General features: G+C 38.8%; 1 protein-coding gene across 3 annotated transcripts; it reads left to right on the top strand.

The window, feature by feature from the left end:
* Positions 1-44,927: 44,927 nt before the first annotated feature.
* TWSG1 (twisted gastrulation BMP signaling modulator 1) lies at positions 44,928-109,724 on the top strand. 3 transcript variants are annotated; one of them, XM_008979484.5, is made up of 5 exons: positions 44,928-45,024; positions 47,545-47,704; positions 72,373-72,472; positions 102,447-102,713; positions 106,342-109,724. In XM_008979484.5, exons 2-5 carry the CDS (start codon positions 47,582-47,584, stop codon positions 106,521-106,523), a joined length of 672 nt encoding a protein of 223 aa, XP_008977732.1. In that variant the 5' UTR covers positions 44,928-45,024; positions 47,545-47,581; the 3' UTR covers positions 106,524-109,724. The 3 variants fall into 3 exon arrangements, with proteins under 3 accessions (XP_008977732.1, XP_008977731.1, XP_002757100.1); XM_008979483.5 differs by having other exon boundaries at positions 44,928-45,068; XM_002757054.7 differs by lacking the exon at positions 44,928-45,024 and adding an exon at positions 45,141-45,247.
* The last annotated feature ends 981 nt before the right edge of the window (positions 109,725-110,705 follow it).

The following is a 110,705-nucleotide window of genomic DNA, read 5'->3' as shown; positions in this document are numbered from 1 at the left end:
GTAATCCCAGCTACTCAGGAGGCTGAGGTAGGAGAATTGCTTGAACCCAGGAGGTGGAGGTTGCAATGAGCTGAGATCACACTGCACTCCAGCCTGGGCAACAGAGCAAGACTCTGTCTTCCCCCAAAATAATAATAATAAAATAAAATCCCAAATCAAACTTCTGAAGAAATGAAAAACACAGTGTCTAAAATGAAAAATGCACTGGATGAGATAATCAGATAGAAACTGCAAAAGTAAAGACCAGTGGATTTTAAAACATAGCAATAAAAAATTATCCAAAATGCAAAACAGATAAAGGACTGAAGAAAATGAACAGAGCATCAGTAAACTATAAGACAATATCAAGTGGCCTCATACATGTAATTAGAATTCCAGAAAGAGAGGAAAAGAAGAGGTAACAAAAATGATTTCAAGAAATAATGTCTAGGAAAAAAACTATCAATTTAGAATTTGTATCTACCAAAAACATCTTTCAAAACAAAAAGCAAAATAGGTAATTTTTACCAAAGTGGAAAGATAAAAATTTGCATCTACACAAAGGAATGAGAAATACCCAAAACAGCAACAACAACAACAAAAATACTGTAAGGATTATAATTTGTATAGAAATAGAATGTATGGGGGCCGGGCGCGGTGGCTCAAGCCTGTAATCCCAGCACTTTGGGAGGCTGAGGCGGGTGGATCATGAGATCAAGAGATCGAGACCATCCTGGTCAACATGATGAAACACCGTCTCTACTAAAAATACAAAAAAAATTAGCTGGGCATGGTGGTGCGTGCCTGTAATCCCAGCTACTCAGGAGGCTGAGGCAGGAGAATTGCCTGAACCCAGGAGGTGGAGGTTGCAGTGAGCTGAGATCGCGCCATTGCACTCCAGCCTGGGTAACAAGTGCGAAACTCCGTCTCAAAAAAAAAAAAGAAATAGAATGTATGACAACAATGGTACAAAGTCTGGGAGAGGGAAAAGGAAGTGTACTGTTATATGTCCTTTTAATATGCAGGAAGTAGTATGATATTAGTTGAAGGTACATTGTGGTAAGTTGTAAGATATATACTATAAATGTTAGAACTGTCACTCAAGAAATAAATGTATTGTTGTGATGAAAAAAGAGATGGCTTGCTTGCACCACAGCTGCAGAGCCAGCTGTCAGATGTAATAAATTTCATTCACCAGAAGAGCAGGGGAAAGCGGCTGGATAGCAACAGAGATCAGTCACTTGGAAAGGCTTAGTCTCTTCTCCCACTGACCCCTCCAGTTGACTTGGGCATGTTAAGGTGGATGAGCCCAAATATTACAAATTCTGAAAAAAGTGCCTTGGGGATCATGGTGGACGGGAAGCAGGATTAGATTGCAGCTCCAACTCAGACAGACAAAGCAGCATATGGAGGATTGCACCATAAATTTTAGCTCCAGAATGACTGCCACAGTAAATCAGGAATCCCAAGAGGACCCACAGATTCGGTAAAGGAAGTGGACTGCTCCTGCAGGATCTGGGAGACACCCCAAATACTGTGCTGTTATCCATGGCTGAGAGACACCATATGGTTGGGGTTTGCCTTTTAATCCACTCAATCTTAGCCTTTAAAGATAAGTTTACATTTCATGTGATCATCTATAAGGTTAAGTTTAAATTCACTATCTTGGTATTTCTTTTCCATGTGTTCTCTCTGTTCTTCATTCTTTTTTCCTTATTTCCTGCCTTATTTTTGATAATTCTATTAATCTTCATTATGTGTTATTAGCCACACTTTTTTTTATTTTTATTTTTCCATAGGTTTATTGGAGTATGTGTGGTATTTGGTTACATGAGTAAGTTCTTCACTGGTGATTAGTGAGATTTTGGTGCACCCAACACCCAAGTAGCATACACTGTACCCTATTTGTAGTCTTTTATCCCCTATTCCCCTCTCACCCTTACCCCCAAGTCCCCAAAGTCCATTGTATCATTCTTATGTCTTTGCGTTCTTTGTGTTAACATCACGGGACTCTATGCAGACAACACCCAGTACCAGCCTGGAGCCTGGTAGACTTGCTAGGTGGCAAGGTCCAAAGAGACATAACAATCACTACAGTTTGGCTCTCAGGAAGCCACATCCATAAAAAAGGGGGTGGAGTACTACATCAAGGGAACATACCATGGGACAAATAATCTGAGCAACAGCCTTCAGCCCTAGACCTTCCCTCTGACAGAGCCTACCAAAATGAGAAGGAACCAAAAAACTAACTCTGGTGATATGACAAAACAAGGCTCTTTCACACCTCCAAAAAATCGCACTAGTTCACTAGCAATGGGTCCAAACCAAGAAGAAATCCCTGATTTACCTGAAAAAGAATTCAGGTTAGTTATTAAGCTAATCAGGGAGGCTTCACCAGAGAAAGGTGAAGCCCAATGCAAGGGAATCAAAAAAAGGATATAAGAAGTAAAAGGAGAAACAGTCCAGGAAATAGCATAAAGAAAAAGCAATCAAAATTTCTGGAAACACTGGGCACACTTATAGAAATGCAAAATACTCTGGAAAATCTCAGCAATAGATTTGAACAAATAGAAAAAAGAAATTTAGAGCTCAAAGACAAGGTCTTCGAATCAATCCTATCCAACAAAGACAAGGAAAAAAGAATACAATAATATGAACAAAGCTTCCAAGAAGTCTGGGATTATGTTAAATGACCAAACCTAAGAATAACTGGAGTTCCTGAGGAAGAAAAGAAATCTAAAAGTTTGGAAAACACATTTGGGGGAATAATCAAAGAAAACTTCCCTGGCCTTGCTAGAGATCTAGACATCCAAATACAAGAAGAACAAAGAACACCTGGAAATTTTATTAAAAAAAAAACAAAAAGAATATCATCACCTAGGCACATTGTCATCAGGTTATCTAAAGACAAAGGAAATAATCTTAAGCGTTATGAGACAAAAGCATCAGGTAACCTATAAAGGAAAACATATCAGATTAATGGCAGATTTCTTGGCAGAAACCCTGCAAGCTAGAAGGGATAGGGGCCCTATCTTCAGCCTCTTCAAACAAAACAATTATCAGCCCAGAATTTTTTATCCAGTGAAACTAAGCATCATATATAAGAGAAAGATACAGTCTTTTTCAGACAAACAAATGCTGAGAGAATTTGCCACCACCAAGCCACCCCTACAAGAATAGCTAAAAGGAGCTCTAAATCTTGAAACAAATCCTGGAAATACATCAAAACAGAACCTCTTTAAAGCATAAATCTTTCAGGGCCTATAAAACAAAAATACAAGTTAAAAGGCAAAAACAAAAATACAAGGTATACAGGCAACAAATAGCGTGATGGATGGAGTGGTACCTCACATCGCAATACTAACATTGGATGTAAATGGCCTAAATGCCCCAGTTTAAAAATGCAGAACTGCAGAATGGATAAGAATTTACCAACCAACTATCTGCTGCCTTCAGGAGATTCACCTAATATATAAGGACTCACATAAACTTAAAATAATGGGGTGGAAAAAGGCATTTAATGTAAATGCACACCAAAAGTGAGCAGAGGTAGCTATTATTATATCAGACAAAACAAACTCTAAAGCAACAGCAGTTAAAGAAGACAAAGAGGGACATTATATAATGGTAAAAGGCCTTGTCCAAGAGGAAAATATTACAATCCTAAACATATACGCACCTAACACAGGAGCTTCAAAATTTATAAAATAATTACTAATAGACCTAAGAAATGAGATAGCAACACAATAATAGTGGGAGACTTCAATAATTCCACTAACTAGACAAGTTACCAAGACAGAGAGTCAACAAAGATATAGTGGACTTAAACTATACCTTGGAACAAATGGACTTAACAGATATATATAGAACATTCCATCCAACAACCACAGAATACACATTCTATTCAATAGTGCATGGAACTTTCTCCAAGACAGACCACATAATAGGCCACAAAATGAGCATCAATAAATTTAAGAAAATAGAAATTATATCAAGCAGTCTCTCAGACCACAGTGGAATAAAACTGAAAATCAACTCCAAAAGGAACCTTCAAGAACATGCAAAAACATGGAAATTAAATAACCTGCTCCTGAATGATCATTGGGTCAAAAACAAAATGAAGATGGAAATTTAAAAAATTCTTCAAACTGAAAGACAATAGTGATACAACCTATCAAAACCTCTCAAATATAGCGAAGGCAGTGCTAAGAGGAAAGTTCATAGCCCTAAATGCCTGCATCAAAAAGACTGAAAAAGCACAGACTGACATTCTAAAGTCACACCTCAAGGAACTAGAGAAACAAACCAGACCCAAACTAGAGAACAAACCAAACCCAAACCCAGCAGAAGATAGGAAATAACCAAGATCAGAACAGAACTAAGTGAAATAGAAACAAAACAAAATTCCAAAAGATAAATGAAGCAAAAAGCTAGTTCTTTGAAAAGATAAATAAAATTGATAGATCATTAGCAAGATTAACCAAGAAAAGAGAGAGAAAATCAAAATAACCTCAATGAGAAATGAAATGGGAGATATTACAACTGACACCACAGAAATACAAAAGATCATTCAAGGCTACTATGAACATCTTTAAGAACATAAACTAGAAGACCTAGAAGAGATGGAGACATTTCTGGAAAAATACTACCCTCCTAGCTTAAATGAGGAAGAATTAGATACCCTCAACAGACCAATAACAAACAGCAAGATTGAAATGGTAATTTAAAAGTTATCAACAAAAGAAAAGCCCAGGACCAGACAGACTCACAACAGAATTCTACCGACATTCAAAGACAAATTGGTACTGATCCTTTTGACACTATTCCACAAGATAGAGAAAGAGGGAACCCTCCTTAATTCATTCTATGAAGACAGCCTCACCCTAATACCAAAACCAGGAAAGGACATAACCAAAAAAGAAAACTACAAACCGATATCCCTGATGAACATTGGTGCTAAAATCTATAAGAAAATACTAGTTAAATGAATCCAACAACATATCAAAAAGATAATCCACCATGATGAAGTGGGTTTCATACCAGGGATGTAGGGATGGTTTAACACATGCAAGTCAATAAATGTGATACACCACATAAACAGAATTAAAAACAAAAATCACACGATCATCTCAATAGATGCAGAAAATCATTCAACAAAATCCAGCATCCCTTTATGATTAAAACTCTCAGCAAAATAGGCCTACAAGGGACATACCTCAATGTAATTTAAGCCATCTATGACAAACTCACAGCCAACATAGTACAGAATGAGGAAAAGTTGAAAGCATTCCCTCTAAGAACTGGAACAAGACAAGGATGTGCACTCTTACCATTCCTCTTCAACATAGTACTGGAAGTCCTAGCCAGAGCAATCAACAAGAGACCAAAATAAAAGGCATCCAAATCTGTAAAGAGGAAGTCAAACTGTCACTGTTTGCTGATGATATGATTGTTTACCTTGAAAACCCTAAAGACCCCTCCAGAAAGCTCCTAGAACTGATAAAATAATTCAGTAAAGTTTCTAGATACAAGATTAATATACACAAATCAGTAGCTCTTCTATACACCAACAGCAACCAAGTGGAGAATTAAATCAAGAACTCAACCCCTTTTACAATAGCTACAAAAATACCAGAATACTTAGGAATATACATACCAAGGAGGTGAAAGACCTCCACAAGGAAAACTACAAAACACTGCTGAAAGAAATCATAGATAACACAAACAAATGAAAACACATCCCATGCTCATGGATAGGTAAAATCAATATTGTGAAAACGACCATACTGCCAGCAATCTATAAATTCAATGCAATTCCCATCAAAATACCACCATCATACTTCACAGAATTAGAAAAAAAATTCTAAAATTCATATGGAACCAAAAAAGAGCCCACATAGCCAAAGCAAGACTAATCAAAAAGAATAAAACCAGAGGCATCATACTACCTGATTTCAAACTATACTATAAGGTCATAGTCACCAAAACTGCATGGTTCTGGTATAAAAATAGGCACAAAGACCAACGGAAAAAAAAAACAGAGAACTGATAAATAAATACAAATACTTACAGTCAATTGATGTTTGACAAAGCAAACAAAAGCATAAAGTGGGGAAACAACACCCTTTTCAACACATGATGCTGGGATAATTGGCTAACCACATGTAGGAGAATGAAACTGGATCCTCATCTCTCACTTTATACAAAACTCAACTCGAGATGGATCACGGACTTAAACCTAAGAACTGAAACTATTAAAATTCTAAAAGATAACACTGGAAAACCCTTTCTAGACATTGGCTTAGGCAAGGATTTCATGACAAAGAATTCAAAAGCAAATGCACTAAAAACAAAGATAAATAGCTGGGACTTAATTAAACTAAAGAGCTTTTGCATGGCAAAAGGAACGGACAGCAGAGTAAACAGACAACCCACAGAGTGGGAGAAAATTTTTACAATCTATACATCTGACAAAGAGCTAATATCCAGCATCTACAACAAATTCAAACAAATCAACAAGAGAAAAAAACCAATTCCATCAGAAAGTGGACTAAAGACATGAATAGACAATTCTGAACAGAAGATATACAAATGGCCAACAAACATATGAAAAAAATGCTCAACATTACTAACCATCTGGGAAATGCAAATCAAAACCAAAATGTGATACCATCTTACTCCTGCAAGAATAACCATAATTAAAAAATCAAAAAACAGTAGATGTTGGCATGGATGTGGTGATCAGGGAACGCTTCTACACTGCCGTTGAGACTGTAAACTAGTACAACCACCATGGAAAACAGTGTGGAGATTCCTCAAAGAATTAAAAGTAGAACTACCATTTGATCCAGCAATCTCACTACTGGGTATATACCCAGAGGAAAAGAAGTCATTATACAAAAAATATACTTACACATATGTTTATAGCAGCACAATTCACAATTGCAAAATCATGGAATCAACACAAATGCCCATCAATCAGCAAGTGGATAAAGAAACTGTGTTGTGTATATATATGATAGTGTATATATATATATACAATAGTGTATATATATATACACATATATATATACGATAGTGTGTATATATATATATACGATAGTGTATATATATATATGATAGAGTACTACTCAGCCATAAAAAGCAATGAATTAACCACATTCACAGTAACCTGGATGAGACTGAGACTGAAGACTTTCTTTTTTTCTTTTTTGAGACAGAGTCTCGCTCTGCTGCCCAGGCTGGAGCACAATGGTGCAAACTTGGCTCACTGCAACCTCTGCCTCCTGATTCAAGTGGTTCTCCTGCCTAATCTTCCCAAGGAGCTGAAACTACAGGCATACGCCACCATACCCAGCTAATTTTTGTACTTTCAATAGAGATGGGGTTTCACCATGTTGGCCAGTCTGGTCAGGAGTTCCACTCCTGACCTCAGGTGATCCACTCGTCTCAGCCTGCCTAAGTGCTGAAATTACGGGCATGAGCCATCACACCCAGCCAAATTGGAGACTATTATTCTAAGTGAAGTAACTCAGGAACAGAAAACCAAACATTGTATGTTCTTGCTGATATGTGGGAGCTATGCTGTGAGGACACAAAAATGTGAGAATGATACAATAAACTTTGGGGACATGGAAGAAAGGGTAGGAAGGGGGCAAGGGATAAAGGACTACAAATAGGGTGAAATATATACTATTTGGGTAATGGGTGCACCAAAATCTCACAAGTCAGCACTAAAGAACTTACTCATGTAACCAAACACAATACATACCCCAATAATCTATGGAAAAATAAAAAAAAAAAAGTATGGCTCGTAACACAATAATTAAAATTAATGGAATTATTAAAAATAAGGCAGTAAATGAGGAAAAGGAATGAAGAACAGAGAGAACACACAGAAAAGAAATACCAGGCCAGGCGTGGTGGCTCAAGACTGTAATCCCAGAACTTTGGGAGGCCAAGGCGGGCAGATCACAAAGTCAAGAGATTGATACCATCCTGGCCAACATGGTGCACCCCATCTCTACTAAAAATACAAAAGTTAGCTGGGCATGGTGGTGTACACCTGTAGTCCCAGCTACTCAGGAGGCTGAGGCTGGAGAATCGCTTGAGCCCAGGAGGTGGAGATTGCAGTGAGCCGAGACTGTGACACTGCACTCCAGCCTGGTGAAAGAGCAGACGAAGGAAGGAAGGAAGGAAGGAGGGAAGGAGGGAGGGAGGGAGGGAGGGAGGGAGGGAAGGAAGGAAGGAAGGAAGGAAGGAAGGAAGGAAGGAAGGAAGGAAGGAAGGAGAAAGAAAAAGAAAGGAAGGAAGGAGAGAGAGAGGGAGAGAAAGAAAGAAAGAAAGAAAGAAAGAAAGAAAGAAAGAAAGAAAGAAAGAGAAAGAAAGGAAGGAAGGAAGGAAGAAAGAGAGAGAGGGAGGGAGGGAAGGAAGGAAAAGAAAGAAGGAAAGAAAAAGATGAAGACTGAATTTAAACTTAACCCTATAGATGATCACATTAAATGTATCTTTTTATTTAAAGGCAAATATTGAGGGGATTAAAAAGCAAGACCCAACTATAGTTGGTATCTATAAGAAACCGACTTTAAATGAAAATGCAAAGAAAAGTTAAGAAGATAAAAACAAGGAGATACCTTGCATGCCTGTTAGAATGGCCAAAATCCAAAATGCTGACAGCATCAAATGCTGGTGATGATATGGAGCAACAGAAACTCATTCATTGCTGATGTGAATGCAATATGGCACAGCCACTTTGAAAGACACTTGGGCAGTTTCTTACAAAACTAAACATACTCTTATAATATGATCAAGCAACCATACTCCTTGGTATTTACCCAAATGAATTAAAACTTATGTCCACACAAAAAGCTGGACATAGATATTTATAATAGCTTTATTCATGATTAGCAAAACTTGGAGGCAACCAATATGCTTTTCAGTAAGTAAATGGATAAATAAACCGTGGTATATCTAGACAATGGAATGTTATTCAACACTAAAAAGAAATTTGTTATTGACCAGGTGTGGTGGCTCACACCTGTAATCCTAGCACTTTGGGAGGCAGAGTCAGGTGGATCACAAGGTCAGGAGTATGAGACCAGCCTTACCAATATGGTAAAATCTCTTTTCTACGAAAAATACAAAAAAATTAGCCGGTAGTGGTGGTACATGCCTGTAGTTCCAGCTAATCTGGAGGCTAAGGCAGCAGAATTGCTTGAACCTGAGAGGCAGAGGTAGCAAGGAACCAAGACTGCACCACTGCACTCCAGCCTGGGCGACAGAGCAAGACTCTGTCTCAAAAACAAACAAACAAACAAAAAGAAATAAATAAAATAAATTAGTTACCAAGTCATGAAAAAACATGGCAGAACCTTAAATGCCTATTAGAACACAAAAGAAGCCAAATTGAAAACACTTCATACTCTGATTTCATCTCTGCTATTCTGAAAAAGGCAAAACTACTACAGTAAAAGAATCAGTGGTTGCCAATGGTTAGAGGAAGGGAGGGATGTATAGGCATAGGCAGCGCACAAGGGATTTTTAGGGTAGTAAAATTCTTGTGTATGATACTATAATAATGGACACATGTTATTATTTATTTGTCAAAACCCATATAATGTACAATACAAAGACTAAACCCTCATGTAAACTATGAACTTTGTGTGATAGCAATGTGTGGATGTTGGTTCATTAAAAGTAATAAATGTACTGGTTCGGAATGCTGATATTTGGGAAGGCAGTGGGGGAGTGTTGGGAAGAGTGTATAGTAATTCTCTGTACTTTCTACTCAATTTTGCTGTAACATAGAACTGTTCCAAAAACGTCTATAGTTTAAAAAGTAAAAGGATGGAAAAACATATAACATGCTAATATTAATTAACTGAAAGATGCAGTGGCTTTATTAATATCACAAATCTAGATTTCTTTCAGAGCAAGAAATATTGCCAGTCACTAAAAGGGTAACTTCACAATGACAAAAGAGTCATTTCATTAAGAAGATATAACAATAGTAAATTTTTATGTATCTATACATAAAACTTTGTATTAATAACAAAGTTTTAAATTAAATGAAGCAAAATTGACAAAACTGAAAAAAGAAATAAATCATTCATAATTATAGTTCAAGATTTCAACAATTCTATCTCAAATTTTTTTTTTTTTTGAGACAGAGTCTTGCTCTGTTGCCCAGGCTGGAGTGCAGTGGCATGATCTCAGCTCACTGCAAACTCCACCTCCCAGGTTTAAGTGATTCTCATGCTTTAGCCTCCCAAATAGCTGGGATTACAGGCATGTGCCACTATGCCCAGCTAATATTGTATTTTTAGTAGAGATAGGGTTTCACAATATTGGCCAGAGTGGTCTTGATCTTCTCACCTCAAGTGATCTGCCGACCTCAGCCTCCCATAGTGCTGGGATTACAGGCATGAGCCACTGTGCCCAGCCTCAGAATTTTATAGAATAAATAGAAAATCAGTAAGGGTATGAAAGATGTGGACAAGGTCAACCAATTTTCCCTATGTAACATTTAAAGAACATGCCCAATAATAGCAAAATATACATGCTTTTCAAGTGCACATAGAATACCTCTCAAAACTGACTATATTTGAGGCCACAGTATGTGTTAATGAAAGGATTATGCAATGTATATTCCCTAACCATGATAGAATTACATTGGAAATTAATAACAGAAAGATACCCACAAAATTCATAATACTTAGAAATTAAAAATCACACTTCTAAATAATCACTGTATCAAAGAAGAAATTACACAGGGAAATTATAAGGTATTTTGAATGGACTAAAAATGAAAACATGACATATTAAAACTTATGAGGCAGTGAAGATAATTTCTTCAAGGAAAATATTAGAAAAGAGAGTACTCAGCCGGGCATGGTGGCTCACGCCTGTAATCCAAGCACTTTGGAGTCCAAGGCGGGCTGATCACCTGAGGTCGGGAGTTCAAGAGTAGCCTGACTAACATGGTGAAACCCCGTCTTAAAAAAAAAAAAAAAAGAGAGTACTCAAACCAATTATCTAAGTTCCCATGTTAAGAAACTAGAAAAATAAGAGCAAATTAGACACAAGTAAGTAGAACAAAGGTAATAAAGATAAGAGCTGAAATCAATAAGGTAGAAAACTGGAAAACAATAAAGAAAATCCATGAAAGCAAAACCTGGGTCTTTCAAAATGATAAATAAAATTAATATGCCTCCAGCCAGTGATCGGGGGAAAAAAAAGAAGATACAAATGATCAATATTATAAGCAGAAGAGTAGACATCACTACAGATCCTACAGTCATTGAAAGGCTCATAATATTATGAAGAATTTTACAAATTCTATACTAAATTCTGTAATTTGAGTGAAATGGAGAAATTCTTTGAAAGACACAATCTACCAAATATTACTCAAGAAGAAATGGATAACCTGAACAGTCTGGAATCTATTTTAAAAAGTGAATTTGCATTTAAAATCCTTTGTACAAAGAAATCTCCAATCTCAAGTAGTGAATTCTACCAAACATATTAGGAATAAACAATACCAAATCTATACTAATTAGAAAATAGAAGAAAAATACAGATTAAAAAAATGCTTTCCAGTTCATGTTAAGAGGCTAGAAACTCTATACTGAAAACCAGGAAAACAATAACAACAACAAAACACTAGAAAACATTTATTGACTGGACACAGTGGCTCATGCCTATAATCCCAACACTTTGGGAGGCTGAGGCGGGCAGATCACGAGGTCAGGAGATTGAGACCATCCTGGCCAACATGGAGAATCCTGTCTCTACTAAAAATACAAAAATTAGCTGGGCATGGTGGCATGCACCTATAGTCAAAGCTACTCTTAGGGAGACTGAGGCAGGAGAATCGCTTGAATCCAAGAGGCAGAGGTAACAGTGAACTGAGATCGCGCCACTGCACTCCAGGCTGGGCAACAGACTGAAGCTCCCTCTCAAAAAAAAAAAAAGAAAGAAAAAAAGAAAACATTTCTTATGAACATAGTCACAAAAATTCTTAACAAAAATTTGCAAACCAAATCCAGCAATATATTATAATTATAATATATCATGACAAAGAGTTTGTCCCAGGAATGCAATACTTGTTTAACTTTTGAAAATCAATGTAAATTCACAGTATTAAGAGACTCAAAAAGCAAAACAATATAAATGCCACAAGAAGTGAAGGAAAGTGCCCAACAGAATTTAAAAATCACTCAGGATAAAATTACTCAGCAAACTAGAAATACAAGGGAACTTCCTCAGTTTGCTAAAAGGCATCTAAAAATAACCTACAGCTAACATCAAACTTATTAATGAAACACTGTATGCTTTCTCTCTAATATCAGAAACAAGGCAAGCTTGTCTGCTCTCACAAGCTATATTCAGCATTGAACTGGAGGTCCTAATTTGCTCCATAAGGCAATAAGAAGAAAAAGCAGGCATCAAGCAGAAAAAAAGAAAAAAAATTATCTTTATTCAAAGATGACATGTCTCTTACACAGAAAATCCTAAGAAATTGGCTGGGCACAGTGGCTCACACCTGTAATCCCAGCACGTTGGGAAGCTGAGGCAAGTGATTCAGCTGAGGTCTATAGTTCGAGACCATGATGGCCAGTGTGGTGAACTCCATCTCTACTTTAAAAAATACAAAAATTAGTTGGGTGTGGTGGCACACACCTGTAGTCCTGGCTACTCAGGAGGCTGACACAGAAGAATTGCTTGAACTGGGAGGTGGAAGGTGCAGTGAGCCAAGATCACACCACTGTACTCAAGCCTGGGTGACAGAGTGAGACTCCATCTAAAAAAAAATTCTAAGAAATCCACCAAAAAAGCTATCGGAACTAATAACCGAGTTTAGCAGAGTCACAGAATACAAAAACCAATATACAAAAATGTCGATATACAAAAATCAATTGTATTTCTATATAATACTAAGGAACTGTTGGAAATTACAAATGAAAAAGGCATCAAGAAAATGAAATAGAAGTGTCTGTTAATTAATGTCCTTTGCCCACTTTTTAATGTTTTTTTTTTCTTGCAAGTTTGCTTAAGTTCTTTGTAGATGCTGGATATTAGACCTTTGTTAAATGGATAGACTGCAAAAATTTTCTCCCATTCTGTAGGTTGTCGGTTCACTCTGATCCTAGTTTCTTTACCTGTTCAGAAGCTCTTTAGTTTCATTACATCCCATTTGTCAATTTTTGCTTTTGTTACAACTGCTTTCGGCAATTTCATCATAAAAATCTTTGCCCATACCTATGTCCTGAATGGTGTTGTCTAAATTTGCTTCCAGGGTTTTTATAGTTTTGGGTTTTCTATTTAAGTTTTTAATCCATCTTGAGATAATTTTTGTATAAGGTATAAGGAAGGAGTCCAATTTCAGTTTTTTTCATATGGCTTGCCAGTTTTCCCAGAACCATTTATTACACAGGGAATCCTTTCCGCATTGATTGTTTTTGTCAGGTTTGTCAACCAGACAAAACAACCAGATAGGTGTAGATGTGCGGTTTTATTTCTGAGTTCTCTATTCTGTTCCATCAGCCAACAAACATGAAAAAAACCTCAACATCACTTATAATCAGAGAAATGCAAATCAAACTACAATGAGATACCATCTTACATCAGTCAGAATGGCAATTATTAAAAAGTCAAGACTTAACAACTGATGCTGGTGAGGTTGCAGAGAATAGGAATACACTGTTGATGGGAATGTAAATTAGTTCAATCACTATGGGATACAGTGTGGTGATTCCTCAAAGATTTATAACTGGAAATACCATTTGGCCCAGCAATACCATTACTGGGTATATACCCAAAGGAATATAAATCATTCTATTATAAAGATACATCTACATGTATGTTCATTGCAGCACTATTCATAATAGCAAAGACATGGAATCAACCCAAATGCCTATCAATGATAGACTGGATAAAGAAAAGGTGGTACATATACACCATGGAATACTTTGCAGCCATAAAATGGAATAAGATCATGTCTTTTGCAGGGACATGGATGAAGCTGGAAGCCATCATCATCAGTAAAATAACACAGGAATAGAAAACCAAACACCACATGTTCTCACTTATAAGTGGGAGCTGAACAATGAGAACATGGACACAGTGAGGGGAACAACACACACTGGGGCCTGTTGGGAGAGGGTAAAGGTGTGGAGAGCATCAGGAAAAATAGCTAATGCATATTGGGGAAAATACCTAGGTGATGGGTTGATCAGTGCAGCAAACCATCATGGCACATGTTTACCTATGTAATAAACCACATATTCTGCACATGTACCCTGGAACTTAAAATAATAAAAAGGAATATGAAACAAAGAAAAACTCAAGAAAATTGTGCAAGTTCTATATCCTGAAACCTGAAAAATAGGGCTGACAGAAATTTAAAAATAAATGGAAAGATATACTATACTCATGGATGGAAAGACTCAATATTGTTAATATGTCAATCATAAGTTGTCTGTACAATTCCAATCAATATAGAAAGTTGTCTGTAAACAAATCAAATCAATATCCCAGCAGGGGTTTTTCTTTTTGGTAGAAATTGACAAGGTGATTCTCAAATTTATATGAAAATGCAAATAATCTAGAATACCCTAAAATTTTTGAAAAAGCATAAAGTTGGAGTATTTACACTACCTAATTTTGAGACTTCCTATAAAAGCTACAGTAATCAAGAGCATGGTGGTGGCATAAATATAGACATATATATTAGGGGAACTGACTAGAAAATGCAGAAATGGACCCACATATGTAAAGGCAATTGATTTTCGACACAAGTGCCAAGGAAATTTAATGTGGGGAAGTATAGTGCTTTTGTAAGTGATCCTGGAACAAGTGAACAGCCATATACAAAAGTATAAAGCTTTACCCTTACTTTACACTACATACAAGACATAACTTAAATGGATCAAGACATAACATAAGAGTTGAAAGAATAACACTTCTAAAAGAAAACAGGAAACAGCCAGGTATGGTGACTCATGCCAGGACTTTGGGAGGCGAAGGTGAGTGGATTGCTTGAAATCCTAGAAAAGGTTATATTACAGTAATAGAAAGCAGATAATTAGTTGACAGGTAGTAGAGATTGGGAGGAAGAACACCCATCAAATTATTCCTAACCTGTTTACTTCCTGTATATTTCAGTAACATTTATAAAACATAACAATGCTTTTTCTTTTTGAAAACCACCTTCTTTCAATGTAATTGCTAATATTTCTCAATAGCTTTTAGTTAGTTTATTTATAATTAATATGAATCAAAAAGAGAATCTGTAGAAACAACATCTTATATGTCTTTATTAGTCATGGCCTCCCTCGTAGTTCTGTCATTATTATTGGAATGAGAAATAGTCCTTTGGGCTGGCTGGATGTGGGTGAGGGCACCAGGGAATAATGGTTAAACAACTGCCAATATAACCTTACCATCAGCACTAGGGAATAGTGTTGAATGCCACAGTTTTTCCCAAAGGGGACCAGCTCTAGAGTTCAAGATGATTTATGTTTAAATCATCTGATTTTTAAATTAAAGTAAGGAAGGCTAAGCATGGGGAAAGGAACAGTTTGTCCCAGAGAGAGCATCCAAAAGCCCTAATTACCTGAAATAAGTTAGCAAGCATAGCACCAGTAAAGTTTAATGAGTAAAAATTTGGTGAGCAAAAATACACTCTCCACACAGAGGCAGACAAAACTCAAGACCAAAGACAATCAAGCCTAATCCAGAGGAGGTTAACAAATCAAAACTGGCAAACAGGTTAGGAATAATAACCTAGGTGTCTTTGTGTGATTTTGTTGGTGGTGATGGTTGGGATTAGAGCCTCAGTGAAGCATAAGATCGCTGTCAGGGATCAGGAAGAACAAATTAGGAAGGGACTCCATTTTAGAAGCCATTGACAACACAGCAGAAAAGAGCTACAGTTCTTAAACAAGCTATCATGGCTTGGATCTGCTAGAAGGTAGGTTCCATAACAGAAATTTTGATTTAATGATAAATCTTCGGTCCCTAGAACAATGCCTGTACACACATGGAATGTACTTATTTTATTTTTCATGAATATTAATGAATGATACAGCAATGCAGCAATGTCAGATACCTGGAATACTTTATTTCGAATAGATTTTCCTTTTTCTTCTTTTTGTATTTTTTCTTTTTAAAGGAAAAGAAGAATATTACAGTACTTATGAAGAAATGGTTAAAAGTCAAGAGTCTTGGCCGGGCACGGTGGCTCACACCTGTAATCCCACCACACTGGGAGGCCAAGGCAGGTGGATTACGAGGTCAAGAGATCGAGACCATCCTGGTCAACATGGTGAAACCCCGTCTCTACTAAAAATACAAAAATTAGCTGGGCATGGTGGCGCGAGCCTGTAATCCCAGCTACTTGGGAGGCTGAGGCAGGAGAATTGCCTGAGCCAGGAGGTGGAGGCTGCGGTGAGCTGAGATCGTGTCATTGCACTCCAGCCTGGGTAAACAAAAGCGAAACTCCATCTCAAAAAAAAAAAAAAAAAAAAAGTCAAGAGTCTTTAAATTGGTATATCTTTATTACCTACTAAAAAATATTTAAGTTTAAGAGCAGTGAACAAATAAATTGATTACTGAATTTGTGGAACAGAGAAGAATCTTGAAGGGCATTATTCATCTTTCCCAGTTACTTATCAGATGGTGACCACTCAGGGGTCCTGTCCCTGGTTGGTTTGTCCTCGAGTTGCCACCACTGAGTAAAGTTGCTGGCACATCATAAGTGCTCAATAATGAGTTTTTTTGAGTTTTTTTTTTTAAGAGATGAGATCTTGCACTGTCACCCAGGCTGAAGTACAGTGGTGCAATCACAGCTCACTGCAGCCTTAAACTCCTTGTCTCAAGAGATATTCCCACCTCAGCCTCTGGGTAACTGGGACTCCAGGCTTGCACCACCATGTGCAGCTAATGATGACTTCTTGAGTGGTCATCCAGATGGAGTACAGTGTAGAGATTAGCCTCAGTGTTACCTCACCAGATGCAAAGCCTGTGTAATAATAATTGGTTTTAATTATAAATGCACATATCTCACACACAAACATTCCACCCTGACACATAAAGATACTTATTGTTAGATTACAGTTGAATCTGGAAAAATTTCCAAAAGTAATTTGGGGTCAGTGTTGCTGGAACTCTAGTTCTGCCAATGCTCCATGGATGATCTACGATAAAAGGTTAATTAGTAAATTAAAGGCTCTGAAAAGTTATATTTAAAAAAAACCTATTCAATCCCTCTTTTTCCTAACTTTTTTCAAGCAACATCTAATCAGGTCTCTTGAAACTATGTTATACAGAATAGTTTTTGAGACACACTTATTCATTATTGCCATCTTATCTGGCAGACCAAGAGAAGGCAACTGCAAAGGCAAGTTTTAAGTTATCTCTGAGATGAGTTAATGAAAATAAAAATAGAGAACTTCTGCCATGATGGCTGAATAGGAACAGCTCAAGAGCGCAGTTCCCAGCAAGAGCGACACAGAAGGTGAGTGATCTCTGCATTTGCAACTGAGGTACCAGGTTCATCTCAGTGGGACTGGTCAGACAGTGGATGTAGCCCAAGGAGGGCAAACTGAGGCACAGTGTGGTGTTACCTCACCCGGGTAGTGCAAGGAGCCAGAGAACTCCCCTTCTTACCCAAGGGAGGCCATTGGGGACTTCTCTGGAAACTCTGCACTCCAGCTCAGATATTGCACTTTTCCCAAGACCTTTATAGCCCATAGACCAGGAGATTCTTACCAGTGCCTACACCACCAGCACCCCGGGTTTCCAGCACAAAACTGGACAGCACTTTTGGCCAGTGCCTGGAATGCCTGCAAGACAGAACCACTCATTCATCTGAAATAAAGGGGGCTGAAGGCAGGAAGCCAAGTGATCTGGCTCAGCAGTTCCCACCCCCCATAAAGACCAGCAAGCTGAGACTCACTGGCTTGAGATTTTTGCAGTCAGCATAGCAGTTTGAGCTCAACCTGGGATGGTCGAGCTTGATGGGGAGAGGGGCATCTGCCATTACTGAGGCAGTTCTAACCTTGCCTGTGTAAACAAATTCACAGGGAAGTTTACACAAAGCCTGGATGGAGCCAGTGGCAGCTCAACAAAGCCTCCACAGGTAGACTGTGACTAGACTCCCTTCTTACTGGGCAGGGCATCTCTGAAAAAAGGCATCAGCCCATCAGGAACTTAATAAAGCCCCACCTTCCCAGGACAGAGCACCTGGGAAAAGGGGCAGTTGTGAGTTCCACTTCTTCAGACTTAAATGTCCCTGCCCTGCAGCTCTGAAGGGAGCAATGGAGCTCCCAGCACAGCACTTGAGCTCTGTTAAGGAACAGACTGCCTCTGCAAGTGGCTCCCTGACCCCCTTATATCCTAAGAAACACCTCATACAGGAGAGTTCTGACTGACATCTGGCTTCACCCTTCTGGGATGAAGCTACCAGAGGAAGGAACAGGCAGCAATCCTTGCTGTTCTGCAGCCCCATGGGTGATTCCTAGGCAAGTAGGGTCTGGAATGGACCTCCAGCAGTCCTGCAGCAGAGGGTCCTGACTGTTAGAAGGGAAACTAACAAACAGAAAGAAATAGCTTCACATCAACAGAAAGGACATCCACTCAGAGACCCCATCCAAAAGTCACCAACTTCAAAGACCAAATTAGATAAATCCATGAAGATGGGAAGGAACCAGAGCAAAAAGGCTGAAATCACTAAAAACTAGAATGCCTCTTCTCCTCCAAGGGATCACAACTCCTCGCCAGCAAGGGAACAAAACTGGATAGAGAATGAGTGTGACGAATTGACAGAAGCAGACTTCAGAGGATGGGTAATAAGAAACTTCTCTGAGGTAAAGGAGCATGTTCTAACCAAATGCAAGGAAGCTAAGAACCTTGAAAAAAAAGGCTAGAAGAAATGCCAATGAGAATAACCAGCTTGGAGAAGAACATAAATAACTTGAAGAATCTGAAAAACACAGCACAAGAACTCCGTGAAGCCTACACAAGTTTCAACAGCCAAATTGATTAAGCAGAAGAAAGGATATCAGAGATTGAAGATCAACTCAATGAAATAAAATGAGAAGGCAAAATTAGAGAAAAAAGAGTGAAAAGAAATGAATAAAAGCCTCCAAGAAATATGGGATTATGTGAAAAGACCAAATCTACATTTGATTCAATGCACCTGAATGTGACTGGGAGAATGAAACCAAGTTGGAGAACACTCTTCAGCATAATATCCAGGAGAACTTCCCCAACCTAGCAAGGCAGGCCAACGTTCAAATTCAGGAAATACAGAGAACACCATAAAGATATCCCTCAGGAAGAGCAACTCCAAGGAATATAATCATCGGATTCACCAGGGCTGAAATGAAGGAAAAAGTGCTAATGGAGGCAGAAAGAAAGGTCACATTACCCATCAGACTCACAGAAGATCTCTCAGTAAAAACCCTACAAGCCAGAAGAGAGTGGGGGCCAATATTCAACGTCCTAAAAGAAAAGAATATTCAACCCAGAATTTCATATCCAGCCAAACTAAGCTTCATAAGCAAAGGAGAAATAAAATCCTTTATAGACAAGCAATTGCTGAGAGATTTGTGTCACCACCAGTCCTGCCTTACAAGAGCTCCTGAAAGAAGTAGTAAACATGCAAAGGAACAACCAATATCAACCACTGCAAAAATATGCCAAATGGTAAAGACCATCAACACAATGAAGAAACTGCATAAACTAATGGGCAAACCAACCAGCTAGCATCAAAATGGCAGGATCAAATTCACACATAACAATATTAGCCTTAAATATAAATGGGCTAAATGCCCCAATCAAAAGACATAGACTGGCAAACTGCATAAAGAGTCAAGAGCCATCGGTGTGCTGTATTCAGGAGACCATCTCATGTGCAAAGACACACATAGGCTCAAAATAAAGGGATGGAGGAAGATTTACCAAGCAAATGAAGAGCAAAAGAAAGCAGGGGTTTCAATCCTAGTCTCTGATAAAACAGACTTTAAACCAACAAAGATCAAAAGAGACAAAGAAGGGCATTACATAATGGTAAAGGGATTAATGCAAGAAGAAGAGCTAACTATCCTAAATATATATGCACCCAATACAGGAGCACCCAGATACATAAAGCAAGTTCCTTATGACCTACAAAGAGACTTAGACTCCCACACAATAATAGTGGGAGACTTTAACACCCCACTGTCAATATTAGACAGATCAATGAGACAGAAAATCAACAAGAATATCCAGGACTTGAACTCAGATCTGGATCAAGCAGACCTAATAGATATCTACAGAACTCTCCACCCCAAATTCACAGAATATACATTTGTCTCAGCACCACATCGCACTTACTCTAAAATTGACCACATAATTGGAAGTACATCACTCCTCAGCAAATGCAAAAGAATGGAAATCATAATAAACAGTCTCTCAGATCACAGTGCAATCAAAATAGAACTCAGGATTTTAAAAGTCTCTCAAAACCGCACAACTACAAGGAAACTACACAACCTGCTCCTGAATTACTACTGGATAATGAAATGAAGGCAGAAATCAAGATGTTCTTTGAAACCAGTGAGAATGAAGACACAATGTACCAGAATCTCTGGGACATGTTTAAAGCAGTGTCTAGAGGGATATTTACAGCACTAAATGCCCACATGAGAAGCAAGGAAAGATTTAAAATCGACACCCTAATGTGACAATTAAAAGAACTAGAGGAGCAAGATCAAACAAATTCAAAAGCTAGCAGAAGACAAGAAATAACTAAGATCAGAGAAGAACTGAAGGAGATAGAGACACAAAAAAACCTTCAAAAAATCAAGAGTCCAGGAGCTGGTTTTTTGAAAAGATTAACAAAATAGATAGACTGCTAGCCAGACTAATAAAAAAGAAAAAAGAATCAAATAGATGCAATAAAAATTATAAAGGGGATATCACCACTGATTCCATGGAAATACAAACTACCATCAGACATTAGTACAAACACCTTTATGCACATAAACCAGTAAATCTAGAAGAAATGGATAAATTCCTGGACTCTTACACTCTCCCAAGACTAAACCAGGAAGAAGTTGAATCCCTGAATACACCAAAACAAGGTCTGAAGTTGACGCAGCAATTAATAGCCTACTAACCAAAAAGGTACAGGACCAGACGGGCTTATAGCTGAATTCTACCAGAGGTACAAAGAGGAGCTAGTACCATTCCTTCTGAAACTATTCCGAAAAATACAAAAACAGGGAATCCTCCCTAACTCATTTTATGAGACCAACATCATCCTGAAACCAAAACCTGGCAGAGACACAACTGAAAAGGAAAATTTCAGGCCAATATCCATGATGACCATTGATGTGAAAATCTTCAATAAAATACCAGCAAACTGAATCCAACAATTCAATAGCACATTGAAAAGCTTATCCATCACAGTCAAGTTGGCTTCATCCCAGGGATGCAAGGCTGGTTCAACATACATAAATCTACAAATGTAATCCATCACATAAACAGAACAAAAGACAAAAACCACATGACTATCTCAACAGATGCAGAGAAGGCCTTCAACAAAATTCAACAACACTTCATGCTAAGAACTCCCAATAAACTAGGTATAGATGGAATGTATCTCAAAATAATAAGAGCTATTTATGACAAATGCAGATCATACTGAATGGGCAAAGACTGGAAGCATTCCCTTCAAAAACTGGCACAAGTCAAGTGTGCCCTCTCTCACCACTCCTATTCAACATAATATTGGAAGTACTGGCCAGAGAAATGAGGCAAGAAAAATAAATAAAGAGTTAGGAAAAGAGGAAGTCAAATTGTCTTTATTTGTAGATGACATGATTGTATATATAGAAGACCCCATCATCTCAGCCCAAAAGCTTAAGATGATAAGCAACTTCAGAAAAGTGTCAGGATACAAAATCAATGTGCAAACACTGCAAGCATTCCTATACACCAATAACAGACAAACATGCATCCAAATCATGAGTGAACTCCCATTCACAATTGCTACAAAGAGAATAAAATACCTAGGAATACAACTAATGAGGGACATGAAGCACTTCTTCAAGGAGAACTACAAACCACTGCTCAAGGAAATAAGAGAACACAAACAGATGGAAAACATTCCATGCTCATAATTAGGAAGAATCAATATTGTGAAAATGGCCATATGGCCCAAAGTAATTTATACATTCAATGCTATTCCCCTCAAGCTACCACTGACTTTCTTCACAGAATTGGAAAAAAACACCTTACACTTCATATGGAACCAAAAAAAGCCCACATAGCCAAGACAATCCTAAGCAAAAAAAACAAAGCTGGAGGCATCACGCTACCTGACATTAAACTATACTACAACGCTACAATAATCAAAACAGCATGGTACAGTACAAAAACAGAGATATAGACCAATAGAACAGAACAGAGGCCTCAGAAGTAACAACACACATCTACAAACATCTGATCTTTGACAAACCTGACAAAAACAAGAAATGGGGAAAGGATTCCCTGTTTAATAAATGGTGTTGGGAAAACTCACTAGCCATATACAGAAAGCTGAAACTGGACTCCCTCCTTACACCTTATACAAAAATTAACTCCATCTGGATTAAAGATTTAAACATAAGACTCAACACCATAAAACCCTAGAAGAAAACATAGGCAATACCATTCAGGACAAAGATATAGTCAAGGACTTCATGACTCAAACACCAAAAGCAATGGGAACAAAAGCCAAAATAGACAAATGGGATTTCAACCGGGTTTTTTTTTTTAGTGCTGGTGAGGCTCAGCTTCCCGGAGAGGATGCTGTGGGTTTTTGGCCTTTACCCTTTTAAAGAATAAGCAATGGGACCAGTGCAGGTGCACTGTATGCTTGTAAAAGTAAATACTGGACTCAAGAAGTGTTGCAGAAAGGTGATTTTATTTAGGTAGAGAAAAGAGAAGGAAAGGAGAAGAAGAGAAAGGCTTCCATGAAGAGTGTAGAAGGGGATTTTAGAGGGAAATTTAGCCAGGTGCATGGACACAGACTTTTATCCTGGGAGGAACCACCACCTTCTCCAAGGCCCTGGGCCAATTAAAGGAGTTTCTTAGAACTTCCACTGGAGTGACTGACTTTTGGTTTCTTCCTGCGTCCATGAAATTTAAACATAAACCATTGAATTTCCCAGATGGAGAGAGATGGGAGTGGGGCATGGTGCTGGGAAATTCTTGCCCTTAAAACCACACCCCCGATGAACCCGGAAAGGGAACACATTCCCTCAGGATCTGATTAAACTTAAGAGCTTCTGCACAACAAAAGAAACTATCATTAGAGTGAAAAGGCAACCAACAGAATGGGAAAAATTTTTGCAATCTGCTCATATGACAAAGGGCTAATATCCAGAATCTACAAAGAACTTAAACAAACTTACAAGAAAAAAACAAACAACTCCATCAAAAAGTGAGTGAAGACTATGAACAGACCCTTTTCAAAAGGAGACATTATGCAGCCAACAAACATGAAAAAATGCTCATCGTCACTGGTCATAGAGAAATGCAAATCAAAACCACACTGAGATAACATCTCATGCTAGTTAGAATGACGATCATTAAAAAATTTGAAGTCAACAGATGTTGGAGAGGATGTGGAGAAATAGGAACGCTTTTACACTGGTGGTGGGATTGTAAATTAGTTCAACCATTGTGGAAGACAGTGTGGCAATTTCTCAAGAATTTAGAAATAGCAATTCTATTTGACCCAGCAATCTCATTATTGGGTATATACCCAAAGGATTATAAATCATTCTATTATAAAGACACATGCACATGTATGTTTATTGTGGCACTGTTTACAATAGCAAAGACTTGGAACGAACACAAATGCCCATCAATGATAGACTGGATAAAGAAAATGTGGCACATATACACCATGGAATACTACACAGCCATAAGAAAGGATGTTTATGTTCTTTGCAGGGACATGGATGAAGGTGGAAACCATCATTCTCAGCAAACTGACACAAGAACAGAAAATCAAACACTGCATGTTCTCACTCATAAGTGGGTGTTGAACAATGAGTACACATGGACACAGGGAGAGAAACATCACACACTGGGGCCTGTTGGGGTAGGGGAGCTGGAGGAGGGATAGCAGGGTGTGTGGGGGGTGGGTTGGGGAGGGATAACATTAGGAGAAATGCCTAATGTAGATGACAGGGGGATGGATATAGCAAACCACCATGGCATGTGTATACCTATGTAACAATCCTGCATGATCTCCGCATGTACCCCAGAACTTAAAGTATAATCTAAAAAGAAAGAAAGAAACAAATAAATGGAACCATTCCAAGAATCTTGGGTTTTGTGGGATGTGACAGATTGCATTTTCCAAAGTTGATCATGACAATAAATTCCATTCCACATACTCTCCTTACAATGATACCGCTTTCATCTGAATGAGCTTGGGACAACAAAAGTGGTAATGTGTGACTTCCAATGTTAGGTCATAAAAGGTAACATAGCTCATGCTGGACACAGTAGCTTACACCTGTACTCCCAGCAATTTGTGAGGCCAAGGCAGGCGTATTGCCTGTCAAGAGCAGCTGGGCAGTGTGGTGAAACCTCATCTCCTCTAAAACTACAAAAATAAGCCAGGCATGGTGGTGCATGCCTATAATCCCAGGTACTCAAGGGGGCTGAGGCAGGAGAATGGCTTGAACCCAGGGAGTGGAGGTTGCACTGAGTCAAGATCATACCACTGTACTCCAGCCTGGGCAGTCGAGTGAGACTCAATCTTAAAAAAAAAAAAAAACAACTCCTAACTGTTTCTTCTGGGAGATTCCTGAGTTCTGAGCTGCCATATAAACAGAACAACTGCCCTGAAGCCACGATATTGTGAGGAAGCCCAAGGAAATGACTCAAGTTACCACCTGAAAGGACCCAAGACTACATGAAGCAAGAAAAATGCCCAGCCCATCTCCAGCTGCTTCTACTGAACACCTACCCTCCCGGTTTCAGCTCCAGCCGCTGTCCACCAGCACCTGTATGAGAAATTCTGAGAAGAAAACAACCCAGCTAAGCCCTTCCTGAATTCCTGACCCATGAAACACATGAGAGAATAAAATGGTTGTTGTTGTTGTCGTAGGCCATTGAGTTTTTGGGTAATTTGCTATGTAGCAACAGTAACTGGAATATAGGACATATGCACAAGGAAATTTTCTGAGATGATTTTGAAAGGTAAAGAAAGAGGACTACATGCTACCTGGGCAGAGAGTATTTATATCTAACTCAAGTTAGAATGCTACAAATTTCTTTATCATTAGCTCTATTACCAATGTTTGTTTTTTTGTGAGCTTAAATTATTTTCCAAGCCTGAGCAATGTTAATATATCTATTTGTAGAGATATTAATTAAAATACTTGAGCACCTATTTTGTGCCAGGCACTGGACTCTATTATCCATGAATGGTCAGGTTCCCAGTATGGGGTATAACATCACCACAGTTTTATTCTGGTCTATACAATAACTCAGGCTTAGAGATATAAAGAAAGAAGGCCACTACAGGATGAGAACATTAATTATCATTCCATCTCAGCCTGAAGCACTGATTATAACACAATATCCTCAATTTTCAGTAAAAAAGGACAATTATCAGCCTGAGATTTAAAAACAACGTTAAAGTAAGCTTACCTTTTGGTTCCCATAGCACTGTGTTCACACCTTTGTTAAAAAACTTGGTCACATTCTTTCATTTGTTATTTGTTTATGTCTATTTGTTTACAGCTCTCTCTTCTTGATCTTGCTCCTCTTTGTATCTGTGCAATTAGTAATTCAAACCTAAAGCTGTTGGAACTCTAGATTATTCTGAGCCTTGAGAGGAATGTGGCCATGTGGCCTGAGAAATGTGGCATGCAGCTGCAACTTCTGCCCTTTTTTCCTGTAAATAATTATGAAGACCAAATGGCACCAGAGATAACAACCCCTCAGACCATTACCCCTTCTCATGGAATAATAAAGTAATCTTCCTTGGAGTGTAGCAATCTGTAAACAATCAAATAGCTGTAATGTATGTACTAGTATCATATGGAAAATGTGATAATCCAGCTAAAACTTCTTTGTCTCTGCCTACCTAAGTGAAACTTTAACTTCTCCACTTTGGAATGCTGATCCCATTCATTTGGAGCCTATTTCCCTGGGTGGCTGTTCTCAAGCTTTGTGCTCAGATAAACTCTATACTTAATAATGTTTTCTAAATCTCATTATATAAGTTTGACCTATCTTTAGTGCCTAGCCCTGTGCTGGACACGTGGCTGTTGCTCAAGGAATATGTCAACACGACTGTCTTAGAGTTTTGACTGGGCAATTGAGTGAGACTCCATCTTAAAAACTCCTTCTTGCCCACTGCTGTCTTAGAGTTTTGACTACAAAATTCCCCCATATCCCTGGGCAACCCTCAGCTTTCCTGGCTTTCTCTTCCTCAGCTGCCCCATGAGGAGGGACTGTATGACCATACAGGCTCTTTCAGTTCTCACATGGTTGGGAACTCTCTGTGAAAGGTCCTGCTGTTGTGTTGTTGATGATACTGGGAGGCCCAGCAAGGCTCCCCTGCTGCTTCTGACCTTACCTTGTCCAACCTGCAGGTCAGCCTGGTGTTTGTGCTGTTCTTGGAATCTCATCAAAGTTATTCCTTCTCCTTCCTGTGAAATGAATTTCAGTTAAAACTACTGTTTGTCAGGCCGGGCGCGGTGGCTCAAGCCTGTAATCCCAGCACTTTGGGAGGCCGAGGCAGGTGGATCACGAGGTCAAGAGATTGAGACCATCCTGGCCAACATGGTGAAACCCCGTCTCTACTAAAAATACAAAAAATTAGCTGGGCATGGTGGCGTGTGCCTGTAATCCCAGCTACTCAGGAGGCTAAGGCAGGAGAATTGCCTGAACCCAGGAGGCAGAGGTTGCAGTGAGCCAAGATCGTGCCATTGCACTCCAGCCTGGGTAACAAGAGCCAATCTCTGTCTCAAAAAAAAAACAAAACAAAACTACTGTTTGTCAGCAGAGGCTGGCATTTGTATTGGAGCCAGACAATCAGACCCACTTTTCTTGGTGATAAAATGTCCAACATCACATTGCTGTAATCAGGGTCATGACATGTGTGCCCTTCCCACCCAAAATACTCAGAAGGGTTCATCATGTAGTAACTGCAGATCCTAGAGCCTGCTCCATGCATGGAGAATAAGGGCCAGCACATAACACCTCTATGACAAAAGCAAGAGGTAAATCTAAGCAGCTGTCTCCATTGCTTTGCACCAGCTTTTATTCATCCCACTGCCTTTTTCATTTTTTCCCCCATGTAGACCTGGGCTTTAAAATAAATAATTAATATACAATGAGCTAAGAAACTGACCTTTAGAAAGGAGACAACTCAAGTGCAGAGAATTGAGTAAATTGAGCCACATTGTTTTGGTGTCTCATAGAAAAGCTAAAGGCCTCTGTATTATACCCCCTCTCTATTCAGGACTGCTTTCCTATTTTAGGCATGGTGCTAAGGATAGCATATCCTACACCATGTAGGGGACCAAGAGTTGATTTTCCTCCTACTTCTCTGACTACTTCCAAATCTTTACATTTGAGACTTTCTCAACGTTTAGTCGGCTTGTCTCCTCTCTTTATATAACTCCTTCACTTGGAGAGCACACCCATTTCCAGGGCTTTCAGTATCACTGAATGGTAGGTGTCTCTAAATTTAAGTTACCAGCCCAATTCTCTCCTCCGAGTATCAAACCCCCTATCTGGCTACCTAATCGACGCTTCCATGTGGATGCCTAATGGACATCTCAAACTTGACATGACCCAGTCGCTTGAATTCTTCTCCTAAACTTGCTCTTTTCTCCTTCTTCACCAATTCACTCAATGGCACCACCAACAATTCAACCCAGAAACATAGGAGTCATCCTCAATCCACCCTCTTTCTCTCCTTTACAACCTCCTGCTTCCAGTCTGTTACCTAGTCTAATTTCCACATCATATCTTTACATCTCCATAGCCATCACTCCAGCTGAAACCAGCCTTGTCTCAACAGCCTCACTGGTCTCCCTGCTCCACCCTCACCTACTTCAAATCTAGTTTCCACATCATGGCCATGGTCAATCTTTTAAGAACATAAATGTACACATGCCACTTCCTGCTTAAAAACCTTCAGCAGGCCAGGTGCAGTGGCTCACACTTGTAATCCCAGTACTTTGGGAGGCCTAGTCAGGCAGATCACCTGAGGTTGGGAATTCAAGACCGGCCCGACCAACATGGAGAAACCCCCGTCTTTACTAAAAATACAAAATTAGCCAGGCATGGTGGTGCATGCCTATAATTCCAGCTACTCAGGAGGCTGAGGCAGGAGAATCATTTGAACCTGGGAGGTGGAGGTTGCAGTGAGCCAAGCTCACGCCATTGCACTCCAGCCTGGGCAACAAGAGTGAAACTCAAAACTCTGTCTCAAAAATAAATAAATAAATAAAATCTTCAGCAGCTTCAAGTTGCACTTAGAATCCTTCCCAGGGCTTCCAGAGCCTGCATAATCTGGTGCCTCCTGCCGATCTTTTTAACCTCATTTCTTCTTTCTCATCTTAGAGACTTAATCCAGGCATTCCCTCTGCCTGGAACTCTCCCTAGCTCTGGCTTCCATGTCATCTCCCCATGGAAACCTTCCCTATCACTCTATCTTAGTGAGGCTCTCCCTGTTATTCTCTCTCTTGGCATGCTGTTAACTTCCTTCAAAGAGCTCATCCTATTTAGTAATTACAGGCTTACTTGTCTATCTATTATCTGTCTCCCTCCTCCCACAAAACACACTGAAATATAAGCTCCAAAGTTTGGGTAGCATCTTCTTCATCATCATGACCAACATTATCATTACTCTGACAGCAGCTGATATTTCTTGAGAGCCTACTGTGTGCCAAGCACTTAACATTATCTTATTTAACCCTCAAAACAACCATAACAAGTAGATGCTATTATTATCTCCATTTAACAAATGAGAACACCAAGGCATGGAGATGCTAGGTTACTTGTCCAGAATTACACACTAGCAATAAACATTTGCCTGATACACAGTGCTTGGCATATAATAGATCTTCAACCCACTGATTAAATATTTACTTCTGTTAAATCATTCAGTGCATTTTTTTCATGGGAACCTGTGAGATAAATTTCTCTCAAACATCAGTGTTACGAAAAGTAATACTTCCAATTTTATCCTACAAATACTGTGCATATTGTAATAGGTTGCGCTTTCTATCTTTGCGTTTACTGCTAGGATGCTTAGAACCAATGTGTTATACTCATTTGGATGAGTCATTTTTGTGCCACTCTGTGCCTGAATCTTACTATTCTCTTAACCTCATGCCCCTTCTTGCTTGGCCTTTTCTATAGTGTATGCATTTTTGTAAGCCTCCCCAGTCCTTCATGGAATAAGGCAGGATACAAACATCCACCCACAAGGATGGCTACAATACAAAAAAACAAGAACAACAAAAAAAAAAAAAACAGAAAAATAAGAAATTTTGGCAAAGATGTGGAGAAATTGGAGCCCTCATATGATGCCAGTGGAAATGGGAAAATGGTACAGCTGCTGTGGAAAGCAGTTGGGCAGTTCCTCAAAAAGCTGAACGTAGAATTATCATGTGACTCAGGAATCCTACTCCTAGGTATATATCCAAATCCTACTCCTACATATATCCGCAAAGGAACTAAAACACCCAAAGGTGTACAAGAAATGCAAATCAAAACCACAATGAGATATTGCCTTACTCCTGTTAGTGTGGCTATTACCAAAAAGACAAGAGATAACAACTGTTGGTGGCCTTGTACACTCTGGTGAGAACATAAATCAGTACAGCCATTATGGAAAAAGAGTATAGAGGTTCCTTAAAAAATTAAAAGTAGAACTACCATGTGATCCAGGAATCCGACTGCTGGATGAAATGAAAGGTGTAAGAACACCTAAGAAATGAAACCAGTAAGTCAAAGAGATATCTGCACTTCCACATTTATTGCAGCATTATTCACAATAGCCTTATTATGAATATTGGAAGCAAATTAAATGTCCATTCATGAATAAATGGAAAAAGAAAATGTGATATAAGCCTGGGCAATATAGCAAGACTGTCTCTGTCTCTACAAAAGTTTATATATATATATATATATATATATATATATATATATATATATATAACTATATATAGTTATATACATACACATATATATAAAAGTTTTATATATACACACATATAGTTATATATATACATATATATAAAACTATAACTATATATATATAGTTAATATATACATATATATAAAAGTTCCTTGGGCAATAAAAACTCTGAATAAACTAGGTATCAATGGAATGTATCTCAAAATAATAAGAGCTATTTATGACAAACCCACAGGGAATATTATACTGAATAGGCAAAAACTGGAAGCATTCTCTTTGAAAAAACAGCACAAGATCAGGATGCCCTCTCTCACCACTCCTATTCAACATAGTATTGGAAGTTTTGGCCAGGGTAATCAGGCAAGAAAAAGAAATAAAGGGTATTCAGTTAGGAAAAGAGGAAGTCAAATTGTCTCTATTTGCAGATGACATGATTGTATATTTAAAAGACCTGATTGTCTCAGCCCAAAATCTCCTTAAGATGATAAGTAACTTCAGCAAAGTCTCAGGATACAAAGTCAATGTGCAAAAATCACAAGCATTCCTATACAATACAATAAAAGACAAATAGAGAGCCAAATCATGAGTTAACTCCCATTCAAAATTGCTACAAAGAGAATAATATACCTAGGAATACAACTAACAAGGTATGTGAAGGACCTCTTCAAGGAAAACTACAAACCACTGCTCAAGGAAATAAGAGAACACAAACAGATGGAAAAACATTCCATGCTCATGGTTAGGAAGAATCAATATTGTGAAAATGGCCATATGGCCCAAAGTAATTTATACATTCAATGCTATCCCCATCAAACTACCACTGACTTTCTTCACAGAATTGAAAAAAAAAAAAAAACCTTAAATTTCATATAGATTATAGCCAAGATAATCCTAAGCAAAAATAAATAAATAAATAATAAATAAACAAAATAAACAAAGCTGGAGGCATCCCACTACCTGACTTCAAACTATATTACAAAGCTACAATAATCAAAACAGCATGGTTTTGATGGTACAAAAACAGAGCTATAGACCAATAGAACAGAACAGAGGCCTCAGAAGTAATGCCACACATCTACAACCATCTAATCTTTGACAAACCTGACAAAAACAAGAAATGGGAAAGGATTTCATATTTAATAAATGGTGTTGGGAAAACTGGCTAGCCATATGCAGAAAGCTGAAACTGAACTTCTTCCTTACACCTTATACAAAAATTAACTCCATCTGGATTAAAGATTTAAACATAAGACCTAACACCATAAAAACCCTAGAAGAAAACATAGGCAATACCATTCAGGACAAAGATATAGTCAAGGACTTCATGACTCAGACACCAAAAGCAATGGGAACAAAAGCCAGAATATACAAATAGGATCTAATTAAACTTAAGAGCTTCTGCACAGCAAAAGAAACTATCATTAGAGTGAACCGGCAACCAACAGAATGGGAAAAAAATGTTTGCAATCTACCCATCTGACAAAAGGCTAATATCCAGAATCTACAAAGAACTTAAATAAATTTACAAGAAAAAGACAACCCCATCAAAAAGTGGGCAAAGGATATGAACAGACACTTCTCAAAAGAAGTCATTATGCAGCCAACAAACATATAAAAAAATGCTCATCATTACTGTTTATTAGAGAAATGCAAATCAAAACCACATTGAGATACCATCTCATGTCAGTTAGAATGGTGATCATTAAAAAAAATCAGGAGACAACAGATGCTGGAGAGGATGTGGAGAAATAGGAATGCTTCTACACTGTTGGTGGAGTATAAATTAATTCAACCGTTGTGGAGGACAGTGTGGTGATTTCTCAAGGATCTAGAAATAGAAATACCATTTGACCCAGCAATCCCATTACTGGGTATATACCCAAAGGATTATAAATCATTCTACTATAAAGACACATGCACACATATGTTTATTGTGGTATTGTTCACAATAGCAAAGACTTGGAACCAACCCAAATGTCCATCAATGACAGACTGGATAAAGAAAATGTGGCACATATACACCATGGAATACTATACAGATATAAGAAAGGATAAGTTCATGTCCTTTTCAGGGACATGGATAAAGCTGGAAACCATCATTCTCAGCAAACTGACACAAGAACAAAAAACCAAACACTGCATGTTCTCACTCATAAGTGGGTGTTGAACAATGAGACACAGGGAGGGGAACATCACATACTGGGGCCAGTTGGGGGGTGAGCTAGAGGAGGGATAGCAAGGGGTGAGGTGATAGGGGAGGGATAGCATTAGGAGAAATACCTAATGTAGATAACGGGGTGATGGATGCAGCAAGCCACCATGGCACATGTATACCTATGCAACAAACCTGCACATTCTGCACATGTACATCGGAACTTAAAGTATAATAATAATATTTTTAAAAGAGAGATAAGATGTTTACCTAAAAAAAAAAAATGTGTTGGGCCTGGTGGCACATATCTGTAGTCCCAGCTACTCAGGAGGCTATGGTAGGAGGATCACTTGAGCACAGGAATTTGAGGTTACAGTGAGCCATGATCATGCCTATGAATAGCCACTACACTCCAGCCTGGGTTGGACCCTCTCTCTAAAAAAATAAAAATAAAAATGAGGCTTAGTGCAGTAGTTTATGCCTGCAATCCCACCACTTTTGGAGGCCTAGGTGGGAGGATCTCATGAGCCCAGGAGTTTGAGACCAGCCTGGGAAACGTTTCGAGACTCTGTCTCACAAAAAAATTTCCAAAAATTAGCTGTGCATTTGGCATGCACCTGAAGTCCCAGCTACTCAAGAGGGTGAGGCAGGTGAATCACTTGAACCTAGGAGTTCAAGGCCACCATGAGCTATGATTGTAGTACTGCATGCCAGCCGAATGACACAGTTAAGATCCTGTTTCAATTTTTAAAAAAAGAAAAAGAAAGAAAACGTGACATATATACACAATGGAATACTATTCAGACATAAACAAGAAGTAAATCCTGTCATTTGCAACAACTTGGAGGAACCTGGACAACATTATGTAAGTAAAATAAACTAGGTCTAGAAAGACAAATCACACGTGATCATATCATACGTGGAATCTAAATAGTTGATTTCATAAAACTAGAGACTAGAGCTACCAGGGGTGGTGGCTCATGCCTATAATCTCAGCACTTTGAGAGGCCAAGGTGGGTGGATTACCTGAGGTCAGGAGTTCCAGACCAGCTGGGCCAACGTGATGAAATCCTGTCTTTATCAAAAATAAAAAAATTAGCAGGTGTGGTGGCATGAACCTGTAGACCCAGCTACTCAGAAGGCTGAGGCAGGAGAACCACTTGAACCTGGGAGGCAGAGACTGTGGTGAGCCCAGATTATGCCACTATGCTCCAACCTGGGTGACAGAGCAAGATTCCATCTCAAAAAATAAAAATAAAAAATAGAGACTAGAATAGTAGTTACCAGATGATGAGATATTTAGGTGGATGGAAGGGATAGGGAGATATTGGTCAAAGGATATATAATTACAGTTAAGTAGGAGGAATAAGGGCAAGAAATCCAATGTGACTATAGTTAATGATAAAACATTGTATTATTGAAAAATGCAAAGATGGTGAATATTAAGTATTCTCACCACAAAAATGATAGCTATGTGTGGTAGTTAGTGCATTCACTAATTAGTTATATTTAACTATTCCACAATGTATATATGCTTCAAAACATCTTGTTGTACATGATACATACACTTTGATCTGTGGGAAAAAAAAGCAAATAGGTGTTCAAACAAAAACTTGTAAATGAGCATTCACAGCACACTACTATTCACAATTGCCAAAAGGTGGAAGGTTGCTAATTCAAATGTCCATGAACTGATGACTGGATAAATAAAATGTAATATATATAAACATTGGAATATTATTCAGCTATTAAAAGGCATGTAATTTTTGATAAATGCTACAACATGGAGGAATCTTGAAAATATTGTGCTAAGTGAAGAAACCAGATCAAAAAAGCCACATATTAAATGATTCCATTTACATGAAAGGTCCAGAAAAGGCAAGTCCCTAGAGACAGAGAGATTAGTGGTTGCTAAGGAATTGGGGAGGAGGAATGAATGGGGAATGACTGTTTAATGGGTACTGAGTTTCCTTTTGGGGTGATAAATCTGTCCTGGAATTTGATAGCGATGATGGTTGCTTAACACTGTGGCTATTTTAAAGTGAACCACTAAATTGCCACTGAATTGTATACTCTTAAATGTCATGATATGTAAACTTTATCATGTACACACAATGAGCATTAAGTCCACTGGGCAATTGGTAGATCCCTCTTGTGCACAGTGATGTGGCTCTGCCATCAGGGACTGCGGTTGCCCTGGTGGTCTGTTGCAATGAACTCAGGTCTCCTTGTAGCCAAGCATCCTTCCATCACTACCCCTCCTTCATCACCACTCCAGTATCTCCTTCCCCTCTGTCCCTTCAAGTTCGACCTTCCCTTCAGATAAAGAATAAATCTCGAGGAAGCCTTCCTAATTATTCGACATTCACTGATTTCTGTTTTTCCTGATCTCTTAACGTACCTATTAAGGGCTCTTGACTCTGTCTATGCAGTCTTCTTTTTTAACAAATTGTTTCATTTCCACTTCTTGACTACTGCTGTCATCTTGGCTAACACAGGGAAGACCACAACTCCTAGTCTCTGTGGATCTTCCAAGTACCTCAGCAATCCCTGCATACAGTGACATGACACGTGATTGACACAATTCCTGCTCTGAGAAAGCATCTCAAATTAGCTGAAAAAACAAAACATATATATGCTAGTAGTGAAAAGCCAGTGCAAATACATACTTAGGAGCTCAGAGGCTGTTGGTGACTTCAGCTGAGAGGACCCTTCATTTAATTGATTCATTCAGTAACTGTGGATTAAGCACTTGCTATGTTCCAGGCACTGTGTCAGCTCACAGAAGATGATATTTGATCTTTGAATAGGGTTTAAAGAGTGAATAGAATTTGTGTTGCCAGAAAAAAAGTAAGAATCCTGTCCCAAGCAAAAAGAAGAATGTGAAGAAATGTAAGAGTGGAAAAGCATGAAATGTGAAAACAGACCAGCTTGGCCAATGGAGTATAATTGTGTAACATCCAAAAGAATGATGCAGAACCCTAGACTGGTATAGAAAGATGTCTTACATATCTACAGGCATATCTTGTTTTACTGAGCTTTGCTTTACTGCACTTTGCAGATATTATGTTTGTTACAAATTGAAGGTTTGTGGCAACCCTGTGTCAAGAAGTCTATTAGTGACATTTTTCCAACAGCATGTGCCCCCTTTGTGTCTCTAGGTCACATTTTGACAATGCCTGCAATGTTTCAAACTTTTTTGGTATTATTTATCTGTTAGGGTGACCTATGATCAATGACCTTTGATGTCATAATTGTTTTTGGGTTCCATGAACACACCCATATAAGATGGTGAACTTGATTAATAAATATTGTGTTTGATTGCTTTACCAACTGGCCTTTCCCCATCCCTCTCCCACTCCTTGGGGCTTGCTATTTCCTGAGACATGATAATAATGAAATTAGGTCTGTTAATAACCCTACAATGGCCTGTAAGTGTTAAAGTAAAAGTAAGAATTGCATGTCTCTCACACTAATTCAAAAGCTAGAAATTATTAAGCTTAGTGAGTAATATTATAAGCTGAGATAGTCTGAAAACTTGGCCTCTTGCAAAAAATAGCCCAGTTATGAGTGCAAAGGAAAAGTTACTGAAGGACATTAAACATGCTACTCCAGTAAAGACACAAACAATAAGAAAGCAAAGTTGTCTTATTGCTAATATCGAAAAAATTTGAGTGGTCTGGCTAGAAGACTAAACCACCCACAGCATTTCCTTAAGTCAAAGCCTAATCCAGAGCAAAGCCCTAACTCTCTTTAATTCTGTGAAGGCTGAGAGAGGTGAAGAAGCTACAGAAGAAAAGTTTGATACTGGCAGAGGTTGGTTCATGAGGTTCAAAGAAAAAAGCTGTCTCCATAACATAAAAGTGCAAGATGAAACAGCAAGTGCTTATGCAGAAGCTGCAATAAGTTATTCAGAAGACCTAGCTAAGATCATTGATGAAGGTTGCTACTCTAAACAACAGATTTTCAAAGTAGACAAATGTCTTCTATTGGAAAAAGATGCCATCTAAGAGTAGCTAGGAATAGAAGTCAACGCCTGGCTTCAGAACTTCAAAGGGCAGGCTGACTCTCTTATTAGGGGATTGCAGCTGGTGACTTTAAGTTGAAGCCAATGCTAATTTACCATTCCAGAAATTCTAGGGTCCTTAAGAATTATGCAAAATTTAGGCCAGGCATAGTGGCTCACACCTATAATCCTAACACTTTGGGAGGTCAAGGTAGGAGGATCACTTAAGGCCAGGACTTCAAGACCAGTTTGAGTAATGTAGCAAGACCATATCTCTGCAAAAAATTAAAAAATTAACCAGGCATGGTAGCATGTTCCTGTAGTCCTAGCAACTCATGAGGTTGAGGAGGCAGAATTGCCTGAGACCAGGAATTGGAGGCTGCAGTGAACCAAGACTGTGCACCGCTGTACTCTAGCCTGGGTGACAGAGAGTGACCCTACCTCTAAAAATATTAAAATTGAAAAAAAGCAGCCAGGCACGGTGGCTCACACCTATAATCCCAGCACTTTGGGAGGCCGAGGTGGGTGGATCATGAGGTCAAGAGATCGAGACCATCCTGGTCAAAAAGGTGAAACCCCGTCTCTACCAAAAATACAAAAATTAGCTGGGCATGGTGGTGTACACCTGCAGTGCCAGCTACTCGGAAGGCTTAGGCAGGAGAACTGCTTGAACCCAGAAAGCAGAGGTTGCAGGTAGCCGAGATCGTGCCATTGCACTCCAGTCTGGGTAACAATGGCGAAACTCCATCTGAAAAAAAAAGAAAGGAAAAAAGAATTAGGCTAAATCTAGTCTGCTGTGCTCTAACAATGGAACAACAACAAAGCCTGGATGACAGCACACATTTGCTTACAGCATAGTTTACTGATTTTTTTTTTTTTTTTTTTTTTTGAGACGGAGTCTCACTCTGTCACAGGCTGGAGTGCAGTGGCGCAATCTCCACCTCCCGGGTTCAAGCAATTCTCCTTCCCCAGCCTCCCGAGTAGCTGTGACTACAAGCATATGCCACCACGCCCAGCTAATTTTTTGTATTTTTAGTAGAGACAAGGTTTCACCATGTTGGCCAGGATGGTCTCAATCTCTTGACCCTATGATCTGCCCACCTCAGCCTTCCAAAGTGCTGGGATTATAGGCATGAGCACTGCCCAGCCAGTTTACTGAATATTTTAAGCCCATTGATAAGACCTACTGCTCAGAAAAAAGGAGTGCTTTCAAAATATTACTGATTATTGACAATGCACCTGGTCATCCAAGAGTTCTGATGGAGATGTACAAGGAGATTAATGTTTTCATGCCTGCTAATATGCTATCTATTCTAAAGCCCATGGATCAAGGAGTCATTTCAACTTTCAACTAATTATTTCAGAAATACATTTAGTAAGGCTATCGCTATCATGCACAGTGATTACTCAGATGGGTGTGGACAAACTAATATGACAACCTGGAAAGGATTCACCATTCTAGATGCCATTAAAAACATTCGTGACTTATGGGAGGAGGTTAAAATATCAACATTAACAGGAGTTTGGAAGAAGTTGAGTACAATCCTCAAGGATGACTTTGAGAGGTTCAAGACTTCTGCGCAGATCAGGTGGAAATGGAAAAAGGACAAGAGTTATAAGTGGAACCTGAAGAAATGGAGTCTGCAATTTCATGATCAAACTTAAGCAGATAACAAGTTGCTTCTTATGGATGAGCAAAGAAAGTAGTTTCTTGAAATGGAATCTACCCCTGGTGAAGATGCTGAGATTATTGAAATGACTACAAAGGATTTAGAATACCGTATAAACTTAGTTGATAAAACAGCAGCAGGGTTTGAGAGGACTGACTCTAGTTTTGGAAGTAGTTCTTTGGTGAGTAAAATGCTATAGAATAGCATTGCTTGCTACAGAGAAATCTTTCATGAAAGGAAGAGTCATTCAATATAGTAAACTTCATTGTTTTATTTTATTTATTTATTTATTTGTTTGTTTTTTGAGATGGAGTCTCACACTGTCACCTGTGTTGGGGTACAATGGTGCAATCTCGGCTCATTGCAACCTCCACCTCCCAGGTTCATGCAATTCACCTGCCTCAGCCTCCCAAGTAGCTGGGATTACATGTGAACACCACCACACCTGGCTAATTTTTTGTATTTTTAGTAGAGATAGGCATTTACTGTGTTGGCCAGCCTGGTCTCGAACTCCTGACCTCGTGATTCACCCACCTCGGCCTCCTCAGATTATAGGCTTGAGTCACCATGGCTGGCTCATTGTTGTTTTATTTTAAGAAATTGCCATGGCCACCCCAACCTTCAGCAACCACCACCTGAATCAGTCAGCAGCCATCAAGATAGAAGCAAGGACCTCCACCAGCAAAAAAGATTAAAATCCTCTGAAGGCTCAGATAAGTATATTTTAATTAAGGCATGTACATTTGTTAACATAATGCTATTGTACACTTAATATACTCTTGTGTAAACATAACTTTTATAGGCACTGGGACACTAAAAAATTCACGTGACTCGCTTTATTGCAATATTTGCTTTATTGCAAGTGGTCTGGAACTAAACCCACAATATCCCCAAAATATGCACATATTAAGTGGAAAAAAACAAATTGGAGTGTAGTGTGCTTAAGATAATTTCTCTTTTTTTCTTTTTGCAAATACATCTTAAGGTATGTAACTAAAAAAAGAAAACAGGGATATACCTAAAACTCTTGCTGGGAGCAATATCTAGGGGATGTGGTGGGAACAGGTTCTCATTATGAAGTTCCATAAGTTTTGGATTTTTCCCAGCCAAGCATATATTGCTTCTGTAATGGGGGGGGTGCCAAAATGAAAATTAATAAATATGTTAAATACATAAGCTACAGAGTTTGGACCAAATTTGGTAGCCAACAATGAGCCAGGTATAAATTGAATTTTGTAAAGCCTTAGAGATTTTTAAGAACATTAGTAAATATCTCAATAGCTCTTGATAATCCTTTGCAAATATCTTTTGCTGAAAGAGCACTATGGAGGGGCCTGCATGCTTCCTTTCTCAGGGTCTACTTGAGAATCCTATAGCCCCCCGCCCCTGTACCTTACCTTTGCCTGATGGATTAACAACTCCTTAATTGCAGAGGGAAGTACAGAGATTTCAGAATTCAAAACAAAGCAAAACAAAACCTCCTCTACTTTCTTCCTGTTTTAAACAAGTAGAAATATACGATTTTCTTTCTATATTTTTTCTTGTTTAAAACAGGAAGAGTGTAGAGGTGTTTGGAAGTAATTCCTTTTCTTTCCTCATTCTTTTGACTCCTTTGCAGTAATTCTCCTAACAAAGCAGGGAGGCAGGAGGGAGGAGAGCAGAGGAGAGGAGGAGGTTTCTCATATAGCCTTCCACCCCCAGCATATCTTCCCTCCCACAAGAACAGGCTGAGGGGCTGAGAAAGTGTAGCTCACTTTATTTCAAATCTGTAAAACCAAATCAGCTAACTCAGTTGATTCACTCAAGTGGAAAGAGATAAAAATGGGCATACAGATTCTAAACCAGAATCCCAGCCTGCCACAGTCAACTGATCACTCAGGGGAGACAGTGATTTTCCCATCTCTACTGGGCTGACGGGTCTCATGCTGGAAAGCCTCCCTTCCTAGACTCCTCACTCTGCCTCCTGCAGGTTAGGGCTGGGGCTTGCCCACCCACCTTACAGAACCAGCAAGGGGTGAGGAAGGAGGCCCAGTGATCTAGGATCACCTCCCTCTTAACTTCCACACTGCATTTCAATAGAAAAGGCTGGCTGACTGGCGTCTCCTAAATCACCTTCCTGTAAGATAGCAGGCATGGTAGGGGGGAATCTCTCCAGAAGACCCTGTTTTTACTTAAACAAGATCAAACCCCCACCCCACTCCTCTGTCTGGAGACCAGAAACCTTTCACATGTAATTCCTAAAGCTGTAAACCCAAGACCCTTTCATATGTGATTTCTCAAGCTATAAACCCAAGACCCTTTCACTTGCAATTTCTAAGGCTGTAAACCTAAGATCCTTTCACATGTAATATCTAGACTGTAAGCCTATATAAAGGCAGTGCTTCTCTTTGTTAGGGGAACTTGGCCATTTGGACAAAACATAAAACCTTGCTCCCAGGCAGTAATAATAAAACCTCTTCCTTTTCTAGTTCAGTGTCCGAGAGGTCTGTTTCTCACGGCCTGTCCCGCTTCAGTGGGAAGCTTAGAAGTGGGAATACAAACCAATTAGGAGCAACCTCTTTTCATTTCTTGTTTTCTGGGGTGGATTAGCTGGGGTAAAGGGATGCCTAGAAGTGAGAGGGTATAATCCACCAGCCCTGAGAAGTGAGTTCTAGATCAGAAGTTCACAAACTACAATTGTCCTTGTTATATCCCTATGGTAGGCAGATTAATGCTGCCCCACTAACCCCTAAAGAATTCTGTATCCTAACCTGTGAATATGTTGTCTTACATGGCAAAAGAGCCTTTGCAAATGTGTTTAAACCAGGCATCTTGAGACAGAGAGATTATCCTGGATTAAATGGGTGGGCTGTATGTAATCCCAAGGCATTGTAAAGAGGAAGGTGGGAGGGTCAGAGTCACAAAGGGAGTGTGGCTGTGGTGGAAGAGTTAAGACAAAGAGTGAGAAAAAGAGGAGGGAGGTATTGATTTGAAGACGCTAAAGCTGCTGGCCTTGAGATGGAGGGAGGGACTGCAAACCAAGGACTCCAGGTGGCCTCTAGAAGCAAGAAAGGCAAGGCAATGGGTTCTCTGCTAGAGCCTCCAAAAGGAACACAGGCCTGCTGACACCCTGATTTTAGAACTCCTGGCCTCCAGAACTGCAAAGTAATAAATTTGCTTTTCTTTTATTTTATTTTATTTATTATATTTTGAGACAGGGTCTCACTCCCATGCCCAAGCTGAAGTGCAGTGGTGTGATCAAAACTCACTGCAGCCTCAAATCCCAGGCTCAAGTGATCTTCCCACGTCAGCCTACCAAGTAGCTGGGACCACTGATATATGCCACCACACCTGGCTAATTTTTATTTTTATTTTAGTAGAGTCAGAGTTGTGCCATGTTGCCCTAGCTAGTTTTGAACTCCTGGGCTCAAGGCATCCTCCCGACTCAGCTTCCCAAAGTGTTGGGATTACAGGTGTGAGCCCCGTGCCCAGACAATTTTGTGTTGTTTTAAGCCACTAAACATGAGGTAATTTGTTAGAGCAGCAGTAGGAAAGGAATATACCCTTGCTGTGGCCAGCTGAGAGACTCTACCCACAGACACATCTATATCTGATTGAGGCACGCACTGACACATCTGTATCTGATTGAGGGCTAGGAGTGAATCTTTTGACCTTTACATCAAAACCTACTAAGAAGCTCTATCACATTGTTGTCAGACTCTCACTTGCAATGATTAGAAAGTCTTCTGGTAAAATAAAACAGCCACTGCAGTGACCCCCATGGCTTCCAAATTCCCAAATGGCCAACCATTTGAGATCCAGAACCACTATTATTCACTATTATTTAATATGGAACCACCATATTCACCTGAGGGCTCAACTATCATTTGACCTTCCAGGTCCTGTCAAAGAGAATCTTTAATTTAAATGAAAAATAACTGTATTACTTCTCTTATTACCAAATGAATACAAGTAAAGACATCAGAAAATGCAGACAAGCAAAAAGAAAAAACATCATTAACAAAGATAATATTCTGTCTCACTGAGATAACCACTAACACCATCATTATCTTTCCAGCACTTTAAAAATAACTCTAGGCCAGGCTTGGTGGCTCTATCCTGTAATCCCAGCACTTTGGGAGTCCGAGGCAGGCAGAACACAAGGAGTTGGAGACCGACCTGACCAAGAAAGTAAAACCCTGTCTCTACTAAAAATACAAAAAATTAGCCAAGTGTGGTGGTGTGCGCCTGTAATCCCAGCTACTCAGGAGGCTGAAGCAGGAGAATCACATGAACCTGGGAGGCAGAGGTTGCAGTGAGCCGACGTCATTCATTGCACTCCCGCCTGGGCGACAGTGCAAGACTCTGTCTCAAAAACAACAACAACAAAAATCCCTATATACAATTTTTAAAATTAATTATTCAAAAACTATACAGTACTTTTAAATTTTTTATATATGATGCATATCTTTCATTGTCGAAATATTCATTTGCAACATTAATTGTCATAGTGTGATCTGGGGACTGCTAGGGAGGGGGTTTAAAGACATTTTCAAGGGATTGTGAGCTCAAAATTATTTTAATTTTAATTCTAAGGCATTATTTGCCTTTCTCACCCTCATTCTCTCACAAGTAAAGACTACATAATACAAGATACTGCAACAGTTTTGAATACAGAAGCAGTAAAAACAGTGGCTTTCTTTCTTTCTTTTTTTGACGGAGTTTCGCTCTTATTGCCCAGGTAACAAGAGTGCAACGGTGCGATCTCAGCTCACCGCAACTTTCGCCTCCCGGGTTCAAGCAACTCTCCTGCCTCAGCCTCCTAAGTAGCTGGGACTACAGGCGTGCGCCACCATGCCCAGCTAATTTTTATATTTTTAGTAGAGACGGGGTTTCACCATGTTGACCGGGATGGTCTCCATCTCCTAACCTCGTGATCCTCCCGCCTCGGCCTCCCAAAGTGCTGGGATTACAGGCGTGAGCCACCACGCCCACCCCCCTCTTTTTTCTTTTTTTAAATCCCAGTAATAATGAATTTGATTGCTAAACAGGGCTTTCTATTAAGTTTGAAATTAAAGGGAATAGCAAAAATCTAAAACCACGCTGCTCTGCCTTCTATTTAAAAATATATATTTATTTTTCATAAAATATTTGTTACCATATACCGTTTGTTATTTTTAGATACAATGAATATGTAAAAAAATTGTTTTAATTTTATAAGTATTAACAGATGTTGCACAAAACCTCTTTGGAGTGCTCCATAATTTTCAAGAGTGTAAAAAGATTCTGAGACCAAAAAGTTTGAGAACGTTTGATCTGCAGTATTATTTTTAATGGCTGAATTAGTCCATTGATCAGAAGTTTCCTAATTCACTTAACGAGTATGTAATGCCAAGAATAAGATTCTTATACTTAAATTCAGGTATACCTTAATTATTTCTCTAGGATAATTTTCAAGGACGATTTTGTTTTATTTGTTTCGTTTTTTAAAATTGCATTTTAGGTTTTGGGGTACATGTGAAGAACATGCAAGATTGTTGCATAGGTACACACATGGCAGTGTGATGTGCTGCCTTCCTCCCCTTCACCTATATCTGGCATTTCTTCCCATGCTATCTCTCCCCAGTCAAGGATGATTTTTAAAACCTATATTTATTGTACAAAAATGGGTTAGCATTGGTGGCTGCAATCCACAGCCAATCAGCTGTTTTCATTCTTTCTGTTTCCTTCCAGTCAACAAAGTGGGGTGGAAGGCATTTACGACTTATTAGCATAAGGGTTTGAGACTAGGTCAACATTTCCAAGAGAAGGTGCTCCGTGGACGGTCTGGTCTAGTGGGCTCTAACTTATTCACCCTGGAATGTTCTTTAAAAAGCAAATTCTGGCCAGGAACTATGGTCCACACCTGTCATCCCAACGATTTAGGAGTCTGAGGTGGGAGGATCGCTTGAGCCCTGAAGTTTGAGCCTAGCTTGAGCAACATAGCGAGACCTCCATGTCTACAAAAAGATAAAATATTAGCCGGGCGTGGTGGTGCGCGCCTGTAGCCCCAGTTACTGGGGAGGCTGAGGCAGGAGGATCGCTTGAACCCGGGAGGTGGGGGCTGCAGCGAGCCCTGATGCTGTTACTGCCCTGGGGCCTGGTGACAGAGTGAGATCTTGTCTCAAAAGAAGAAGAAAAAAATAAAAATAAAAAAGCAACCCAGAATTGTGGGAAAGAACTGAGTGCCCTTCTCAGTGTTTTTAACCTACGTGCTAACCGCGCCCTTTCTACCCGAGCTTCGCCACCTCCGCGCCTGGATCCACTGCGACCCCTCCTCTCTATTGCAGATGCAAAGGTCAGCGCCAGGAACTCACTAAGAGCTCGGCAATTTTAATGAATTGGTGAACGAAATTCCGAAAGCTCTGCCCTCCGAGATCCTTATTCAGTAGGTCTGAGGTAGATCTCAGAAACCCGAATTTTAAATAAATCCTACCTCTGACGGCAGACAACAAGGGTTCAACGTGCCAGCTCTCGGCGACGCGCAAATCTACTTAGCGCCCAGAGCCTCGGCCTTGCATCACTAGAACCGGGCCCTGGCCGCTTCCTAGAACAGGGCAGCTGCGAGGAGTCCTGAGGAATTTTTACCACACTGCACATCCTCAGCGTAGTAGTTAGCACATTACAAGGCTTTAATCGTGAGTCACTGTTGATCTTAACACTGCAACAGAAGGGAATTGGAGAGTGGGCTTGACAGGAGGGTCTGCCGGAACCCGAGGGACCCGGTATCCCGACGCGGAGAAGCGCGAAGGGAAATCGCGCCGGGTAGCCGGGGTGGGCGCGCCTGGGGGCGTGGCCGGCGGGCGGGAGGGCCTGAGATCGCCGTAGAGGCGTGGCAGGAGGGAGGGGCGGGCCCGGGGGCGTTGGGGGCGTGGCGTGAGGGAAGGCGGGGAGTGGACGGGGCCGAGGTAGGGGCGTGCGCACTGACAGGAGCGCCGGGGAGTGAGAGACGCCTCCTGGCGGGAACTGGCGGCTGTGGACCTCGGCAAGTGCAGAGGGGAAGAGAGGAGCTGGGCGGGGAGCTAGGAGGTGGGTTGGCGGCTGGCGGGACTGTCTCTTTAAGGTGCCGGAGACTCGCGGTCGCTGCGCGGAGGGGACGGCGGGAGGCGCGGCCTGGCCTCGCACTCACAGTCGCCGCTGCGCTCCCCGGGCTCGGTGGACCCCGCGGAGATCTAGGGGCAGGCGACCTCGCCGGGCCGCGGCGCATGGTGAGCGGGAGCGGCGGGGGAGTTGTGCAGCCTCTTGGCCGGGAAGGGGCCGGGCGCGGAGCTCGGGCTTCTGGAGGCTGGGGCCCGCGGCGAGCTTCGCGGGAGCCGGGAGAAGCCTGGGCCCGGCTGAGCGGAGGACAAAGTGGGGGCTCTGGGCGCGCGCACACAGGCCGGACGCCGGGATCCCGCAGCATCTCTGCCCCACCTCGGTCCAGACCATCTCTGGGCCGGCTAGCGTCCTTCGCAGCCAGCGTCAGCCGAGCCGGGGTGCGGGTGATACCGGGTGCCCGGACCCCCGCGCTGCCGCTGGCCTCTGCGTCGCCGGGCGTCCGGCGCCTTCGGGGCCCTGGCACCGCTCTACAGAGACTCTGCTCTGTCCTGGTTGCTGTCAGTGCAGTCTCCTTAACGAGAAACTGGGTGTGATGTATGCGAAACAATTTTGATGCATGACGGTTTCTAACTACTTAGGAAAAAAATAAGTCCTTTAATTCTGTTACCTGATTTGGACATAGCCGAAGTTACTTTAGTACTTTTTCCAGTGAGATTTGGGTAGTAAGATGAATTTATGGAACGCTTTATAAGACAAGCATGAAAGATGGGGGAAACCCAGTTTTCGTGGTTGTAGGTTGAAAACTAGTTTCACAAAAATTAGTTTCCAAATACCTTCTTTGGCCTCCACAAATATGTACTGGTTGCTCCAGAAATCATCCTACTTGGTATGCGGCGTTAAATGCATTAGAAAATTAGGTTACTAACGGTCTTTAGGGAATGCTTTGTGAGCTTCAGTAACGATCGCCAGGGCTTTCTCTTTCAAAATTGACTCATACTGGGTCCAAAGCCCTTTATTCTTTTCACTCTTTTATTGTTTTTCCTTTAATGTACTTTGTAGCACTTAGAATAAAAGTTTAGAGTAATCATAAATGCCCCCATAAACTCACTATTTATCCCTCTTACATCAGTAGTCATTTATTATATTTGATGGGACGGTGTTTTAACCTGACAAAATGATATCATCTTTAAAGTTTAATAGCTATGTTTACTGTTTGGTCCCTGTCAGACTGTATTTGTGCTAGTCTTTTTCCTCCTTTTTGAACTGTAATGTCTTCTTAATAACTTTGAAGAATGCATGGTGCTAATAGGATTAAAAGACTATCTTGGCCAGGCGTGGTGGAATTAAAATTCTAGCTCTTTCGGAGGCCGACGTGGGTGGATCAACTGAGGTCAGGAGTTCGAGACCAGCCTGGCCAACATGGTGAAAACCCATCTCTACTAAAAATACCAAAATTAGCCCGGCATGGTGGTAGGCGCCTGTGATCCCAGCTACTCAGGAAGCTGAGGCAGGAAAATTGCATGAACCTGGGAGGTGGGTTGCACTCTAGCCTGGGCGACAGGGCGAGACTCTGTCTCAGGAAAAAAAAAAAAGAGATCTTAACACTGTAATAATTACCCAGAGTTCTTAATGCAATTAATAATTTACACTGCCTTTTGTTATTTGCTCAATTATTTAAGAAGTGACTCTGTGGACTCTACTTCTCGCTTTGAGCTGCTTTATTCTGTCTAAATGATCCTAGAATAATTTCCATTTAACATTTTGTTTTAATTCTAAGAATTAAAATTAAATATCTTAAAATTATAATACAATATTAATTGTTTTATATGGGCTTAGTGTTGAATAATGGACCTGAAACTCAAGTTGAATAGTAGCAATACAATATTGAAACTAGTTTTTTGCCTGATAGACTCTCAAATTACTCAGGGTTTACATATATTTACTCTGCTTTCATAGTCACCATTTCTGGATAGTCTGAGGAATTTTTGTGTTCTAGGTCCTTTAAGATGACTATGAAGCCATTATTATATAAAATCATTATTTTTGAATGTTTATGTAATCTTTCATTGAGAGTGATCTTTAAATGATCACTCAAAAGTTTTTTGAAGGCCAGACATGGTGATATTGTCCGTAGTCCCAGATAACTGGGAGGCTGAAGAGGGAGGATCACTTGAACCCAGGAATTCGAGGCTGCCGTGAGCTATGATCACACCACTATACTTCAGTGGTCCTAATAGAATTAGAATGTGTGGTACTAATAGAATTAAAAGAATATTTTGGCCAGATGCGGTGGCTCACCCCTGAATCCCAGCTCTTTGGGAGGCTGAGACACTAAAAAAGAAAGACAAAGTCTATTGACACAAACAATGAGTCTTAGTTTGTTTTGTTTTTCATTTTTGTATTTATTTTTACTCTAGCACTTGCCTTTGAATTAAGGTTGTCTTTGTTTGTTTGTTTGTTTGTTTAGCTTCCTGAGAGTTACTGATCATCTTCTTTGAAGAAACATGAAGTCACCCTATGTGGCTGTGCTTACTCTAGCCATCCTGATGTTCCTAACATGGCTTCCGGCATCATTGAGCTGTAACAAAGCACTCTGTGCTAGTGATGTGAGCAAATGCCTCATTCAGGTAGGACTAAGAGTACTTTTTATTAATATTGAAATATATTGTAGAGCAGAAACATTGTGTTTATATACAGATATAGAGTGTGTATATCATATAGAGTAAGACCTGAGAATTGGGTCAGGGCCTGAGGTACTGAATCATGACACACAGGTTTGGATTTTTAACCTCACAGCAAACATACATATAGGCAAGGTTAGATTCAAGAAGTTCAATACTGAGTATAATATCCTGCTCTATAAGCATATCATTATAAGATGATGAGCACTCTATTCGGATGATTTAAAGGGTTCCCTTGTGTAATCTAATTAACATAGCAAAGAGGTTCAATGACTGTATTTAGACAAAAAATTAGCTGGTCAAATAATAGATAAATTGTACCCTAAGTATGATATATTAGACATCTATTGCTGTGTAACAAATTAGCCCAAAACATAGCAACTTAGTGCAATAAACATGTATTATTTCATGCAGTTTCTGAGAGCCTGGAATCTGGGAGCAGTTTAGCCAGGTGGTTCTGGCTCAGGGTCTCCCATAAGGTTGCAGGCAAGTTGTTGGCTGCAACTGGACAGTCTACTTCCAAGATACTTCATAGTTATCTGTTCCAATCATCAAGGCAAGCCTCTTAATGTAGCCACCACTCTCATTTTTCTGTGGAGAAAAGTAAGAGTAAGTGATTTGGCTAAGTTACCAGGCTGGTATTGAGCTCCTGATTAGCATCCCTTCTACTTACTGGCTATGTGCTCAGAAATTCAGTAACCACACACATTAGCATTCTTTGTAAAGTATGAGTCAGCTAATGGGACTGTAACCCTCATTTGAGAGTAATTGTGTATATGTGCTAGAGTGACAATTATTTTTATACATCAGAAGCATTTTGTGCTTATTTCTGACATTTTGGTCCTTCTTAATAATAGTTGGAATTCTACTTGCTCCCGTTTCCTACTCTGATAACCCTTAATTTGCATTTCAAACCAAAACATTTAACTAGAGAAGCCTGTTTGTTGTTCAGTTTTTAACTTTTTTACTGTGGACATTATTAAGTATAAAAGGAGAAGAATATAATGAACCAGCCATAAGCAGTTATTGCAGTCACTACTTCATGGCTACCCTTATTTTACCTATACCCTCCTACACTGTCCACTCCCAGCTCTGTTTTAATTTCAAGCAAATCTCTTTATACTGTTTTGTCCCTAATACCGATATGCATCTCTAAAAGACAACTCTTTACCAACACAGATATTAGACCAATTTTACAGTATGAAAATTAACATTAATTCTTTAATCACCTAATTCTGTATGTGGAAATCTCAATATGGCATGCCTGCTTAGGCTTGTGTTGGCTGGAAACTTTGTGTCTGCACATGAAGCCCAGTTTTGTGCTAAGGTCAGATGAGGAGTCTCTGCTACCTCCCAGGTTGTTTCAATGTAACTTCATTACTCATTATTCAAAATAAAGTCTCATAACATTTGCTATATTCATGTTTAGATGGAAATTCTCTTAAATCCCAATTATTTTTCTGATTCTTCAAGTCTGTAACTTGCATTAGTTCAAGTTATTAAAAATTGTACTTTGGCCAGGCACAGTAGCTCACACCTCGTAATCCCAGCACTTTGGGAGGTTGAGACAGGAGGATCATTTGAGCCCAGGAGTTTGAGACCAGCCTGGAAATCATAGTGAGACACTGTCTCTATAACAGATAACTTTTAAAAATTAGCTGGGCATGATCATGTGCACCTGTAGTCTCAGCTACTTGGGAGACTGAGGCAGGAGGATCACTTGAGCCTGGGAGGTCAAGGCTGCAGTGAGCTCTGATTGTGCCATTGCATTGAAGCCTGGGTGACAGAGCAGGAGCCTGTCTCAAAAAAAAAAAAAAAAAAAATTTTTGACTGGGCACCTTGTGGCTCACGCCTGTAATCCCAGCACTTTGAGAGGCCAAGGCAGGTGGATCACCTGAGGTCAGGAGTTCAAGACCAGCCTGGCCAACATGGTGAAACCCCATCTCTACTAAAAATACAAAAAATTAGCTGGGCACGGTGGCGCATGCCTGTAATCCCAGCTACTCAGGAGGCTGCGTCAGGAGAATTGCTTGAACCCAGGAGGCAGAGGTTGCAGTGAGCCGAGATCGCGCCATTGCACTCCAGCCTGGGTAACAAGAGTGAAACTGTCTCAAAAAATAAAATTGCTTTATTTAAAATACTTTGCTTTTAAAGGGAGCATTTAAAGGACAAAGCTTTTGGTTAATTTTGGTAGATACTGTCAAAGGTTTTTTGGTTTGACTCTTCAACAAATTTTTTTTTTGGCTCTATTACATCTTATTACAGCCTCAACTTCCCCAGCTCCATCAATCCTTTCATCTCACCCTCTCGAGTAGCTGAGACTACAGTGACACAGCCTCATGCCCAGCTAAATTTTTTTTGTATTTTTGGTAGAGATGAGTTTTTGCCATATTGCCCAGTCTGGTCTTGAACTTCTGAGCTCAAGCGATCTGCCCACCTCGGCCTCCCAAGTGCTGGGATTACAAGTGTGAGCCACTGTGCCTGGCCAATTACAAAAATTAGCCAGGCATGGCAGTGTTTGCTTATAATCCCAGCTACTTAGGAGGCTCAGGCAGGAGAATCACTTGAACCCAGGAGGCAGAGGTTGCAGTGAGCCGAGATTGAGCCACTTGCACTCCCACTTGGGCAGAGCAAGACTCCGTCTCAAATAAAAAAAAAAAAAGAATGAAAAAATTGTAAGACTTAAACAAAATACTTCGAAATGTAAAGATCAGTATAGAAACACTGGAAAAGCAAGTGGAGCTTCACCTTACTCAAATGGTGATTCTAGTAAACAAAATAAGCTAGGAGGTGTTTTCAGACACAAATTCATGAATGTTGACATTTTTGAGATTCCTGTTGTTCTTTCAGAACTAGGAAACATCAAACTTTTTTTCTGGAGTAGAGGACACAACTTTCCTGGTGGATGATAGTAGACTAGTTGGAGTTAGAAAAGAGCTAGGGCTCAAATATTGAGAAGTTCCTTGTTTGTTTATTCACAAACATTTATTGGGCGTTGAAGTGAAATGTGATTAGTTCTACTCTTCACCTGATTTTGTGGACTTCCAAACTGTAGCAGATTACTTCACATTCTGAGCTTTAGTTTCCGTGTGTTCATCTTACTATGGCTGTGTGGCAAACCACCCCAAAAAGCAGTGGGTGAAAACACATTTATTTTGCTCACGGATTGGCATTTTGAGCAGGGCTCTGTGGAAGAGTTCATTTCTGTTCCACCTGGCATTAGCAGGGCAGCTGGAAGGTGGTGAGGATGGAATTATCTAAAATAGCACTACAGATAGAGCTTTCTGCAATGATGGAAAAGCTTTACATCTATCCTGTGCAATACAGTAGAATCTAGCCGTATGTGGCTATCAAGTACTTGAAATGTGACTAGTATGATTGAAAATCTGACTCTAAATTTAATTCAATCTTAATTTCATTAGCTGCATAGCGGCATGTGACTAGTGGCCACTGTATTGGCGTTGAGAATCTGAAGGCTCATTGATAAGTCTGATACCTGGGCTAGGAAGATTCTTCAGGTATACGTCTCTTCCTGACTTCTCCTCCCCTTCCTCCCTTCTATATCCCCATCTCCCTCCCTCTTTCCCTTTCACTCTGCGTGTGTGTGTGTGTGTGTGTGTGTGTGTGTCTGTGATCCTGCTAAATGACCTCTCCTGTGGGTCCACCAGGATTTAAGTGGAGGGAACATAGGTCCCACCTTTGTTGGAGGAGTGACAGTGTCATGTTGTAAGAACATGTGGATGGGATATAATGGTGTGGCCATCTGTAGAAAATATAGTCTGCCACATATAAACTGTAAAGTGAATTGGCTGGCTAGGTGATATCAAAAATATTCTTCTAGTTCAAGGCAGTTTTAAAGAAAGAAATCATCTAGTATGTGTCATGTGTCAAATGTTCTCTTTTTTTATCAGAGTAATAAAATTATTAAATTATTAAAAGGATACATACTGAAAAATGAATCCCTTGATCTAATTCTCCCTACTCATTCTGTTACCCTGGGAATCTAACTGCTTATATTTTTACTTCTGATAGTAATTTTTAGCCATATGGCTAAATAATACACTTATACTACTGTTTCTTCATTTATCAGTTTTAGATGTTATTTTTCTAAAATTGCCTTCCTGCTGTAAGAGATAAGGTCGTAGCTCACCATGCCCTTCTTCCCACTCCTGCCCTGCCACACTTGTATCACTGTTTATCTTTTGGTTACTTTTTCAATTTCTTCAATATATTCAAGCCTTTCTATTCTATTCTATCAACTGGAGACACTATCTCTTTATTCCCGATGTAAAGGGTTTGTTTGGACTCCAGTCTTGGGTGATCATGTGAATCTACCATGATTAACATTGTAGAAAGTAAAGAAATCAGTTTTCTCCCTTGCATTTATGAGTACTACCCTCAAAATTTTCTACTTTTGGCATTCTGTTGGGCTACTTTTGGAATTTTGATGGGTTGCATGAAAATCTGTGGGGAATGGAGTGTTATCTGTATTTTTACTTTTTATATTGTCAGGGTGGTTAACATCTATATTCTGAGAGGCTGCATAGTATAATGGTTAAGAGCATGAACTCTGGAACCAGGCTATCTCAATTTGAATGCAGTTCTTCCACTTTCTAGTTGTATGACCTTGGGCAAGTTAGTTAATTTCTCAATGCCTCAATTTCCTCAGCTATAAAGTAGGGATAATAACCATACTGTACAAATATTGTGAGGATTAGGTGTAAAGTATTTAGAGCAATGCCTGGCACATGCGTGCTCTATCAGTAATTACTAACCTTATTTCTCTGTTTTGTAACTGTATTTGAATCTTCTATGCTTTATTTACAGATATATTCTAAAACTGAGAATCAATAAACCATGTTTATATTATAGTGATTATATAAATATTGTTGACCATTGACTGTATAGTCACATAGATACTATGATTACATTTCCCTTCTTGAATGTGATTTTGTTTTTCTTGAATGATTTTGTTTTTCTAATCATCTTTCTTTATCTTGTATCATCAATCATAAACACCTTATGTTGTTTAAAGTATTAATGTATTTTTCCTCCCAAATGGAGCCTTCAGTCTTGATGTTTCCAGACTTAACTGATTGCAATCTAGGTCTGATGCAAGCTGTCTTATGGGGACTCCATTCTTTCTTTCCCAAGTTGATTCCACTGTTTCATGGATTTCATATCTTGTTGTTTTTAACAGTAACCCTCATTTTGTCCCAACATGCCCCCAAGTAAATTCCTAAGAAAGCCAGTGTGAGAAGTAAGCTTTCTGGGTCCTGCATGTCTTGAAAATGTATTTATTCTTACCTTCCGCCTGAATACAGAATTCTATGTTAAATTCTTTTCCCTCAGAACTTTGAAGATATTTCTATATTATCTACTAGCATTCCATATTGCCAATAAGAAGTCTGAAGCCAGTCTGTTTCCTATTCTCTATAGGTAACTTTGTTAGTTATATCTTCTCTCTGGAAACAGTATCATCTCATTAGCCTTGGTATTACTGAATTTAAACTGTTTAGTCTAGTTGTTGGTCTTTTCATTCATTGTGTTTGGTATCTTGTGAGTCTTTTGGGGGTCGGTTTTGAGCCAAAAACTAGGAAATGCCCTGTTTTGTTTTTATATATATAGATATATATATATATATGCACAAAATACACACACACACACACACACACACACACACACACACACACCCCTTGACCTAACATACATACATATATATAATATATATATTTTTATAATATATAATAATGTATAATGTCCTCCTTTCTTTCTGGAACCCTCATTGGTATAAATCTAAGATAGATTCTCTGTTAGATCTTTTTTTAAAAAAACAGTTTTATTGAGGTATATGATTTACATATTATAAAATTTACCCATTTACAGGTATAATTCAGTGTTTTTGGCATATTGACAGACTTGTACAACCATCACCACAGTCTAATTTTAGAACATTTTCATTACCTTAGACGGAAACTCCATACCCCTTAGAAGTCATTTCCTATTCTCTCCCTGCAAGCCCTAGGCAGTTTACTTTCTCTCTACATGCATGTTCTGGGTGTTTACTATGAATGGAATCATACATTTCTTTTGTGTCTGACTTCTTTCATTGAGCATAATGTTTTCATAGTTCCTCTGTGTTGTAACATATTCAGTACTTTGTTCTTGTCTATGGTCAAATAATATTCCACTGAATGGGCATACCACATTTTATCTATTCATTTATTGGTTGGTGGATATTTGAGTTATTTATATTTTTGACTATGGTAGATAATATTGCTATGAATATTCAAGTGTTAGTGTGTTATGATTGATGATACAATATAAAGAAAGATGATTAGAAAAACAAAATCATTCAAGAAAAACAAAATCATTCAAGAAGGGAAATGTAATCATAGTATCTATGTGACTATACAGTCAATGGTCAATGTCTTTGTTTTTTAAGAGATAAACTGTGTTACACAGGTTAGAGGGCAGTGGTACAATGATAGTTCACTATAACTTCAAACTCCTGGGCCCAAATGATCCTCTTACCTTGGCCTCCCAATTAGCTGGGACTACAGTTGTCCTGGCTACTTGGCTAATTAAAAAAACTGTTTGTGTGTGTGGAGACAGGATCTCACTATGTTGTCCAAGTTGGCCTTGACCTTTTGTTCTCAAGTGATCCTCCTGCCTTGGCCCCACAAAGTTCTGGAGTTATAGGTGTGAGCTGCTACAGACAGCCCTGGATGTATTTTTTAATTTCTCTTAGGTATATACCTAGGAGTGGAAGTGCTGAGCCATATGGCAACTCTGTGTTTAAATTTTTGAGGAACTGCTGAAGTGTTTTCTGAAGTGGCTGTACTATTTTACATTCCCACCAGCTGTGTATGAGGGTTCTAATTTCTCTATAGCCTCACCAACACTTGTCTTTCCTTTTTAGTATAGCACCTTTGTGGGTGTGAAGTGGTTGTAATATGCATTTCCCTAATAGCTAATGATGTTGAGCATCTTTTCATGTGCTTATTGTGTGTGTGTGTGTGTGTGTGTGTGTGTGTGTGTGTTTTATTTTTGAGACAGGATCTTGCTTTGTCACTCAGGCTGGAGCACAGTGTTACAATCATGGCTAACTGCAACCTCAACCTCCTGGACTCAAGCAATCCTTCCACCTCCTAGATGGGACTGTAGGCATGCACCATGATGCCTGGTTAGCTTATTGTATATCTTTGGGGATATACCTATTGAAAGCCAGTGTTCTTTTGTGTGTGCGTGTGTTTGTTTGTTTTAGACAGAGTCTTGCTCTGTTGACCAGGCTGGAGTGCAGTTGCACTATCATAGCTCACTGTAGCCTTGAACTCCTGGGATATCATGATCCTCCTGCTTCAGCCTCCTGAGTAGCTGGGACTACAGGTATGTGCTGCCACACTCGGGTAATTTTTTAAATTTTTTAATTCTTTGTAGGGATGGTGCTCTCACGGTATTGCCCAGGCTGGTCTTGAACTCCTGGTTTCAGGTGATCATCCTGCCTGGGCCTCTCAAAGCACTGGGATTACAGGTGTGAGCCACCACACCCAATCCAGAACCTATGCTCATTTAAAAATTGACTTGTCTTTTATTGTTGAGTTGTAAGAATTCTTTATATATTCTGGGTTCAAATCCTTTATCAGATACATGATTTGCAATATTTTCTCTCATTCTGTGGATTGTCTTTTCAACTACTATGTATCATTTGTATCACAAAAGTTTTATATTTTAATGACATTCAATGTATCTGTTTTTTGTTTCATTACTTGTGCTTTTAGTGCTGTATTTAAGAAACCATTACCTAATCCAAGTCATAAAGATTACTTGTATATTTTCCTCTAAGAATTTTATAGTTTTAGGCCAGGTGTGGTGTCATGTACCTATAATCCCAGCACTTTGGGAAGTGTAGGTGGGAGGATTGCTTTAGCCCAGGAGTTCGAGCCTGCAGTAAAGTATCCAACTTTATTTTATTATTATTATTTTTTGAGACGGAGTTTCGGAGTTTCGCTCTTGTTACCCAGGCTGGAGTGCAATGGCGCTCTCGGCTCACCACAACCTCCGCCTCCTGGGTTCAGGCAATTCTCCTGCCTCAGCCTCCTGAGTAGCTGGGATTACAGGCATGCGCCACCATGCCCAGCTAATTTTTTGTATCTTTAGTAGAGACGGGGTTTCACCATGTTGACCAGGATGGTCTCGATCTCTTGACCTTGTGATCCACCCACCTCGGCCTCCCAAAGTGCTGGGATTACAGGCTTGAGACATCGCGCCCAGCCGTATCCAACTTTATTATCTTGTATACGGATATCCACTTGTCCCAGCACCATTTCTGCACCATTGAATTATATTGCCACCCTTGTTCAAAACCATTTGACCATAAATGGTTTGTTTATGCACTGTCAGTTCTATTCTATTTGTTTATATGTCTATTTTATGCTAGTACCACATTGTCTTGATTACTGTAGTTTTGTAGTATGTTTTGAAATTAGGAAGTCTGAGTTATCCAACTTAGTTCTTTTTCAAGATTGAGTAGGCTGTTCTGGGTCCCTTACATTTACATATGAATTTTAGAATCAACTTGTCAATTTCTGCAATAAAACCAGCTGGGATTTAAAAAATATATAATAGACTTTATTTCTTGGAAAAGTTTTAGATTTACAGAAAATTTTAGCAGAGAGTATAAAGGGTTCCCATATACCCATTCTCCCCACATATCCACACTTTTTCTATTATTGACATCTTGCATTAGTGTGGTATAGTTGTTACTACTGATGAACCAATATTGATAATGCTATTATTAACTAAAATCTGTACTTTGCATTAGCATTAACTCTTTGCCTTTTACCTTTCTATAGGTTTTGACAAATGTATAACGTCATGTATCTACCATTACAGTAGATCATTCAGAATAGTTTCATTGCCCTAAAAATCCCCATAAGCCAATCGATTCACCCCTCACTACCTCCTCCCAGTCTCCTAGCAACCACTGATCATTTTAACTGTCTCTATAGTTTTGCCTTTCCACGATGTCATATAGTTGGAATCATACACAATGTAGCCTTTTAAAAGGGGCTGCTTCTTTAAGTTTCCTTTGTGTCTTTTCATGGCTTGATAATGCATTTTTTTAATTGCTTATTGTTACCTTATAATATCCCATTGTATGAATGTATTCACTAATTAATATTTCACTCACTGACGAGTATGGATGTACCAGAGTTTCTTTATCCATTCTCTTATTGAAGGACATCTTGGTTGCCTCTAAGATTTAGTAGTTATGAATAAAGCTTAGCCAGTCATGGTGGCTCAGGCCTGTAATCCCAGTGCTTTAGGAGGCCAAGGCAGGAGGCTCCTTTGAGGCTGAGAATTCAAGATTGTAGTGAGACCCCCATCTCTACCAAAAAAAAAAAGTTTGGAGTAGTGGCATGCACCTGTAGTCCTTGCTACCTGGGAGGCCACAGTAGGAGGGTGGCTTGAGCCCATGAGTTCAAGGCTACAGTAGGTTATAATCACACCACTGCACCCAGCCTAGATAACCAAGTGAGACCTTGTTCCTATAAAATAACATAAAGCTGCTATAACCATCCATGTACAGGTTTTTTGTGGGCATAAGTTTTCACTTCATTTGGCTAAACACTAAGGAATGTAATTGCTGCACTGTAGGGTAGGACTATGTTTAGTTTTTGTAAGAAATTGCCAAACTGTCTTTCAAAGTAGCTGTATCATTTTGCATTCCTATTAGTGAATGAGAGTTGCTATTGCTCCACATCCTCACCAACATTTGGTGTTTTCAGTGTTTTGGATTTTCACCATGTTAATAGGTATATAGTGGTATCACATTGTTTTAATTTGCAATTCTCTAATGACATATGATGGGGAACACCTTATACTTATTTGTCATTTGTATGTATCTTTTTTGGTGAGGTGTCTGTTAAGATCTCTGGCCCATTTTTTAATTGGGTTGTTTATTTATTTATTTATTTTATTGAGGTCTCTGTATGTTTTGCATAGTAGTCCTTTATCACAGAAGTCTTTGGCAGATATTTTCTCCTGGTCTATGGCTTGTCATCTGATGCTTTGGAAAGTATTTTTTGCAGAGCAGAAGTTTAAAATTTCAATAAAGTGCAGCTTATCATTTATTTCTTTCATGAACTGTGGCTTTGGTATTGCCAGCTAAGATATAATAGGGATTGCATTGAATCTGTAGATCAATTTGGGGAGTACTGTATCGCCATCTTAGCAGTATTATGTCTTTTATTTCATGAACATGTGTGCTTTTCCTTTTATTTGGATTTTCTTTCAACAATATTATGTAGTTTTCTGTGTATGTCTTACATTTCTTTTGTTAAATTTATTCATAAGTATTTTATTCCTTTTTATGCTATTAGTGGAAATGTTCTCTTTATTTCATTTTTGGATTGTTCATTGCTTGTGTATAGTGAGTATATTAGATCTTTTCTACCCATCACGCCTTCTTACTCTACATTCTGGGAAATTTCCTTGACTTTACCTTTGGACTCTTTCTATTGAATTAATTTTAGCAATAAATTTTACATTTCAAGAGCTCTTATTTATCGCTTGTTAATTTTTCCTATTAACACTATTTACTTGTTTTTGGATGCATTATTTTCTTCAATGTCTCTGAGGACACTTATTGAAAGTTTTATTACTGATAGAGGAAGTGTATGTCCCCTTCCCTTGAATCTGTTACTTGGATTATCTCTTTCAAGATCTTTTTTTCTTTTATGTCTTTTTTATGTGTCAGGCTTTCTTCAAATGTATAGCATTCTTTGGTTGTCCATATGTAGTTAAGAATGAGGCAATAAAACCTGGTTGGGAGATCCATGTATTTAGACAGGACTTACTGATTGAATTCAGAGCAGAGAACACTTGGGGTTAAGGAAGTCCTTGATGCTGGAATGTGTTCTCTGCTCTGAGGCTAATCAGAGAATTGTTGGTTATTTGTTTATTTTCATTGGCTGATTTTCTTATTGTGATTGGAGATGAGTAGATGGTTGGTAGATGCCTAGTTCTTGTCTTTTTGATCTATTGTGGGAGTAGTCTAACTGATCTGATAGAAACCTGAACTTGAATGTCCTCTTTTTATCCCTGTTCTCTTTAGTTGAAGAATGGATTGGCTCTTGGTATTTCATGTGCCAACAATTGTTAACTGGGGCCCTGGACCTCGTAAGGGCTTCAGGAGATCCTCAAGATTATATTCAAAATTGCCTGTGCACACTTGTCTGGGGAAAAGCTCTGTAGCTGTCAAGAGATTCTCACAGCAGTTGGTGGACCTGGAAAGGTTAAACATTGTTGGGGCTTTGCTTTCCATTCCAACTTACTGAGTTGTTAAAATTCCACTTTCATATTCAACAAAGTACAAGGCACATTAACATTTTAGATAATAACAAGAGCTGCTTTTCCCCTTAAACTTGCAAAAGATGTACAGAAATGAAATACATTAAGGTGGGAGATAAGTACTTTAAGAAAGACAAAGATGCAATGCTATAGAAGTTTATAAAAAGATACTACTTCTCTTATAGAGGGAATTTAGATTTCTTTTTGTTAATTTGGTTTAGTTTGAACAACATCTGTAGAGTTGAACTAATGTACTATAAGGATAAATTAGAACATTTGTTTATGTTGCATCCTCTGCACTTATAAAATAACTAAGGATGAAAAATTTTCCCTGAAAGCTCCTAGTTATGTAAATATTTTTTACCAGCATGGTTGCAAAGCAGTACAGTCATTCCTGCCACTCCAAGTTGCTGTGCTTAAGGGTGGTCCCTGTATAAATATTTATTTTGTGCTTCTAACAGGAAAGAAATCTAACTTTAAACATCAAGAAAGTAAAACTGTCATCCTGGTGTACTTCCTTGCTCATATAATGAGGGGTTTAGCTATCCTGTTTCAGGAAAAAATAAATTTGGTAATATGGGATTTTCCTTTAAGAAGATCTTTACTACCTTCCCCTGCTACTTTTGTGAAAATAATTTTTAAAATTTGGATCAATATTATGATGTACCCCAGAAATCTCAAGGCCATTTTGTATTAAGAATGGAGAAAACCTATATTAACTTGTGAGTGTTTTTGGTTAATATTTATAGTAGTTTTTAGGATGACATAAATATTATATTTAATGAAAATATTCAAAATTGGATTCAGAGGTAATTAATGCATCATTTTAGTAGTTTGTTATCTGAACATTTATTTAGCACTTTTATGTGCAAATGGACAGTCTGCCTTTTTATTCTAAAAATTGATTTCGTTATTAAATAAATCTTAAATTTTTCGAAATAAGTTGAAATTTTAAAATAGCTTACTTCTCATTAACAATTCCAGCTTTTAAAAGTATGTTTTGTCTTAAGTTAAAAATATAAATAGGTAACTTTAGGGCTTTCTTAATTACAGTAAACTAAAAATTAACTTTCTCTTCCTTTTTTCTTAATGCAAGTTAAATTCTACTTTAGTTTCTTGATGTAGTTATCTTGATTTGTTAGTATACTAGTAATATTTTGACTTACAATGGGGAATGTTTTCTCTTTTCTCTCACGAACATTATTTTCCTAAAATTGTTTCTTTCTTCTTCATCCCACTTCCCTTCAGTTAACACCCTATGAAAACCTCTGAAATTAATGTTCAAATGTAATAAATTAGGCCTGATATAATTTAAAGGAAAAATAAATCAATTGTTTCCCTCCAAATGTTTAATGCAGTTATAGTAGCTGCTAATATATAAGTGGAGATTAAAATTTATTTTCACTAGTTGTTTCACCTGTTGCTGTTAAAACAAAATGAGGATTTCATTGGGACACATGGACATTTTCAAACATACATTAAGTAGGGAAAATTGTAAAATAACTCCCCATTTACCCTTCACTCAGCTTCAACAGTGATCAACATGTGGTTAGTCTCATCTGTACTTATTCCCAACTTACCCCAGCTGGATTCTTTTAAAGAAATTCATTGGGGCACTTGTAGAGTAAGTACGATTAGCATCTAAATTTTTGCTAATGTAAGAAACAGGCACTACCAGGTGCGGTGGCTTATGCTGGTAATCCCAGCACTTTGGGAGGCCAAGGCAGGCAAATCGCAAAGTCATAAGTTCGACACCAGTCTGGCCAACATAGTGAAACCCTGTCTCTACTAAAAGTATAAAAAATTAGCTGGGTGTGGTGGTATGTGCCTGTAATCCCAGCTGAGGCAGGAGAATTGTGTGAACCTTGGAGGTGGAGGTGCATTGCAGTGAGCCAATATCTTGCCATTGCATTCCAGCCTAGGCAACAGTGCAAGACTCTATCTCAAAAAAAAAGAAAGAAAGAAACAGGCACTATATGATATATTTGATAATTCATATATAGATAATGAACTTGTATGCTGACTTATTTAGCCAAAAATAAGTACTGTTTTCAGTACTGATTCATTTAAGTGTATGTTATTTTCAGGACAAAAGTTTACCAACCAGAATGTATAAAGAACAACATGCTAATGATATTGGGTTGATATTTCTCTTCTGAGTTTGAAGAATCATGTGATATCTTCTTTAAAGTATATTAATGTCAAAATAGATTTGTTATAACCTAATCTCATTAAAATTGTTGATTCTTTTGAATAAGCTCGAATTGAAGTTATTTGTTTTATTTATTTATCTTTAAATACTCATTTGGGTTGGACGTGGTGGCTCAGGCCTGTAATCCTAGCACTTTGGGAGGCCGAAGCAGGTGGATCAGGAGGTCAAGAGATTGAGACCATTCTGGCCAACATGGTAAAACCCCACTCTACTGAAAATATAAAAATTAGCTGGGTGTGGTGGTGTGCACCTATATTCCCAGCTACTCGGGAGGCTGAGGCAGGAGAATTGCTTGAAACAGAGAGGCAGAGGTTGTAGTGAGCAACCGAGATCAAGTCATTCTAGCCTGGTGACTCTAGCTTGGTGAACAAGACTCCATCTCAAAAAAACAAAACAAAACAAAACAAAAAAACTCATTTGACCTAAATAAAAGTAGTGCCAGTATAGATATAATATAATCTTTGTTGATTACTGATGTTTACACAATATGCAAGTAAATACTTAATTAGATTTATTTCTACATTCCTGTTTTTTGGATCAAGATATTGTAAATACTTAAAGTTTGCTTAAGAACCTCAGCTTGTGTTTTTGAATATCTTTTGTGATTGTTCAAATGTTAATTTAACTGGATCTTAAGATGTTATACTATCCAAATAAATGTTTATTTGTTATTATAAAAATATATTTTCTAGCCCCAAATTCAGAAAATACAGAGAAGTAGAAAAAAAAAGATTAAATCATTGTTAGCCCTATTATCCAAACACATACTACTCTTACTATTTTGATATAGCTCCTTCTGATTTTATTCTGTATTTCGATGACTTTTAGCAATTATATGGTATATACAACTTCTGTGTTTTACATTTTCACTAACACTGTTTTATGTTTCTTTGAAAAAAAATTGTGTTAGGTTAGAAAATTTCAGTTTTAGGTTAAAAGCAAATTAAAGCAATATATTTTCAGAATTAGAACTGTTTTCTGTGTTGCTTTCTTTAATACCAACTTGAAATAATGCTTTGTATTTTTCAATTTAGGGGGTTTTTTGTTAAATTTATGGAGAAACCCCAGTGTACCATGCTGGGTTTTTTGTTTTGTTTTTTTTGTTTATTGAGATGGAGTCTCTTTGTCGCCCAGACTGGAGTATGGTGGCTCCATCTCAGCTCACTGCAACCTCCGCCTCCTGTGATCAAGTGATTTTCCTGCCTCAGCCTCCCAAGTAGCTGGGATTACAGTCACGTACTACTATGCCCAGCTAAGTTTGTATTTTTTTAGTAGAGGCTAGGTTTCACCATTTTGGCCAGACTGGTCTCAAACTCCTGAGCTCAAGCAGTCCATCCACGTTTGCCTCCCAAAATGCTGGGATTACAGACATAAGCCACTGTTCCTGGCCTGTTCACTCTTTTTAGATGTGCAGTTTTATGATATCTGACAAACATATACTCACATAACTACTACTACAATCAAGATAGAGAATATTTTTCATCACCCTAAAACATTCTCTTGTGCCCCTTTGTAGTTGGACCTAGCTTTTTCCCTAGCCTCAGCCCCTGGCAACCACTGATTTAATTTTTTTCCCTATAGTTTTGCCTTTTCCAGAATGTTATATAAATAGAATCATACAGTATATAGCCTTTTGTTCTGTCTTCTTTCATTCAGTCTAATGCTTTTGAGATTGATCCATATTATTGCGTGTGTTGGGTAGTTCTTTCCTTTTTATTGATGAGTAGGATTCCATTGTGCGGATGTACTGCAATTTTTTTATCCATTCACTGGTTGCTGGACTGACCTTGCATGGTTTACAGTTTTCAGTAATTATGAATTATGTTGATACTTTCCCACATGGGTCTTTTTATGGACCTATGTTTTAATTTTTCTTGAGTAAATACCTAGGATTGGGATTGCTGGGTCGCCAAAGCATTTTGATATTCGTTATCTCATTGAGATCCCAGAAAATCCAGCAATACCATTCCTTTTTTATGACTGGGAAACCAAGACTCAGGGCTTAAAACCAGATCCTGGAATCCAGCTTATGGGCTTATGAAGGGGATTGCTGGGTCACCAAAGCATTTTGATATCCATTATCTCATTGAGATCCCAGAAAATCCAGCAATACCATTCCTTTTTTATGACCGGGAAACTGAGACTCAGGGCTTAAAACCAGAACCTGTAAGTCTAAGTCATTTGCTATCTTTACTAGAATATAATGTTTTTTTCACTGATATTTCCTTATTTTATTATAGCAACAGGGTTAACAAATCTCTCAGATCTTTACAACAAGAATGGAAATATTTATCAGTGACCAAGGGTCAATATAAATAAGATGTTTTTCTCAAGTTGTTAGTTTCCATTTCTGACTAGAAGTTTGGAAGTTCATACAATAAATGTTAACTTTCTCTTTCTCTCTCTTTCTTTTTTTTTGAGACAGAGTCTTGCTCTGTTGCCAGGCTGGAGTGCAGTGGCATGATCTCGGCTCACTGCAGCCTCTCCCGCCCAGGTTCAAGTGATTATCCTGCATCAGCCTGCTGACTAGCTGGGACTACAGGCACATGCCACCATGCCCAGCTAATTTTTGTATTTTTAGTAGGGACCAGGTTTCACCATGTTGGCCAGGATGATCTCGATCTCTTGACCTCATGATCTGACTGTCTCAGCCTCCCAAAGTGCTGGGATTACAGGCATTGATTACTGTGCCTGGCTGAATGTTAACTCTTAAAGTCTAGTCTTAGTCTTAGACAAATATCCTCCTCTCAGTTTATTTCGCATAAATAATTAATATCTCACCAGAACATCAGTTGTACAGTCATGCACTGCATAACATCATTTTGGTCAATGTCAGACAACATATATGATGGTGGTCACATAAGATTATAATACTGTATTTTTATTGTACCTTTTCTATGTTTAGAAATGTTTAGATATGCAAATACTTACCATTGCTTATTCAGGACAGTAACATGCTGTACAGATTTGTAACCTAGGAGCAATAGGCTATACCGTATAGCCTAGGATTATAGTAGCCTCTACCATGTAGGTTTGTGTAAGTATATGCTGATGTTCATATAATAAGAAATTTGCCTAAGGTGCATTTTTCAGAATGTATCCTTATCCTTAAGCAGTAAAGCATGACTGTATATGGAATGAGAGTCTTCTCTAAAGATGATTGAATGGTATATAAAATCTGTCTTTTGACTTATAAAAATTTGAAATTCTCTGTTATATTGAAGGTTTCCCTTAATATGAATTTAGTAAAATACATTTTGAATGATTAGATTTTTCCCTCAAACTTTTCATCCTGCTAGACTTTCATTTCATATAAGCTTTAAAAACAGTTTGCCAAAGTCTCTCTAAATACTCATGCTGGTCAGTAGAGAGTAGCTCAAATGTATAAATTTCAGTTTTCCATTTAGTGTAAAGTTTTAATTTTTTTCCATCATAAAATTATTGAACAATGTGTTTACCAACCTTTAAGAACATGTAGCATAGTTCTTTACACATAGAACATGTCTTATTCCATATTACCTTGCCTCTAACATTCAAGAACAGTGGGCTACCAAAAGCTTTGAGTCAGAAGACCTTGTTTCAAAGCCGCAGTTGTATGAAGTCACAGAAATCATGAAACCACTCATTTTCAGCCTTCCCTTCTTCACATGAAGAATGACCGCAATTTCTCTGTAACTTGCAGACTAGGGAAGCAGAAGATATAGTCATTAACCAGCAAAGCAACAAAAAATTTAAGTATTGCATTCTAAGTCACTGGTTTTGCATCTCTTAGTCAATGATTCCAATTTTACCTTTACAAACAATGATTAAACTTGGGCAGTAGCATTTCTAGTTGTACTGAGAGTGAAATACTGCCTTTGATTAAATAACCTAAATAATTATCTAAGTTTAATTATGGGCTTATTCTAAGAGATTAATAACTGTAATTATTTAAATGTTAACTTAATGAAAAATCACTTTTATATTTCTCATTTTAATGTTTAAAAAACAAGAATACCTAACCATAACTGGGGTAAAATTCCAGCCACTAATTGAATGAAGTTGTATAAATTTCATGACTTCATTTAAAAAATAAGGGCAATAACGACATGACTTTGTATAAGATTCAAGACAATGCATATAAAACACTTAGCACAGTGCCTGTAAGGATTAAATAGAACCCTTTTAAGGACTTTGGAGGAGGTGGTGGCAGTAAATAACTGGAAACATTGAGTCAGTCTTTATTTTGGACTTCTTTGAACTTGGTGTTTAGTTTTGATCACATGTTCCATTCAACTGAGCAATACCCAAGTTTAGTCATACTGAGGTTAGTAGAATATATAAATAACCCAGTCCAAAGAGAAAATTCTAAATTTCAGCTCTACCACATTTTCTGTTTAAGAAGTGGAGACTTTTAAATAATAGTAAAATAGAAGCTGATGAAGTTTATGAAGGTGATAAAAAATGAGAAAGTAGACAAGGTGTGGAAAGAATTAAGAATTTAATCTGTTTCTGAATATTGGCATATCAGTGTACTGTTATGCAATGATTAAATTATGTTGGCAGATTTTTATGATAGAGAAATGCTAATTTTTTTAGATCAGGGTAGTATATAATCATCGTTTTGTTAGACATGCATAGGAATTTACCAAAGTGGGAGGAATTTGTGTTTTTTTTCTTGCTACTCTAGTAGATATTTTCCAAAGTCTTATATAATTAAAGAAATACTTTAAAACATTTTGGTAAACGTTTCTTTTTATCTTGACTTTAGACTTTCTGGTTATAGAAGACTTGGGTCCATATAACTGAAACAACTAGGGGTAAAGTTTTCAAGTATCCTGAAGAACAGATTATGCTTGATTTAAATGGGGCAGTTTTTGTGTTTTTCTGTATCCTTGTTTCAGCACAGTTTTTTTCTTTTGTATTTTCAATACATGAGTTCAAAGCACTTTACAAATGTTTGTTATATTTAGAAACATCCTCACCGCAGCTTGCTTGCTGTTAAAAATAGTATATATTTTTGGGGCCAGGCGCAGTGGCTCATGCCTGTAATCCTAGCATTTTGGGAGGCCAAAGCGGGCAGATCAGGAAGTCAGGAGATCGAGACTATTCTGGCCAACATGGTGAAACCCTATCTCTACTAAAAATACAAAAATTAGCTGGGTGTGGTGGCAGGGGCCCATAATCCCAGCTACTTGGGAGGCTGAGGCAGAAGAGTCACTTGAACCAAGGAGACAGTGAGCTGAGATTGTGCCACTGCACTGTAGCCTGTCGACTCCATCTCTCACACACACACACACACACACGCACACAAAATATGTATGTGTGGTGTGTGTATTTTGAAATATGTTCACAACCAAACGTTATTCAATAATGTGATTTTTGAGGACATGTAGAATGAATAGAAAAAAAAATTACTTGATGAGCTTCATAAAGCTGTTATTTATTGTTATTTGCATGTGGAAATTCATTGTTTCACTTTGTTTCTTGACATAAAAACAGTAGTCATAGAGTAGACATATTTTTGCTCTCTTTATTTTGCAGTAAGATTTTAAATGCCATCTGTTAAATTTGCCTATTATATTTCTCCTGAAAAGTAAGAGGTGTATTTTTGAAAATGGTAAAGGCACAAATGCTGATTCAAAAGATCGAGTTGAGGAACTTTTCTTATTTGACAAACTCCTAAAATGAATGCTGACATGAGTTATGAAGAATAGAGAGTATTTATGTATGTGGAGTATTTGATGTGGTAAATGTTCATTTACCCAAATTATGAACATTTCTTAATATGGTGATTAAATTTCTTCTTTATTAAGACAAAAGTCTGTAGTAGGATAGACAGGAGAATATTAGCCAAGGTATTGTTGTTTGGTGTCCAACGAGTTTTGATAGTAATTTTTACCATGACTGGATTTTTGTCTCTTTAATAGTACAGTAATTAAAGCTTATCTCTGTCATTTCCCCCTTGTTTCTCCTTACCATAGCTTTCACATGGTATTCTATCACTAAATTATAAAGCCGTAAGCATATGACTGCAGCATATTACTCTCTCACACCACCATGTAAAAGTACAGGACAGGCATCTATTAAGAGGGTGTGAAATACATTTAATCTTCAGGGCTAGATAACCTGGGAGCAAGTTTTATATAGGCTGTTAGTTTTAACCTTCCATTTGTTAGCAGTAATCTCAGTCTCACCCACCTTTTCATTTTAGTTTAAAATACTTCACAAATATCTGGCAGTAAAAGGCATAATGAATGCTTCACAGACTCAGATTTCTCTAATGGAAGCCATTAAATTAACATTCATTAAAAAAAATTATTTGGCATAATATACAGTAATTCATTTAGCAAGCTACCATTTGGAAGCTGCAGAAGAAGGAGAGACACTATATTCTTTGAATAAATTTGTTACTTTTCTAGTTTGTTTCTCTTTAGTTGGTTTAGTTAATAATGTAAATATAGGTTGAACATCTCAAATCCAAAAATCTGAAATCCAAAATGATCCAGAATCGGAAACTTTCTGACCATTGACATGACATCAAAGGAAATGCTCATTGAAAGACTACATTTTTGGATGTGGGATGCTCAACTAGTATGACGCAAATATTACAAAATCCAAAAACCTCAAAATCTGAAAGACTTTTGGTACTCCGCATTTCAGATAAGGAATACTCAACCTATATAAGCAACTAAGATAGTAAAAGGATATTTTCTACATATAATGTAAATTTAAAATTTTTTAAAAGCTTTATTTCTTGTGACTAAGTGCTAACCTTTATAAATTAAAAAAAAAAAAAGATTGTCAGTATTCTCATCTGATAGTATTTCTAAAAAGTATGTACTCAGAAAATGTTCTCTCACTCCAAAGACAAAGTATAGCTTTGGCAACTCTGGTTTTCTAGGTTTCCAACTAAGTTTGAGCTTATCTGAATCAAGCATCACCAGTTTTGTGATGAAGTAGCTATATTTCTCATTAATCCCTGCCCTTTCATTTCCCTTCTTTCTAATAGGCCCAGCAAAGTTACCTAATGTCTGTGTCACATGAATGCAGCCTGAGTGCACAAAATTCTGCAGTACTAAAATATTATAACGTGCATATATTAGGTCACAACATATACACTTATATAAAACTAATGAATTAGTTAGAAAATAGCACAAGTGTTGATTCTTGGAAGTGCTATATAAGCTGGGCATAGTGGCTCATGCCTATAATCCTAGCACTTTGGGAGGCCGAGGTGGACGTCAGGAGTTTGAGACCAGTCCGGCCAATGTGATGAAACCCTGTCTCTACTAAAAATACAAAAATTAGCCAGGCATGGTGGCAGGTACCTGTAATCCCAGCTACTTGGGAGGCTGAGGCAGGAGAATTACTTGAACCCGGGAGATGAAGGTTGCAGTGAGCTGAGGTCATGCCACTGCACTCCAGCCTGGGTGGCAGCAAGACTCCGTCTCAAAAAATAAAAATGTGCTGTAACTTTTGGAGACAAAAAACAACAACAAAACCCAGGGAATTAAAATCAGTGCTGCAAAAAATGTCATGTTAGAATGATGGGCTGACTCCAATAGTCCAGAAATACAATTTGAATTTAATAGGGATAAATATTATGACCTGTGTTTACATTTTAAAAACACAGTATTGAGGTACGGAAATGAGAAATAATGGTTACATTGCACTAGTTAATTTTTAAAAACATATATATCAATAACATTCCATTAGGTCTCAGATTTTTTTTTTTTTTTGAGACGGAGTCTTGTTCTGTAGCCAGGCTGGAGTGCAGTGGAGTGATCTCCGCTCACTGCAACCTCCATCTCCTGGGTTCAAGTGATTCTTCTGCCTCAGCCTCCCAAGTAGCTAGGACTACAGTCACACACCACCACACCCAGCTAATTTTTGTATTTTTAGTAGAGATGGAGTTTCACCATGTTGGCCAGGATGGTCTCGATCTCTTGAGCTTGTGATCTGCCCACCTTACAGGCGTGAGCCACTGCACCCAGCAGGTCTCAGATTTTTTGTTTTTTTTTTTTTTCCGAGACGGAGTTTCGCTCTTATTACCCAGGCTGGAGTGCAGTGGAGCAGTCTCGGCTCACCGCAACCTCCGCGTCCTGGTTTCAGGCAATTCTCCTGCCTCAGCCTCCTGAGTAGCTGGGATTACAGGCATGCGCCACCATGCCCAGCTAATTTTTTTTGTATTTTTAGTAGAGACTGGGTTTCACCATGTTGACCAGGATGGTCTCGATCTCTTGACCTCGTGATCTACCCACCTCAGCCTCCCAAAGTGCTGGGATTACAGGCGTGAGCCACCGTGCCCGGCCCAGGTCTCAGATTTTAAAAATCTTATTGAAATGATTTGTTGGAATGGTTTGAAAGTAACACAGTTGCTGACAGCATATTGCTACCCAAAACAAACAAATTTTAGGCTTCTTTAATTTTAAAAACTAGTGTTCACAATCAAGAAGGTAAGAGGGATTCTCTGCTTCTTCGCTAGACATTATGCCCTAAGGAGGAGGAGGAGAGGGAGGGGGAGTCGGAGAGGGGTGATGATGATTTAGAATTACCAAACTTTGACCTAATGACAAAGCTAATGGCAGAGTGATACAATGTAACATCATGTCATGGGGAACAAGTGATGAAACCATGGGAGTAAAATGATCTAAAATGAGGAGATGGGGGAATAAAAATAGACATAATTTTGTTTTAAACAGGTCTTTTTTGGTTGGAAGTAACCAAAGCCTACTCCAATTGATACAGATATCTCAATGAAGAATATCTCCAACTGATAACAGTATCTCTAAGAACAGGAAGTACCTTATTAGGACTAGAGCATTATTAGGAATCAGAATGGCTTATTCCCTCCCTTCTCTTCTTGTGACCATGAATGTCATGGTGCTTATCTTTGGAAAGCAGGAATGGGGGAGCCATAGGATAATTTTTTACCTGGTATTTTGAAATGGCCTTCTCAGCCCCAGCTTTGTATCATCTCCTAACAGAGATTGACATGTTCATGTTCCTAACAGAGATTAACAAGTATCTGTTTTACTTCCAAAATCTTGGAAGACAGTCTCATTGACCAGCTACAGTCTGTTTTCTACCTCTGTTCCGATTATTTGTAGCCGGGAAAAAGAAAGGTGATATAGTTCAAAACAGAGCTGGAGACAGACAGGAGGGTGGGAATCAAGGGCAGATGTTCTAAACTGTTCGGTGCAGGTGCCATGAAAAATTAGAATGGTTTTGTTGAAGAGTAATTATATTTGGAGGAGGTGGGTCTTAAGGAACAGGCTTCTGGGAATCAGGCTTCAGTTCAACGAAAGAAAACACTTTAAACTTCATAAGATTGGGACAGTCTATTTTGGATTATAAATTCCTTAATAGCTGTGGGCTGCAATGGCCATTTGTTGATGGAACATTATAGAAGAGATTCAGGTGTTAGATGGAAGGATGGTTTTGTTGACCTGTGAAGTTCCTTCTAAGCCTGAGAGTAAAATGAGTTTTGTCATAAGTTATTTCTACCAAAATAATAAAATATATTTTTCTTATAACTATATATGGTTTCTTAAACCAAGGAAAGTCAAAAGTGATGGCTATAGAATTTCCATTTCAGTTGGTGTGGGAAGTAGAAAGTTCCTTCCTTTTTAAAGTTTCCTTTCTCGTTAAAGAATAAATCATAAGTATGCTAAAAATTCTTTGTTAAGCCCAATTCTATATAGCTGTTAAACATGCCATGCTTACAGACACATAGTATATTCTGTGTCCTTGTACTTTAACCAAGATATCGATGCTGGATGTGCTCACAGGCATGTCTCAGCTCTCCATTGCTTTTACCTGTTTAGAAAAGTTTTAAATTGTTAGCCAATCGGGTTTTCGTTTAGATTGTGAGGTCTGGCTCCAGCCAATGGAGATCAGACACAGCAGTAAGGTTGACCCTGAACGCATAAGGGATAAATTTGTCTGTTTTCCTTTGTTCATTGTAGTCTCTGGCAAGATGGCTAGTGAGAGTATCCTTCCTGCAGTCCAGGAAGTAAAACTTGCGTTGCTAAAAAATCCTTTGTCTCCGTGCTGATTTTTCTTTGCGGCACTGAGCATCTATTTCCAACAGTTAAGTTTGTTCAGGAGTGGCAGTCTGGTGGCAAGGGGAGGGCAGGGGCAAGCACTAAAGGAATTGCTTTGGAGCTTCATGTACTATCATGTAAGCTATCTTAGCTCTTGTGGAGTGACAAACCACCCTAAAGTTTAGTGGGTTAAAACAGTAGCCATTTGTTTAGCTCTTGTTTCTGTGGGTTGGCAGTTTGAGCCTGGATCAGCTGGGTGGTTTTCTGGCCTTATTCCTGTGTCTGTTGGCAGCTGCTGGTTGGTTGGAAGCTGGCTGATCTAGGATGGCAGCAGGTGGACTGACTTGTCTGCCTTAAGTCAGAAGTGACATAATGTCATGTCCACTGAACTCTGTTGATCAGAGTGAGTCTCAGGATCACCTAAATTCAAGAGGTCTAGAAATTGACCTTGTCCCTTGATCAGAGAAGCTGCAAAGCTACATTGCAAAGAGGGGAGACCCTAGGGAGGGGAATAATTGTCACCTTCTTTGTAAATAATCTACCATATCAACCATACTGTTTTCTGTATCATGGAACAATAAAAATAGCATTTTAAAAGGTTCTTTTACTCACATTTTACATATTCAGAAACCCTACAAACCCCTATTTGTATAGATAAATATGGATAATGAATATAATAGCTGAAAAGCAGGTTTTGTTCTTGTACTGAATTATTCGTTGAAGTAGTGTGGATAGTCAAGTTATGGATTATAAAATAAAATATTTTCCTTCTCTCAAAATAAGGTAAAAGCATTCAAAATATGTTCACTGAATGTGTCCCAAAAAAATCTACTTGAAATTGTATATATTTATGTTCTGATGAATAGTTAATAATGTTGAATAAAATAATGTTGAATACAAAATTATATCAAGAATACATTACTGTAAATGCAAATGTGGCAGGGTTTTTTGCTTAATAAGTAACAGTTTTATATATAGTTATTTGGAATTTGAAGTTGAACCATCTGTCTTATTTCTAGGAGCTCTGCCAGTGCCGGCCAGGTGAAGGCAATTGCTCCTGCTGTAAGGAGTGCATGCTGTGTCTTGGGGCCCTTTGGGACGAGTGCTGCGACTGTGTTGGTAAGTTGATACCAAGTGAGACTTATTAATATTTCTTATCCCAGAATCCTTGGCTTTAAGAGACTTTAAGGAATATAAATGTAGTGTATATGTATAAACAAGTCTGTGTGTGAGATATAGTAAACATACAGAACATTGTGTTTTTACATTCAATTGTATTCAACAGTATTTGCATAGGTATGTATTGAAAAGTGCTTATCCTTGGGAAGTAGGAGTTGGGGAGCGAGGGCAGAATTTTTAAGTTTTTATTTTGAAAGTTTTTATACCGTTAAATTTTTTATAAGTGGCAACATTTTGTTTTGTTTTTAATAAGAAGTAGGTTTTATAAGAAGAAACATTCTCTAGGATGTTTAGAAACATTCTCTTAAAAAAGCCAGGTTCAAAAGTATGTTTTTAGCATGCTATCATTTGTGTGTTAGAAAAGAAACTTATGTGTGTAGGAAGAAACACCTTTCAGCCCTTCTCTGACCAGTTAACTCATTTTCAACTTTTAAAACCCCAGTTTAAGTATCCCCTTTCCTCAGAAACCTTCTTATTTGACTGAGATAGAGGATTCTCTGTGCTTCTTCTGATAGATCATTGACTGCATGCTCCTATAATTGTTGTTTTGCATGTTTCTTCAACAGAGTATAAACTCCTTAAGAACAGGAATATAGTCATATTGATCTTTACATTATCCTTTATCAAACTAGGCTATATGCATATATTTTGGAATTCATATAGTACTAAAACAATCCCATCTCACTTCTTTCCAATCCTTTGATCCTATGCCCAGAGACTACCACTTTCAACTTATCAGTGTTGCATTGCTTCTAATTCTGATAACCCTATACTACTCTCTTGATTCTTTGACTTTAGAAACTATCAGTTGACTTCCTCTTATGGTAGACAAGCATTTAGTTCTCTTACCTGTTATCTTCCCAATGTGATTTTATCACTCCTTCTAGTAAAATCAGTATTTACCCTAATAATTACTCTAATGAATTTATAATATTATATACTCATTTGATGTGTAATAATGTAAGAGCACTAATTAATTAAATGAGTTATCCCATTATCTGTCTTTCTGCATTTTGGGTGTACTTCTTGAGATATTTCCTAATCTTTTCACCCTTGTATTAATTTTTTAAATTTGTACTTCCTTTTTTAGTTTTCAAGAGCCCTTCTCTGATTGTCTTTTTTGAAGGAACATACTGTTCTTGTTTTATATTTAATCTTTCTGGGATTATTAATTATACAGTTTTGTGGTTGCTGTTGAGTTTTTTTCTTCTACTCTTTGCATGGTTTCCATTTTCTTAGGTGTTTGGTGACCCTTAGCTGTCTATTCTTATGTAGAATTTAGGTACTCCAAAGCAGATTGGGAGCCCTGTGCTTGTGGATAGGACATGGAATCTAGTTTGCCTAACTAAAAGGTGGCTGGAGGATAAACTGCCTTTTTCACTGACGAGCCCTCTACTTCACGTCTATAGATCTTTCCCTTTAGGATTTCACAGTTTCTCTAGAGAAAGATCTCCTGATTTCCTGCTGGGGAACCAGGAGAGGCTGGGGTAAGTGACAGTATTCCAGGCTGCAAATGTTCTGGAAACCCAAAGGATGAGGTCAAGATGAAGAATAGGCATACTTTTATTTACTTTCCTTGTTTTTTTCCCCATACTCATCTCTACCCTTTACCATTTTTGGCATTCCCAGTCCAACAAGACCTCTTTGGTTTAATTTCTCTAAAGAATAACTCTCTCATCTTCTACAGTTGTGGAAGAAGAGACAGGGACCTGAAGGTGTAACTACACAGAGAATAGGCTTGCCTCTGCCTCATTGGTGCCTCCAGCTCCTAAGTCTCCCCATTGTTCCATGGGGCGCATGGCCTGTGTGAAGACTCTGCTCAGTCAGGTACCTTTAGCTCTTAGCTTCTCCGCAGATAGAGTTAGTGTTTCCATTTCTTGTTTTTCTTTAGTGTTTTGTAGTGAATTCTGAAAGAATGGGGGCAGAAGTGTCTTTTCCTCTTATATTCATCTTGGTATCTCTTAACAGCTAGCTTTGAATTATTTTAGGGCATTAACTATATATTAATTTAATATGTGCAATAAAAGTAAAAAAGAGGAAATAGCCATCTTTAATATACACATGTAAAAAAATTTTTTTGAGACAGGGCATAGAATCTAGGATCTTGTTATATTACCCAGGCTAGAGTGCAGTGGTGTGATCATGGCTCACTGCAGGCTCAACCTCCTAGCCTCAAGCAGTCGTCCTGCCTCAGTCTCCCAAGTAGATGGGACTACAGGCATGAGCATGACACTCAGCTAATTTTTGTAGTTTTGGTGGAGACAGGGTTTCGCCATGTTGCCCAGGCTGGTTTCAAACTCCTGGGCTCAAGTGATCCACCTGCCTTGGCCTCCCAAAGTGCTGGGATTACAGGTGTGAGCCAATGTGCCCAGCCTCACACATAAGAATTTAATTTAAACATGGATGCCAGAAAGCACAAATGAACTTTTACTAATAATATTGACTAAAATAATGTGTATGTATGCATGTGAGAGTGTGTGTATATGTGAAGTATATGTGTGTTATAAATATGTGTGTCTTAACCATCACACCATAATGACAGTGCTGTTCAGCATCTTCTTTTAGGAAGAGATTTCTCCATTTTTTCCACCAAGAAAGAATAATTATACACGCTTATGTCTCTACAATTTCAGAAGCACCTGGTATGCTTCCAGGCTAGTTCTGATTTATCTAAAACCTTTAAGGGTTGGATGTCCAGTTTTAAACTTTGAGTAAGTTCATAATGTAATTTTATCTTTCATTTTAAATTAAGTTAATCTTTCTACTTTCTAAGATAAAATTGAGATATTCCAGTTCTATTTATATAGCAATACTCCTCCTTGTAGGCAGTTCTCCTCCAAATTAGGCACTCTTAACATCCTTTGCAAAACTGGCTGCTCCTCCTTCCTAAGATGAAATAGTCCCCATACTTTTCATAGGTGGGGCACAGACCTCTGAGAGAACCCAAATTAGAGTGCAGCCTTCCTTTCCTCTCTCATTCTGTGGACTTTAGCACATACTTTCTCTAGGAAGCTTTCTCCTGTGGCTCCCTTTTATAAGAGCTTCTCTTTTCTGATTTTTTTCTTAAAGTAGGAGTAACCACCATAGTTCATTTTTGTCTTTGCTATCCAACATATTCCTCAAATCCTATGCATTTTGGATCCTAGATCTCCACACACAAGCTCTTTTTTGCTTTTTTTTTTTTAACTGTTTTTACTTTTCCAAATCTACACAAAAATAGAGAGTACAGTGATCTGCTATGTACGTACTACCAACTTTAACAGTCAGCAATACATTGCCGGACTCGTTTCATCCATTCATCTGTTTGTTGGTATGTGTCTCTTTCCTCCCCCACAACCTTTTGTTTTGCTTGGGTATTGTAAAGTAAATCATTTCACTATTACCCCTGAGGTACTTTAGTTATACATCTCAAAAAAAGAGTATTCTTACATACACAATGTCATTACTATGCCTAATATAATTAACAGCACATCTTTATTTCATTTTTATTTTTGTTTTTGAGACAGAGTTTTGATCTCTCGCCCAGGCTAGAGTGCACTGGCACAATCTTGGCTCACTGCAACCCCCACCTCCTGGGTTCAAGTGATTCTCCTGCCTCAGCCTCCCAGGTAGCTGGGACTACAGACACACGCCACCACACCCAGATAACTTTTTGTATTTTTTTGTAGAGATGGGATTTCACCACGTTGGCCAGGCTTTCTTGAACTCCTGACCTCAAGTGATCTGCCCGCCTTGGCCTCCCAAAGTGCTGGGATTGCACCCAGCACTGCACCCAGCCACTGCACCCAGCCATTTAACAGTACTTCTTTAATATCATCTAGTACCCACTCAGATCATACTTGGATTTCACTGATTGACTAAAATGTTTTTTACAGTGGTTTTACTCAAGATTCAACAAAGTTTACTCACTGTATTTGGTCGTTAGATTTCTTTTTTTTTTTTTTTTTTTTTTTGAGACGGAGTTTCGCTCTTGTTACCCAGGCTGGAGGGCAATGGCGCAGTCTCGGCTCACCGCAACCTCCGCCCCCTGGGTTCAGGCAATTCTCCTGCCTCAGCCTCCTGAGTAGCTGGGATTACAGGCACGCGCCACCGTGCCCAGCTAATTTTTTGTAATTTTTAGTAGAGACGGGGTTTCACCATGTTGACCAGGATGGTCTCGATCTGTTGACCTCGTGATCCACCCGCCTCGGCCTCCCAAAGTGCTGGGATTACAGGCTTGAGCCACCGCGCCCAGCCGGTCGTTAGATTTCTTAAGTTTCTTTTATTCTAAAACAGTTTATCCTCCCCCTCTTTCCCATCCTTTAATATTCCATTGACTTTTTGAAGAAACTAGTCAGTCATGATTGGTTTCTTCAAAATAAACCACATTTTGGAATTGGCTGATTGCTTCCTGTAGTTATTTACTTGGTCTTCTGTATTTCCTGTAGACTGGAAGTTAGATATAAAGGCTTGATTAGATCGAGGCTCAATTTTTGGGGAGGAGGGTACAGTGGTACAGTGTACACAAAGGCAAACAATATCCAGACATCCTGCTTTTAGTAATGCTAAAATTGATCTCATGAGCTCAGATGGTGAAAGTCTGATCCCTTTGTGAAAAATGTCCCCATCAGCCTTTCACCCGTTGATTGCACCCATTGCCTGAGTCAGCTACTTCATTATAAGTTGTAAAACAGCCAGGTGCCGTCGCTCATGCCTGTAATTCCAGCACTTTGGGAGGCCAAGGCAGGGGGCAGATTACCTTAAGTCAGGAGTGCAAGACCAGCCTGGCCAACATGGTGAAACCCCGTTGCTACTAAAAATACAAAAATTAGCCAGGTGTGTTGGTGGGCACCTGTAATCCCAGCTACTAGGGAGGCTAAGACAGGAGAATTGCTTGAACCCAGAAGGTGGAGATTGCAGTGAGCTGAGATTATGCCACTGCACTCCAGGCTGGGCGACAGAGACTCTGTCTCAAAAAAGACAAAAAGTTGTAGAACAATGATTTTCTATTTTTATCTTCTGCAGTTATTAGCTGGAATTTTTCTGTGTAATGTAAATGGAATCATTCATTACTACATAGTAGCTTAAAATACATTTTAGAAAAACATGAAATGATGACTGATTTAATAATATGGACTCTTTAATGGCATTAAGATATTATAACTTTGATTCATGTTTAATGTGCATTAAAAGTTGGATTCTGCCTGAGCATGATGGCTCATGCCTGTAATTCCAGCACGTTTGGAGGCCACAGGAGGAAGATCACTTGAGCCCAGGAGTTTGAGACCAGCCTATACAACATAAGGAGACCCCATCTTTACAAAACTCTGGGAGGCCAAGTCAGGCGGATCACTTGAGTTTGAGACCAACCTGAGCAACATGGCAAAACCCCTGTCTTTATAAAAAAATATAAAATTTAGGGCAGGTGCAGTGGCTTATGCCTGTAATCCTAGCGCTTTGGGAGTCCAAGGTGGGTGGATCTCGAGGTCAGGAGTTTGAGAACAGCCTGACCAACATGGTGAAACCCTGTCTCTACTAAAATACAAAGATTAGCCAGGCATGGTGGTGCGCATCTGTAATCCCAGCTACTCAGGAGGGTGAGGCAAGAGAATCACTTCAACCTGGGACATGGAAGTTGAAGTGAGCTGAGATTGCACCACTGCACTCCAGCCTGGGCAACAGAGTGAGACTCTGTCTCAAAAAAAAAAAAAAAAAACAAGATGCACCTGCAGTCTCAGCTACTTGGGTGGGTGTGGGGGCTATGGCAGGAGAATCACTTGAGCCCAGGAGGTTGAGGCTATAGTAAACCATGTCTGAGCCACTGCACTCTAGCCTAGGTGACAAAGCAAGACTTTATTTCAAAAAAAGGAAAAAGAAAAAATGAGGCCAGGCACAGAGGCTTACACCTGTAATCCCAGCACTTTGGGAGGCTGAGACGGGTGGATCATGAGGTCAGGAGTTCAAGACCAGTCTGGTCAAGGTGGTGAAACCCTGTCTCTACTAAAAATACAAAAATTAGCCAGGCATGGTGGCCCGTGCCTATAGTCCCAGCTACCCAGGAGGCTGAGGCAGAGAACTGTTTAAACCCTGGAGGCAGAGACTGCAGTGAGCCGAGATTGTGCCACTGTACTTTAGCCTGGGCAACACAGCGACTCCGTAAGATCAGCCTGGGAAACATAGGAAGACACTGTCTCTACAATAAAAAACAAATATTAAAAATTAATTGGGGCATAGTGGTGCATGCTTGTAATCCTAGCTACTTGGAGGGCTGAGACAAGAGGATCATTTGAGCCCAGGAGTTTAAGGCTATAGTAAACTATGATTGCACCCCTGCATTCTGCACTCTGGCCTGGGTGACAGGTAGGGCTTTGTCTCAAAAAAATAAAAGAAAAAATTAATAACTTGTGTCAGTAAATCAAAACATGTCAAGCATGAACTTTTCATCTTGAACCACCTGTTTAGCATGTTGTAGAGCACTATAATTCAGTGATGCACTGTTTGTATAATGTTGATGTAGAATACCAGATTCTTTGTGGTACCAAGATCATTTGTTGTACTTAATAAATTGGAAGTATCCTAAGCTCCAAGACCATGCTGGGAAGGCTGCTGAAAACTTGCTTAGCAACCACAACTTTGCTCAATTTGCCACACCAGCTTACATAGCCTAGATGTTGCTTACTCTGGTAACTGGAAGAAAGGGGTACAGGGAAAGAGCCAGAAAAGGTGGGTGGTGTCAGGCAATGGGCACAGTGCCTGCAAAACCCCAGAAAACAGGATCAGACAGCTCTGCACTGGGAACACAACCCTGAGACAGGCTCTATCACCTAATGGATCAAACGCTTCTTCCTTAATCCTGCTGTTTGTTAGGCAGATTCCTTGAACTCTGACTTTGAACTCAGGGCTACAGTTCCAGTACTAAACTTGATGGGTCTTGGCATCTTTCTTTTGGAACATCCAGGCTTTTCATTATGACTCTGTCTCTTGTGTCTCAGGTCAGATCCAGGTAGATCTGTTGGTTCCTTCACAGAATGGATTTCTGTTTTGCTTCACTTTAACACGTTACTTTTCTAATATTAAGGAATAAATAGGTGCTAGAAGTTAAAATTTTCCATTTTTTGTTTTAAGAAAAACTATGGAAATTGTTTAGATACATCATTATTATTAATTTTCATTGACAAATAAAAATTGTATATGTTTACCCAGTGCAACAGGTTGTTTTGAAATATGTATACATTGTGGAATGGCTACATAGAGTTACTTAACATATATTATCTCACTTTTTCTGTATATGGTGAGAACACTTAGAAATAAACTCTCTTAGCAATTTTTTTATTTTGTTTTTTCTTGAGACAGGGTCTCTGTCACCCAGGCTGGGGTGCAGTGATGCTATCACAGCTCAGCTTCAACCTCCTGAGCTCAAGTGATCTTCCCACCTCAGCCTCCTGAGTAGCTGAGACTATGCTATCATGCCTGGCTAATTTTTAAATTTTTTGTAGTGATAGGGTCTCAATATGTTATCCAGGCTGGTCTTGAACTCCTGGGCTCACGTGATTCTCCTGCCTTGGCTTCCCAAAGTCCTGAGATTATAGGTGTGAGCCACTGTGCCCAGCCAGCAATTTTCAAGAATATAATACATTGTTATTAACTGTAGTCACTGTATTGTACAATAGATCTCTTGAATTTATTCTTTCTATCTAACTGAAAGTTTGCATTCGTTGATGGACACCTCCCCTTCCCCCAGCTCCTGGTAACCATTCTGCTCACTGCTTCTGTGAGTTCAACTTTTTTAGATTCCACATATAAGTGAAATCATGTGATATTAATCTTTTCGTGTCTGGTTTATTTTACTCAACATAATATCCTTCAGGTTCATCCATGTTGTTGTAAATCAGGGCCCCCAGTCCCTGAGCCATGGACTAGCACCAGTCCACAGCCTGTTAGGCATTGGGCCACACAGCAGGAGGTAAGCAGCAGGCAGGCAAGCAAGCAACACGGCCTGAGCTCCGTCTCCTCTCAGGTCAGCGGCAGCATTGGATTCTCACAGGAGCTCCAACTGTATTGTGAACTGCACATGCAAGGGGTCTTGGTTACACGCTCCTATGAGAACCTAATGCCTGATGATCTGAGGTGGAAGTTTCATCCTGAAACCATCCTGTGGCCCCAATCAGTGGAAAAATTGTCTTCCATGCAACCAGTCCTGGTGCCAAAAAGGTTGGGGACCACTGACCAGATTTCCTTCTTTTTTAAGGCTGAATAGTATTCCACTGTATATAAAATGGAATTGTATTTTATATTGTATAAATATACCACATTGTACATATATACCACATTTTCCTTATCCATTTTTGTACAATTAGGTTGATTCTCTATCTTGACTATTATGAATGAATAATACTGCAGGGAACACAGAAGTACAGCTATCTCTTTGACGTATTGAGCTAGTTCTATTTTTAATTTTTTTGGGACCCTCCATGCTGTTCTCCATAATCGTTGTACTTATTTACATTCCCACCAACAGTGTGCAAGGATTCCCTTTTCTACATGACCTCTCCAACACTTGTTGTCTTTCATCTTTTTGTAGTAGCCCTTCCAAAAGATATTAGATAATATCTTATTGTGGTTTTAATATCTTATTGTGGTTTTAATTTGTATTGCTTTGGGCTGGGCGCGGTGGCACACATCTGTAATTCCAGCACTTTGGGAGGCCGAGGCAGGTGGATCACTTCAAGTCAGGAGTTCAAGATCAGGCTGGCCAACATAGTAAAACCACATCTCTATTAAAAATACAAAAATTGGCCAGGCGCAGTGGCTCGTGTCCGTAATCCCAGCACTTTGGGAAGCCAAGGTAGGCAGATCACCTGAGGTCAGGAATTTGAGACCAGCCTGGTGAACATGGTGGAACTCTGTCTCTACTAAAAATACAAAAGTTAGCTGAGCATGGTGGCACCCACGTGCAGTCCCAGCTACTCAGGAGGCTGAAGCAGGAGAATCACTTGAGCCCAGGAGGCTGAAGTTCAGTAAGCCAAGGTCATGCCACTGCACACCAGCCTGGCAACAGAGCGAGACTCTGTCTCAAAAAAAAAAAAAAAAAAAATTAGCTGAGCATGATAGGGCATGCTTGTAATCCCAGCTACTTGGGAGCCTGAGGCACGAGAATTGCTTGAACCCAGGAGATGGAATTTGCAGTCAGCCAAGTTAGTTCCATTGTACTCCAGCCTGGGCAACAGAGTGACTCTGTCTCAATAAATAAATAAACAAACAACAGAGTGAGACTGTGTCTCAATAAATAAATAAATTAAAATAATTAAATAATTTTTATTGCTTTGATTAGTGATTTTGAGCATTTTTACATATACAGCATATATCTCTTAGCCATTTGTATGTCTTCTTTTGAGAAATATCTATTCTGATCCTTTGCCCATTTTTTTTTCTAATCAGAGTCTCACTTTTCGCCCAGGCTGGATTGTAATGGCGCAATCTCAGCTCACTGCAACCTCCGTCTCCTGGGTTCAAGCCATTCTCCTGCCTCCACCTCCCTAGTAGATGGTATTACAGGCATCCACCACTACACCTGGCTAATTTTTGTATTTTTGGTAGTAACAGGGTTTCACCAAAAAATGAGCAGGTATAGTGGCATCTATAGTCCCAGATACTTGGGAGGCTAATGTAGGAGGATTGATTGAGCTTAAGGAGGTGGAGGTTGCAGTGAGCTGAGATTATGCCACTGCATTCCAGTCTGTGTGACAGAGCAAGACCTTGTCTCCAAAAAAAGAGTATTAGGCCTATGATGGTTGTCTATACTGAACATGAACATGTACAGAATTTTTTTCCTTGTCATCACTCCTTAAACAATAAAGTATAACAACTGTTGGCATGTTACATAACAGTATGTTCACACTGTGTTATGTATCATAAGTAATCTAGAGATTATTTCAAGTATTCCCGAGGCTGTGCATAGGTAGGTTATATGCAAATACTACACCACTTTATATAGGAGACTTGAGCATCTGTGGATTTTGGTGTTTTCTGAGGGGGTCCTGGAACCAGTCCCCCGCAGAGCTATCAAGGGATGACTGTAGTCAAATGATCTTGACAAAGGAGCAAAGGTAATACAATGGAGCAAAGATAGTCTTTTCAACAAATGGTGCTGCAACAACTGGCCATCCCTATGCAAAATATAAATCTGTACATAAATCTGTTTCACAAAAATTAACTCAAAGGAGATCACAGACCTAAATAAATGTAAACACAATACTGCGAAACTCCTAGAAGATAACATAAGAGAAAATCTAAATGACCTTGGATTTGGCAGTGACTTTTTAATTTTTTGGGTTTTTTTCAGACAGGGTCTCTACTCTGTTACCCAGATTGGAGTGCAGTGACAATATCTCGGCTCACTTGTAACCTCGACCTCCCAGGCTCAAGCCATCTTCCACCTCAGCCTCCCAAGTAACTGGGACTACAGGCACGTGCCACCATGCCTGGCTAATTTTAGTATTTTTTGTAGAGATAGGGTTTTGCCATGTTGCCCAGGCTGATCTTGAACTCCTAAGCTCAAGTGATCTACCTGCCTCAGCCTCCCAAAGTGCTGGGATTACAGGTGTGAGCTTGGCAGTGTCTTTTTAGATACAACACCAAAGGCACAATATATGAGAGAAAGAACTGACAAGCCGAATTTCATTAAAATTAAAAATTTCTACTCTGCAAAGACACAGTCAAGAAAATGAAAAGATCAGCCATAGATTGGGAGAAAATATTTACAAAAATTGTATCTAATAAAGGACTGTTTACCCAGAATATACAAAAACAAGACAAGGATGCCCTCTCTCACCACTCCTACTCAACATAGTATTGGAAGTCCTGGCCAGAGCAATGAGGCAAGAGAAAGGAATAAAAGGCATCCAAATAGGAACAGAGTAAGTCAAACTATCCCTGCTATATCTAGAAAACCCCATAGTTTCTGCCCAAAAGCTCCTTGAACTGATAAGCAACTTCAGCAAAGTTTTGGGGTATAAAATCAATATACAAAAATCAGTAGCATTTCCATACACTAATCAGCACCCATGCCGAGAGCCAAATCAGGAACTCAGTCCCATTCACAGTTGTCAAAAAATAAAATAAAATACCTAGGAATACACCTAACCAGTGAGATGAAATATTTACAATGAGAATTATAAAACACTGCTCAAAGAAATTAGAGATGACAAAAATGAAGGAAAGAACATTCCATGCTCTTCATTTATCCGTGATTTAAATAGTAAATCAGTATCATTTAAATGGTCATACTGGCCAGGTGCAGTGGTTCACACCTGTAATCCCAGCACTTTGGGAGGCCAAGATGGGCAAATCACTAAGTTTAGGAGTTCGAGACCAGCCTGGGCAACTTAACAAAACCCCATCTCTACAAAGAAAGCAAAAGAAAAAAAAAATTAGCTGGGCATGGTGGATCACGCCTGTAGTCCCACCTGCTAGGGAGGCTGAGGCTGGAGGATCACTTGAGCCTGGGAAATGAAAAAATGCTAAATATCACTAATTATTAGAGAAATGTAAATCAAAACCACAATGAGATACTATCTCACAACAGAGTGGCCATAACAGAACTACCATTTGACCCAGCAGTCCCACTACTGAGTATCTACCCAAAGGAATATAAATCATCTCCCTTAAAGACATATGTACATGTATGTTCATTTCAGCACTGTTCACAAGAGCAAAGACATGGAATCAACCTAAATGCCCATCAGTGGTAGACTGGATGAAGAAATTGTGGTACATAGACACCATGGAATACTATGCAGCCAGAGAAAAGAATGAGATCATGTCCTTTACAGGAAGATGCATAGAACTGGAAGCCATTACCCCTAGCAAATTATCACAGAAGCAGAAAACCAAAGACCGCATGTCCTCATTTATAAGTAGAAGCTAAATAATAAGAACACGTGACAGAAAGAGGGGAACAACAGATACTGGGGCCTACTCAAGAGTGGAGGCTGGGAGGAGGGAGAGGTTCAGAAAGAAAAAAAAACTATTGGATACCATGCTTAGCATCCAGGTGATGAACTAATCTGTACGCCAGATGCCTGAGTCACAGGTTCACCTATATAATGTTGGGGTTTTGGAGTGCAGGGGAGTGCTCAGCTCACTCCCTGGTGGGCTCCAGGCTCTTAGTCTCCCGCTCTCTCAAGAATGGGAGAGGGGACCACGTGGGTACACTCGTAAAGTAAATACTGGACCCCAAAGATGTTTGCAGAAAGTGATTTATTTAGGTGGAGAAAGAGAAAAGGGAGAGGAAGAGAGAGAGTTTCCACGAGAGAGTGTGTGGAAGGGGACCCCATAGGGGAAATCCACTCAGATAGGGACCTTTAACCTGGGAGGAATTCCCACCTTCTCCAAGTCCCCTGGCCAATAAGAAGTTCCTTTAAACTTCTGGGGGAGTGATTGACTTACGACCTTTTCCCACTCCCGCGAAAATTAAACAGAAGCGGTTGAATCTCCCGGATAGAGAGGCATGGGAGCAGGGCATGGCACCGGGAAGTTCTTGAACTTAAAGCTATGCCCCCTTGTGGACCCAGAAAGAGAACACATTCCCTCAGTAACAAACCTGCACATGTATCCTTGAACCTAAAATAAAAGTTAAACTGTTTTTTAAAAATAGATCCAGAGGAAAAAACTATAATGGACAATACAGTTCTATATAAAGGAAATACAGCTATCCATGTATCCTATTGTAGAATAAAGAGACTTGTTTCAAAAAAAATTCTTAGTATTTTTATTAGAAGTGCATTGAATCTATAAATCCATTTGTAGAGAATTGATAAAGTTTTATTTATTTATTTTTCTTATTTTTTTATTGCATTTTAGGTTTTGGGGTACATGTGCAGAGTATGCATTACAGTTGCATAGGTACACACATGGCAGTGTGTTCTGTTTGCTTTTACCCCTTCTCCCACATTTGGCGTTTCTCCCCAGGCTATCCCTCCCCACCTCCCCCTCCCACTGGCCCTCCCCCTTTCCCCCCAGTAGACCCCAGTGTTTAGTACTCCCCTCTCTGTGTCCATGTGTTCTCATTTTTCATCCCCCGCCTATGAGTGAGAATATGCGGTGTTTCATTTTCTGTTCTTGTGTCAGTTTGCTGAGGATGATGTTCTCCAGATTCATCCATGTCCCTACAAACGACACGAACTCATCATTTGTGATTGCTGCATAATATTCCATGGTGTATATGTGCCACATTTTCCCAATCCAGTCTATCATCAATGGGCATTTGGGTTGATTCCAAGTCTTTGCTATTGTAAACAGTGCTGCAATAAACATTCGTGTGCATGTGTCCTTATAGTAGAATGATATATAGTCCTTTGGGTATATACCCAGTAATGGGATTGCTGGGTCAAATGGAATTTCTATTTCTAAGGCCTTGAGGAATCGCCACACTGTCTTCCACAATGGTTGGACTAATTTACACTCCCACCAACAGTGTAAAAGTGTTCCTTTTTCTCCACATCCTTTCCAGCATCTGTTGTCTCCAGATTTTTTAATGATCGCCATTCTAACTGGCGTGAGATGGTATCTCAATGTGGTTTTGATTTGCATCTCTCTGATGACCAGTGACGATGAGCATTTTTTCATATGATTGTTGGCCTCATATATGTCTTCTTTCATAAAGTGTCGGTTCATATCCTTTGCCCACTTTTGAATGGGCTTGTTTTTTTCTTGTAAATCTGTTTGAGTTCTTTGTGAATTCTGGATATCAGCCCTTTGTCAGATGGGTAAACTGCAAAAATGTTTTCCCATTCTGTTGGTTGCCGATTCACTCTAGTGACTGTTTCTTTTGCCGTGCAGAAGCTGTGGAGTTTGATTAGGTCCCATTTGTCTATTTTGGCTTTTGTTGCCAATGCTTTTGGTGTTTTGTTCATGAAGTCCTTGCCTACTCCTATGTCCTGGATGGTTTTGCCTAGATTTCCTTCTAGGGTTTTTATGGTGCCAGGTCTTATGTTTAAGTCTTTAATCCATCTGGAGTTAATTTTAGTGTAAGGTGTCAGGAAGGGGTCCAGTTTCTGCTTTCTGCACATGGCTAGCCAGTTTTATTGATAAAGTTTTAATATTGATTATTCCTACCCACAAGCATGGTATCACTTTCTTTTTAATGAGAAACTCAGATGAGACTGTACTGTAGAACAAACTAATTGTAGACTTTTAAAACTTGATGCTTCTTTGATTAAAGATGTCTTGAAGAGAAAAAAAGATCCTGACTTCTTAACATGAGGCATTCCCTGTATACTATGTGGCTCATTAGAGGATTTGTCTAGTAAAACAATTTTTAATTCTTTAAAATGTCAATGTAGCAATATCTAAATTGGATTTGTTCTAGTCAGCCATGGGATATTTTGTGAAACTTAATAATAGCTAATGCTTTCATAGCGTTTTGTATGTGTCAAGCACTCTCCATGTGTTACTTCATTCAGTCCTAACAACAAACCTGAAGAGTGTGAGAGTGTTATTTTCCCTCATCTGTTCCACATATGAGAAAACTGTAGCCAGAACTTAGTACCTCCTAAGGTCAGATAACTAATATAGGGGAAAGCCAGGGTTCCAGCTGCGCAGTCTTGCTTCGAGGGTCCGTGCTCCATGATCCATTATGTTACATGGCTTCTAGATGTTATACATTATTCAGCTTCTTGTGAAGATGAAGGTGAAGGTGATTATCATTCTAAAATCACATCACATACACAGTATTCTTCATCTGTAGCCATTGATAACTATTACTCTTGAGCTAGTAATGATGTTGGCTTTAATAGTTATTTACAACTACTGATTTTTCATGATCTCCAAAAAGACAACTGGAACTGAAGACAAAGCTGTATTCTATGAACTGTAGATTTTCTCTTTGGATTCAGCCAGATCACCTGAGAACTGAATACTTAGACTGCATTGTTGTAGCTCTCTATAAAATTGCCTCAGCTTTACACATTGAGTCTTCATTTAGAGGCATCATATAGATATGACAATTTGAGAGAGGACAGATGGTGGTGAGATTTTTATGTTTATCAAAACAGAGCTCGGGTTTTAAAAGATTAAGGAAAGCTTCCCTAGACAATGCCGTGCCCTCATTTTTCATTTTTAGTAATTATTTGTCTCAGCAGTGTGTCCTTTCAGCTTCACTCTCTCTTCTAATATCATCAGCCAAATTGTTTGTTTCTTTTGTAACTTGTAGTTTGAAAATAATAGGAGTTGTTTTGCTTTCAGAAAAAGAAAATTATAGTGTTGATTTGGTTCTTTTGAAAAACTATATATGCACCCTCTGGATATTCTGATTTATTCCCTATATTCATGCTGAGGAAACTAAGCACCAGCAATGAAAACTTCTGTCTACTCGCACCCCTCTCACAATGAGGTCTATTTGATCAGATGCTGTAAATCCCATCAGCTTTTCCAGATAACTGCCGGCACATTTTGCCATAGGGATTTAGCTACTATGGCTAGTCTCCTGCCATCTGTTCTTCTAATGCAATTGTTCTCAAACATTTTCTTTAAATCTCAGGACCCCTCTACACTCTGAAAAATTCAGTCTTTTGTGATGTGTTATAATAGTTGAAGTTTATAAAGAAAATCCAGCCTCACACAGCTATGTAATTGAAAAAGAAAAGAGCATTTTAAATAGCCTTGTTCGACCAGGACTGGTGGCTCACACCTGTAATCCAAGCACTTTGCAGGCCAAGGTGGGTGGATCACCTGAGGTTGGGAGTTCAAGACCAGCCTGACCAACATGGTGAAACCCCTGTCTTAAAAAAAAAAAAAAAAAGCCTTTCCCAATAATTATGTATCTGGAGTATTGTATTAATATATTCAATATTTTAAAGAAAACTGTATGAAGTAATAATTTTGCATATTTAGGTAGATTACTTAAGGTTCAAGTGTTATGTTAAATTTTACAAAAATATAGAAAACAAAGCAATCTAGCATCAACTACTATTAACATATATGTATTTCTCTTTGAAATATAATTTAAAAACTAAAATTACTACTTGAACATAGTAAATTCAAGCAATGCCAAGAAGGTGTTTGTAATGAAATGCCTCCCTTCTTTATACCACTAGTTGCTCTTTCTCAAGTAGTAAAGAGCTATATATTTGAACCTGTTTTTGAAATATACATCTAGAAAATATACCCAACAAGTATACAGCACAATAAATTTATATGAGCTTTACACCCCTGTTACTAGCATCCATATGGAAAACCAGAACACTGCCAGCACCACCAAAAGCCCCATTGTGCTTATTTGCATGTTTTAACATAGTTGTGCTTAAAATTTTAAGATACCTTTTAAAATAACTATATTTATTTAGATCAAAAGATATTTAGTCTTTTTTTTTTCATTTAGAGAAAGCTTTCTTTTCTTTTTTTTTTTTTTTGAGATGGAGTTTCACTCTTGTTGCCCAAGGCTGGAATGCAATGGTATGATCTCGGCTCATAGCAATCTCTGCCTCACTGAGTTCAAGTGATTCTTCTGCCTCAGCCTCCAGGGTAGCTGGGATCAAGGCATGTACCACCACACCCAGCTTATTTATTTATTTATTTTTAGTAGAGACAGGGTTTCTCCATGTTGGTCAGGCTGGTCTTGAACTCCCAAACTCAGGTGATCCACCTGCCTCGGCCTCCCAAAGTGCTGGGATTACACGAATGAGCCACCATGCCTGTCCAATAAACCTCTTATGTGAACCATACATCTCAGAGAGCTTTAGTTTCCTCTTTTTGTCAGCACTGGAAAATTCTCACTTTTGGGAAAGTTAACCATATTTAGAAATAACAAGAGGTGGTTGGTTCGTGGTGGCTCACGCCTATAATCCCAAAACTTTGGGATGCCAAAGCAGGCAGATCACTTGAGGCAAGGAGCTGAAGACCAGCCTGGCCAACATGGTGAAACCTCACCTTTACTAAAAATACAAAAATTAGCTGGGCATAGTGGTGCACATCTGTAGTCCCAGCTACTCGGGAACATCAGGCAGGAGACTTGCTTAAACCCAGAGGAAGAGGGTGCAGTGAGCTGAGATTGTGCCACTGCACTCTAGCCTGGGCAACAGAGCAAGACTCCATCTCAAGAAAACAAGAATAACAAGAAGCTCTCCCCAATAAACTCTTATCAGCAACTTTAGGTAACCAACAACAAAAAAATTAAGGTGAACCACTTAATATCAAAATATGTCTTACTTACGATGACTAAATATACAAGTTTGAAGAACAGAAAGACCAGTATGGCTAGATGTTCGTAAATAAGGGGAAGCGTAGAGAAAGATGAGTGAGAGAGGTAGGTCAGGACCAGGTCTTAGAGACCATGGAAAAGAATCTGAATTATATCCTAAGTATAATAGAAACTAATTTGAGAGTGTGTGGTGGTGACATCTGAATTGCTTTTTTTTGAGATGGAGTCTTGGTATGTCACCCAGGCAAGTGCAGTGGCGCAATCTTGACTCACTGCAACCTCCACCTCCCAGGTTCAAACAATTCTCCTGCCTCAGCCTCCTGAGTAGCTGGAATTACAGATGTGCACCCACGTCCAGCTAATTTTTGTATTTTTAGTTGAGACGGGGTTTCACCATGTTGGCCAGTCTGGTCTCAAACTCCTAACCTTGTGATCTTCCAAACTCCACCTCCCAAATTGCTGGGATTACAAGTGTGAACCACCACACCTGCCTTGAATTACGTTTTTAAATGATCATTCTGACTATTATATAGAAGGTAAATTTGAGAATGTAAAGAGAAGAAACAGAATTAGGAGACTTTTGCAGTAGTTCAAGTAAAAGATGATGGTGGATTTTATTAGGATTACTGATAGCAGTGGAAATGGTAGAGCTCAGATTCTGAAAATATTTTGGAAGCAAACTGTCAGAGTTTGGTTTGAATTGGATATAAGATCTAAGGAAAGAGGAATTAAGATTGACTTATGAGTCAGGTAGCTAAAGTCGGGTGGATTTACAAATCATCATCAGAGTGTTAAGTGAATCGTTGATATGAATACTGAAATTGTCAAGAATGACAGTGGGTCCAGTGGTGGAAATGAAATAGTGATCCAGGTACTGAAGTTATTAGTAAGTGGGGAAGAAGTGGCTATTAAAAAGATAATAGCCAAAAGGAGGGAAAGGGAATGGTAACATTCAATAATGTGTGTTTTAAAGGAGCTGGAGTTTTCAAAAGAGAATGGAAGACAGTTTAAAATCCATTAAACTGTTGTGTTTCCAAGTTCAGTCAAAATATAATGGAGGCTGGTCTAGGGTGATAGCAGAGGACATGAAGAGAGGTGGCCTCATTAGAAAAATAATTACAAGGTTACACTCGATCAGATTTGGCGAGAGTTTGGAAATGGGAACTGAGGGCTGGTGGGAGTCAGGAATAACCTCTAGGTTTCTGTTTGTGTGACTGGATAAATTGTGACAGGGAACCAAGATAAGCTGAACTAAGACGCAGGTGTGTTAGGGAAGGTGGCTGAGACAGTTGAATTTGAGGGGCCTATAAGATTCTCAAGTGGCAATGTTCTGTAGGAAATTGGAACCAAATATCTGGAAGAAATGGATCAATGGATGAGTAGGTTGATATGTAAGTAATGGTTGATCACATTTTCCAACTCCTTCAAGTAAATGTGACTTCTGGTTCAACATAATGGTTGATCATATTTTCCAACTCCTTCAAGTAAATGTGACTTCTGGTTCAACATAATGGTCTAAATTCACATATTTTCTTCCCTTCCACTTAAGATGCCAGTAAAATTAAATAAAGGGATAAAATTAGAAATAACTCTAAAAACAAAGAGAAATAAAAGGAACAATGGTAATTTGAGTTTGCATCAGATATCTAAAAGGAAAGACAGATGTGCTTGCCCTTTTTTTTGTTTTGTTTTTTTTGAGACAAAGTCTTACTCTGTTGCCCAGACTGGAGTACGGTGGCTCAACCTTGGCTTACTGCAACCTCCACCTCCTGGGTTTAAGCTATCCTCTTGCCTCAACCTCCCAAGTAGCTGGGACCACAGGTATGCACCACCATGCCTGGCTAATTTTTTTGTATTCTTAGTAGAGATGGGGTTTCACCATGTTGGCCAGGCTGGTTTTGAACTCCTGATCTCAGGTGTTTCACCTGCCTTGCCATCCCCAAATGCTGGGATTACAGGCATGAACCACCATGCCTGGCCCAGATGTGCTTGCTCTTTAGTAAACAGATTGGAAGAAACACCAAAACAAATTGCATAAAGGGGAGTTAATGGTGAGAATAGGAATGACCTTACCAGCCAAACCCCAAAGAGGCTCCAGTTGCAGCTTTGTGGACTGTGGAAGTGAGAAATGAATTTGAAAATAGCAAGATTTTTTTGAGGATCTGTCTGTATGATTTGAGTCCCTTCTCCATTTGTCAGAAAAAGTTCTAAGTAATCAAGATGTTTCTCTAGGAAAAAGTAGTTGGAGAATTTCTCTCTAGAGAAATCGAAGGGAACTAACTGAAAAGAAGTAGGACCACTGATATGTTGTTGGTAACCAGTCAAGGCCTCCTCATTGAGGCATTGCAGAGAGGGAAGGTGTCTCTAGCCTAATGAGTAGATGTGAAAGAAAAATAAAGTGTACCTTGAAAGAAAGAATGAGGTAAAGAGCAGAGACCATGGAAGAAATATTTAGGACATAAAAGAAATATTTAAAAAACAGATTGTTATCGTTTAGAAAAATATAACAAAATTTCCTGTCTATATTATAAAAAACAATCAAAACAAGAAAGCATTTGCAAGTTTAAAACTCAATTGGGGCTGCTCTTGGTGGCTCACACCTATAATCCCAGCACTTTGGGAGGCCGAGATGGGTGGATCACCTGAGGTCAGGAGATCGAGACCATCCTAGCCAACGTGGTAAAACACTGTCTCTACTAAAAATACAAAAATTAGCTGGGTGTGGTGGTGCATGCCTGTAGTCCCAGCTGCTCGGGAGGCTGAGACAGGAGAATTGCTTGATCCCAGGAGGCGGAGGTTGCAGTGAACAAATCACGCCACTGCACTCTAGCCTGGGTGACAGAGTAAGATTCTGTCTCAAAAAAAAAAAAGACCAGGTGCAGCGGCTCACGTCTATAATCCCAGCACTTTGGGAGGTTGCGGTGAGCGGATCATCTGAGATCATGATTTCAAGACCAGCCTGGTCAACATGGTGAAACCCTGTCTCTACTAAAAATACAAAAATTATCTGTGCATGGTGGTGGGCGCCTATAATCTCAGCTACTCAGGAGGCTGAGGCAGGAGAAATGCTTGAACTGGGAAGTCAGAGGTTGCAGTGAGTGGAGCTAGAGCCACTGTACTCCAGCCTAGGTGACAGAATGAGACTCCATCTCAAAAAAAAAAATTCAATTGGAAAAATAATAAATTAAGAGGGGCTGAAAATATTATTGGAGTATCATAGAATATAGTAAAAACAGGCTGATAACAAAATATAACAGGAAAAGAATAGGCACTCTATAAGAATTTTTTTTAAAAAAGGAAGAAATTATCAAATAGTATAAGAAAAATTACCAAAGCTGAGAAAAAAAAACAGTGAGTCCTTTGGTTGAAAGAGCCTACAGAATGCTGAGTGAGATCAGTGAAAAAAGACCAACATGTGGACACAGCCTCACAACATTTTACAACTTCTAGGTTAAAAAATATTCAAAAAGATTTTAGAATAATAGAGTTTGTATACAAGAAGTTAAAATCATACTGCCATCAGACTTCTCATCAGTATCACTGGGCCAATGACTTAAGTGGTTGGTGGGAAAATTATTTTGACCTGTCAAATTATTAGGAATGCGGATATAAAATAGAAACATTTTTAGACAAAGAAGAACTCAAAGTTTACTTCTCACATACGGTTTCTAAAAGAATTAGTAGAGGATCAATCAAACAAAACAGGATGAAAACCAAGAAAGGTAACAACATGGGTTGAAGGAAGCAATAGCTTTAACCAGGAGTTGAGTTAAGGATAGCTGCAGAATGATAACCACACAGGTGGCCTGTGACAGTGTCCTGACTGAAGGAGTAAGTGAGGGCTCTGAGAAGAAAGAGACTGGGTTCCATAGGATATCAATCATATCATTCAGAGGCAGAATAAATTTTCAAGATATACCGAAACGTTATTGTGTGGTACACAGAAAGAAAATTCCAAGCATAGAAATGCCAAGAAAAAACAAAACTGAACAGGAAAATAATTCTCCATAAAGGAATTAAATTTAGCAGTTAATTTTTTATTATAAAAATGTTGAAATATACACAGAAGTGGAGAGAATAGCATAATGAACTATATATCCCTCACTCAGGCTCAGCAATGGTCTAGAATATGCCACATTTGCTTTATCCTTTTTTCTTTCTTTCTTTGCTGAAGTATTTAAAAACAAATTGCAGGCTGGGTGGGGTGGCTCACACCTATAATTCCAGCACTTTGGAAGGCCAAGCTGGGTGGATCACCTGAGGCCAGGAGTTTGAGACAAGCCTTGCCAACATGGCAAAACATCGTCTCTACTAAACACACACACACACACACACACACACAATGAATCGGATGTGGTGGCGGGTGCCTGTAGTCCCAGCTACTTGGGAGGCTGAGGCAGGAGAATCACTTGAACCTGGGAGGCAGAGGCTGCAGTGAGCTGATATTGTACCATTGTACTCTAGCCTGGGCAACAAGAGCAAAACTCTGTCTCAAAAAAAAAAAAAAAAAAAAAAAGCAAATTGAAGACAGCAAATACTTTTCACCCCTACTTTCTTCAGTGTCAATCTCTACAAAAAGATGGACAATGACTTTTCTAACCATAATGCTGTTATAACACCTAACAAAATTAACAATAATTTCTTGGTGTAATCATCTAAAACTCAATTGATGATCAGGTTTCTCCAGATGTTCCAAAAATGTGTTTTTACAGTTTACTTTTTCAAATTAATTCAAAATTTTTGTATTGAATCTACTTGTGTTTTTCATCCAGATTGACCCTCCTTTCATTTCTGTCATGCCATTTGACAATGAAGGAACTTCAGTTGACCTATAGAATAGCCCACATTTCAGGATTTCACTGCTTCCTGAGATATCCTTTAACTTGTTCTTCTGTCCCTCAGTATTTCCAGTAATTCAAAGTTAACTGTAAGAACATGATTAGATTCAGGTTTAATATTTTTCCACAAGAACACCTCTTAGGTCATCTATGTGAAATATTGCATGGTTTTTATTGTTTTATGAAGTTCAATGAAAAGTTGATTTTATCTCAAAATCAGAAGTATTGTCCTTTGACAATGTGACATTGAACAAGGAAGTCAGACCATACTGCCTGTTCTGTCGTGAACAATTTTCGTAGGTTTATGTTAAAGTAACTACTTTTATTGGTTTTAACTTTTAGAATCAATTTATGAGACAAAGCTGCATTGTGAATTTGCCACAGAATGTGGTTATCAAGTTTGTCAGTATAGAATTTGGAGAAGTTGGCTAGGGAAAGTGGAAGAGACCTTAGTACCTTTATCAGCAAATCAGGGTCATCATGTTTACTAGTGTTAATGCAGTATATTGAAAATTAAATTGTGAATGTTTTAATCCTAAATTTGTCAAATGCACGAAACTCCTCTCAAATATTTTTGATATAATGAAATCTCAGATAATGAGACTGAAGTTTCATTTATTTATTTGTTTATTTTTTTAGAGACAGGGTCTCACCAGTTACCCAGGCTGGCCTGGAACTCTTGGGCTGTGTCAGTCTTCCTGCCTCAGCCTCCCAAGAATCTGGGACTATAGACACGTGCCACCATGCCTGGCTGAAATTTCTTTAAAATCTTCAGTAGATGTTAAATTTAGCTTTTATAACTTTTGAACTCAGTTGTTTACCTTCAACTCTATTTACTAGTTTTTATTTATAAATTTGGCAGAAGACTACATTATGTATAGTTGTATAATATGAGCATTCTAAGTATTTGCTTTTTGATACCACTTAAAGTAAAGATTATGTATAGATGTAGTTATTAGAAAGAGTAGTAGACATGAAATCAGGAGGCTACATCATGATCTTGGCTCTGATCCTAGATGACATAATATTGGAAAAGTCATTTGACATATCTGCGCCTATTTCTTCTTTTTATGAATAAAGGATCAGATTTGATCATTTAATCCATGATCCTGCCATACAACCCAAGTTATTCAAGTTCAGATGTGTTGAAAAATGTTGTGAAGAGCACGCACAACTTTGTTACCCTTCTCAGCTCTTGCCATGATTCTTAAACTAACAAAATGAGGAAATAAATTAGATGGCTTTTTTTTCCTCCCTGAATTTATAAAATATATATAACGTTTAAAAAGTCAAATCAAATTTATAAAAAATTTTTATATTCAAAATTTATAAATTTGGTTTAACTTTTTAAACGTTATATATATTTTATAAATTCAGGGAGTAGAATTTAATCTGAAGAAGAAGCGAAACTCCACCTTACACCTAATAGATGTGAAACAAACATGAAACGTAAATTAGCTTTCAAAAGTATAGTCACATCCCATGGAAATACTGCTGATTTGGTTCCAGATCACTGCAATAAAGCGAAGGTCCCAATAAAGTGGGTTTTGCAAATACTTTGGTTTCCCAGTGCACTTAAAGTTATTTTACACTATACTATAGTTTATTAAGTGTGCAATTGTAGTATGTCTTTAAAAAATACATACCTTAAATACAAAATACTTTATTGTTAAAAAATGCAAAAAATCATCTGAGCCTTCAGGGAGTTGTAATCTTTTTTGCTGGTGGAGGCTCTTGCCTGGATGTTGATGGCTGCTAATTGATCAGGCTGGTGGTTGCTGAAGGTTGGAGTGGCTGTAACAGTTTCTTTTTTTTTTTTTTTTTTGAAACGGAGTTTTTGTTGCTCAGGCTAGAGTGCAATGGCGTGATCTGGGCTCACTGCAACCTTTGTCTCCCAGGTTCAAGCCATTCTCCTGCCTTAGCCTCCTGAGTAGCTGGGATTACAGGCCTGCACCACCATGCCTGGCTAATATTGTATTTTTAATAGAGATGAGGTTGCTCCTGTTGGTCTGGCTGGTCTCAAACTCTCGACCTTAGGTGAATCGCTCCCCTTGGCCTCCCAAAGTGCTGAGATTATAGGAGTGAGCCACCGTGCCTGGCTGCCTTTCTTCTTTTTTTAGATAGAGATGAAGTCTCGCTATGTTGCCTAGGCTAGTCTTGATTTCCTGGCCTCAAGCAATACTGTAGCCTTGGCCTCCCAAAGTGCTGAGATTATAGGCACGAGCCATCACACTGGCTGGCAGGTTCTTAAAATATGATAATACTGAAGTTTGCTGCATCAATTGACTCTTCGTTTCTTGAAAGATTTATCTGTTTCATGTGATGCTATTTGATAGTATTTTACCCACAGTAGAACTTCTTTCAAAATTAGACCGGGTGCAGTGACTCATGTCTGTAAACCCAGAGCTTTGGAAATCTGAGGCCAGAAGATAGCTTTGGGCCAGGAGTTTGAGACGAGCCTTGACAATATAGTGAGACCCTATCTCTACAAAAAATAGAAAAAATTAGCTGGGCATGGTGGCGCACACCTATAGTCCTAGCTACCTGGGAGGCTCAGGTGGGAGGATTACTTGAGTCCAGGAGTTCAAGGCTTCACTGAGTTATGATTGTGCTACTACACTCCAGCTTGGGTGATAGAGTAAGACTCTGTCTTTATAAATAAAAATTTTAAATTGTAGTTAATCCTGAAACCCTGTACTGCTTTAACAACTAGTTTTGTGTAATATTCTAAATCCTTTGTTGTCATTTCAACCATGTTTATAGCATTTTCACTAGGAGTAGATTCCATCTCAAGAAACACTTCCTTTGCTCATCCATAAGAAGCAACTCCTCATTTGTTCACATTTTCATGATATTGCAATAATTTACTTACATCCTCAGGCTTTGCTTTTAATTCCATTTCTCTTCTATTTCCACTGTATTTTCAGTTATTTTCTTCACTGAAGTCTTGAACCCCTCAAAGTCATCCATGAGTGTTGTACTCAACTTCTCTTCTAAACTCCTGATAATGTTGATATTTTGACATCCTCCCATGAATCATGAATGTTCCTAATGGTATGTAGCATGCTGAATCCTTTCCAGAAGGCTTTGAATTTAGTTTGCCCAGATTCATCAGAGGAATCACGATCTGTGGCAGCTATAACCTTATAAGATATATTTCTGAAATAATAAGACTTGCAAATTGAAATGACTCCCTCAACCTTGGGCTTCAGAACGGCTGCTGTGTTAGCAGGCATGAAAACATTAATCCCCTTGTACATCTTCCTCAGAGCTCTTGGATGACCAGGTACATTGTCAGTGAGCAGTAATATTTGAAAGAATCATTTTATCTAAGAAGTAGGTCTCAACAGTAGACTTTTAAAATATTCAGCAAACCATGCTATAAACAGATGTGCTTTGTTGTTCCATTTCTAGAGCACAGGCAGGGTAGATTTAGCATAAATCTTACAGGTGCCCTAGGGTTTTTGGAATGGTAAGTTAGCATTGGCTTCAACTCAAAATTACCAGCTGCATTAGCCCCCAAAAAGATAGTTGCCCTGTTCTTTGAAGCTTTTGAAGCCAGGCATTGACTTCTCTCTAGCTAGGAAAGTCATAGATGGCATCGTCTTGCAATAGAAGTTTGTTCCATCCACATTGAAAACTGTTGTTTGGTGTAGCCACTTTCCCCAATGACTTAGCTAGATCTTCTGAATAACCTGCTGCAGTTTATACATCAGCACTTGCTGCTTCACCTTGCACTTTTATGTTATAGAGATGGCTTCTTTCCTTAAACCTCATGAACCTACCTCTGCCAGCTTCAGACTTTTCTTCTGTAGCTTCCTTACTTTTCTCAGAATTGAAGAGAGGGCCTTGCTCTAGATTAAATTTTAGTTTAAGGGAATATTGTCACTGGTTTGATCTATCCAGACCACTCAAACTTTTTCCATATCAGCAATAAGGTTGTTTCACTTTCTTAGCATTCGTGGGTTCAGAGTAACACTTTCTATTTCCTTCAAGAACTTTTTCCTTGCATTTCCAACAAGGCTGTTTGGCACAAGTGGCCTAGCTTTTTGCCTGTCTTAGCTTTCAACATGCTTTCTTCACTAAGCTTTCTTTTTCTTTTTTGGCTTAAAAAATATTGTTTTGTTTGTTTACTGTGAAAGACAGCAGAAAGACATTTCTAACTTTTTTAATTTAAAGTGAGAGATGTGAGCACTTGGAGACCATAGTAGGGTTACAAATTGGTCTTATTTCAATGTTGCTGCATCTCAGGGAAAAGGAACAAAGAGAGGGAGAGATATGAGGGAATGGTCAGTTGGTGGAGCAGTCAGAACACACCCACAACAACTGTCAATTGAGCTTGTGCTGTCGTATATCGGGGCGGTTTATGGTGCCACAAGATAATTACAATAGTAACATCAAAGATTAGTAATCACAGATCACCAGAACCGTTATAATAATAATGAAATGTTTGAAATATTGCAAGAATTACCAAAATGTGCCACAGAAACACAAAGTGAGCACATGCTCTTGGGAAAAATGGCACTGATAGACTTACTCAGTGCAGGGTTGCCACAAACTTCAATTTATAAAACACACAGCCTCTATGAAGTCCAGTAAAACATAGTACAATAAAATAAGGCATGTTTGTATAATGCCCACAAAAAGAAACCCAGAGGGCTCTGTTCCAGTAACTATTGCTGCCAAACAACCTACACCAAAACATAATGGTTTAAAAGAACAAGAATCATTTCATTAGCTCCAATATCTGCATTTGGGTCTGGGTTTTGTGGCGATACTTCCTCTTGAATCTACTTGCTGTCAGCTAGGACAACTTGAAGGCTGGGGCTGATTAAACACTGTGTCAATTTGCCCCTTTGTAGCAAAACTCCTTGAAAAAGTTTTCTATCCTCTGTCTCTGATTCTCTACTGCTGTTTTTCTCCTTTTAAAATTATTTTTATTTTCATCTATTTATTTTTTTTTAGAGACTGGGTCTCACTCTGTCACCCAGGCTGGAGTACAGTGGCACATAGTTCACTGCAACCTTGAACTCCGGGGCTCAAGCAATCCTCCCACTTCAGCCTCCTGAGTAGCTGGGACTACAAGCACACATCATGCCCAGCTAATTTTTTTGTTTGGTAAAGACAGAGTCTCACTATATTGTTCTGGCTTGTTGTCTTGAACTCCTAGCCTGAAGCAGTCCTCTCACCTCAGCATCTCAATGTGCTGGGATTACAGGCATGAGCCATGATGTCTAGCCTAAAATTATTTTTTAATAATTCATTTTGAAATAATCTCAAATGTAGAGAAATTTGCCAGAAGGCTAAAAAGATTTCTAGTTTCCCTCACGCAGATTCCTTGGTTATTAATACAGCCACTATGGGAAACAGTATGGAGCTTCCTAAAAAACCACAATTAGAACTACCGCATCCAGCAATCCCATTACTATACATTTATCCAGAGGAAAGGAAATCAGTATATTGAAAAGACATCTGCACCCCTGTGTTTATTGCAGCATTATTCACAGTTGCCAAAATGTGGAGTCAACCTAGGTGTCTTAACAACATATGAATGCATAAAGAAAATGTGGTATTTATACTCAATGGAATGCTATTCATCCACAAAGAAAGCATGAAATTCTGTCATTTATGCCAACAGAGATGGAACTGGAGGACATTATGTTAAGTGAAATAAGCCCGGAACAGAAAGTTAAACACCATATGCTCTCACTTATATGTAGAAGCTCGAAAAGAGTTGATTCTCTGCAAGTAAAAAGTAGAACAGAGGATGGTAGAGGCTGAGAAGGATAGGAAGGTAGGGGGAACAGGAGGGTAGAGCAATATTTGTTAAAGGATGTAAGATTACAGCTAGATAGAAGGAATAAGTTCTCTAGTGCTATAGGATGACTATAGTTAACAATAATGTATTATATGTTTCAAATAGCTAGGAGGATATTGAGTGTTCCAACACAAAGAAATGGTAAGTGTTTGAGATGATAGATGTGTTAATTACCCAGATCTGGTCATTATACATTATTGTATTGAATCATCACTCTGTAATTCGTAAATATGTACAATTATTATGTCAATTTACAAAAACATTTTGTCATTGCATTTGCTTCATTGCTCAATACCCTTTCTCTACAGACACACACGCACGCATGCACACACATGTACGCACACACATGATCATTCATGTTTTTTTTAATCTTTGGAAAGCAAGCTTTACAAATGATGTCACATTACCTCTAAATACTCCAGTCTATATTTTCAAACAACAAGGATATTCTCGTACATAATTGGCATACAACCTTCCAAATCAGGAAGCCAACATCAATATAACATTGCTACCCAATCCACAAACCCCATTCAATGTCGCCAGCTGTCCCAATGGTACCTCTTCTTTCTTTCTGGCCCAGGATCCTATCTAGGAATATGTGATACATTTAGTAGTTGTGTTTCTTCAGACTCACTCAATCTGAAAGTCTTTTAGTCTTTCTCTTGACAGTTTTAGAGAATACAGACCTTGCATTATACAGGATTTCCCTCAACCTTGATGTACCTGATGTTTACTTGTGACCAGACTTAAGTCACACATTCTTGGCAACATCATCACTGAAATGATACTATGTGCCTTAAATCAAGTAACAAAACATCAACCTGTCCCATTGCTGGTGATGTTAACCTTGATCTTCTGATCATATTGGTGCCTGTCAGAGTTCTCCACATTAAAGTCATTGTTAATGACCTTTTTTAAGTGATTATTATTTTGTGGAGGGTTTTCTAAGAATACATCAGTATGTTCTTATCAGTCACCCACCAGACTTAATCTCCATTGACAACTCCCATCTGAATCAAATCTCTTTGATAGTGCCAAATGGTGATTTTCTGTTTCCTTTCTTTCTTCTACATTTATCAGCTGGTAAGGAATATCATTCCTTTTTATTTTTTTATTTACTTACTTTGATTAATTGATTGATTGATTGATTGATCGACATGTGGTTGCCCAGGCTGGAGTGCAGTGGTGCAGTGATAGCTTACTGCAGCCTTATGTCCTGGGCTCAAGAAATCATTCTGTCTCAGCCTCCCAAGTAGCTGGTACTACAGACGTGCACCACCACGCCTGGCTAATGTTCTTTATTTTTTTGTAGAGATGACGTTTTGCTATGTTGCCTAAGCTAGTATCAAATGCCTGGGCTGAAGTGATCCTCCCACTGGCCTCTCAAAGTTCTGGGATTACAGACTTGAGCCACTGTGCTCAGCTTATTATCATTATGTTAATGCTCAAATTGTCTGTTAGCCAGTAGAGTGCCTTCAGTTGGCCTCCTGTGTCTCTTCATCATGTCCCATTGTTAATGGTATACTTCCTTAATTTCTGGCACAAATAATGTGTTCCTGGCTCATTTTGTACTTTCCTGGCCCAGCCTTGGAATCAGTCTTTCCTCCAAGGAGCTCTGGTTCCTGTTAGGGGAGGATAGGTATTTAGGAAACAAGATCTGGCTGGGTGCAGTGGCTCACACCTGTAATCCCAACACTTTGGGAGACTGAGGTAGGTGGATCACCCGAGGTTGGGAGTTTGAGATCAGCCTGACAAACATGAAGAAACCCCATCTCTACTAAAAATACAAAATTAGCCTGGTGTGGTGGCTCATGCCTGTAGTCCCAGCTATTTGGGAGGCTGAGGCAGGAGAATTGCTTGAACCCAGGAGGCAGAGGTAGCAGTGAGCCCAAATTACGCCATTACTCTTGAAGCTACTGGGGTAGGATGCCATCATCTAGGCTCACTCAGCAAAAAAACAAAACAAAAAAAAGCTAGAAAAATATCTACATGTCATGCTAGAAGTTACATAATTTTAATGTGTTGTAGCTCTAATTGCAAGGCAGTAACTAACAAAATCTTATGATATTACCCCTGACCCAGGTATGTGTAATCCTCGAAATTATAGTGACACACCTCCAACTTCAAAGAGCACAGTGGAGGAGCTGCATGAACCGATCCCTTCTCTCTTCCGGGCACTCACAGAAGGAGATACTCAGTTGAATTGGAACATTGTTTCTTTCCCTGTTGCAGAAGAACTTTCACATCATGAGAATTTGGTTTCATTTTTAGAAACTGTGAACCAGCCACACCAACAGAATGTGTCTGTTCCCAGCAATAATGTTCACGCGCCTTATTCCAGTGACAAAGGTAACTGCTAACAGTTGACTTTTTCCATTCCGCCCCGTCATGTGGTCTGTACATGTAATCTATGAAGCGACCATCTTTTGGAGCAGCTTTTTGGTTTTAAATTTGTGTCATCTCACATAAAATCTAGACTCAATAACCCTGATCCTGTCATATCTAGAGGCACATCTCAGAAGGATAAGGGAAAAAAATATATCTCTGATCCCTGAGTAGATAAAGAGGCATGTTGGCTGGGCGTGGTGGCTCACATCTGTAATCCTAGCACTTTAGGAGACTGAGGCGGGTGGATTCACGAGGTCAAGAGTTCGAGATCAGCCTGACCAACATGGAGAAATCCCATCTCTACTAAAAATACAAAAATTAGCCAGGCATGGTGGCGCATGCTTGTAATCCCAGCTACTTGGGAGGCTGAGGCAGGAAAATTGCTTGAACCCAAGAAGCAGAGGTTGCAGTGAGTTGAGATTACACCACTGCACTCCAGCCTGGGTGACAGAGCAAGATTCCATCTCAGAGAGAAAAAAAAGATAAAGAGGCATGTCAGCATATTGTCAAAATTCCTCTATACTCCTGGCAACAGAGGCTGGAAAATAGATCATTGTTCCTAATTCTGGTATTTATTTGTGTTAGGCTTTATTCCCTTCATAAGATAGCAACAGTGCTGCTTCTCTAATAGGGTATTGCTTGTCATCAGGTAACATTCAGAGTATCCCATGAGATCAGATTTTTATAATAGCACCAGCACCAAAATAATGCCAAAGTCATTAGCTAAATTTCTTTATAAGCAAGTTGGTATTCCAGACATCTTATTTGCAGGCATAAACTAACCCCAGCCAGTTCTCTGCAAATGGGTACTGTTGATCAGAAGAGGAATTAAATGAGAAAATAACATACAAATTACAGAAGCATATTTAAGAGCATTTATTAGTGAGGATAGGGCATATAATAATTTTAGAATGTAAAGAGCATGTGACTTTTATAAAGTCTGATATTTTTTGACAAAAGGCACCAAATAATTTTGTGACTTTTATAAAGTCTGATATTTTTTGACAAAAGGCATCATGGAAGCATAAAGCACTTATAAACGTTGCAATTATTTCTTAAACTATGAGGTGAATTATATATAAATAGTATAATTTGTACTCTTACTTGACTATTAGTTGTGCCTTCCATTATATTCCTACCTTTATAAAACAGTGTGAACTTAGGACATTAATAATAAAAGCAGAATAGCTTCTGTTAAATTGCAGTGTAAGAATTCTTACTTCCTTTTAGGTTAAAGTATTTTAAAACAAATGCTAGATTTTGGAAAACATTAGAAGCATATGGAATGCAATAATAATATGTTTTGCTATCATTATCTCCATTATTAAAATATAAATAACATAATCGATATTAAATAAAAATTCATAAATTTTTCTTAAAGATTGTTTAACTTTATGAAACAATTAGCAAGAAGCTAATTCCTGGAAACTCCAGCTGTCTTTAAGACACAACTACAGTTTTTTTTCTGTGACATCTTTCCTGGGCACCTCTTCCCTCAGATATAGTTAACCTCTTCATATTGCTGCTCCTGCATTTGCAGGTTTTTTTTTTTGACATAGAGTTCACTCTTATTGCCCAGGCTGGAGGACAGTGGCGTGATATCGGCTCACTGCACCCTCCACCTCCCTGCCTCAGCCTTCCTAGTAGCTGGGGTAATGGGCGCCCACCACCATGCCCAGCTAATTTTCTGTATTTTTAGTAGAGACAGGGTTTCGCCATGTTGGCCAGGCTGGTTGCGAACTGCTGGCTTCAGGTGATCCACCTGCCTCGGCCTCCCAAAGTGTTGGAATTACACAGGCTTGAGCCACCACGCCCAGCCTGCATTTGCAGTTCTATTTATTGTCTGTTTTTAACTTACAGATCTATCATTTTCTACTTAGTTCTGCGTATTCTCTGATTACTCTTTGAGTTCATAATGGATATCCCATAGTAGATATCAAGTAGTTGTTGAATAAATAAATGAATTGAATTTCTTATGTACTGATCACTTGGAGATACTCATGCTTCCACCTCCCACTTACTGCCAGCCCTCTAGTCTGCGTGACATGGTGCTGCGATGCCCCTGCTCCAGTTTCCTCTTCAATCAGGTCCCATCCAATGGTGGTTCCATCATCTCTTGATATCAACCACCCATTATAGTTGGGCTGCCTCCACTCTGTGGGTATAGTATGCATACTATACCCATCTCCATATGACTTTTATTTTGTTACTTAGTAGCTCTGTTTTTCATTCTTTCTAATGCAAATCCAGTTTATTCCATTAAGCCTTCCTTTACTATTCAGACTCCTGGTGCTTTATTAGTTCCATAATAGCTTTGAAAAAATAATTTAGCCTTTGATCATATACGCTCTGTTAATGGTATTTATTATCCTTTATTTATTTCATGTACCCTGTCCTCCTAACTAGTCATACAGAGTTAACCACCAGGAGAACTAAAAATTGAAGTAATCAAAAGTGGTTGTCTTACTGGAAAGCAGACTAGGAATTGCTATTAAGAAGAAGTTTTCTTTGAGACAGTCTCACTCTGTTGCCCAGGCTAGAGTGCAGTGGCACGATCTTGGCTCACTGTAGCCTCTGTCTCCAGGTTCCAGTGATTCTCCTGCCTCAGCCTCCTGAGTAGCTGGAATTACAGGTGTGCACTGCCATGCCTGGCTAATTTTTATGTTTTTAGTAGAGATGGGGTTTCTCCTTGTTGGCCAGGTTGGTCTCAAACTCCTGACCTCAAGTGATCCACCCATCTCAGCCTCCCAAAGTACGGGGATTACAGTTGTGAGCCACCGAGCCCAGCCTAAGAAGAAGATTTTTAAATAGCTGGTACTTATTTGTGCCAAGGATTGCTAATCACTTTGCATCATTTGAATTGTTTAAGTTTATTTTATGTTATTGTAAATTCTCAGTATAACTTTAGAACAGCATTTTTCACATTTCTTTTGGCTTGCAAATTCTCTTTTTATAGAAAATCTTATCAGAAATGTCCAGTTTAGGGCAGACGTGGTGGCCCATGCCTGTAATCCCAACACTTCGGGAGACGAAGGCAGGTGGATCACAGAGGCAGGCTGGAGTTCGAGACCAGCCTGGCCAACATGGCAAAACCCCATCTCTACTAAAAATACAAAAATTGTCTGGGTGTGGTGGCACACATCTGTAGTCCCAGCTACTCAGGAGGCTGAGGCAGAGAATTGCTTGAACTTGGGAGGCAGAGGCTGCAGAGAACCAAGATCATACCACTGCACTCCAGGCTGGGCGACAGAGCAAGACTCCATCTTAAATAAATAAATAAAGCTCAATTTAAAAACACAACTGTATAACGTAGCGCATATTTTTTAAGCCCAGTAATCTAACCTTTAGATCAAAGCCTGAAATCTAATAAAAGAAGCTAAGGAAGCCCTTTGCCTTCTTCAGATGGAGTAGGAGAATATGACTTCCTTCTCAACATAATTAATAAATGAAGATCTTTTTTCCTGTATCTCACCTTTGTCATGTGCAGACCAACAATAACTAAGATAAATAACTGTTAATATTCAGCAAGGTATTAAAGCATTTTTTTTTCTTCTTTCTTGCCCTGAAATCTTAAATTTTTGTTTTTCAGAACACATGTGTACTGTGGTTTATTTTGATGACTGCATGTCCATACATCAGTGTAAAATATCCTGCGAGTCCATGGGAGCATCCAAATATCGCTGGTTTCATAATGCCTGCTGTGAGTGCATTGGTCCAGAATGTATTGACTATGGTAGTAAAACTGTCAAATGTATGAACTGCATGTTTTAAAGAACAAAGAGAAATGCAAACCAAAGCAACTTAGTAAAATAAAAGGTATAAAGTTATTCAGTAAGTCTGTTGTTTGCATTAGAATACCAGTAAGTTAAGATATAAAAACTTTGAAATAAGTTTATTTTGAAATATGACATAGCCAGTGATGTGTTTAATTATATTACTGTTCTTACTGATTTTATTGCCCCTAGCAAGAAGCCCTTTCCTTTGAATACATGTACAACTTTGGTCACATGAGAAGCAGGTGCACAGAGAATTCCTTGAAAGATCTAGGGTTCTTAACATGAAGCCTGATGTGGTTTTCTTGTAGCATTCCAAAGGTTTTTGCTTTGAAAGTGTTCGCAGAAGTATGTTGATGTGAGTTATGATTTCTTCATGTGCTACTCTTAGGATACTGAATTTTTATAGTTGCACTTCATTCCTCACTGTTCCTTGTATTATCGGTTTTTATATAAATAGAGTAGATATTCGATATACCACTCTGATAACTCACATAAAAAACTCAATTTCAGCCCTTTTATGTTGATTTTAAAAGGTAAATGCTTGCCATATTTTATAATTACAAACTCTTACATAGTAGAATCCTTTCGATAATAGATGCAATGACAAAGCTTTAAGGAAAGTTTCCCATTCTCTTCCATTTCCCCTGCCCAAAGTGCTAACATAGGCAGTGATGAAGAATTTTTACCAAGATTTTTAGGGTACACCTATGAAATTGCATTAAATGCACTACTAAGGTAAATAATTAGCAAGCAAAAGCATTTCTGTGACTTAAGGTACCAGCTTAAAGAGCACTAGGTTAGGGAACAAATGCCAAATCAGACTCCACTTAGAGCACCGGGAAATAGCTTGTATCCTGGTAGGGAAATGGTATAGCTGAATCGGGAGGCTGAGCCGGAAGCAAGATTAAGCTTGTGCAGCCTTAGCCAAGACAGAGCAGGGTTTTCCAGCAGATGAGTGGTGGGACAGGAACTGAAGAGAATTTAGTGGTATGAACAGGACAGGTTGAAAATGCTGGGAATTATAATAGGAAACAAACTTAAAACTATCTACATTCATATTTTGTAATCTTTCATTTGTTTAGTTTATATCTGGATGTAATGTTCTCTTTAAACAAGTATAATCACATTGTGGGAGGTAAGATTATGAAATTTTGAAATCTCTGTTCAAGATGATGTTCACTCCAAATACACTACAGAATATTTAGTCAACATTTTATATAATGTTTCAATAAATGCTTTGATAAAGAAACTAGGTACCCTTCATAGTAATAAAATCTCAGTCTTTAAGCATAAATCTAAAACATAAATATTTATATTACAGACTTCATTTTACAAAATTACTAATTTCTCTAGTGCATATTTAAACTACAAGCAACTTTTTAGGAATATCTCTTTATACATCTACATATTTTAGTATATAAAAATAGATAATGCTCTTGGTTACATTTTATATTGCTCATGATCTGAATAGCAATCAGTTAAAAGATCATTGTAATATTATGATCAACTATTATAAATTAAAGTCTTAATACCTTTTCTGCTCTTTCAGATAACTAATGAATATTCAAGATACTTTAGCCTTCTAAAAAGTTGAGGTTTAGCTAATGGATATATTTTTCGGTAGGAAAACATTAGGGTCTCCTTTTCTTCCTTTTGCCTAGAATGCTTTGTTTAAAAGTGCCTTGAAAACATTTAGCTCCCCTTCGTCACAAGCACCTGTAGAGCTGAAGGTGTCCTTGAACTTTAGACAGAAAGCTGAAAGAAATCTGCAGCCTCCTGCTGCAATTCAACTCTGCTGTTTTTCAGTCATTTCCTACCTGTGAGTAAAGTAGTGTTTTTATGTGTGTTGGCAACATGCCTAATGTTTTCACAATGATGACAACAAATATTTAAAAACTGCATTTATCATTTTTTAAGGTCCTCATTATTAAATTTTAAAATGTAATATCTGTTTCCTACCTCCTACGTTCAGAGGATAATTTCATAAACCACATTAATTGATTTTTCTTACCTCGATTTCTCTCATTAGAAACTTGTCTCTGAATGTAATGATATTTTGCATTCAAATTTGGCTTGATTTTTCTGATTTATGAGGAGTTGAAAGAAAGAATTCGCTTAAAATATTCCATGTCCAGTTTAATAATGTATTTCAGTTATAAATAACAATATTTTTCCAAATCGAAAGTAAACATTGAAGAAGTTGATAGCCTGACTAAAAGTTAGATTCTCTATTACAATTCTAAGCACATTCACTTCTATATTGAAGTTTTGGTAAAAATTCTTTTTTTCTTTTTTAATAAAAAATTAGATTATTACTGGCTGGGCACAGTGGCTCACGCCTGTAATCCCAGCACTTTGGGAGGCTGAGACGGGCAGATCACCTGATGTCAGAAGTTCAAGATGAGCCTGGCCAACATGGAGAAACCCCATCTCTACTTAAAATAAAAAATTAGCCGGGCATGGTGGCACATGCCTGTAATCCCAGCTATTTGGGAGGCCGAGGCAAGAAAATTGCTTAAACACAGGAGGTGGAGGTTGCAGTGAGCTGAGATCATGCCATTGCACTCTAGCCTGGGCAACAAGAGCAAAACTCCATCTCAAAAATAAATAAATAAATAAATAAAAATTAGGTTATTACTTTTTTTATAACCATATTTTAAAAGCACTAGATTTTAGATCAGTGGGTATCATAAAAGCCATAAATGAAAGATCCTTTCTTATTGTAAGACATGTGCTTGTTAGCAGGTTTTCTGTTAGTTTTTCCCCTCATAACATTTCATTATTTCTAAAACTATTTACAATAATGGCACCAAATCAAATGATAATTTAAATAAAATCTATTCTCTGTTTACCTAGGGTGGTATAAAAGAGAGATCTTCATCTAGATATGTGATTTCTAAAATTTCAGAAAGGAAAATTGGCAAGATACTAGAATATTTGAACAATTATTTATAATCAGGGTTGCATAAAAATGGAGAAAATAAACTAAAAGTTTTCTGAAAAAAAGTGGTAAATATAAGCCACATTTCTAAAGTTTATTTTTATGAAAGCTTCTTTTAAGATTTTTTGAAATCTATTCTGCATTCCCAAGAGTTTATGTTTATTATATTTTATATGATTTACAACATATAAAATTGTGTATTTTTCTTTGATTGTCCCTATAAACAAAAAGTATTTTAATAAAAAATTGAAATGAGTGTGAGTCATATTTTTGGTTAACTTCAGCACAGATATAAATGTGACATTTCTGTCTAAAGAAGATAGTATTTAAGGAATCTACAGGTCGGGTGCAGTGGCTCATGCCTATAATCCCAGTGCTTTGGGTGGCTGAGGTGGGTGGATCACTTGAGCCCAAGAGTTCAAGACCAGCCTGGGCAACATGGTGAAACCTCATCTCTACAAAAATACAGAAATTATCCGGGTGTGGTGGTGTGTGCCTTTAGTCCCAGCTACTCAAGGGGTTGAGGTGGGAGGATCACTTGAGCCCGGGGAGGTCGAGGATGCAGTGAGCCATGATTGTGCCACTGCACTTCAGCCTGGGTGACAGAGCAAGACTCTGTCTTTTATAATCAAATAATTAAATTAAAATTAAAGCAATCAGCAAAGATTGTTCTTTTCTCTCTGGATGTCTCTACAGATTCTCTCAGAATAGAGATTTTTGAATATTTTGCTGTTTCACGTGCTTTATTCCAATATGGGGGAGGCTTTTCAATGAATACTTAGGCATTCTGCTTGCTCTGTGGGCCTTCAGTTGCTAACCAGCTTAACAAGAATGATCTAAAGGTTACAAGGAGTTGCAGAAGGATCAAGGTAGGGAAAAACCATTCTCAGCTCTCCCACAGAATACTGTTAGAATTGAGAGCCATAAGCTGTGCTGCCATGGCAAAATCCCCCTCATTTCAGAGTCCGTGTTTTGGCAGCCTGGTGCATGGGGGATCTAGAGAAGGGAAGAACTCAAGAGGACAGCCTGAGTGACTTAGGAGCCGTGGCATTTGGAAGGTAGAATGAGTTTCAAGGACAGATACATTTGGCCAGGAAAGTTGTACTTTTGCTGAAGGTGTCCACATAACAGCTAGTAGAGTGAACCTGAGCTTGGAGGGGAGGCATCCAAGCTGAAGGCTAGAGGAGACATCACAGACAACAGGGCGACCTGGTGCATCCGGCCCCATGGGTCTGC

This window comes from Callithrix jacchus, chromosome 13 (assembly GCF_049354715.1).
Source record: "Callithrix jacchus isolate 240 chromosome 13, calJac240_pri, whole genome shotgun sequence".
Taxonomy (NCBI): Eukaryota; Metazoa; Chordata; class Mammalia; order Primates; family Cebidae; genus Callithrix; species Callithrix jacchus.
The sequence above is the reverse complement of the archived record's forward strand: the minus strand, read 5'-3'. Positions and strand labels throughout refer to the sequence as shown.

What these genes read in the sequence shown, in the direction of transcription:
- TWSG1 (XM_008979484.5), top strand. Translation starts at nt 47,582, where the DNA reads ATGAAGTCACCCTATGTGGCTGTGCTTACTCTAGCCATCCTGATGTTC. An exon ending in TGAGCAAATGCCTCATTCAG is followed by an intron (nt 47,705 to 72,372) that starts GTAGGACTAAGA and finishes TCTTATTTCTAG; the next exon opens with GAGCTCTGCCAGTGCCGGCC. An exon ending in CGAGTGCTGCGACTGTGTTG is followed by an intron (nt 72,473 to 102,446) that starts GTAAGTTGATAC and finishes CCCCTGACCCAG; the next exon opens with GTATGTGTAATCCTCGAAAT.